The sequence below is a fragment of the Vombatus ursinus genome, unplaced genomic scaffold, assembly GCF_900497805.2.
Source record: "Vombatus ursinus unplaced genomic scaffold, bare-nosed wombat genome assembly UNPS02014816.1, whole genome shotgun sequence".
Lineage (NCBI taxonomy): Eukaryota > Metazoa > Chordata > Mammalia > Diprotodontia > Vombatidae > Vombatus > Vombatus ursinus.
Genome location: NW_020954594.1, coordinates 23,970,135 through 24,094,435, shown reverse-complemented (window position 1 = coordinate 24,094,435; position 124,301 = coordinate 23,970,135). Strand labels below are relative to the sequence as shown.

The following is a 124,301-nucleotide window of genomic DNA, read 5'->3' as shown; positions in this document are numbered from 1 at the left end:
CAGGATCCCAACTCCTGGTGTAGCTCAAATCCTACCTCCTCCCCTGACTACCCCAGAGAGGTGTGGTCTCTGGCCTTTCTACTCCAGCACTTACCACCTATACCATGCCTATAGCACTTTAAATTTATCATGTATTATAGTTAATTATGTTATTGCTACTGTGTTAACTGTGTCATAACTAACATAGATATTGCCCCTACTTGATTATAAACTTCTGGAGGGAACAGACTATATATATATATTTTTTTGGGGGGAAGGGGTTGGGGGGCTAGGTAATAGAATTAAGTGACTTGTCCAAGGTCACACAGTTAGTAATTGTCAGGTGTCTGAGGCCGAATTTGAGCTCAGGTCCTCCTGACTCCAGGGCTGGTGCTCTATCCACTGCACCACTGGGGACTTTATTTTTATATTTCTCCATATCTCCTTTCCCCTCTTCAGCACATAGCACAGAGGAAGCAATCAAATATATGTTGAATGAACAAATGACTCTGCTTTCTATGGATTAAAAATTTTTCATAAAAGCAGTTTTAATTATTTTAGCAAACACCAAACTAGGTTACAAAGTCTCTTTCTCAAAATTTCACCTATTTTGAGATTGAGGGATATCTGTAAAAATGGGTGCCAAATAAGAGAAATTAGATATCTAGAGAGTGAATATAGAGTGGCTAAGTTATACAACCAAGAGAGATTTAAATGAGGGGGTTGGAGACCATGTCTGCTCTTTTCATTTAAATACTATTCCTTCCAAGTAAAACCACATTTCTAGAATGCTTTCTTTTTCATCCTGGCAAACTGTCTCTATGTGAGTAGTTGGCTCACTTACATCAAAGATTTTTTCTAATTTTTGTGTGATGCCCCATAGATTGCTTTGACATTATCAAAGGTGGCAGGGGCAATTCAATTCAGCAAACATATATAGAGCTGCTACTCTATGCAATTCATTCTGTTGTATGCTGGTGACACAAAGATAAAAAATGAATTCTTGGTTTTAGTGAAGGAAAAAAGTCCTTACCTCAAGGTGGTCACAGTTTATTGAGGAGAATGGTACGTGGTCACAGATAAATAAACACAAAAGAAGTTCCAGGGGGAATGAGAATTAACAATTGAGGGGACACACACAGCCGGTGGTAAAGCTCCTGATGACAGTTTGGATGAAGTGAGAGAGTAAGTTTCATCTATATACAGTTGGGCTTCAAATGAAAATGCCCTTCCTTGTGAGGCTCCTGCAGGTGACAACTTGAATCCACCATGTCTATTTAACTTCCTGCCTATTGGTCATTACTGAGCCCTTGAAGACTGAAAGCTAGATCTTATCTCCTGAAATTTGTTGTGGATTTTTGCTCTGTGGATTCATCCCTAGGATCCAGGCTCCTCCTCTGCCACTACTTCACCCTCGGACTCGATGTCCCCACTTACCCACAGCTCAAGACTCACCGAGTGTATTGTTTCCCCCACAGAGTATAAGCTGCTTGGGGGAAGGGACTGTTTCACTTTTTCCCCCTGTATCCCAAGCATGTAACAGCACACATAGTAAGTGCTTTATAAATGTCAGCTCTCAGTGGCTACCTCACATTCCTTTCCTAGTAATCTATTCCCAAGAATAGACTCTGAGGGGCCATAATGACCATCTATTATATTTTATTCACTAATTTTCTACTTCCATTCCACAAGCACTTAATTACTGGTCTGTTTTATCTGGGGCAATACAGTGATAACTCAATACCTAAGAAACAGCTCCCCCACCTTCTGCTAAATGATAATCACCTGGGTGAAGAAAAGGGTGTGGGGTTTTTTTTGGGGGGGATAATGAATGATTGCAGACAGCTGTACACATACTATATAAATTCGTACAACATCTTCACTGCATCAGTACTGCTCTTTCTCCAAAACTTGGAACTCTAGGAAGGGAGACATAATTAGCCAGTCCACAGCCTAGGGTCCCCCAGAAGCATAATTAGAGTACTAGGGAGCACAGTCTTCTCTTAGGCCTTTTTTCATTTAGAAGAAGTACATAGATAAACTTCAGAAGTGGTAGCTACAACGTTTACTCTCTATGGCTAATAACAGCCCTGTTGAAGAAACTAACCATGGCTGTTATTACAACAATGGCTCAAGTCAAGGTGGCTATGATCGGATCCATAAAGTTCTTGCCTAACTAGGGAGTTTAATTAGATACCTAGTGAGGGGAGTAAACAGTTTTCCAAGAAACTCTGCCAGATTAGGAATTTCCCCAAGTTTATCACTTAACTGGAACTTTGGAAGTTCTACTCTGAGCATGTCTCTTAAGATTTTTTGATACCCACTCAGCCACACCCTAGCTGACAGGGAAGAAATTTCTGAGAGTTTCTTGATAGAACTATGGGTGATTTTCAATAGGCACCAACTTCCTCCTGAAACTGCTACTTAATAGCTATACCAGCCCTAAGAGGAGAGGGAGCCGCACTGTGGAATATCGTTTAACAGCACCTTTTGGATGCTGGTCTAGGACATTTGGTGAAACTGACTCGGCTCTAGTGGACCAGTTTGTGGAGGGACTGGAAGATCGGGTTTGGGATGAACTATAGAGTTAGCAGATAGGCCTTATACTGAGGAGTAGTCTTCAAACAAGACCCACCTTAGTGCCAAGCTGGGCTGACAATAGACTCCTCAGAGCCACGATGAATGTCCCCTCCCAACTCCCTCTAATATTTTCCATCCCAAGACCTTGTAACTTGGGAGAAGAATGGCCTAAATAGACACCAATAGAACAGTGCAGATGCATCACAGAAGAAATATTTTTATTCATTTATTTTGTCAGTGTGTCCCCAGCCAAAGACCTAAGAAGGCTACTAGGGGAACCAAATCCTCCAGTTACCTATACCTGAAAGGCTGTTCCTATCCATTCCCTTAGTACTACTAGGAAGATGGCTGGTTTGGCTATCCACTCTAACTGGTTTGGGTTCTTTTCAAATTACAAGCCCTATATCAACCTGAAATAAGAGACTGTCAAAACAGCAAAAACTGGGGTCTTTAAGTCTAGGCAAGGGAATTATGATTCAGGGTGCTGTACAATACTAAATACTGGAGTGCCCAAGAGGGGCAGAGGGGGCAGGGTTTAAATAACAAGAGGAAATGGAGTCTGGGGAAAGTCACAGCCTCAGGAATCTATTACACAAGTTGTTTTGCATTACAAATTATAGAGGAGGCTGGGGATTCGGGGGTGGTGATGCGGGAGGGGTGACATCCTGTCAGAACAGCTGGGTGGGGCTCCAGTACAGCAACAGTGAAACAGACTTGGACCTCCCCCACTCATGGGGTCACTTGGGATCAGTCAGGGAGCCCCTTCTGAGATCTGTATTCAACGCTACTAGGAACCATCCCTAGCTCCTGTATTCAGGAGAGGTAGAATGCTGAGGTTTGGCCATGACTATTGAAACTTCAGTGCCACTATAGTGCAGGATGAATAAGGACCCTTTGCCCTGACCTAGTGGATTAGCTATGTTGTGTCCTATAGATTTAACTAGATCTTTGGGGTAGGCCTATGGATTCATCCAGATTTGGGAAAGGGACAAATGAGATATTCAGGATTCCCTCCCATCCCCCACCAGACCATTCAAGGACAGTTTGAGTATAGGGTCATGCTATTTGTAATGTACAATGCTCATGGAGTTCTCTTTAAAGCATTTTACAAACTTGGTCTCTCTTCTGAGTTGGGGGAAGGAAAGGCTTATAGAGTAAGCCCTGAAATTATTCATGCCTAAGAATCCAATCTGTGCATCATCCCTTTGACGACAGTAACACCACCAGCTTCCCGTAACTGGGTCCTAAAGGCCTAATTGCAAAACTGGAGAATTTTCTCATCTATAAAATAAGGGATTAGACTACATCAGGGCTTCCTAACCCTATGTGGTCTCCATTCCTCTTGACTTTCTGTAAAGCTGTGTATTCCTTTGGACTCTGGATCCCATGGACACCAGGTCTTTCAGTCTTCCACCATCTCTCCATATCTGTCCAAGCTCCTGTTTATTTGTTCCATGACACTATCCATCTCATCCTCTACTGTCCTCTTCTCCTTTTGCCTTCAATCTTTCCCAACATCAGTCTTTCCAAATGAGTCCCTTCTCATTATCTGGCCAAAGTATTTAAGCTTCAACTTCAGTATTTGATCTTCCAGTGAAAGTATATTCCCTATTCAATATGAAAAAAAAATTCTAGAGTTTATTAGGTATGAGAAATAGATTAGAGAATTTGGTACATGTCAGCATGAATTTGTTAAACATTATCAGAATAGTCAAATATTCCCTGTAAACTTCCCCCCCAGTAATATTACACATAGGGAACCCCTAGAGTAGGGTGATCTCTAAAGCCCCAAATCTATATGATCCTTTAATGGGTGAAGAGAAAACTTTAGAACACAGATAGAATAGACTAGCTGAATTGAGTATATGACAGAGAATTTATAGACTGGAATAGCTTCAAAAAAGCTGAAAAATCGAGCAATAGGACTTTCTTCATATAGTTGTGGTCTAGCAACTCTAGCTCCCTTTGAAAAAAAGAAAATTTTTTAAATTAAGGATTTACTCCCCTTCATTTTAATTCATCACTGAAAAGAAGAAAAACAAAACATTTGCAACATGCAGTCAATTAAAACAAAGCTCTTGGTCATGTGCAAAAAATTGTCTTATTTTGCATATTAAGTCAGGGGGTAGGCAGTATTCTTTATCATCGGTCCTCTAGAATAGTATCTAATCGTTGCATTGATCACAGTTCTTAAATCTTTCAAAGTTTGAGCTTTTATAATTGTATAAATTGTTCTCCTCATTCTGCTTATTTCACTCTGCATTAGTTCACACACAAATTTTTCCAGGATTTTTAAAAACTGTTTCCTTTCTTACAGCGTAATAGTATTACACTGCACTCATATGCTATCATTTGTTTACCCATTCCCCAGCTGATGAGTGCCCCCTGAATTTTCAGTTCTTTGCCTCCACAAAAAAAAAAATCTCCTATAAATATTTTTGTACATATGGGATCTTTTCATCTTTCTATAATCGCTTTGGGGTATAGGCCTAATGATAATATTTCTGGGTCTAAGGATGAGCACAGTTTAATAGCTTTTTGGTCATAATTCCACAACAGCCTGGTTTCTGCAGGTACATTACCTCTTTGATATTTGTCATTTTCTTTTATCATTTTTGCCAGTCTGATTAGTGTGAGGTCCGAACCTCAGAATGCTAGCTCAGAAGCTATAGCGTAGGAATGAGGAAGGAGGTCTGGCTCTAGCCTCAAACCAGGAGCAATAGGAGTCGGGTTTTTACATACTTTTATAACCTGACTTCCTCCTACTTTTCGAGTCTTCCCACATCTTACTCCCTTCCATGTAATCTATGATCCAATGACATTGGCCTATTTATTCCCATCAGTTAAAACAATTATTACTTGTAATAAATTACTTGGTCTAGTGTGTGCCAAGCACTGTGCTCATTGCTGGGGATACAAAGAAAGGCAAAAGACAGACCCTGTTCTATGGAAGCTCACAGTCTAATATGGGGAGTGGACATGAAAACTATGTACCAATAAGATCTATACAACACACAGGGGAAATAATTAACAGAGGCAAGACATTAGCATTAAGGGGGATTAGGAAAGCCTTTTTTTTTTTTTTTTTTTTGGTAGAATATAGGAATCTCAGCTAGGACTTGAAGGAAGCCAAGAGGTAGAGATGAGGAAGGAGAAAATGCCATGGATGAAAATGCCGGGAGCTGGGAGACAGTATCTTGTGAGAGCAATAGTAAAGAGGTCAAAGTCACTGGATCTTGACATATAGGGGTGAGGAAGGTGTAGGTGGAAGAGTGCCAGGTTATGAAAGGCTTTGAATTCCTAACAGAGGATTTTATATTTGATCCTAGAGGTGATAGGGAGTCACTGGAGTTTATTGATTAAGCGTATACAGGGTCAGACCTACGTTTTAGGAAGATCAATTTCTCAGCTTATTGGAAGATAGACTGGTATGGGGGAGAGCCTTGAGGCGGAGAGACCAATCAGCAGCCTATTATAACGGCCTACACATGAGATAATGACAACCAGGGTGTGGTGGCAGTGTCAGAGGAAGAAAGGGGCATAACTGAGACGTTCTTCATGAGACACTCTATCTTTACTCTGATCTGTAATCCCCGCCCCTGCATTTCACTGCGTGTCCCCCATGCTGGACTTTGTTCTCATCTTTGCTGCCTCCTGGATTCCTCCAATACTTGATCAAATCCCACCTGCTTCAGGAGGCCTTTCCCAGTCCATCTAGCTGCTATTGCCTTCTCTTCTAAGATTACCTACCATCTAGTCTGTATATATCTTGTATGTACCTAGTTATTGATATGGTTTCTTCCCTATTAGAATGCAAGTTTCTTTCCTGGAAGAAATTATAATTCTGTCCTGTAATTCTGGGGTAAACTCAGAGTTGAGGATGATGAGACACCTTCTTAGTACTTAATGCTATGGAGCTGGGGGAGACCCTAGGACACCCTGAAGTGCTACTGGGGGAGGAAATGGGGCCTGAATAGAAGGGAGTTGGACTACATTGCTGAAAGTCCCTGGGATCCCACCTCAGCAGATATGTGGAGCTGGTTTTCATTTTCATTGAACCCAGGAAGCCAAATTCAGTACTCCCTTATCAGGTAGGGTCTTGCAGGGGTGCAACCATTTCCTCCAGAGAACCTACCAGGGTTGGGAAGCTCGTGGCCTTGAGGCCACAATTCTTAATGAAAGGATTTGTTCTGTGAAGTTTGGATTTGGTCAAAGGGCCAAGGATCTAGAAGGCCACATGTAGCCTTGAGGCTGCAGGTTCCCCACCCCTGAGTCCTAACCTGTGCCCTCAGATCCCTCAACCTTTGGAAGGACAGGATGGTGGTGTGGTAGACAGTGGGCATAACAGTAGGGGAAGGCACTTCATCTATTCTCTCTGTCAACCCAGGATGTAAGAACAAGCTTATGATGTGAAAGGCTGCCTGCCAGGCTCTGGGAAAGGCATAGAGCATTGACATAACTATCTAGGAGTGACTACCGGGGATAGTCTCTGCATCCGCGGTATGATTTTTCAGTACAGTATTAGCAAAAGACCACAAGAGGTGGGGGAGAAAATGCCCACTGTGTCAGGTACCCAGAAACAAGGCACTGATTGCCCTGACCTAGTAATAACTCTGATTAGAATCTACAACACCCTTCCCCACTCCACCCCCTCCTACCCCCATTATTTATTAAAGGTGGATGTACAACATGGATCAAATAAAGCTGAATCTTCCTGAGACAACCATCGTTAAACTAGCATACTTCTTAGACCTACTCAGTAGTCCCTGGCTCCATGTAAATCATTACAATTTTGAAACCTAGTTATTATTCTCCTATACCCTCTAAGCGAAATTTATTTGATTCTAGCCAAATCTCGCCCTATTCATCCTTATAGTCAACTTTGTGTAGCTCTGCTGAGCCCCCAAGTTATGCCAATATATCCTGGAAAACATGATATAAAAGTAAGTTAACTTATTTCTACAGATCGTCCAAAATTTCCACTGAATGAAATACTTCACCTGTTCAGGACCAGCCTGGGACAAAACTGCAAAGTACAGCAAGTTTATCTTTGTTTTCTCTCTCTTTTCAGTGTTGCCCTCCTTTCTTAGCGCCAACCAACTTGCATTCGCAATTCTCCCTCTTCTAAGTAATAATAGCTAACGCTTATGTGGCACTTTAAGGTTTACAGAATGCTTTACATGTATTATCTCTTTTGATTCTCATAATAATCTTGTGTGATAAGGCTATTATCTCAGTTTTAGAGATGAGGAAGCTGAGGCTAAAGGGTAAAGTGACTTATCCAGGGTCAGACAGTAAGTCTCTAAGGCAGGATTGGAACTGGGATCTTTATGACTCCAAGGTTGGGACTCTGTCTACTTTATCGCCTGTGTGCCTTTTTGAATTCTGAAAGGGTCTTTTCTCAATTAGCTATTAGGAATAGACAGTGATTTGATTAACAAAATCATTAAGGTGCTACTTTCTCAGGGAAATTAAAAACTTCTGTTTCTCATTATTTACTTGCTGGAGCCGTCTGCTCCAGCCACAGTGTTCTGACTCTGCCTCCCCACACTGGATAATGACTGGCATTTATATAGCATTTGACATCTTAAGCCTTACAACAATCCCTTGAGGAGGTTTTATGGATATTTTCTCATTTCACAGATTTTAAGAAGCCAAAGTGCAGGGATTTACCTATGGTTACACAACTAAAAAGTGAAGGTCGAGCTTGAACACAAATCTTTCTAAGTCTGGGTCCAGGACTCTAATCGCTGTACAATGCTGCCTCATCAAGCATTTATTAAGTGCCTACTATGGGCCAGCCATGGTACTAGGTGCTGGAGAAAAACAAAATTGAACGTGGGAGAAATAATTATTAAATAACCAATTATTGAAGAGATCAAGGGCTTTTCCATTCCTATCTCCTCATTCTCTACTGGATCAAGTTAGCATCTAAAGGACAGTGCCAGTAATGAGATTGGATTAGCTGTTTTCCTCAATCTTTGTTCAGATCTTACCCGAGTGGGAAAGCCCATTGTGTTCTACTCAGGCTTGGGGTAGTTGGGGGAGGGTGTGTGAGGCACGTGGTGGTGAATTGTAGATACAGTGTCTCTGTTAGGAGTGATCTGAGAGTGACAGTGATTAGTCAGTCCCCCAGGCCCTCATTACAATAGATCTACCTGTCATAATATTCATTCTTCTTGTTAATTGTTAACTAATCAGAGATGATTGTCACCCTCAGGAACACCCACTCTTGCAAGGGTGTATAAGCATTGAGTGGGTTCCATGAGGGCTCTTTGGCATTTGAGAGCGAGTGCTAATGACCCCTTTTATTATCTGCTAGCATAATTAATAACATGATTACCCAGAAATTATGTCTTTCAAACTTTTTATACATCACAAAAACATTTCTTGTTCTCTGGGAGCTTTATAATCTCTTTGGAGATAAACTCATATAGATAGAAGTCTAACACCATGGGTAGCTAGGTACTTGAGGCCACAGGGCTGCTGACCTGCCAATCCCTGCCCTTTACCTGACATTACAGTTTGCCAGGAGTTGGGTCTGGGGGAGCCCAACCTCTAGTCAGAGAAAGTAGTCACCAATTCTCACATTCATTGGTTCATCACCTTGACTTTGGTTTCCTGAACAAAGATGCTAATTACTTTAATTAAGTTTGGGTTTAGTCTTAGGGTTTTCCTAAAGAAGTGGATAAAGTAAAAAGATAATGTGCAAATATGAATCAAGTTTATTTCCCTATGAAAGGTATTGCTGAGCGTAGAAGAATCATAGAACTTAAAAGAATAATTAAATCATCACTCCCAGTACAGTCCATTGGGAGGCTCATTGTGACATAAATAATTTTTTACAAGGTTGCCAATTAGCCAGTTTTCATTTCACTTTCAAGCGGAATCTTCTCTCTGATGTTGGCTTTATCTTTGTGGCCAGTCTACTATCATTGTTGTCATTGCAACTTAATTTATAGCTGCTGTCCTTGGTTCCAGCCCACTCCTATCTCTGCCATTGAGGGAAAAGGAAAGGGAGTGCAAAGAGAGAGAGATGCAGCCAATTCCCTCAACCCTAAATAGCCATGAGCTAGGGACAGAGCGAGGACCCTGCCTCACTCCATCTCTCATTGATGTTACATCTTGTCATCTGGGAAATTGCAGCTAAAGAGGCTTGCCAGCCAGAAACCTCTCAGTTTAGCATAGGAAGTAACCTTCCTACCTTCTGATGACAGGGGGACCTCTCAGGGTCTTTCATATCATTCCTAAGCACCAAAAAGTCCTTTCAGTGCTGGGTCATTATATGGCCAGGAGCAACCAGGAAGTTCATCATCCCCAAAGGCCCAAGGGAATTTCTAGGAGAACTCTGGGCACATACTCCTTGGGTATCCTCTATAGACTTGTGCACCATCAGTATACATGTATGTACAAAATATATACAAGGGGGGGCAGCTAGGTGGCACAGTGGATAGAGCACCAGCCCTGGAATTAGGAAGACCCGAGTTCAAATCCTGCCTCAGACACATAACACTTACTAGCTGTGTGACTCTGGGCAAGTCATTTAGCCCCAGTTGCCTCACCAAAAAAAAAAAAAAAAAACCAAACCAAAAACAAAACACAAACAAAATATATACAAGGTAGACATTAGATGATTTTGGAGGGAAGGCACTTGTAGCTGGGCAGGTCAAGAAAGCCTCCATGAGGAAGGTGGTGCTTGAGCTGAATCCTGCAGAAAGCTAGAGATTCTAATCAATGGAGGTAAAGAGGGCCCAGAAGTAGAAGATGAATGTCATATATGAGGAACAGAAAGAAGACTCTTGAATGGAGAATTAATTGAAATGGAGAGACACTTGAGGCAAGGAGAACAATTAGGAGTCTATTGCAAAAGCTCAAATTAAAGGTGATGAGGGTGTAGAAAATGTGGATGGGAATGTTGCTTCTGTGTATCACTCATCAGGGTGTGGATAAGTTCTCAAAACCCCTGATGAGTAGCTCCTGGGGTATTGACAGCTGTAGACTGTTGACAAAGAAATGTGGGGAGAGTGGGAGATGTAACGAGGGGCAGAGACTCACGTGGGGAAATTAGGCTGGTATAAGCAGCCAATGGGGAAATGGGATTCGGACCTAAGAATGAAAAGCTTTACCCTCTCTTCTGTAAGGTGTGTCCACACAAGGGATACCTGGCCTTGCTAGGCCCTTAATAAAAAGTTTTTCTGGTTTACCAATAGCTTCCTGGAACATTTGTTGCCTACAAGGGCTTAACCAGGATGGTGGCTGTGTGGGGAGAGAGAAAGGGATGGATTCAAGAGTTGGCCAATGATTAAGTATGTGAGGAGGTGAGAATGTGAATCTGAGTGACTGAGTAACCTTGACAGAAATGATCACTTCCAACGAGTAATTTAAGGGTAATGATAATGTGCTCTGTTTTGAGATGCTTTGGGACATCTACTGCCAAGTAGGTACGTGGTGATACGGAATTGGAGTTCATGAGAGAAACTAAGGCTGATTAGATAGATCTGGGAATAGATCTGTATGTGTATAATATATGTATATGATATGTGTGTATATGTATAATATACACATACCCATATATATGCGTATATAGATCTGTATAGAGATAAGTACATCAGTAAATAATAATAATCAGTGGGAGCTGATGAGGTCACTAAGTGAAAGAATGCAAAGAGGAAAGATTTGAGGGCCTGGAATAGAGGCTGGAGGATACCCACAGCTAGGAGGCATGATAAAGGACTCAGGGGTGGGGAACCTGCAGCCTCAAGGCCACATGTGGCAGGTTCCCCACCCTGATACAGGTGATTATCCAGTAAAGAAGATGGAGAAGGAGTGATCAGGTAGGTAGGAGAGGTGAGAGCAGCAGAAGAGACAGTACCCAGGAGAAGATAGTCCAAAGGTATTTGTATCCAGAACGAGGAGTGGGGGGAGCAATAGTGTCATGCTTCAGAAAGGTTAAGAAGGATGGAAAGCGCTGTTTCTAACATCAGGGAAAGTAAATGTATAAATTGGTGAAATCTGCATATTCTTTTCCTTACTCCTTTCCCACCTTTTGTTGGTATTATTCTCAGTTTTTCAGTGTGGAGCCAAAATGAATTTCAGTTTGTAGTTGAATCATTTCAGTTGTATCTGACTCTTTGTGACCCTGTTTGGGGTTTTCTTGTCTAAGATACCAGAGTAGTTTGCCATTTCCTTCTCCAGCTCATTGGGCAGATGATGAAAATGAGACAAACAAGGTTAAGTGTCTTGCCCAAGGTCACACAGCTGGTAAGTGGTCTGAGACCAGATATGAACTTGCAAAGATGAGTCTTTCTGATTCCAAGCCCAGTGCTCTATCCATTGCATCGCCTAGATGCATTTAAGTTCAAAAAAAAGTAAGTGAATTGCAATTTAAAGCATCATGGTCCAACCCTGTCTGAATGCTGCCAGCAGGGGATCATATGGTGCTTTAAACATCTGCAAAGCAGTTCTACAGGAGGTTAGTTTTCTGCGTTGTAAATTTTTTAGTTATGAGAGAAATATTGACAAATGTGTCAGTTAAGTCAGGGGGGAGCATGGTTTGAGTGGCTTCTGTGACATTTTCTTTCTGTCTTAACATTTTCTTTCTTTAAGGGCATTTTCACTTAAGTGCACAAATGCACTTCTGCAGTACATTTTCTTTCTTTAACTTTTAAAAATCATCTTTCTTTGACTCCTTTGCACGCTCTTCTCCCACCTTGTAAATGTGGATGTTCCCCAAACTTCTGTCCTTAGTTCTCTTCTCTTGATTAAAAATTACTGAGGCCTTTTATGTTTAATACCACAATTATATCCCTTTGTACCACCATATTCTCTTCCCTCTTCCCCCTTAACTATGCTCTTACCACTTTTGATTTTGATTTTACCATTTTTTTATTTTGCATTATGGTTGTTTGTATGTAGAAACATGATGGGCTCATTTTCCCAAAGCAAGGTTATCTCATCTTCCCATCAGGGCTCAAGGGGGTACTCCTGAGGAGTCAGAGGCATTTTTTCAGCCCTCTGCTACATCTGGATGTGTCTTACCTGCCTTGCTAGATTGTAAGCACCTTGTTCTTTTCTGAGTCTTGCCCATAGTTGGTATGCAATGCACATTTGTTGACTGGATTTTGAAAAATTGTGCAAGGAGTCCATGAATCTATATGTGCACTAAGCTTTGTTATTATGTTCTTAGCTCGTAAAAAAATGCAGCGTATGACACATTGAAAAAATACAGTGAATGATAAAGAAGAAAATTTACCTTTTATAGGCTGAGTAAATAATTATTGCCTACATATTACTATTTTTCAAATATATGGAATTACTATTGTGGTTAAAAATAGAAGTTATTAGCATTAATGAATTCATTGTAGCATCTAGTCATCACAATTATCTTTTAAAATCATATTTTATAATATAAATTTATCTTCCCCCTCCCAATCGAGAATGAAAGTAAAAAAAAATTCTTCTTATAAACATGTATAGTCAAGCAAAGCAAATTTCTGCATTGACCATGTCCAAAAAAATACATTGCATTCTGTACTCTGAATCCTTTATTTATTTAAGTTTTCCCAGGTTTCTCTGAAATCCTCTTCATCAGAGGTATCAAACTCTCACCACAGGACAGAGTATAGTGCAAACCAGATTAAAATGTAATTTAGAAATGTTTAACAAAAATACAATACCATATAGACAGTATTCATTTATGGTTTTGTAACTATGCATCCTGCAGGGATCCATTTATATTTCCATTTGACACTAAGACTTTTCATTATTTCTTATAGCACAATAGTATTTCATCACATTTATATACCATAGCTTTTTCAGCCATTCCCTAGTTGATAGGAACCCCTTCTGATTCTCTTTTTTTTTTTGCCATTCAGAAAATATTTCTTAACTCTTTTTCTTTTTAATGCTTTTTTTAATGCTATGTTTTTCTTTTAGGCTTTGCTTGTAGAGATTTTGGAGTGATTCTCTTCTTTTGGATTTGTATACTGAGCATCTGTCACATAATAACTTTATATGGTGAGATTCTTCATCTTTGTCTCCCCCCTCCCCCTCCCTCTCCTCCCCTCTTCCCCTTCTCCCCTCTTCCCCTTCTCCCCAATTCCCCTTCTCCCCTCTTCCCCTTCTCCCCTCTTCCCCTTCTCCCTCTCATCTCAGCCTTTTCCCTAACTTCTGACTTAATGTCAGGCTGGGCTTTGTGCACTCCTAGACTGGTCCTGTGCTGCTTTCTTAGTGAGTGTTGTCTTGCTCCAGGATCTCAGCGGGTCAGTTCAAGCTGGGGACTGCTAGCTTTTAGCACTACCCAAATGGTCTGATACAGGGCAAAGTCTGATTGCTGTCTCCCTGAGCTCTGCAAGCTCCTGATTTGGGTTTAGGTCTGAGCAGTGATAGACTGCTGTTGGATTCATCCAATATTAGCCAGCTGGGAAGCTCTGCTGGTTCAGAGGGACAGAACTGTAGCCTCTCTTTTGGCCTGGAAATCCTGCCCAGATAAAACCCTGCCTTAAACCCATACACATCCCTATATATATATATATATATATATATATGGATATATATAGGGATATATGTATATATACACATATGGTATGTGTGTGTACATATATACACATACACATATGTATATATACATATTTACAAATTGTGTGTGTGTGTGTGTATATACATATGTATTTAAAATTTGCAAATTACTTTACCTTATGTTCTTTGAGTTCACAATAACCCTGTTAGGTAGGTAATGAAGGTGTTATCTTTGTTTTACATATGAGGAAACTGAGGTGGAGAGACGAATTGATTTGCTCATGGTCAAACAGATTGTGTCAGAAGCAATTTTTAACCCATGTCTTACTGACTCCAAGTCCAGCATTTTAGACACTATGCCCTTCTGCTGAATTCTAGAATTCTTGCTTTTTGCGGGTGGGGGCTAGACAATGGGGTTAAGTGACTTGCCCAGGGTCATACAGCTAGTAAGTGTTATGTGTCTGATGCCAGATTTTAACTCGGGTCCTCCCGAATCTAGGGCCAGTGCTCTACCCACTGCGCCACCTAGCTGCCCCTGAATTTTTGCTTTTCAGCTAGCATGTAGGGCAGGGTGATTCTGGGCAGTGCAGCTGTCCTTGGGGCCCTTAGTATTGCTGCTAGGTGGGTGGTTTAGCCTAGTGTCCATAGTCTTTTGTGGAGGACACAGGTTTACTGAAGAGTTTTACATAATTCATTACCTTTTAATAGTAAGTATCAGCCAGGTAAATTGTTTCCACTGTAGTTTAGAGTCCAATAATTACCCAATGTTTCACAGAGAGATAAAACCCATCTCCTTGACTTGAGATTGAAAAAGAATATTTCACACTTCATTTTCCAAGACATAAAAGAGATACTTATTCTTCATGTGCAGTCGCATCAGGCTGTGCAGACATCACGGGTTGACCATCGCATCTTTTATCAGTCCCAGGGGACTCATTACAGGCTCAGTAGATTGGCATGTTGACAGTCATCTCAGAAAGAGATGCATTATAAGCAACTCAGGTGGAACCGAGAGATCCCTTTATTTCTGATTTGGATGCAAGACCGCTAAGTTATCCTGAGGCAACTGAAAAAAAAGAGAAAGAGAGAGAAAAAAGAAAGCCTTGCCGTTCTCAGCAGTTATGGAGAGGATCGTCTGGATGGCATCGAGCAGTCTTTAGTAAGCAGTTCATCGTACAATACAACACGGCATAGGAGCCAAGGGTAGTGGGATTCCACCTTTTAGCCTGACACTAGCTCTTTGGCCAAAGGATTTGGAAAAAAAATTAACAGAAATAAGAGACTATAGTGTTCCACTCAGATTTTTGACTCATGACCTAATAATTCTTAGAATATAGATCAATCCAATCAATCAACAACACATTTTTGTTGGTCCTAGGTATAGAGGTCTAGGTATTTTGTGGGTCAGAATCCTCTCCAAACAAAAACTTATGATCCCCCTCTACTGATAAAATTACTAGTTAGTTTCAGGTAAAAGGAAAGGCATTTAATAAAATAGCATAGTAATAAAAATAATATAACCTTTTCCTACAAATTAGGAGCACACTCTCTCTCCAACACCCTCAGTATGGAGTGTACATTTTTAAGGACTATATGATGTATATACATGTGGTCAAGCCATATATTCGTTAAGCACCTCAAAGTTAACCCAGGAGTGCTGGGAATGGTAGCATCCTCCCCTGCTCCCTTGACCACCCATATTGTTTCAAACCTAGCCCTTGAACCTATTATCCAGGAAAGTGATTCCTGTGGAGGAGGGAAGTAGGCAAGTTGTGCTGGGAAGGTGAAATATCATCAGCACCATTTGGACCACCATCTCCCCTAAGCCCTTGATGGAGACAGCCTAGGATCCTGAACCCAAGAGCCTTGGGAAGAGTGCTCCCCAAATTGCCCAACTTGCTTCCAGCTTAGCCCAAACTGCTATTAATGAGGCAAGAAATCATTGTGGAGAAGGAACCTACCTTCAAATAAGATAATATTTGTTAAGGGCTTAGCCTAGTGCCTGGCACATAGAAGGTGGTTAATAAATGCTTATTTCTTCCCTTCCTCATCACTACCAGCAACAACTGCTGACCAACTGAGTGGCAGCATTCCCTAACCATCAGTCCTGAATCTACCATAGATTCCCAAAGTGGGTAATACTACCCCCTGGTGGGCACTGGAATAATTCAGTTGGGCAGTAGTAGCCTCGGGTACAATTATAGGGTAGTGAATAAAAATAAGAGGGTGTGGAAGCGTGAGAAGGGTGTGAAAAGTGAGAAGCGTGTGAAAGACCATTCGCACACATTTCATTTGTTGTGTAACAGGGTTAAAGTCATAGTAATTACATTATTTTCCAAATAAACACACAAAATGCAAGTTATAACCAATCAGTGGTCAAGTCCACTGATGGGTCTTAACAAGCAAGTGTTGGCAGGTGAGCCTGTCACACATCGTCTGAAAGTTCAGCATGCATCGGCAGGAGAATATGTGTGTGTAATGACTTGTTTACGATACGGTTACATGATGTAATACTTCGTCATCAAAATTTCAATGCAGGAAAAAAACCCCACAAATGTACAATAAATTATTAAATTTAAGATGTGTCATATATATACATATATTTAAAATGATGCAAATTTAAAAAAAAGGGTTAAAGGTAGATTTCCAGGGGTGCACTGAGAAATTTTTTTTTTTTGAAAAGGGGGCAGTAGGCCAGATAAGTTTGGGAACCTCTGATGTAGCTCATCCCTCACAGGCATCATTTAGGGAAGCAACTCCAGCCATCCCCACCCACTGCCGTAAGAGACCCTACCATCTGCTTTGCCACTACCTAAAAATCTCTCATATATACCAGGGTATGCATACTCTATTTTTTCTTACATGTTTTGTTTTTTTATTACAAATACTTCCAGATTATTCCTAGGCTATGAGAGCTCTTGTGTAACAAAATAACATAAGCAAAACTAAAAATACAATGACCTCATTTGAAAGTGCATGTAATATTCCTCCTCTGTAGCAACCCCAACCTCTGCATTTTTAAAATGCTTTGGGAAAATTAACAGAAATTTTATTTCCCTCCAATCCCCCATCCCTTAATAAAGAGATTTCTTTTTTTTTTTTTAACAAATATGTATACTCAAGCAAACATTTCCTAATTGGCTATATGCAAAAAATATTTGTCTTATTCTGCATTTTAAATCTCCGATCTTTGTCAGGAGGTAGATGCCAGCTTTCATCACTGGTTCTCTGGGATCATGGATTTGTCATTGTATTGATCATTGTTCTTACAACTTTCAAAATTGTTTGTCTTTACAGTGTTATTGTTTAAATTGTTCTCCTGGTTCTGCTCATTACATCCTTTGAGTCTTCAAAATTGTTTATTTTGATAATATTCATGTTATGATATAAATTAGTTTTTCTGGTTGTTTACTTCACTAAGCAGCATTTCATGTATTTTCCCATATCACTTTGAAATCACCAGTTTTTCATTTCTTACAACACAAAAGTATTTTGTCACAGTTATATACCACAACTTATTCAACTATTCCTCAATTGGTAGCATTTTCTTGAATTTCTAGGTTTTTGCCACCACAAAATAAACATGCACATATATGACCACTCACACACATTCCTTGTTCATTTATGCTCATATATACACATACATATACTATATATATATATATATATATATATATACATACACACATACATTTCTTATTCAGTCATTTCAGTCATGTCCAACTCTTTGTGACCCCATTTGGGGTTTTCTTGGCAAAGATGTTGAAGTGGTTTGCCATTTCCTTCTCCAGCTTATTTGAAAGATGAGGAAACTGAGCTAAACTGAATTAAGCGACTTGCCCAGGGACATGCACACACGCCTGCATGTACCCATGCACAACCATGCACATTCATGCACACACACTCTTCCACAAATCCTATATCACCAGTGGGGGAGGGACCATGAGTAGTCAGGACTCTTGTGTAAAAGTGGGCTCATAGCTAGAGTAAGGAACTATTGCTCCTAGGAATATATCCCAACTAGATTTTTGTAATTCTTTACTGTACTACATGCTGTGGGGTATCCTCTGCTGAGATTATTTTCTCTTCTCTGTTGCCATCTGCTGTTTTTATAGTGAATTGCAGCTTCTATATAGTAGTTCTTTACAGAGGGAGAAGCTCAGCTCTTTATCCTTTATCCTCAATAGCTATTTGAGCTCTTTTGTGAGTCAGACCCATGTTTATAGCCATCCATCCAATGAAAACCCTAGACTTGAGTTTGCTTTTTGAATTTCCTTGCTTCTGCCTCTGAGCTACTCCATGAATGGAATCTGGTATTTGACTTTGAATCTGATTTATTTCCATCACATACAGTACATTTTCCAAACAAAAGAATGTACATTCAATATAGAACATTTCTAGCTACTGTTAAAGCCTTTCTAGTTTTATTTCATAGTATATTTTAGTGCAAAGCACTAGGAAAGCTACATGTTTTTCTACCTACAAAAACATTTTATTCTTATGACCTTGTAATCTTCAACACTTTTGGATTTTATACAAAAAGCAAATGGAAACAGGGTCCCTCCCAATTACAGGTATGAACCTATTATAAAAACATAGGGGCAGCTAGGTGGTACAGTGGATAGAACACCAGCCCTGGAGTCAGGAGGACTTGAGTTCAAATCCAGCCTCAGACACATAACACTAACTGTGTGACTCTGAGCAAGTCACTTAACCCCAATTGCCTCACAAAAACAAAACAAAAAACATAGTATATTTTCTCTTGAACTTTTTGAAATTAGGATAATGTGACACAAATTTCTAAAAAACAAAATGGTTTTTCCTAAAAAGCACAAAATGTTGATACATAAAAACCTACCAAGAAATTTGTAATGATAGGATTGCCATTTCCCCTAAAATCTTGATTTATTAGAAATTGGAAAAGAATTCATTGGAAAAGAATTCATTATTTTGCAAATTCTATAGAAAAATCAAATGTTATCTAAAGTGGTCACTTGAAATTTTCTTGAGAGAAAAAAGTTTCTCTCTTGGTTTCTCTTTTCTTCCTCCCTATGTAGCAATATTTAAAGAAATAAAACTAACATCATAAGAAGTACTTATACATGGATTGTCTGTAAATATAAAATATCAGTAAGATTTAGACTATCTTCACGTTAACATTAGTAAATGTGTTGCCCATTAAAAAAATAGAAACTGAAAAATTAAGTTGCATCTAGCATTAAAATGCTTATGTATAAAATTTAATGAAAAAATAGGGGAATGTTTGATTTTCATAAAAACCTCAGATGTTTACAAATTAAAGGCATTACTATTTACCATGTTTGAAAATGAACTGGAACTTTATACTATTTTTAGTACAATGAAACTTTGATTACACTAGAAAATCAGTTGGAGATGAACTGATGTAAGGACAAGTACTAATATTCAGCAGACTTAAGTTCCTCTACATTTTAATATACTGTTCTTAGCATACATTCATTGGAGAAAATTTTGAAATCATGCACATAACCTGAATGAAAATCTTGCCAAATAAAATGAAACTATGATAGAACTTCTTTGTCAAATAACACCACCAGCTGAGATATTTCCTCAGGTTGCTGACTGCCTAATGCTTCTGGTCTTTAAGAGAAAACAAATTTTGCATTTTTTAAAATTTTATTTAAACTTTTTTCATTTTTCTTTTGTTTTTAAATACAGTAGGATGAGCCCTCCAAGGGTGTGGAACCTGTTACCTCAAGGCCACATATGGCCTTCTAGGTCCTTCGGTGCAGCCTTTTGACAATCCAATTTTACAAAACAAATCGTTTTTTGAAGGGGCTTTATACTGTGAAGTTTGGATTCAGTTAAAGGGCTGCATTTGAGGACCTAGAGGGCCACATGTGGCCTTGAGGAAGCAGGTTCCCCACCCCTGCTGTAGACCAAATACAAAAAGTAAGACAAACAATGATGTAGGTAGAATAAGATTAACTTTACAGCTACTTGAAAGCGTAGCTACTTGGAAGAGGTAATGGCCTTAGAAACATGTAGTCAGATGGTGATTAATTTAGTTAGAAAACATCAGTAACAATTGAATATCTATGAAAATATTTTTCCTTTTTTCCTATATGGTACTATTTGAATATGTTAGTGGTTCTAACACCAATTAAAAGTCTTTCCACACAAATTAACTCCAATCCTTTCCATACATCACTTGAAGTTATCAGACAAGAGCTTGATCTTGTACATTAGCCTTTGATTTTATTTCCTTCAAGTGAATTAGAAGCATTTGTCTTATAAGTTTTCTTATGATGTTCAAGGTAAGTCTTTTTTGCAAATGCCTTTCCATACTTATTGCATCTGTGAAGAGAAAAAATTTTCATGACTTTTACTTCAATGCCCAAATCAGCTACTTCATACTTTTTGTTGGGAGAATTAGAAGTTCTATCATGTTTTGAATTGTTTTGCTTTGCTTCATCCCTTGGAGGGCCTCTTTTTGCCATTTTATTTAGAACAAAATCAGTGGACCTTTTTATAGGTCTGATCTCTAAACTGACTGTGATTTTCCTAAGATAGTGCAGTGATTTTTTGTGAACCACAGTTATGTGCCTTATTACATGTTTCCAATGTGTTTGGTAAGTACAAAGTGGACACATAAAATTTAATAAAATGTTATTTCTGTCTGTGTGCAACTCAATGTGTTTAGTCAAGTTCTGCTTGGAAGTAAATTGGCGTTTACAAAGTTTATAATAAAGCTGCTTGAAAGTCAAAACCAATTGAAAGTTTTGTTTTCCTGTTTTCACTGGCCACCTGCAGCAGAAGGACTCGTTGATTTAGAACTTTCTGAGTCTTGCTTAACTTTATTTTTCTGTGCTGCTGTTATGTTCTTTTTCTCATTTGAATAATTTCTTCCCTTTAATTTATTTTATGGAGAATGGACAATAGAAAGGGGTGAAGATGCTACAGTCTGATGGTTCAACTTTTACTTTTATTTCTGTGCTGTAGACAGTACTATTAGGGCCTTTTTCTCTTTCAGAGTTTGTTCCAGAAAGAGTTACCTTGTGGACAATTTGCATATCTTTTAAGCATTATTTGTGAACTATATTTCCTCTTATAAAGAAGGCATTTGCATGCAGTTAAATTGTATTCAGTCTTTGAATAAGACATTTATTTTCGAGTCTTAAAAAGAATTTTTTAGGAGAAATGGTGTACAGGAACAAAGGTTGCCCAGGCTATATAGCCATATCAGGAGTAATTGAATCCTTCCTCAGTCCTCTATGAACTTTATCAAAATGCCTCCTTATATTCACTTTTGTAGCAAATGATTTATAAGATATGGACAATTCCTATTCAATCTTACTAGACCATTCTTACGGTGCCCTTTAGTAGAGGACTAGTTCGGATTCTTTCGTGTTTCAATATACTCCTTTAGTTTACTTTTTTTTGTGTACTTTTCTAATGTGCCCATGAACACGGCGTCTGGAATTGAATTCTTTTCTACAAAGATAACAAATCAACTGGTGGCCAAAATCAGAATTCTTAGAAGTTTCCAAGTCAGTGTGATTCCTGAGGCTGTTCATCAGATGTTGGTGTTGCTTCACGGGGCCTGTTTCTGCAGGAGAGGGCTCTACAATTTCTGCTTCTGTATCTGGAACTGGAGTTGTTTTGGACTGTTCAGTATTAGGTTCTTGCATCTGAACTTGAGTTTGAGCAGGAAAATTACTTGACTCAGTGACTTCACCTGGTTTATTAGTCCTTGAAATATACCAAAAACACTGCATTCTGATTAGTTTCTATGGGTTCTAGCCTAATATATTCTCACTTGTCCAGGCTTAGATAAATGGCTTCTAGGAGATCATTTATGGCTTGGTTTTATTTATCATGTATATCAGAAAAGCTGTCATCCATCTGGAGACTTGGAGGGCAGTAGAATGTTTCTATGAGTAATTAAATTGGGTAATCTGAAGAGACTGCGACATAATTTACTCAATAATTGTGTCCCATCTCTTAATAAAATGTGTTTAGTTGTTTAGTTCCCTAATAGTAGGTTCTGTTCTTTAAAGTAGTGAAAATCTTTTGAAAGTTGAATCTGCAAACCTAAACTGACTGAAAGCATTCAAAAATTTGTTGAATGCCAGATTTGGAAATTTGCAGTGGTGGTTGTAACAAAGGTTCCAGAATATACACTAGTTCACAACATCCATGATGATGGTGGTCAGTCTGACACCACTTGGGCCTTAGAGGCATTTTCAGGTAGGTATGACCTACTTTCCTTCTACAGTTGGAAGCTCCTCCTGGGGCGGGCAGACAGGCGGGCGGGCTGGCCGGCTGGGCAGCCGCGGGGCCAGCCTAGCGTGGGAGGTGGCGGACCGCACCTGGCATGGAGCCCCGGGAGGCTGGAGGTAGCGGGGGCCCCGCTCCCTCGCCGGCCAGTCAGCTCACTTGGGCCACGCCACAATGTGCTGCTGCGCTTCCGAAGAATCCCAGCGAAGACGCGGAAGCAGGCAGTGCAGCACCCCCCCCGTGTCTCTGCAAGGCAGCGGCAGCCAGAATCTGCTATTTGAAATGGGGTGAGTATAATCCTTTCAATGCCTATCATATCTCCATTCACTTGCGTGGGTTCATGCAAATCCTCATGGGATCTTCATTTAAACCAAAGGTACTGGGTAAAGCAGATGATCTTTGTCTTACCTTCCTGCAGTCACTAAAACCACTGTTCCTGCTCCATTAACAAATTTTCCTTTGACCTAGATCTTTTCCTATCACATTCTTTTGACCTCATTCCCTTGAAGTCTGGATTGACTTCACCACTCGACTAACATTTGATTCTCCGAGACAATAAATGATTTCTCAATTGCTAAATCTAATTTCAGATCTCATCCTCCTTGACCTTTCTGCAGTTTTTGTCGCTGACATATTCCTACTGAATATTCTCTTCCCCCTTGGTTCCCAGTATATTACTGTGTTCTAGTTTTCCACTTATTTTCAGTCCTTTTTTTCTAGGTGATCATTTATTTTCCTCCCTCTAAACATATGTGTTCCTGAAGGCTCTGTCCCGGGTACTCTTTTTTTTTCTTCATAAATTTTCCATTTATGATCTTTTCTGTTCCTGTGGATTCAGTTGTCATCTGTATGTAGATGACTCCCAAATATAGACATCCGGCCTTAATTTCTCTACTGAACTCCAATTACTTATCACCAACTGTCTGAAGGACATTTTCACCTGGATGTGCTCTCAGTATCTAAAACTCAACATGTCCAAAATCAATCCAAGAGTCTTGGGAATAGCAGTGTCCCCCAACCCACCAGACCTGCTTCCAACTCAGCCTGAAGGGACAAATCATTGTGGAGAAGGCACCCATCTTCCTCATCACCACCAGCAACAATTGTAGATCAACTGCCACCAATTGGCAAACAAACACGAAAGACTTGGGAGTGGTGGTATCCCCCAGCCCTACCCCAACCACCAGTCTTACTTCCAACACAGCTCTCACAGCCATCATTTCGGGAAGCAACTACCATGGAGAAGGAGCCAGCTACCCCCAGAAATTGTCAACCAGCTGTCACAGGGTAGGTAAGTCCACCTGGTAGCCTTTAGCAAGACACCCTAAGGAAGAGATAGGAAGCAACATGTGTTAGGCAATAATAATAGATAACATTTATATATTACCTACCATGTGCCAGGCACTGTGCTAAGTGCTTTACAAATATTATTTGATCCTCCCAACAATCCAGGGAGGTAGGTGCTATTATTATCCCTATTTTACAGTTGAGGAAAACAGATTTTTTTAAAAAGTGACTTACCAGGGGCAGCTAGGTGGCACAGTGGATAGAGCACTGGCCCTGAAGTCAGGAGGACCTGAGTTCAAATCCGGCCTCAGACCAAACACTTGACACTTACTAGCTGTGTGACCCTGGGCAAGTCACTTAACCCCAATTGCCTAAAAACAAAACACAAAACAAAACAAAAAAGTGACTTACCCAAGGTCACACAGCTAATGAGTATCTGAAGCTGGGTTTGAACTTAAGTTTTCCTGACTCCAGACCCAATGTTGTATCCACTGTGCCACCTAGCTGCTCCATTCACATCTTGACCACCATATCCCCTCTGACCTGATGGAGACAGACCAGAACCCCTGAATTTAAAAGCCTTTGAAATAGCAATACCTCCAACACAGTCCCCATGGCTTTCAACCCAGGAAGCAACTCCTGTGGAGATGTAGCCTGGCAACTGCTCCTATAGGGGCTATAGCCACATCTATTGAAGACCTAGAATAGAAAGTTCTTGTCACCAAAGTACTTGGAACTATCAAAAGGATTCAACATCGGAAATTGATATAATTTAATCAGTGGAAATGACATTTAAAAATAGTTATTGCCATCTGCTTTGCCAACATCCCCTAAGGACCATGGGACCTTTTCATGTGACTTGTAGCTGAAATCTTCCCTATGGGTTGTCTCCCCCATTAGAATATGAGCTCCTTGAAAATGGGGACTATCTTTTCTATTTATATCCTTTTAACTTGGCATAGTATTTTGTATATAATAAGTGCTTGATAAATATTTTTTTTCATTCATTCATGGAACTAAGCATCTTCCCCTCGAGACTTTTCCATCCTCCAAACTCCAATCTTTTGTCACCCAGTTTTACCACCTTGAATTATTTTTCAATCTTCACTCTCCTTACCCAACCCTCTACCCAACCTCCCAAAAGAAAACCTAAACCAGAAATCAAAGGAAATATTTGAATAAGAAAACCCAACAGGTTGTGAAGTCTTATGAATTATATATATTAAGTAATTATTGTAAGTTGAACTGAGCTGTTGATCTTACCTCTTGGATGTGTATCTTATCTCTCTCCTCCCTTCACATAGCCACTATCACACTTCAAGCCCTCATCAGCTCTCACGTGGACTATATCAATATCTCCTAATTAGTTTTCCTGCTTCTAGTCTCTTCCGTTTCCAATGCCCCTTTGTTCTGAATCCACATTTATAGGTTGGATTTAGTGCTAGGAATTTGTTTTGAGTGTCAGGACCCCATATTTCTTTCTAGGGATCCTTGAATCATATAAGGAATTTAGCTGGAGGTCTGAACCAAGCGTCCAGGTGTCCCTTCTACATGGAACATTTGAACAGATGTCTGCCACTAAAAGGGCAACCTGCCTAGTCTTTAAAGCCCAACTGTAATACTACCTTCTCCCTCAACTGTGCTACCCTTCCCTACTTCCATACTGGACATCCCACAGCCCTTTGTACCTCTCTTATCCATTTATTCATTATTCTGTATGACAATTATTTGTGTTTTTATCTTGTCCACCTAATAGCTCCATGAAGGTAGAAATGACAGATAAGGCACTACCAAAATTGATTAACATCACCAGCCCTTACACAATGATCTTACATATAATAGACATCTAGTAATTCAACTCAACAAGCATCTATTAAGAGTCTCCAAGACACTGCAAGGACTAGTGCTGTAAAGAAAAAAATGAAAACAGTCCCTGCCTCCTTGATGCTTCTATGCTTCTGGGTCATAATAAAACATACACAAGTAAATAAAGTCCAGATAGTTTGAGGAGGAAGATAATACTACCCATCAGGAGAATCAGGAAGGGCTGAGGAGCTAAGCCTCGAAGGAAGATGAGGATTCTGAGTGGGAGCCATGAGGAGGGATTACAGGCCAGGAGGTGGAAAATGTTTCTTATTTGTTCAGATGAATTGAATTATTACCTCAACAGCTGTTAAGGAAAAGGCAAGGAAAATCCACTGAACAGATCTCCTTTTATGATCTCCTAATACTACATGGGCTCTTTGAAATTCTCAAGAAATATTTCAACTTGACACCATATAAATAAGAAATGCGCTCCACAGGGATCAAAGTCCTCAACCCTTTTAATGATGACGTCTCCTTTTCTAACGTCTAAGTCTAGCCCAACCCTGTGTTTGCTTACTTGGTAACATATGCTGGTTACGGTAATGAGACAACCAAAGAACTTGGCATTAGTATTTTCATGCTTCTTACACCTGGAAAATTCAATTAAGTCTGGAGCTAGAAGAAGTAAATGGTTGCAGATGTGGAGGCAATGACAAATATGCCTTCCGAGCACCAGCAGCAGTGTTTTGTGTCAAAGGTTTTCCTGCCAATTGAAATGTTAGCGAGAAGGACTAAAAAGGCAATCAGCGACTGCCTGGGTTAATTAGTGTATACAGGAAGTTCAGCATCATCCTGCTTACTAAGTCAGACCAAACTTTATCTCATTGACTACTAGAAAATCTGTTCTGCTAGGAAACTCTGAACCTGAAATACAGTATAGATCACGACTCTCATTTGTTGAAATAGGTTTCCAAGAGACTCATCCAGAGGCATTATTGGCTAAATGCTGAGGAGAGGGTAGTCACTGAATTTGATTAATTTCATGTCAAATTGAACCGAATTAGGAGAATTAGTGATTATTTTCAAACTTGGATAATCAGCAATGTTTATAATCTATTTGTTCTTAATGGCAGGTGGTGAGGGATCACTTCAAATGGCATGTTATTTAGAGGGAGAGTTCTCTAAAACAATAATCAACCTAAGGATGTGAATAACGCACTTGGCTTTCAGCAATATAGTATAGATACAAACTTCTGGGAAACAGTGGAAGCAAAGAGTTCAACTTTGTGAAAAGCCATTATAGATGAGATAGTTCACTTTATTTTATTTATTTATATGAAGTTTTATTGATACTTTTTATTTTTATATCATGGTCACTTTTGGATGAGCCCTTCTCCTGCCCTCTCTCCCGTGCAATGAGCCTTTCTTTGAAACAAAGGAAAAGCAGTTAAGTAAAATCACCAAAATATTATGCCTGACAGAATATGCTATATTATTCTACATCTGTAATTCCCCTGCCCCACCTTGCCACATACAGACCTTCTTCCCATGAAAGGATAGTGGTAATTTCTTTTTCTTTTTTCTGTGGCTGGCATTGGGTATTGTAACAATAGAGTGGTAAGTTTCATTTTTACTTTTATCATTTACATCGTTGTAGCCATTGTACAGATTATTTTTCTAGTTCTGTTTACTTCATTTTCATTAGTTCATATAAGTTTATCTAGGTTTCTCTGAATTCCTCATTCAGTTTCTTATAATGTAAGAACATTCTATTTTCAGATGCCACAGTTCATTTAGACATTCTCTAATCCAAGGGTTACCATTGTTTCCAGTTCTTTGGTTAGGTGGCTTAGTTTAATTAAGCAAAAGTGTGTATGTAGCACTGGAGAGGAGAGACAGCAACGAATTTGGCTTGGTATGCTTTTGTTTGCCACTTTTAGCCAGAGGATTATTGTCCTATCTTACTTAGAACTGTTCATCGATTCCATAAGAACATGATATTAGGAGAAACAATGTTGAGGGATTATGGAAGAAGCTCAGTTATTTTCATAGGAATAATGTTACAAATGGGTGATTGAATAAATGGTGTGGTGAGATTCTAGGATTCTATGACGTTTGGTTACGAGGCATTAATGCTCATATAGGATCAATGCTCTAGAGCTTCCTTTCCTCAGATGCCATCTACTCCAACCCCCCATAAGGAACAAAGCACAGCACAGTGGAAAGAGAGCTGAATTTGGAGGCACAGCAAGGGAGCTCAGATGTCACCTCCACCCCTGTGGGCAAATCACTTTACCTGTCTGAAATTAATTGTTCTTTGGATGTTTGATAGAATCCACTTGTGCATCCTACCTTCGATCTTTCCTTCACCCACAAACGTACTACTCACATGTTCAAGAGTTCTGAAATCCTCTTATCCGATCATAATCTGTTGGAGTTTTTTCCCCTCTTGCTCTGCCTTTTCTTGTATCACTAACTCTCCTCTTCACCTTCACCAGGAACTCCGTTCCCTTGACCCTTCAGTTCTTTCCCAGGCCATCTCCCCTGCACTGGCCACTCTCTCCTCTTTGCCCATCTTGACCCCTTGGTGAACTCTACATTGTCCTCCTCTCTTGAATCCCTAACCCCCTTATATCACTGATTATGCCCAGCCAAGCTCAGTCTTCCATCACTCCTTTCTTTTTTTTTTTTTTTTGGCCTTTGGTCCTATACTTTTCTGAATGAAGGTGGAAAAAATCATGTAACCATTCTGACAGAATCTACTACAAATTTATTTTACGTAACCTCAAATGAGCTGTCACAGCCACTAGGCAATCCTATTTTACTTCTATTATCAACTTACTATCCCATTCTCCTCACAGTAGCTCTTCCAAACCTTTTCATCCCTCCTCAAGCCTCTCCTGGTTCCCCTGCCCTGCACTCTCTCAGCTGAGAACTTGCCTCATATTTTACAAAAAAAAAATTGAGGCCACTTGTCACGAACACCCTCTTCTCCCTTCTTCCTCTTCTCCTATCATTCTGCCTTCTGCCACTTTCCCCTCCTTCACTCCTGTTTCAAATGATGAAGTGGCCTTCCTCCTTACCAAGGCTAACCCTGTTACTTGTTCAAAGGATTTCATTCCATCTCATCTCCTCTTACAGATTGCCTCCTCTGTCGTTCCCCACTCTCACATATTTTCAATCTTTCCCTCTCTATGCTAGTTTCCTACTGCCTACAAATATGTCTGTGTCTCTCCTATCCTGAAAAAACCCTCACTGGTTCTTTCCATCCCTGCTAACCATCATCTCTTCTGCCTGTTGTAAGTAAACTCCTTTCAATACAGTAGGTGCCTCCACTTTCCCTTCACTCTCTTCTTAACCCCTTACAGTCTGGCTTCCAACCTAATCATTTCAACAAAACTGCTCTCTTTAAAATTATCAGTAGTTTCTTAGTTGTGAAATCCAGAGGGCTTTTCTCCATCCTTGTTCTCCTCTGCAGCCTTTGACACTATTGATCACTCTCTCCTTCATACTCTCTTCTCTCTAGCTTTTCAAGGCAACCCTCTCCCCTGTTTCTCTTCCCACCTCTCTGACCTCTTCTCTACCTCTTTTGCTGGATCTTTTTCCAGATCTCATTCTCAGGATTCTGTCCTACGTTCTCTTAGCTTTGCCCTCTCTACTACTTCACTTGGTGATCTCATCAGCTTCCATGGATTTAATTACCATCTCTATGTAGATGATTTATTTCCTGCCACAACCTCTCTGCTGACTTCCAATCTTGCATCTCCAACTGCCTTTCAATAATCTGGAACTGGATTCAACAGACATCTTAAATTCAATATGTCCAAAACAGAACTCATTGTCTTTCCCCCTAACCCCCCCCCCCCCCCCCCCCAACCTTCTCTAAAACTGTAGCACCATCCTCAGGTTTATAACCAAGGAATCCTTGATTCCTCATTATCTCTTGTCCTGTCCATATCCAAGCTGTTGCCAAGGCCTGTCGATTTCACCTTTGCAATAGTTCTTAAATATGTCCCCTTCTGTCCTCTGACACTGCCACCACTCTGGTGCAGTCCCTCATCACCCCATGCTTGGATAATTCAATAGCCTCCTGGGTGAGTCTTTCTCACCCAAGTCTCTCCCCACTCCAATCCAATCCTCCATTAGCCACTAAAGTGATTTTCCTAAAACGCAAGTCCAATCATGTCACCCCTTCCCCCAACCCCCCTCCACTTAATAAACTCCAGTGGTTTCTTATTACTTCCAGGATCAAATACAAAATGTTTTGTTTGGCATTCAAAGCCCTTCATAACCTAGATCCCTCCTATCTTTCCAGTCTTACTCCTTGACATGTGCTCTTCCATATAGTGACACTGGCCTCCTTGGTTGTCCCACAAACAAGACACTCCACCTCTTAGCTCTGGGCATCTTCTCTGTTGTCTCCCAGGCCTGGAATGCTTTCTGTCCTCAACTGTTGTCTCCTGAGCCTCTCTGGCTTCCTGTAAGTCCCAAATAAAATCCCACATTCTACAAGAACAACCCTTCTTAATTCTAGTGCCTTCCTTCTTTTAATTATTTCTTATTTATCCTGTGTATTGTTCATTTTGTAGATATTTATTTTCATGTTATTTCCCCCATTAGATTGTAAATTCTTGGAGGGCAGGACTATATTTGCCTTTTTTTTGTATTCTCAGCACTTAGCATAGTGCCTGGCACATAGTAGGCATTTAATAAATATTTATTAATTGATTTTTTTCTCTGGAAATTCATATATGGCATGTTCATTTTCTTCCACTGAAATGGAATTAATTCTGATTCTTGCTCTGTTAATTTGATTATTTTATATTTTTGTAAATATTCATTTATTTTATAGGAATTGTTGGTTTTTGTTGGCATATAATTGGGCAAAAAGTTTTTAATCTTCATTCTTTGTGGTGAATTCTCATTTAATTTTTGATACTGGTAACCTGATTTTTCTCCTTTTTTAAAATCAAATTAGCTAATAGTTTATGTTATTAGTTTTTTTCAAAAGACTAGCTCATAATTTTATTTATTAATTTAATGGTTTTATTGTTTTCAACATTGTTTATTTTTTTAATTTTCAAGATTTCTATTTTGGTGTTTAATTGGTATTTTTTCATTTGTTGCATTCCTAATATTTTTAGTTGCATTCCCAATTCATTGATCTTTTCTCTTTTTTTGTTAAGAAGTGTTTAGAGAGATACATTTTCCCCTAATGACTTCTTGGGCTGCATCTAAACATTTGAGAGTGTTGTTTCACTGTTGTAATTACCTTTAATTAAATTACCCATTGTTTCTATTTGTTCTTTGTTATCTATTTTCAGTTGATTTTTAATACATTTTCAGTGGACTTTTATTATAATTTTGTTGCATTGTGATCAGTAAAGGATATATTCAATATTTCTGTATTTATTTGTGAGGTTTTTATGTCCAAAAACATGTTTACATTCTAATGAATAGGGGAGATGGGGGGGATGGCAAAAAGGTTGTTTTAGAACCCCAATGTCACATGGCATTATAGAGGAAGTCAATTGAGATAGAAGATCTATACATAATTTTATGTTTTGAAAATGTAAGAAAAAAAGGGGGGGGGAGAAGAGGATATATTAGGGTAAAATTGGAGAAAAGTTAGGAAAACTTTTTATGACCCACAATCAGGTTGTGTAAGTAGAACCATATCCAAACACAGAAGGATTGGGGAAAGTTAGTGTCACTTGAACTTCATATTCATCTAAACTGGTCAAAAGACCATAGAATACACACATAGAAAGTTTGGCACAGAAATACATTTAAGTCAGTACTATCTAGATAGGAACAGGAAGAGGAAAAGGAGGAACATAAGAGGGAGGGGTAGGTTCAGGGAGGGATTAGTCAACAGCAAAGCAAACCTTAAGCTTGGAGAGAGGATAGGGAAGGGAAGGTTAAAGGGAAATAAAGGAAAGGGTATAAAGAAGAATATAGAAAAGAAAAAGTATGTGAATAGAATGGAAGAGAATAAACAATTAACTATCATAAATTATTGAGAATAGAATGAACTTATCCATAAAATGAAAGAGGTTAGCACAATGGATTAGAAAATAAAATCCAACAATGTTTTTATAAGAAATACATTTGAAATGGAGATTCATATTGGGGCAGCTAGGTGGTGTAGTGGATAGAACACTGGCCCTGGATTCTGGAGGACCTGAGTTCGAATCCAGCCTCAGACACATAATACTTACTAGCTATGTGACTCTGGGCAAGTCACTTAACCCCACTGCCTAGCCAAAAAAAGAAAGAAAGAAAGAAATATAGATCCATAACAAGCTAAAAGGGGTCAGCAAAATCTATTATGCCTCAAATGAACACCAAAAAGGCATAGCAATTATGATTTCAGACAAGGCAACAACAAAAATAGACTTAAAAGAGATATAAGAAGGAAACTATAGTTTGCTGAAAGGTAACAAAGACAATGAATTAACATATGTGCATAAAATAACATAGCTTCTAAATATTTAAAGGATGAATTAATGACAAGGAAAAATAGACCATAAAATTATAATAATAGAGAACCTCAATTTACCCCCATCAGCCCTAGATTAATTTAACAAAAAACAAACAAAACAGAAGTTAAAGACCTGAGTAGAATTTTAGAAAAATTAAATATGATTGATTTCTCTTTGGTGATTATTGACTAGAAATAGAAAGTAGAATACATGTTTCTCAGCTGTGTATGGTACTTCACCAGTATGGGATTGTTTTTTCATCTGTAAAATGAGGACATTAGAAGGGACCTCTAAGCTCTTTTCCAGTTCTAGATTTATGATCCAATGCTATTGCAAAATGTTTGTCAGGGCAATCTTACGTGTAGTATGTTTATAAAAGAAAGGTCATGCAAGGGTCTTTCAGTCAAAACAGGTTGCAAAGGTGAATATTATATACTTATTATGATTTAATATTAAATGGAATATACAAGTATTTTTGTGTTCGTTTTTTAAATTGTGTGTGGGGTTTTTTTGGGGGGGAGGTAGCGGGGTGAAGGGATGGTCTGGACCTGCCTGAGATTTCAATGGTGTGGGCAGTTTCCAGTGTGAAACACCTTCTACCAATGCATTTTGCCAGTTTGTCTAAAACTTAAAAATAAGCTGTTTTGACTTGCCCACAGTCACACAACTAATAGTCCCAGAGTCAGAACTTGGACCTATGTCTTTTTGACTTCAAGGCTGTCTTGCTATCTACTATGAGACACTGTCTTCTGATGGTTAAGTATATGAATGTAAGAAGACAATTTAAATTCTAAATTGTTTTTTCCTGTTTCCTTACCAAAGGCATCCTTGAGCACTTGGAAAACGATACCAATTCATGCAATTTTTCTTGTTTCCCTGACCCCTCGGCAACATGTAAATCTTCCCTCTCAATTAGCCTCTTTGTGAAACCTATGAATGTAGTTTAATCTGTAACCTGACTTAGTTTACCTATAAAGTCTGTTTAACTAGCTTTGTTTATGTATAAGATTATGACTGTTTAGGTTTGTTCAACTTTTATGACATTGATGAAAGCATGGGATTATGGACCTGTCTTTTCTCTAACTTTTATGGCCTAAGAGAAGATTGCAATATGTAAAAATTATTTCTCTATCATTTGGACATAATTTTCCTATTAAGAAGCCTTGTTAGAATCCTAATGATCAGATTTATTGTTTTCTCTGAGGTCTGAATCTATGCTTGCATGTAATAGTTAAACCTGTTTTTACCTATATGATTTCTGCATCATGGTAAATATATTTCAGCTGCAGTTCTCTCTCCATAAACTCAGAGGAGCTATTTCTCCCATAACACTATATTGACATTCCTGTTCTTCAGGGGCAAAGTTTCTGGTTAGGAGAGAGGACATGTGGTGCCAATATCCTTATAAGTGCTCTGTAAACCTTAAATGAATGGCTATCTAAATATTTTCTAGAGCAGTGTCTCTCTCTGAGCTTCTTTCCTCGTCTGTAAAATGAGGAATAATTCTATTTATAGTACCTATATTACAGGGTTATGGTGGAAGCCTTTATACAGTGCCATATTAGTGGTTCTGCTTGACATATAGGATGACACAAACACTTGAGACTGGAAAACTCTTCCACATTCTAGCCGCAATGTACTTTGCCAGCATTATTTCATACTCCTATCATATACATAATGCTTTAGCTATTTGGATTCTGAGCCATTCTTTAGTCTTGCCCTACTCTTCCCACTTCTTTACCTTACCTGTTTTCTCTCATGCCTAGATTTTTCCAGCCCCCCCCCACCCCCATCTGCAACTGCAAAAATCCTTCCTCTAGGCCAGGGGTTCTTAAGGGGTTTTTTTCTTTTTTTAATGTCATAGACCTCTTTCGTAGTCTGATGCATACAGACACCTTCTTGGAAAGTAAAAATTGAAAGAAATGTTAAATTTTAGGGCTTACTGAAAATAAGATGCTTTTTTCCCCATCCACGTTCATGGACCCCTTGAAATCCAACCAAGTCCATGGACTCCAGGTTAAGAATTCCTACTTTATTCACTACTCAACACTGCCTCTGAATAGAATATTAAGGTGATATTGAAATGAAAAAAAAAAAAAAGGAAATATACAAGGACATATGGAAAGACCTATATGAGGTGATGCAATTAAAGGTGCTTTTTAATCGCTAAAACTGTATATACATTATAAAACAACTTAAAAAAAAAAAAGGAAGGAAAATAGGGCCAGGAGTGTCAGAATTTCAAAAAAGCCTGGGACACATGACATATCTATAGCACATAACACATTGCCTGGCACATTTATCAACAAAAGAACAGAACAGTGACATGCAAAATATAACTATAAAAGCAATATTTTCCTGTAACTAAAAAGAAAATCTGAAAACCAAAGAAATATAGTTGAAAACAAAAAAAATGAATTTAAACATAAAACTAGGTGCTGGTTTTTTTTTTCCCATTTTATCTTTCAACTAAGAAATAATTCCTCTTTCATCTCTTTGGGATATAGACCTGGTTGTGGCACTAGGTCAAAGGGTAGGCAGAGTTTAGTGGCTTTCCGCTTTCTAAATTCCTGGATCAATTCACAGCTTCACCAGTGGTGCATTTATGTGCCTCTTTCCCTAAAGTTCTTCCAAAATTTTTCATTTTTCTTTTTTGCCGCCTTCTCCAGTGTGATTGATATAAAGTGGAACTTAAGAGTTATTTTAAATAATTTTTCTAATTATTGGGTGATTTTGAATCATTTTCCCCTTCATATTGTAGCTATTGATAACTTGAATGTCTTCCTATGAGAAATGTCCATATCCATTGACCATTTATCAATTGAGGATACGGTTTTTTCTTTTTAAGGCAAAAACAAGCCTAATAAAAAAAGGTAAACTGTTAGCTAATCTGGTTTTAAGGGAGGAAGCCAAATTACTAAAGTTAAAAATGAAAATAACAGATAAAGATGAAATTTTTGGGAATTATTGCCCAATTATATATAGTTAAATTGATAGATGTGTACTTATCTCCAAAGACCAAATAAAAATAAAAAATAAATTCTACCTGATAGCCAAAAACAACAAAAAAACACTGAACAAGCTATAAATGACCTCCTATAGTGGACCCCAGATCCAAATGGATTTACAATTCTGTAAGTCAAAGAACAATTCTAACATTACAGATTTTTCACAAAAATAAAACTTCTATAACTTATAAAGTTATAACTCCTAAGCTTACCAAACTCCTATAAAACATGATTTTCACACACAAAACAGGAAGTAGAGAAAACTATTGATCAATATCTTTAATAACTCACTACAAAAAGACTGAATAAGATATTGACAGTGTATTGCAACATATTAAAAAGACTATAAATAGGTTGTATTTAATTATACCATGAATGCAGTGTTATTTCAACATTGTCAGCTATAAACATAATAGACATTAATAAAATTCATAATCAGCAGAATCAGGAAAAGCTTTTTAAAAATTTATTTTAAATTCATGTAATAAAACAAGCATTTCCATAATATGGTATAATAAAAAGATGATTGCACACAAAGCTACAAATCTGTTATGTACAATTTGCTATTCCTTTTAAATATATGAAATTATCATGTAAATTTTTTCTTCCCTCTCCCTCCCCTCATCCTAGAGATGACTACCTTTAGAAACAAATAGGTATGGATATATAAAATTATTTTATGCAGACTTCTATTTACCAGTTCTTTCTCTGGATGCTGATAGTGTCTTTCTTCACATATTCTTTATTTTTAATTTGTGTAGTTATTATATTCAAAATGACTTATTTGCTCAGTTGTTCCTAAAACATTGACGTTGCCATATACAATCTTCTTTGTTCTGCTCATTTCACTCTTCATTATTTCGTGCCAAGTCTTGCCATGTTTTTCTAAGATCATTGAGCTAATAATTTCTTATAGCAGAGCAGTATTCCATCACAATCATATACTACAACTTGTTTGGCCATTCCCCAATTGATGGGCACCCTTGCAATTTCCAGTTCTTTGCCACCACATTCACATTCAAAGTTCTATTTGTGAATTTTTCTTATTTTTACTATTTTCCTTCTCAGCCTCTTTTTGCCCTATCCCCGTTACCTTATCTTCCCCCCTTATCCCCTTATTCCTTATTTTACCCACCTCTCTAAGAACTTTGACAAAGTGTAACACCCATTTATGTTAAGAGAAAAATCCCTACTAAAAAGCAAAGGAATAAATGGGCTTTTCCTTAATATGTAGACACTATTCCATCTAAAATCAAGAAATAGCATCTATCTGTAATGGAGAAACGTAAGAAGCTTTTCTGAAAAGATTGTTTGCTTTAAGGGTAAAACAAGGATGTCCAAAGTCACTATTATTTGATACAGTTCTAGATACAGTTGATACAGTTTGATACAGTTCTGGTAGCTATTGTAAAAAGGGTTAAGAACAAGATCATTGCTGTTGAGATGGTTTAGAGAACTCAACAGATTTAATTAAAAATTGACATGACTTTAGTAAGATAGCAAGATGTAAAATACACACAAATCAACCACCTTTCTGAATATTGCCAATAAAACCCAGCAGCAAGATAATAATAATAATAAAAAAATTCCATTCAAAATGGAGCGGACTAAGGAGTCCATTCATTACTACATCACTCTCAGGATTTATAACTCATAGAACACTAGAAATAAAAGACAATTAGAGAAATGAATTGGGCCTTGCTGTTAAAAAATCATGGCCAAACTATAGATTTAATGCCATAACAAACTGAAAAGAGGTTACTTTATTTTTAATTAAATTTTATTTTTCAGTTTACAAAAACCAGCTCTCTTCTCCTCACTGCCCTGACAACTGGACTAAGAAGGAAAAAACCCTAGTTGCAAACATGCAGTCATGCAAAACAAATTCCCATATTGGCTGCATCTAAAAATATCTTATTTTGTACCTCAAGTCCATCACCTTTCTGTCAGGATGTGGGTAGCAGGACTCGACAATGGTCCTCTGGTATCATAGTTGGTCACGGCATTGATCAGTTGGTTTTACAAAAATGTTGTCATATAAATTGTTCTGCTCACTTCACTCTGCATTAGTTCATACAAACCTTCCCAGATCTCAGTGAAACTATCCTTTTCATTGCTTCTTATGGTAACAGTAGTATTCCTTCACGTTCATACACTATACTTGTTCATCCACTCTCTAATGGGTAATCCCCAAGTTTCTAGGTATTATAACTATTTTTGCACTTACGGATCCTTTCTCTCTTTTTCTGAGCTCTTTGTAGGCCTGCCTTGCAGTGGTATTGCTGGTTCAAATACTAAGAACAGTTTAGTGACTTTTAGTCACTATATAGTTTCACATTTCTTTCCAGAATGGCTGGACCAATTCTCAACTCTACCAATGCATTTCTGTGCCTTTTTTCCTCCTAGCTTCTTCAACATATGTGATTTTCCTTTTTTGTTAACTTTTCCAATCTGTTGGGTATAAAATGAAACCTCACAGTGCCATAATTGTATTTGTCAAGTTATTGGTGATTTGGAGCATTTTTCCTAAGTCTACTGATAGCTTGGATTTTTTTTTTCAAACTGCCTGTTATCTTTTGACTATAAATTAATTGGGGAATGGGTCATGAACTTATACATTTGAATCAATACTTCATACTCTTAGAAATGAGACCAAAGGGTTACTTTACAGCACTAGATAAATTAAGAAAATTCATCTGGGTGGGGGGGTGAGAAAGGTTAATAATATTAAGAGAAATAATGGGGGGAATAGTAGGAAATTAAAGTTACCTAGAAGTATTAGATCTCAAACTGTGCCATTAAGTTTAGTAAGCATCAAACTATATGGTAATGGTAAAACAAAACAAAACAAAACAAAAAAACCCAGAAAAGTTGATCAGTGGAACAGATTTGTTGAACATGATCCAGAACCAAGTGAACCTAGTAGCACTGCGTTGAATAAACTCAAGACAGCAACTACTGGGGAGTAAGAACTCTATTTCACAAAAACTGCTGGGAAAACTGGAAAGCTGCTCGGCACTAATTAGGTTTAAACCAACATATTGTGCACCATATTCTACTCTAAGTTCCAAATGGACACGTGATCTAAATAAACAAATGACATAAGCAGCATGAACACATAAGAGGAAATTTTTTCATATCCATGGCTATGGGGAAATATTTAACAAGGGATAAAGATGACAATAGGAGATAAAATGGACAATTTAAAGTACATAAAATTGAAAAGCAGAACCAATATCAATGCATTTAGTATTAGAAAGTTAACTGGGTAAAAATCTTTGTAGCATATTTCCTTGATAAAGTCTGAAATACAAGATGTGTAAGAAATTGATAGAAATCTGTATAAGCAAGAGGTTAAATACGTAAAGGAGATGAACAGGGAAACTGTCAGCAACCATATGAAAAATTCTCTAAATCACCAATAGTAATTAGGTCCTTGAGCGCAGAGATTGTTTCATTCTTTGCCTCTTCAGTGACTATTTCCTGGCACACTGTAGGTTCTTCATAAATGCTTGTTACGGGAAATGCAAATTCAAACAATACTTTAATTCTCCTTCAGATCGATAAAGATGAAAAAAGAGGAAAACGAAATTGTTGAGGAGCTATGGGAGGACAGACACACTAATGTACCACTGGTGGGATTGTGAATTAATCTAACCGTTCTGGAAATAAAAATGGAACTATACTTCAAAAACTCTGATATAAAAGAGGTCAAAGACACAGATAAAGGACTCATTTGTATAAAAAACACTTATAGGGGCAGCTAGGTGGCGCAGTGGATTGAGCACCAGCCTTGGATTCAGGAGGACCTGAGTTCAAATGCGGCCTCAGACACATAACACTTACTAGCTGTGTGATCCTGGGCAAGTCACTTAACCCCATTGCCTAACCAAAAACAAAAACAAACACAAACAAACAAACAAAACAAAAACAAACAAAAAACATTTATAGTAGGTCCTTTCATTATTTTTTTTGGTAGTAAAGAACTGGAAACAAGGGGAATGGCTAAATGAATTATGGGATATGAAAGTAATGGCATTAGTTAACTTTCATAAAGAAGCAATAATGACAGTCTTGGGGAGACCAAGGATGATTTATACAAATTGATGAAGAGAACTACAACAAATGTACACAATGATCATAATTACATAACTTCTAAACACTTTAGAACTCTGATCAATGTAGTGACTAATCAGAACTCTATGAGAAGTAGATACATCTTGGGTATAAAATGAGACACAGATTTTCAGTCATGGTCAATGTTTTGATTGCCTACACTTATTTACCACAAGGAAGGGTGCGGAGGAAGAGTGTGAATTGGTGAGTAGAGACAGTGATGCACCCCAAAAAAAAGCTATCAATGAAACATTTTAATACATGGAAAAGAACAAGTTTACAAGGGAGACAAAAGGCAGTTTTGTTACTATGATGTTAAAATTTAATATAAATTAAGAAACCAGCTGAAGCTGTCTCATTTATGATCCTTTTTTGTTCTTTCTATATTGAAATGTTCACGCTTATTAACGTGTAAGCTCACAAATCTTACTTTTGCCACATCGCACGTCAATCTCCTCTCCTGACAAGGCCACCACTCTGGTGCAGGCCCTCATAACTTCACACCTCGATTTCGTAATAGCAGGATCAAGTCCGAAATACTTGCGAAGTCTTCATAGCCTACTTCCCCAACACCAACTCTTCAATCTAGTGACACTGGCCTCCTGTTTGGTACTAGTTGCTCCCAACATTTTCTCCAGTTGTCCCCCATGCCTAGAATGCTCTTCACCTCTGCCTACTTCTGAATAATTCCCTGGCATCCTTTTTTTTTCCCTAATGGGGGAGACAACATGCAAACAAATATATACAAAGCGAGCTATGCACAAGAAAAACAGGAAATAATTAAAAGGAGGCACTGGAATTAAGAGAGGGAGGGAAAGCTTCCTACAGAAGGTGGGATTTAGTTAAGACTTAAAGGAAGTCCTGGTTTCCTTTAAGTTCAAAGTAAAATCCCATCTTATACAGAAAGCTTTTCCCCATCCTCTTAATTCTAGTATCCTCCCTTTGTAAATAACTTGCCTTGTCTAGTTGTCTGCATGTTGTCTCTATCAGGGGTTGTGAACATACCGACAGGGACTATTTTGGCTTTTTTGTATCCCTGGTGTTTAGCATAGTACTTGTCACAAGTGTAGGTGCTTAATAAATGTTTGATTGAAAATTAAAAAGTAACTTTTTTTGGGGGGGGTTAGGCAATGGGGTTGACTCACCCAGGGTCACACAGATAGTAAGTGTTATGTGTCTGAGGCCAAATTTGAACTCAGGTCCTCCTGAATCCAGGGCCGGAACTCTATCCACTGCGCCACCTAGCTGCCCCTAAGAAACCTTACTCTTTTTTTTTTTTTTTTTAAAGGCAATTGGGGTTAAGTGACTTGCCCAGGGTCACACAGCTAGTAAGTAAGTGTCAAGTATTTGGTCTGAGGCCAGATTTGAACTCAGGTCCTCCTGACTTCAGGACCAGTGTTCTATCCACTGCGCCACCTAGCTACCCCAAGAACTGGATATCTAATAAAGAGATCTGGAATCCAAATCTAAGCCATGCAACACCTGTGTGACCTTAATCAAAGTACCAATACTTTTGGGCCCTGAGTTTAAAAATGAATGGGCTGGACAACATGATCCCTAGAACCCTTCAGCTCTACCAGTCTATTAATTATTGAGCATTGTGACAAAACCAAACAGAAGGCTCCTTAACTTCCTGCTGCCAAATACACAGTATACTTTTTACAAATGAAAAATAAGTATTTAAGTTTGTTTCTATTTTTAAAAACTAGAAAAAAGATGATCTTCATCGCATAAAATCAGTTATATTAGAATATATCCTTCCTGTGAAAACATAAATTGACATTAGAGCTATTAAATTCAAATTCCCACAAAATCCCCTCGCCAATAAAAAAAAAAAACAAGACCACTTTTAGAATTTTATTGAAACTGTTTTGGAATTTTGACAACTCAGTATAATACATTAAAATTTTGCTTTTCTACCAGTATTTCCACCTGCTTTACATAATATCTAAGCATAATTTTTAAAAAGTTAAAATGTTACTATTTCCTACTTTTTCCCATGATATTTCAGTTAGAAAGATGCTAATGTTCTACATTATTTTTCCAGGCTGTCTTTGAACATTGTCACAATTGTTAAAAATTGGCTGAAATACTGAATTTTAATATACAATTTTATGGCCCTTGTCCCTTGTAAGATAGAAAAAAAGTTTTTTATTGCACAACTGCAAAGTTTTAAAATATTAACTGGCTAGAAATTTGTTAAAATTTGAGATAACGGAATATGAATGAACATAAATATGAAATCTTCATATAAAATATTTAAGCACTTCCTATCAGAGAATGTCCAAGACAGTTAAAATCATCTCTAAACTGCAGTTAATGAGTCAAAAAAAATTGTGGCACTTTAGAAGATAAGATATTTATTCTATTGCATATTCTGAGTACTCAAACAGCCTGATCAAAGCAGGTTACTGGACAGAATAAAAAGCAATTTTCCCTAAGGTGTTAATCTTTTGGGATCACGGGGAAACATGGATGTTTGACGAACATTGTGTAATCCCAGGTACAACATTGTAACTCGCTCCAACCCTGTAAAAATAAGATATTTCATCAATCTTTTTGTTTTCCAAAATCTTTTCAGGATCTGACTCACTTAAAATGATCAATACTAATGTATTTATTCAACTGAAATAGATATCACAGTTGCTTTTCACTAAGAATAACAAAACAATTATTTTGAGCTATTGGAACATGCTAGTTGACAATTCAGAAATGTAGATTATGCTAAGGAGCTGGATCAGATGATTTAAAAAATCTTCTCCAGTAGGTATTCTGTAATAAGCTTACCACTACTGCCCAAAGATAAATTACCTCAACCAATGTGACCATTAAAAAAAATAATGCCAGGGATACATGAATTAATTTTATTTTGGTGTATAGAATTTTGTGAAATTTCAAGTTATACTTGAAACCAATTTGTTAGAGTACAGAGTTCAATAAAAATTGTGTCACTAACACCTTATAAAGTTCTTTTTATAATATTCAATTGCAAGATGGTCTCTTATTAGAAGAATACTTTTTCAAAGTAAGATCTGTCTTTTTCCCATATGGCCAAATCAAATATCGTACCCTTCACAAAACATTCTTCAATCTCTTGCCTCTTCTTCCCAATGATGTTCTCTTTCTTGGGTCTCAAATGCACAATACTCCCTTTATGAATTTATTTCATTTTATAATACATAGTTATTGTGCATGTCACATTCTTCTAACTACATTATAAGATCCACGGATTGAATTCAACATTTATTTAACATTTATTCAACATCTAAATTTTGTATTTCCTCTAGAAACTAGCAGTGATGTACGTATTAAAGATGCTTAATAAATACTTAATGAAATGAATTTACGAAGTATGACTACAAAATAACATTTATTTTTCTGTGCAACTTAGGAAAGTAGTTTCATTTCTTCCTATCTACTGGGAATATCTGTTAGGATTAATGACCAAATAGCAAAGCTGGCTGAAAAAATTAGCAAAAGGCTTAATTATTCCTTTTTTTATGACAATCTAACTAAAAGACTATTGATTATATGTCATAAGTGAACCTTATAATAAAATGAGCTTACATGTAAAAAGTATGCTTCAATTTTTCTCATCTTACATTTTACAGAAGAGTAGCAAAGGGACCTCAGTTCTCATTCCAATCCATACCTGAACAATATCCCTGACATTTCCTTATATACACATGGTTATCTGCCCTCACCTTGAAAATTTCCACTAAGGTTTTCAACCTACCATTATACCCCAAGGAGCTCAGTCTATTGTTGGATAGCTCTCATGTTTTTTTAATTCCCTGGATCTAGCCCCAAATCTGTTCTTGTAATCTCCAACCAACGCTCCCATGTTTAAGTTTAAAGCCTTCCAACTAGTAAAAGACAGTTTTCATATCTCTTCTGAATCTTTTCTTTCAATCCCCAATTCTTTCAGTTGATTACTAACTATGTGCCCTATCTGTTCCATGGCACTTCTCTATCTTGGTTGTTTGACCCTGGAGATGTTCTAGGCTTGCTGATGTCCTCACTAAAAGCCCACAACTGAGCAAAAGAAGGGCTTTCATTTTAGAAGACTTGTACTTTCTTAACAGAGAGGTTTCTCTTTTTTTTGGTGGCCACACCACAGTTGATTCATTCGAAGCCTGTAGTTGACCAAAATTGTCAGATCATGTACATACAAACATGTCTGTTTCATACAAACATTTCTTCAGTTGATTTTTTGCATCGACGATGTAGAACTTTGTATTTATTTTTATTAAATTTCATCTTATTAGATAAAGGTCTCTTCCAGCTCTAAATCTATGATATTATGATATTTAAAATTAGTTTATCCTTTCCTACACAACATAGACAAGATACAGACAACTATGAACAAGTGATCAGCATGGGGATAAACTGCTGACTCAAAAAGCACTTTCTCCAACTTTCTTCCAAATGTTAATGGGGGGAAAAAAGCAAATCTTACTTTAAACAATTATTAGCTAAAACAAAGTCAGAAAACCCAATTATAGCTACAGCCTAATAAATTACATTAAAGACTTTAAATCCTGTGAGGATAGTAAAGCAAAAAAGTTTTTTCTTCCATATTCTGAAAACTGTCATTTATTTCAATGAAATTCTAAATTTCAACTAAACCCTACTTATCAATATCATAGAGTTCACTTTTTTTTGAGGGGAAAAAAAGGCAAAAGGAGGGTTGAATTAGGAATCTTCAAGGACTGGGAAAGAAAACTAGGTATTTAATTTATTAAATACATCCAGTATTTTGAACTTCATTATGAATAAAATAAAGTCACTGCCTGCCACTCCTCATTTTAGAGCATTGAAAACGTAAGAATTTCAGAACACAGTCCAAAAAATTACGGTGCATGAATTCTGTCTTGTCAATCTTTTGTTTAGTTCTACTCTCTTTAAAGAGATCTTCCAATTAAATTTGGGGGATTTATAAATATTTAAAATTGAGCATTATCTGATATTTCTTATGTAAGCCTTACTAAAACATGTTGGAATCCAGTTAAAATGAAATTTAGTTAGGATCGATCATTTCCTCAAATAAAATTCCAATTGTAACCAGATATGACACAGTAATAATAAGAAAATATTACCAATGCCACCACCCGCATGAGGAGGGGCTCCAAATCGGAAGGAATCGATGTAAGCCTTTATTTTCTCCAGGTCTACAAAAGGGGGGAAAAAAAAAGCATAACTTTGAACTTATTCCAATGAAAGATGATTTCATATATAATTATTAACTATCTATTACAGAAATGTGTAAATCTGTTTATTTAAAAACAATTCTGCCTTCCTTCTTCCCCAGACACATTTAAAAGAGTTACCAATTCCATGATGTAAAGCCCTCTCTGTTAGCAGCTGAGGATCATGAATTCTCTGTGCTCCAGATAGGATCTCTTCCCCTCTCATGAACATGTCATAGGAGTTTGATTGTTTCTAGAAAAAGCAAAAGTGGCTGTTACTCCATTGTGAATTATTTATCTATTATATTATTATAATACCTATTATATGGATTTTTTTTTAGTATTTATAGCTGTAGAGAAGGTGCCAGTCTGCACTGGTTGACTGAGTCTCCTCACCTGGGAGTCCCCTACACCAATCACATTCTAGATGCAATCCCTGTTCCTATTCACAACCATGTGACCTATTAACACAAACACAGTCTGGACCTGTGCTTTTAATGGTGAAAGTAGCTCCTGACAAGGAAACTTTGTCAGCACAGAATGGGAATGTTCTGTAACCTATGATCTTGAAGAGTTGTCTGAGGCACTGAGAATTAAATGATTTGCCCGTCATCACAAAACCCGAGTGCCAGAGATGGAATGTCAATTCAGGTCTTATTTGTGCCAAGGAAGGATGTCTATCCACCATACTGTGCTTAAATCTTAAAAATTAAATAAATAAAAAAGAAGTTCTACATCTTTACTTAAATACAGGGATAAAAAAATTGTGATTGGTGAACACTACAGTTCCAAAGTAAGGAACATCTCTATTTCTATAACAATACATATACATATAAACATATATGTAAACATGATACAAACGGTTCCAAACAATACACTTTTTCAAAAATTAGATTACATTGCTGAAGTGAATGAACCTTAATCACATTACTGTCAACACTGCTCCCCATCCCCTCAACCATTCACTAAGCATGACACTATAGTAGATTCCAGACAGTAGTTAAATATGTGATACTTACCTTAATTATTTTATCATTAGGCATTTTCGTCCTTGTTTGATTATGCTACCCTGATCTCAATAGAATAATTTTAGGCTATTACACTTGGGCAAATTATCAATCGGATTCAAATACAGTTTTTTTAAAACAAATTATCAAATATAAGCAAAATAATTTTGGATTTTGATATGTCAATTTATTCATTATCAGATTAGTTGACAGTAATGGAATTACTTGCAGACTTCTAAAATGATAATTTATATAATAAATTCTACAACATAGTAATAGTTATTTTATATTTATATGATCACTTTCCCCCAAAAGATTATAAATAAAACATAGCCTATCAGGTTAATGATATCAGTATCAGGTTGCATGAGAGGAAACTGAAGGAATGAAATCCAGATTTCAAGCATTATTAGACCTGCTATTACAGGCAGACATAATAGCAACAATATATATGACTGCTGCCATTCAAATGAAATAAAGTAATGAAACTAATTTTCCCAAAATGAACACAAACTCTACCAACCACCCCAACACTAATTAAAACTAAAGTACTTACAGAATTTCTTGGGTCAGGCATAGTATAGAAAGGTCGTACAGCCAAAGGATATTTGTCAAGAATATAAAAATCAGTATCATACTTTAAAGAGAAGAAATATTTTTGACAGTGTTAATAAGAAATGTTTAATGCCAATAAAATGAATTGAGACCACAATTTTCCTTTTACAATAAAAGAAAATTCAATAAAATATAGTTTGTTTACCGTAGCACTTTCATTTAAATGGAGTGAAACAATTTTATATTTTTTACTTAAACTGAAAATGCAATAAAAGTTTGCATTTCTGATTATTTCTCTGTCAAACTGCATTATAAAATATATTTTTTTAAATGTAGCAGCAAAAAAATTACTCAACTTTGTTTACTTTTTTATTTCTAGACATGTCTTGCTTCTAAGTCTGTTTTATACTTGCTAACAGCCAGCAGGAGGAGCTCATAGACTGCTTTTAATTTTCTTAGACTCTCCCAAGTTTGATTTTACATTAGGACAAAATTAAAACTATAACTTACAGCTTTAAATTTCCTTTCTCAAAACATCAAAGAATTAGGTAGAAGACTATAAATGAATTGTTATTTCAAAGAGTGCTTCCTCTCAAAGACACACAAAAGAAGTCTCAAGGTTGCTAAAGAAGAAACACTATTTCAAAAGAATCCCAAGGAATTTTAAGATCCTTTTTATATGCCTAAAGTTCTTTAGCTCCTTAATTATTTAAAGTAATATTAAAGGAGCTAATATTTGGCAGAGGTCTCATCTTTGGAAAATCATTTAGTACACCTTTGAATACACTAGTCAACGGCTTAACTCTAAAGGCTAATATTACCAGATTCTGCTAAACAACATAAGTTTTCTTAGAAACTTATTCTATTATTCTTATCGTGCTATTAGATATATCTGGAGGAATGCTGTACTAATGATTTGTTTACCCTGGACTATCTTCTTAGCACTGGAATACAGAAACATATCAGTCTTTTGGAAATTCCAAGAAGGAAATAATAATAAACAATACCTTTTCTTTTACCAAACGACCCAAGAGTTTCTCATTTGGAGTACTGTAATAGAAATTTGAAATGGGTTATTCAAGGTTGGAACATTCACTGAGTAATTTAAAAAATTACTATGTTGGAACTTCTATATCTAGCTTCAAGTCTAGAGCAGGAAGGAACCTCAGACATTATCTAGTCCAACTCCCTCATTTTATAGTCTACAAGCATTTTCTGTTTTTATTTTTAAAATGTGAATTCCAAATTCTCTCTCTCCCTCCAAGTCCTCCCTCTCCCATCCACTGAGAAGGTAAGCAATAATACCCATTTTAAGTGTGAAACTATGCAAAATGTATTTCCCTATTAGCCATATTGGGAAAGAAAAGTCAAGAAAAGTGAGAAAGTTATACTTCAATTTGTCCTTAGAGTTCATTAGTTCTCCGGAGGTAGACAGCGATTTTCATCATTAGTCCCTCTGAACTGTCTTGGATCACTGTATTGCTCACAGCAGTCTTTTCACAATTGATCATCATTACAATATTGCTGTTATTGTGTACAATGACCTGGTTCTGCCCAGTTCATCTTGTATCAGTTCATTCAAGTCTTCCCAGAATTTACCAAACCCCCTCGTCATTTCACAATAGTCTTCCATCACAATCATAGACTACAACTTGTTCAGTCACTCTCTAATTGATGAACATTCCTTCAATTCTTTGCCACCACAAAAAGCTGCTATAAATATTTCCGTACATATAGGTCTTTTTCTCTTTTCTTTGATCTCTTTGGGATATAGATCTAGTAGTGGTATTGCTGAGTGAAAAGGTATGCACAGTTTTATAGCCCTTCAGGCATAGTTCCAAGTTGTTCTTCAGAATAGTTGGGACCAATTTACAACTCCACCAAAAACGTATACGTGCACCTACTTTTCCACATCCCTTCCAGCATTTGTCGATTGATATGACTGTGAGGTGGTTCCTGAGAGTTGTTTTAATTTGTATTTCAATAGTAATTTACGGCATTTTTTCATATGACTATAACTAGGTTGGACTTCTGAAAACTGCCTGTTCACATCCCTTGACCATTTATCAATTGGGGAATGACTCTTATTTTTCTAAATTTGACTTAGTGATCTACATATTTGAGAATGACCTCTTTATCAGAAATTCTGAAGATGTCAAGAGAAATAATTCCAGTGCTGGAGGGGAGGAGGTGCTAGAAACAGATGTAGATACACACAGAATGCACTGATTAACACAGTTTTAAAATATACTTATAGAAGATGAAAGCAAAGGCAGTTAAGGAGGATTTGAAAAAAAGGGTGGCATAGTTCTATAAGAATAATGTGAGCAAGACTAACATTCAAAATTAACCAATATTAGCAATGAATGCTAAGGACAACAAAAAAGAGTTTTACAGGATCAAAGAAAGATGAACATAACACTGCTCAAGGTGGTTAGGATGATGATAATGAATGATGAAGGAGAGGTATCAACTCTGGTTTTTCTTTTTCTTTTTCTTTTTTTTGCTGCTAAGAATGACCCTTAGATTGGAAAATTCAGAATAAAAATGTAGTCAATAGGTAGCTGATACTCCAGTGATGAGAGAGCAAAGGAACATTAAGAAGAGTCAGAAGACTGACTTTGTTTTGAGTGTTGTTTCTGACATTACTGGCTGTGAGAGCTGCCATTTGTGAAACTGGGATAATAAGACTGTATTATCTACCTTACAGGGCTGTTAAGAGGTAAGTGCTATGCAAACTCCAATTTTTTCATATACAACAAAGCATACAGACCTCAGTTTAAAAGCTGCTGATTTAGGACAAAAGTAACATATTAGTTGACAAATTCATACTACAGGAAGTTTTCACAAAGTCCTTGCAAACTTTTAAACTTTAATAACTTGGTATATAGGTAAGATAAAATGTTTACTGTAAACTGTGTTCTATGGCTAGTCAAAGAAAACTCATGAGAAAGAATTTTGTCAAAATCAGCTGTTAAAAGTTTATAGTTTTTAAAACTTGCGAAGTATTAATGAAGATCCTTCTCAGTTTCCAAAGCACAAACCTCAAATCTTCTTCATCTCCCATGTCCACTCCAGCTTCCCTGAGCAGAGCCAAAGCCTCACGATATTCTAGTCTCAAGGTTGGTTCCAAAAATTTGAAAGGCTCACATGGGAACTGTCTGTTTACCATCTGAATTTCAGTTTGAAACCTATGAAGAGAAAATATTTTGAGGCTTCTTTAAAAAAAAAAAAAAAAAGGCTTATATGACATTAATTTTCGCCCCACAAGATGTCACTGCTGCAATACACAAAATCACATTCTGAATCAGAGTACAGACCAAAGAATGTTATGGGCAAAAAGTTATCTAAGTTAATATAAAACTTAATATAATACTTTATGTTAAATATTTAATGGAATTTCTCACACTTAATCATTTGTTGTCACCAGAGCAACAACTTTACAATTAAGATTTCTTTACAACTAACGCTGGTTCTTTTTAGAGGAAAAGTGTGGAGGCTTCCAGCCGTCACCAAACTTGATCAGGAAGCATCCTACCTAGTTAAAATTGCTGTATCAATGTTAAGACAACCATTTCAAAAATTTGGAAGTTCTACTCTGTCAATACATATTACCAGCTGGAAAAAACCCCCCAACAAATTTAAGAACATGAATTTTTCTAATACATCTATGAAGAAGCATAATTTTTTCTTGAAAAGTATAAAACCTCATTTTTCATTTTAAGCATCTATAAAAGGTATATAATTTGACAAACATTATATCATCTCTTAATAGACCATTGGAACTTTCACAGAAACATAGATGCTGAGCCAAATAATTAGTCTCAATAATTAAATACTTCATACTCAAATCAAGGTATGAATGTTATATCAAAAGTCTGTATATCAGCTACTGTCCATCAAAAATAAGTCAGTCAATTGACTAATCTAGGTTACCTGATTTTCTAATTTATAATGCTGATACAGAAATTTAAAATTATTGTATGGCTTATCTAAATCACGCTTTTATTTTAAATGTCTATTACGGGTCAACGAATGGTAAGTGTAACTAACGAAGGTAAGTCAAATATTACAAATTTATTATAAGATGAATATGTATCCTTTTTTGGGGGGTAAACTGAAGGAAGGCAATGATAATAGTAGCTACTTATTTTCTATTTGTAAATGGTTGTTTAATTGCTGACTGACTCAAGCCTGGTTTATTAAAAAAAATGATGGGTTTGGAAGATACCAAAGCAAATAGCCCCCATACAAAAAAAAATTACAACAGCTTAAATGGTTGAGGTACCAAATTCTACAATTTTAGAATACAAATATTTGACTTGCAAAAGAAAATTAAATTTTAAAAAAGGCTGTTCAATAAAAGTAGATCTCTTAATTATAGCTGGAAAAGGGGACATTATGAGTTGTACTGAATTCCAAAACAAAGACTTAAAACAGAAAACGCAAGTATTTGGCAGTGTGGAGGTAGGGAGAAAGGTAGGATATGAGATCATTCTACAATAAGGCAATGCAGAAGATTGCTGGGAAAATATCTGTGCCTATGCTAAGGAAATAGCTATCCTAGATCAATAATTCATTTCTGAGCCCTTGAAATTACTTGCTTGGGTTCTCCTGAGAATAGCCATAGAAATCATTAACACTTCTGCTGCCCTCTCCCTTTCTTACAAGTTCCCTATGCTAAGATATGAGGGAAAAGAAGGGGAAAGAATTAATTCAGAGATAAGGACTTTGCAGTGAGATCCCTATCCAGAATCCATATTGGATGCAGATAGCCCCTCAGTGTGTGTAAATGAGTTGGGATGTACCTTCTTTCTCTTGGAACACCAGCACCAGAGTTAGCTGGCATAGCCTTCTCTACAACGTGAGCTAAGGGGAAAGCCACTGCTAATATTTACACCGGGGAGACCAGCTATATGAGGAGAAAGCTATGTCATAGCTTTGTCTATGTATGAGAATGTGATTGTAAGAGTCATTCAGAGTTTTATACAAGAAAGATTTGGGGGCAAAAGTGGGACCTATATTCTGATTAATATGGTATTTAGTATGGCCCTCTTCACTGATTAAATCTAACTACTTAACTACCAAATCTTCATTTACACTGTTTAATAGTGATAGCTTAAATATCTCTTATGCAAGAGCCCTTCCTTTTCTGAGACACTTATAAAGAGTAATTAAGGAGATACAGACAAATATAAAATACTTCTTACCTTTCCTGAAGTCCTTTAAATATTTGTACCAATGTGTCAGCAATTTCATCTACTACTTCATGGTAATGGTAATTAAAAGCCATTTCAATGTCCAAACCAACAAATTCTGTCAGATGCCTATGTGTATTAGAGTCTTCGGCTCTGAATACTGTAACATTAAGTATTATACTATAAATGGTGCTCCAAAATTTAAGGAAATTATCATACTTTAAAAAATCTATTTTGTCCCACTTGTGTCACTCAAATGAGGCTGTTTTCACAAAACTATAGAGTTGAAAGAGCTTATGACATGGTATCTGCTTTGACTTCCCTTTGGATTATAAGGTTATTACAAACTTCTATAAGAAAACTAATCAAATAAAAGTTGGTTTACCTAGCCTTCCATAAGCTAGAAATCTGACTATGATCAATGAGCATTAGTACAAAGATAAATGATGTTCATGATAACTCAAAGACAAAGCAAGACCTTGAAGTGTCTTCTAAAGTGTGAAAAATATATTAAAGTTTGTTTGGTATGGTTTTAAATATATTCAACCCATTTTAATTTTGTGCAAATTAATTAATTCAAACACAGACCATAATACATGATAAACTATAACCATGATGACTAACAGTAAATATATTCTATCTGTGAAGTGGTCTAATTGCTTCCACCAAAGCTTTTTTACCTGTCCAGGGGCTTAGCCTTGAAGGATTTTACCTAATAGCAAAAGTAGGACTTCTAGAGGAACATCTGACCATATCTACTCAGAGAGGGTGAGGCAACTGGAGACCTGGTCGTTCTACCTTCCCAACACCTAAATAGAAAACCCTGTTGCATCAACTAGATTGGTATCTTTTCTTTCTACACCTGGATTCCAAGCTTAATTTTGTCTCCTTGCCTTTTCTCATGTTATTTGCTTGAATGCTCTTCTTATCGTTCTCCATATCCTACCCAATCTTCAAACCTACCCCTCTACTTCCCAAATGACTCTTGCCTATATTTTCTAACTCTCTTAACTTAAACACTTCCCTGTACTTTACCACTTAGAACTACTATTTAGGGAAGCAGTTCTTAAAGTGTAGTCTGTGGAACCTTTCAGGGAATCTTTGAGGCCAAAAGCATTTATATAAGAATACTAAGATGTTTTATTTTCTAATATGGTAAATATCAATATACATAACCCACATAAAGAAAAGTCCTTTGAGAGTCTCAATAATTTTTAAGGATAGGAGTCCTGTGATCAAAATAATCTAAGAACTGCTGACTTAAGGTTACTGATGGCATTATACTCTGTCTCATTAACTAGAATTTAAGTTCCTTAGTGATCATGGATCAATATCTTAATTCTTTTATATTTTACTGTAATTAGCAAAATGTAGGTATGTATAGCCTATGCATTTAAAATTTACTGACTGATTCATTTAGAATATAAATTTAAATAATCTCTAATAGTTCTGTAATTTATATGTTACCCAAATAACTTTTTTTGGGGGAATCATGGGAAACTTTAACTAATACACAACTCCGTGCCCCCCCCCAATAATTAGGTAGATTTTTAGGAAAGTAAGTATTTTTAAGCAATTAAAATTATATCAGTCTTTAATAATTTCCCAGCTGGGACCTGAAGGACAATGTAGTCCAACCTATACCTACGACGTCTCTGACAAATAGCCATCTGGTCTTTGCCTTAAGACATTGAGTGAGGGGGAATCTTACACTTGCTAAGGCATCCACTTATAGATTAGCTCTAATTATTAGTAAGCTATCTCTTATAATAAGCCTAAATCTATCCCTTTGCAATTACCACCTATTATTTGCAGTTTTGCTTTCTAAGGCCAAAGCACTACAAATTTTATCCTTTCATGTGAGAACCCTCTAAATACTTAGAAGATAGCAATTATGTTCCCCTCCTGTTATCTCCTCTTTAGCTTAATCCCTGACGTTTTCAACTGATCCATCAGGCACAATCTTGAGGCCTTGGACAGTCTAGTTCTTTTTCCAGATACTCTCAAGTTTATTAACACTGTTCCTAGAGTGTAGTGCTTAATAGTCACATTTCCTCGGTGGATTGTAAGCTTGAGGGTGAGGAAATCTATATTAGCTGCACAAAACAGGCACTTAATACCTACTGAACTGTATTAGAACCTGGTAAACTGAATTGGGGTAGCTTCCTATGATGATATGTATTTCATCATAGTCCAGGTTACCATTTGTAATGCAGTATGAGAATTTACAGACAGTATTTGTGATTTGAAGAGAGGTTGGACTAGATTTCCTGCCTGTCTGTCCTTTAGCCCATAAGGCTTTTTGTTTAATATATAGTCCTAATCAATGAAAAGATTCTTCCAATACCCAAAGCATACTATTACTTTCGTTAAACACATTTCTAAATTATAAATTTGGTTTTTTGTTCAGTCATTTCAATTTTGTCCAGTTCTTCCTAATCCCATTTGAGGTTTTCTTGGCAAAGATACTAAGACTGGTTTTGACATTTCCTTCTCCAGGTCATTTTAAAGATCAGGAACTGAGGCAAAGAGAGTTAAGGGACTTGTCCAGGGTCACAGAGCTCATGTCTGAGGCCAGATTTGAACTCTGGAAGATGAGTGTTCCTGATTTTATGCCCAGCACTCTATCCACCGTGCCACCTAGCTGTTCCCAAACTATAAACATACATACAGTACTAACCAAATAAAATCAAGTTGGTCAAACTCTTACCTGGTCCAATACAGAAAACCTTTTCAAAATCAGCACAAATACACATCTGTTTATATAGCTGTGGGGACTGAGCCAGGTATGCATTGCTTTTAAAATATGATACAGTAAATACATTGGCTCCTCCTTCACTGGCAGCTGAAAAGAACAATATTCACATTGTAAGAATAAATTCAGTATAACCAAACTAAAGAATAGCACACAAGTAGCCTCACAGGAAAAACAATTTAAACTTAAATTTTAAACTTCTTTAAGCAACCGTCTAAAAAGCATGATTAAAGTATGAGAATTTTATGAGATTTCCCGGTTTGCTACTTTCAGTAATTTTATGAAATAGTATCTACTCAAACAAATAGGATGGCTACAACACCAGTTTTGAAAGAAACTCAAGTAATGAAAATAGCTGTTGATGCAATTTACTTGCTGCTTTGTGGAACATGCAGTATTGCTTCACTTCAAAACTACTTTATATCATATAAAGCTTCTTAAAATAAGGGCAATGAGTTAAATATTATAGAGAATAGTCTTCTCAAAAACATAAAATAAGAAAATTAAATAATAATGCTAATAATAAGTATGCACTTATATAGCCAACCTCACAAATATCACCTCATTTTTATCCTCACAACTGAACTCTGTGAGGCAGGTGTTATTATTACCCTCATTTTACAGATGAGGAAATAGAGGCAGATAGATGTTAAATGACTTGCCAACAGTCCCATAGCTTACATGCCTTAAGGTTAGATTTGAATTTAAGTATTCCTGACTCGAGGCCCAGCACTCAATCCACTGTACAACCTTAACTTTGCGTCCTGCAATTTCAATTTTGCAATTTAGAGAAATACCTGAAATGATTTTGGGGGTTTGGATTTCTACAAACCCTTTCTGAATTAGAGTTTCACGGAAGAGGTGGCAGATACCGGACTGGAGACAGAAGATTGCCTGACTAGTTGAAGTCTGTAAGAGAAGTAAGTAATGAATTTTAAAACAATTTAATAGTTAAAGTATATTTTGTCTGTTAAATCAATAAAATAATATTAAAGCTCAAAGAAATCATTACTGGGCAAATCAAATTACAAGAAGTTTCAGGAAAGTAATACAATTTTCAGCAATTAATAAAACACCCATTCCATGTTAGATAGTATCTTGAATTTAGAAGCATACAACTGCTTTTATTTTAAGGAAAAGGAGAAAATGCTAATTCAATAAACAGGATTATTACTGACCTATGCATTACCTGGTAAAAAGCTAGCTCAGGAAAAGTGGATTTTTAGAATTTTTTTCTTTTAGAAATAAAAACTTATACTTTAGAAAAATTGCATATTCTTCCTTTATTTAAAAATTTTCATATATTCAACTTAAAACAAAACCACCAGTATACTATCATTCCATTTATTACCAACATAGCTATTCATACTTTTGCAGTCCAGGCCAAAAGGAAATTGTTTTGCTTCCAAGTAGTTTTGTATAGTTAAAATAAAAAAGTGAAGATGGCCTCATCTAAAAAGGTTAAATGACTTCCGATAGAGCTGTGAATGGCACTTGTGGTAACTGTTAGTGGCACTCTATCATACTTAAAAACAAACAAAAAAACCCACAACAAGCCCAACATTTAATCCCCCCTTTTTGTTATCCTTTACTTTCTTATGTCTCTACCCTAAAATGGACATTAGTACATTAATTAGCCCAGCTGATATACTCAGGGCTAAAGAGGTCAATGCCTTCTGGATTAGAATTTCTCTATGTTTCTGGTTTACAAGTAGTACAGTTGTATGACTCGGAATTTCACAGCAAAAAACATGACAGGGCTAATGGGAGTGAATTTTCTTGGTCTATACCTTGGGGCATTAGATATGACCATCAATCCAACTGGATCAGTCATGTGAATGCGATGTAGCAGCAAACCTGGAGAGACTTGACTTTAACTCTCTGTGATCTCACTGGAAGGAACTCAAGCACTGGATCATTTACAACATTCTAATCTTATATCCCCAAATGCTTTTCAAACACTGTTAATGAAGAAGGGCTATATTGCCATTGTCCCATCTTCAAACTGAAATAGCCTTACTAATGCTACAATTTTTTATAACCATTTAATATCTGACTGAATGTACATATGTATTACTTATTCACATTCTAAAGATATGCTTAAAATGCACTTACTAATAATTTTTCACACAAATGAGAAACAGTTTAAAGAGATTTGCGTCATTCAGTGTTTACTTGTTCATTTTCAAGATATATGAATTTTCAGTTAGAGAGAGAGACTTGTGGTTTTTACTTTATATGTGGTTTTGTGACATTCTTTTTATCCAATCAAAACAAATTGCATAACCTTATATTCAGAAAGCTCAGTAACCCATTTAAAACAAAATGTTGGTTTCACCTTCACTGAAAAAGAAACATCTTTACCAAAATTTAATTAGATATAAACCATGTAAAATATTGCCACACTTTCTTTTATTTAGTTAACCTAACTAAATTCATTTTGGCCTCTTGCCAAATATAAGATGAACTAAGGAGAAACAGCATGGTTTATGAAAATAGCTTTGTATTTGGAGTCAGAAGACTTGGGTTGGGGAGTCCTCATCCTGCCAGCTGTATAATCTTGGACAAGTAATTTTACTTTTGTGGGATTAAGTTTCCTCATCTGTAAAGTAAACTCTAAGGTCCTTTTTACCTATTCTGTGATTCTGTTAAGTTAGTTGTGACTCCTCTTAGGACTGGGATTTCACTAATTGTGTTTCCACAAAATCAACAGTCTACATTCTTCTACTCTCTGTCACATATTTAAAAGATGAAGAAAATTCTGTGACAGATTTTGGGAATTTTCATTGCTTTCCTAGCTGCCGTGGGCCAAAGTAGTAACCACTTTTACCCTCTACGACTTGGATCCCATTGCCATTTAGAAATCACTATTTGCTTTGGACTACCCTAACTCTACAGCCCCTTCATGACCAAGAGTCCAGGAAGGTAGCAGCTACCACTGAGGAGAAAAGAGCAGGTACTGCAACTATTGTCACCTACACTATTTCCCTGGCTTGGGCCACAGTCATTCACTGGAATCATGAGATAGAATAACCAAATCAAGTGGCCAAACACTGCCTGGAATTTGAGATTTCTTCATCATACAGTACACCCAGCTGCCACTACTGTTAATTGTCCCATGCCTGATAACAGTCCTTTCCAAACACCGTAATGGAGATGTATGGAAGAGTGAGATGGTAGTCCCAGATGCATACTATAGATTAGTGGACCTTCCCAAATGTCATCTCCATTGATTGACCTGGCTCCCTGTTCTAATCAAGTGACTACCTTATATAACTGATCCTAAGGCTATCAAATCCCCCCACCCTCCCCTATTTCCCAATCCTTGTAATTCAAAGTTATTGCTTGCTGAAGCAAACACCTTTCCCAATACTTTCTTTTCCAGCTCACCCTAACCCAACCCCTAATCTCTATTCTTTACCCTCCCTGTCTCATGGTTAACAAGATTCTTTTCTTCTTAAATATTTTTGTATCACATGCTTTCTATCTTCAGAAAAACTTGGCTTTTCCCCAGAAGATATATTATCCCTTGCCAGCCTCTCTTGTGTCTATGAAGAGGAGTTAGCATACTCTTTATTGCCACTTCCAAATCTTCCCCCTCTGCCACCATCAATCAGCAACTTCTTCTTTCAAAGGGTACCCTCTCTGTATAAAACACTGTCAGGATCTGTGTTAGTTGTCTACTGGCCTCCAAGTCATTATTTCTCCCCTTTCTCAAGGAGTTCAGTACTTGGATTACAGTTTTCCTCGTTACCTCACCTTTGCTTTCATACTCATGAAACTTAGTATTTCAAACACTGAACTTCTGAACACTCCAGGCTCCCAGTTCATCAGCCTATTCAACTTATGTAGCCCAAAGCTTTGCTCTACCTCAAACACTAACAGTGACATAGCAGATATCACTATTACCTACAAGTCTTCTACTTCTATGCTTCTGAATGCTGAAATATTCTCACCTTATCATACTCTCCTGTATTCCATATTTCTACTGATCTCAGTCCTATTTTAAAAAAAAATATCCTTTAGTCTCCTTCTCCAGGTTAATTATCCCTGTCTTGGGCTTGCTTTTCTCTCTACAGTTCTGGCTCTGTAAGTTAAGCAGTTTAACAATCTGCTGCCCTTCACCCTTGAATAACCCTGCCTGTTTGTTCTTTCCCATTGTTCATGCTCATCAATTCCCAACAGAGTCATACCCACCCAATACTTTCTACGATCTTACTCCTGAGCTGAATGATGGAGGAAGTAATAATAGAATGCCACAGTTTCACTGCAAATTCATTATCTGATACTACATGGCAATTTTCTTATTCCTTCTTGATTTGATTCTCTATCATGTGTCCCAAAATAACTTCTTTAAACCTTATTAATCTTCACCATTTGTTAAGAGTTCCTTCTTCTTCAAATTACCTTGTATATTATTGTGCATGTTATATCCTCCTAGCATAATGTAAGCTACTGGCTGGCAGTAGCGCTTCAGTTTTTAACAATCACTTTAATTGGGGACTGGCATGTATTCTTATAAATTTGACTTAGTTCTCTATATATTTTATAAATGAGGCCCTTATCAGAGACACTGGTTGTAAAAATTATTTCCCAGTTTTCTGCTTTCCTCCTAAATCTTGGTTGCATTGGCTTTGTTTGTGCAAAAACTTTTCAATTTAATGTAATTAAAATTATCTATTTTGCATTTCATAATGTTCTCTATCTCTTGTTTTGTCATAAATTCTTCCTTTCTCCATAGATCTAAAAGATAAACGATTTCGTGCTCTTCTAGTTTGCTTATAGTATCAGATTTTATATTTAAATCGTGCACTCATTTTGACTTTATTTTGGTATATGGTGTAAGATTTTGGTCTATGCCTAATTTCTGCCATACTCTTTTCTAGTTTTCCCAGAAGTTTTTGTCAAATACTGAGTTCTTATCCCAGTAGGTGCAGTCTTTGGGTTTATCTAATACTAGATTACTAGTCATTGATTACTATGTCTTATGTACCTAACTTATTCCACTGATCCACCACTCTATTTCTTAGCCAGTACTAAGTAATTTTGATGATTGCTGCTTTATAACACAATTTAAGATCTGGAACAGCTAGGCCACCTTTCTAAGTACTTCTTTTCATTAGTTCCCTTGATAAGCTGGACCTTTCATTCTTCCAAATAAATCTTATTATTATTTTTTCTAGCTCTATAAAATAATTTTTTGGTAGTTTGATTGGTATGGCACTGAATAAATAAATTAACTTAGGTAAAATTGTCACGTGTATTATATTAGCTCGACTTACCTATGAGTAACTGATGTTTTTCCAATTATTTAGATCTGACTTTATTTGTATGAAAAGTGTTTTGTAATTGTGTTCCTAAAATTCCTGGTCGAGACTCCTAAATACTTTATAATGTTTACAGTAACTTTAAATTGAATTTATCTTTCTATCTCTTGCTGTTGGGCTTTGTTGGTAATATACAGAGATGTCAATGATTTATGTGGATTTTACATCCTGCAACTTTGCTAAACTTCATTTTTGCCACCCAATTGTATAGTATCTACATGTAAACATTTGTTAAATATATGCTGAATTGAATTTTTCTTGAAATTAACCTGGATATTCATAATCTTATGGACAGTAAAAGAGAAATGTTACCCAAAAAAAGTTCAAAGGAGGAATGATGAAAGGTCTAGTTGAAGGGAATGAAAGTGGGACCCAGGAATATAAAAAAAGAAAAAAAATATTCTACTAATCTAGAACTATAGATACTACTGCTAAAAGAACCACATTCACTAATTAAGTTTGGGCTGTCCATCCCAGTTGCTTACAGAAAAGTGTCAAGGAAGTTTGATTCTGTGTTCTTCATTCCTGTATGAGGCAATTAACATTATAAAGAAAAATTTGCCTTTATGGTCACGGATACATTTCACTAAAGCAAAGTCATGCTGTTGGTTATAAAAAGGATCGATGATAAAGATCAGAGAGTTCAAGGTACATGCTTTACAAAAGTGGGCCAGTGGCATTATCTCTGCTTAAAAAAAATCTTGAAAGTAAGGATTTTTTAGTTTTACATAAAAAATACCAAATTCAAGAGAACATAAATATGATTCTTTTCATAGAAGTATTTTTCCCATTATGAGTGACTGATTTTTTTTTTCCCATTACAGCTGGAGAATGTGACAGTTAAAATATCAAAATGATGCAATTTCGTACTATAGTATAAAGTGAATTTGTAAAAGAAAGTGCTTTTAAGCAATGCAACTGTATATGTAAGCCTGGTTTTTAAAAGATGCTTTAAAAAAGTTTGTCATTTTATGATGGTGCAAAGAAGTTAGAATCTGATCTTTGTTTTTAGATGGTAAGCTGAAGCATAATTACTTTAGATACCTAATTTTACATCCCTATATAGGTTTCAACTTTACAATAAATAGAAAGGCAAAAACATAATTGCATAAATGTGATTATATATTAGCTTTAGAGACTTAATTTCACATATCTATATTTTTTCCTACTTTCTAACTAAACATAAAAGCATAGGCCACCTACTCATTACAGGGAAAGTGTCATGTTTTACAAAAAGGGACACAGCCTTTGGGAAGTGACATTTTCAGTTATTCTGTTTCATCACAAATAGAAAATAAGTTTGGGATCTTGATAAGATTTAAAAGCTTAAAATGTCACAAGGTAAAAAGCATGCACTTACTTGACTAAATTAGAAATAAACTCCTTAAAGCTTAATAGTACGAGTTCCAGGACTAAGCACTGGGTATGTTTCAGAAGGTAAAGAAGACAACTGAAAGCAGGGAACTGCTTTTCTTTACTTTTTAAAGAGTTAGGTAGGTAGATTTCTACTTTAAATACCCCCTTTCTCTGAACTTGGGCTTGTAAAATGCCTGCCATTCCTTATAGAGAGGAGACCATTTTTCTATTTTACAGCAAATTTTCCTAAAATACGGGCCTTTTTCCTCCACTAGCAGTTTATTAAAATAACATTATTAAAATGATATTGGCATTCTGAATCAATCACAGACAAATCTGAAGAATAGGGAGGGAAAGTATTTGATATTCAGTACAGTGCATTTCCCTGAGGACCTCTGAAAGTACTTGAAGATGTAAAAAAGGGTAAAATCTTCTGATTTTTCAAGAGCTCTAAAAGGAGACAGGAAAATGAAAACAATTTCAATCTTTATTACCCAGGCTTTAATTTTACTAAAATCACTGTATTTCCCACAACCAATTCCTTTTATGTTGAGTGGAGCTTGTTGCTCTAAAAAACATTTATAGTTTGCCATCTTAACCACACCCACCATAGCTTTTGCTTGGTACCGTCACATAAGACTTCCTGTCAGCTTAGGGCTAAATGCTGCATTAGATGTTGTATATTTTTAAATTATAAGGCATAAAGAAAATGGAAAAGGGGCAAAAAAGATAGTTTTGAATTAGTATCTGAAATGCATTTCAAGAAGCTACTGATGATCAAAGTGATACTGAAATTCTTGTTGCTGGGCATCAAGGTACCAAGAACCTGAGATACTATAAGCTAAGGCAGTCTTAGCAGGAAAGTGTTTCAATTGCTTTTTGTTTTGAAAATATTTTTTCCCAGGTTAATTTAATGTCAGTCCACTGAAGATGAGAGCCAAAGAGGAAGAAAAGATAAGGACAGAAGACACAAATGATATCAAAAATTTTCAACCGAGGAAGGCCCCAAATCAGAATCTGTAGTATTCTTCCTAGATTTTCCAGGATTTCATGATTCCAGGAAAATAGTGGTACTTAACTGTAACTGTAAAGAGAAGTCCTATAACACTCCAGGAACGTATGTGCCACAACATTCCAACATATGCCTAATTCTAACGGATGAAAAGGAAACAGTAGATTACAGAAAAACATATATGACCATTATATACATGCATGCGGATACATATTAGAAATTGTTTCATGATGCCAGAAAAAAATTATTGGTTGGGTTGGTTTCTATGAACAAGTCTCACCTGCTTCATCAAGTTTCCACTACTCTAGTCCATAACTGTCTCTGCCCCTTCTGATAACTTTTATTGTATGGAGAAATGTTACAGATGTTATCATTTGATTATATGCTCCCTTACATTATTCTCAATTGTTGTATGAATTTACATTTTTGGTCTACCACAAAGCCACAAGTTTTTTGAAAGCAGGGACATTATCTTTTGTATCTTCTTCTACAGCGTTTAGAATATTATGAAGCATATATATCAACCATTTAATACAAACACCTGTTGACTAAATAAGACTGCTCCCAGAACATGAAAACCTATTCTCCAGATGGCTCCCATGGTCCTATGGCATTCTGAGAAGGCCCCAGTTCTGAGGTTAAGAAGGTATATTCAATTACTTGCCTTGGTTTCATGCTCCCTTCTCTCCCCCATTTCTACATACTCAGAGGGGGAAAAGCAGACCAAACTGGAGCCTTCTAGGCAGAAACATCCCATGGTGGCTTTGGACACATGAACTAGACGCATCCTCTGAGATTTTGCTGAGTGCAAAATAAACAGTGTAGCAATTTTTATTCAGATTTTCTCAGCAGTATAAAATCTGCCTTAATATTTTTTGCCAGGTTAATTTTATATCAGTTCTCTGAAGATGAGAGCCAAAGAGGAAGAAGAGACAAATGATATCAAAAATTTTCAACCGAGGAAGGCCCCAAATCAGAATCTGTAGTATTCTTCCTAGACTTCCCAGGATTACATGATTCCAGGAATATAGTGGTATTTAAGTGAGAAATAAACTTACTAGTTATTTTCAAATTTTCATCTTTCCAAGTCAATGCTTACAAATACTAGTTGGATCTGATTTTTAACTTATCAGTGGTTTAGTGATATGCACTGGAATGATACTATCACATGATAATAATGCTTACCTAAAAGTAGCAAATTACATAATATATAGAGTTTTGAAGCATTAAAAAAAAAGAATGAACAAACAGAGCACAATATATGGCTACAAAAGCAAAAATACATGACAGCTGGACATCGGGTTTTTTGAAAGAGGAAAATTGGTCACATGATTACTACTAAGACTCTTAACAAATGTAAAAAATGACACAAAAAAGGGAAGGGGACAAAAGACAAGAGTCAAATAGGAGCAGAATCTGAGTATAAGGGCAGACATGAATGAAAGGAAAACAGTATTTTTAAAGGGAAAAAAACAGGTAGAATAAATGATGAAACACGTTAACAAATTCAAAAAGGAGGAAGACGTGGTTAAGATATTAAGAAAGAAAGATGACATTGGTTTTACTACAATGATGAAACCACCGTACTTTTCACTTGCAAACCAAACCAGAATCTGAAGGGAAAAAGAACACTAATGAGACTACTGCAAAAAACCACTAGTACCAACTACTTTTCCCATGTTAAATTACTATGTCCAGTATTTTATGGCTTAATCAATATCAAAAGAACTTTTAACATCAATTTAGTACGTCCATTTAAAAACTGGGACACTATTTCCTTTAGAAATATTAATTTATTAATAAATAAAAATAAAAATGAATTAATTACAAATTCTTAACATTTATTATACTTACTATGTGGAAGGCACTATTGACATAAAATAAACTCTGACCTCAAGGAAATTTACAATCTGCTAAGAAATAGGAAATAGGTACACAAACTTTAAGGTAAGTCAGAACATAATGAAAAGAGGCATTCCAAGTAAAATGCTAGATTTGGTGAGGGAAGAAGAAAGATTTCATGGAGAGGGCACCTTAGCAAAGTCATTATAAAAAGAAGGATGCCAATAAAGAGATGATAGGGTTTGTTGAACTGAATTTAACTGAGATGGGAGGAGAATCCATCCTAGGCATGGATGACAGTGTGAACTTAGGCAACAGAATATATGAAGATATTAAGAATGAGTAAACTAATTTGGTGGAAATGTAGAGCATGACAAATCACAAAGATAAAGCTGCAAATGTAGATTAGCATTAAATTACAGAAAAACTTGAATGCTAAGCCACAAGAGTTTCCACTTTATTTTGCAGAGAACAGGAAAATAAAAGGTTTTCAAGTAGGGAAGTAAGGTAATCATTGCAATGCATTAGGAAGATTATTCTGGAAGTAGAAAAAATTGGAAGGGAGACATCATGGGGAAGAAAGACCAGTTAGGAATATATAAAAATAGTCTAGCTAAGAGGTACATAATTAAGGGGACGGAGCCAAGATGGCAGAGTAAAAGCAGTGACTTGCGTGAGCTCTCCCCCAAACCTCTCCAAATACCTGTAAAAAATGTCTCTAAACAAATTCTAAAGCAGTAGAACCCACAAAAAGACAGAGTGAAACAAATTTCCAGCCAAAGACAGCCTGGATGGTTAACTGAAAAAGTATATCGTGCCTGGTGGGGAGAGGGGTGTAGTTATGCCTGGGCGCGGAGGCAAAACAGGCCTCAGAGGACTGAATCATGGGCAGCTGTGACGGTTTCCAGACTTCTCAACCCAAGAACGCCAAAGACAACTTAGAAGGTCAGTGGGAAAAGTCGGTGACTGTTGTGAGAGAAAGAAGCTCCATCCCAGCCTCTGAGCATGGCCCTGAGGCAGCAGCTGCTTCCTGAGCTTCTGGCTCACAGACTGAGGGGGAACTGGTTGGCTGATCAGAGGGAGATTGCAGGGATCTCTTTGCTGGTGCTGAGGCAGGAATCTCAAGCAGCTCATGCTTGGATCTGGGTCACAGTTCTGGGTGATGGTCCTGGGGCGAGGTGGAGTGCTGGCATGGTGGAGCTTGTAGTGGCTGTAGAAAGGGAATTCTCTTCACAGTTCCAAGGCAGAAAAGAGTGTAGGAGGTCCCTCACAGACCAGAGCACAGGCCAGGAAAGGAGTAAACACCTCGCCCCTTATCATAATGCCACATTGGAAGAACTGAAAATTTACAGGTCCCTAGAAGTAGCTCTGAAAACAGCTGCACAAAACCCCTGAAGGTTGGGACAGTACATTCTCAACACTAGAAGCAGACCTCTACTTTAACGAAGAGTTTAAAACTCAAGTAACTGTATGAGATCATGAGCAAACAAAGGTGCAAAAAAAGTCAGACCACAGTATCTTTCTTGGGTAACAAAGAAGATCAAAACACACAACCAGAAGACAATAAAGTCAAAGCTCCTATATCCAAAGCCTCCAAGAAAAATATCAATCAGCCCCAGGCCAAGGAAGAGCTCTAAAAGGATTCTGAGAAACAAGTAAGAGAAGTAGAGGAAAAACTGGGAAGAGAAATGAGAGTGATGCATGAAAATCATGAAAAACAAGTCAACAGCTTGCTAAAGACGACTCAAAAAAAGAATGAAGAAAATAACACCTTAAAAAATAGCCTATGGGGCAGCTAGGTGGCGCAGTGGATAGAGCATCAGCCCTGAAGTCAGGAGGACCTGAGTTCAAATCTGGCCTCAGACCAAACACTTGACACTTACTAGTTGTGTGACCCTGGGCAAGTCACTTAACCCCAATTGCCTAAAACAAAACAAAACGGAAAAAAAATATAGCCTAACCCAAATGGCAAAAGAGGTCCAAAAAGCCAACGAGGAGAAGAATGCCTTAAAAAGCAAAACTGGCCAAATGGAAAAAGAAGTCCAAAGCTTATTGAAGAAAATACTTCCTTAAAAATTAGAATAGAGCAATTGGAAGCTAGTGACTTTAAGAGAAATCAAGACACTGTAAAACAAATCCAAAAGAATGAAAAAATAGAAAACAATGTGAAATATCTCACTGGAAAAACAACTGACCTGGAAAATAGATCCAGGAGAGAGAATTTAAAAATTACTGGACTATCTGAAAACCATGATTAAAAAAAAAGCCTAGACATCATCTTTCAAGAAATGATCAAGGAAAACTGCCCTGATATTCTAGAACCAGAAGGTAAAATAGAAACTGAAAGAATCCACCAATCTACCTCCTGAAAGAGATCCCTAAAGGAAAACTCCTAGGAATATTGTAGCCAAATTCCAGAGTTCCCAGGTCAAGGAGAAAATATTGCAAGGAGCCAGAAAGAAACAATCCAAGTATTGTGGAAATACAATTACGACAGTACAAGATTTAGCTGCTTCTACATTAAGAGACCACAGGGCATGGAATATAATACTCTAGAGGTCAAAGGAGATAGGACTACAACCAAGAATAATCTACCCAGCAAAACTGAGTATAATCCTTCAGGGGGAAAAGATGGACATTCAGTAAAATAGAGGACTTTCAACAAGCATTCTTGATGAAACACCAGAGCTGAATAGAAAATTTGATTTTCAAATACAAGACTCAAGTGAAACATGAAGAGGTAAACAGGAAAGAGAAATCACAAGAGACTTATTAAGGATACATTCCTGCAGGGAAAGATAATATTTGTAACTCATGAGTCCTTTGTCAGTATTAGGAGGGAAAAAATTATAAATATGTATATAGATAGATAGATGGCACAGGGTGAGTTGAAGATGAAGGGGTAATATCTGGAGAATAAAATTAAGGGGTGAGAGAGGATTATACTGAGAGAAGGAGAAAGGGAAAGGTAGAACAAGGTAAATTATCTCACATAAAACAGACAAGCAAAGGCTTTTACAGTGGAGAGGAAGTGGGGGAAGGTGAGAAGGAATGAGTGAATATTATTCTCATAGGATTTGGCTTAAGGAGGGAATAACATACACACTCAATTAGGTATGGTAATCTATCTTACCCTACAGGAAAATAGAGGGGGAAGGGGACGAGAGTAGGGAAATGATAGAGGGGAGGACACATTGGGGGAGGGGGTAATCAGAAGCAAATACTTCTGAGGAGGGACAGGGTTAAAAGAGAGAACAGAATAAATGGTGGGCGGGATAGGATGAAGGGAAATATAGTTAGTTTTTCATATAACATGACTACTATGGAAGTGCTTTGCATAACTACACATGTAAAACCTGTACTGAGTTGTTTACCTTTTCAATGAGGGTGAGCAGGAAGGGAAGAAGGGAGAAAATTTATAACCCAAAGTTTTAAAAACACATGTTAAAAAAAACTGTTTTCACATGCATCTGGGAAATAAAAAATACAGGAAATGGGGTACAGAAATCTATCATGCCCTACAGGAAAATAGAAGGGGAAAGGGGATAAGAGAAATGGGGGAGAGAGAGAAGAGAAGGCAGATTAGGGGAAGGAGTATTCAGAATGCATGCCATCTTGGGATAGGGAAAAAATCTGGAACTCAAAATCTTGTGGAAGTGAATGTTGGGGGAAAAAAAAGAAAATAAGAAAGAAAGAAAAAATTAAAAAAAATAAGAAAGGAAAAAAAAAAAAAAGACGTACATAATCAAAGCCTCAACCAGGATGGAGGCAGCCAGAACGAAGGATACAGACTTAAGAGACATAAAAGGTAGAATTGAGAAGACATGATAATTGACTGGATGTGAAGGTGAAGGACAGGGAAAAGTCAGATGACTTAAATTTCCAGTCCGAGTGACTGGAAAAACAACAGTGCCTCCAAAAGCCAAAGGAGGAGAAAAAGACAGGGAGGGAGTTTAGATATAAGTTGGACTAGATGACCCCCCAATTCTAAGATGTCATGACTGGGGTTGCAAGATTGGTTTGATTTTGAATATCTGACATTAAAGTGTTGAGAATATACATTTGGGACTGGGAGTCAACTACATAAAAATGATCCCTAAAATCACAGGAACAGCTAGTGTTGCAAAGGAAAGAATGTGTGTGTGTGTGTATGTGCGCGCACACACCCATACACACACACGTACGTATATGTATAAAAAAACGAAGGCCAAGAACAGGACTATCATATTTATAAGTTACGAAAAGGAATATGTGAAAGAGACAATTGAGTAGAGTCAAGGAAGCTAAAGGAAGAGAAATGAAGGAGGAGGGTAAAGACCAAAGAAAAAAAGCCACTGAATTTGGAAACTATTTCAATCGTGGTAGAGGGGAAGCCACACTGCAAGGTTCTGAGGAATGACTGAGTAAATGCCGAAGAATTAAGTTTAGACCAATCTTCCTTAAAGTCTGGCAGTGAAAAAAGAAAAGTGGATAAAGAGTTTGCAGATGGTTGAGAGAAAGTCCTTTTAAGCACTGGGGACTCATTCCTTATCAGTTATGTTCATGAGAAAATATCTGATGGTTGCTTGATTTTCCTGGAGCAGGTGTCAACAAGAAGTGTGTACCTTGCATAGTTCTGTCTAGCTTCATGTCCCTTGGGGGTGGGGATAGGAGAATCTCTATTTCCTCACTCTCTGATGCTACCAGATATATTTGGGTAAAGAGTCAGCAAAAGAGTAAGCTTGCTACGTTTCCTTATCTATCTATAAGTAACTGTCTAACCAGCTATTAACCCAAAATACTTGTTCCTTATGCCTTTATCTAGCTTTTATATACTTACCAGTACGTGGGGTCACCAATCTTGACTCTCACATGGCCTTGCCCAGTTAATAAAAATTCAACAACATGGAAGAAAAACAATGAATCTTACCCTAAGATCGATGACTCTGTTATCTAGTCTTGTATCCTGATTAACAGTAGCTCTTCCTTCCTAAAAACAGATCAATAAAAATTTCCTTAAATTAAAACAAAAAAAAATTTAAGTAGATTAGAATATTTTATACTTTATTAACTTTCCCCAACAGTTTACAGACTATAGTTTAAAAAAAGGAAAAAAAAGAGAAGTTTAGAAGTATAAAATCAGAGGCACAGAATAGTAAACAATTGTTTTAACATAAGCCATTGGAACACAACAACAACGATGATGATGATTTGCTAAGATGATTGAGAGCATGTCATATCAACTGCCAAATGGAATGATACTCAATTTCTTTGGGAGGTACTTAATGGCAATAGAAGCTCCTTCATCAGTACAGAGCTGGAGTTAGAAAAAGTTGAGTATGATGACGTTGTTATTTCCAGACCCCTAATTCATAATTACTTCCATTTTTATTCAACGTACTGGACTTTGTGACCCAAAAGAATGGCAATTCCTGGGAAGGAGTACCAGAGAAAGACTAGTGATGAAAAGGAATAAGACTGGAAGAGAAACGAGAAAGAAAAAACTTCAAGACAAGTTAGAAAGGAGAAATGACACTGAACATTGATTGGTTATTGATTCTTTCTTAAAGGCCCTTCTAGTTATCTGCCACTCACAATGAATTTCTCTTTTTTAGATGTAGTGACTACATGTTTTTCTGGTAAGACCTGGGTTCCAAAGACTACGCTAACCTCAACAGTCTGGATAGAACCAGGAGATTTAACTAAAAATACAGGGTAAGGTCAGTTATTTCAAAGACAAAATTTTTTACCTCTTCTCCCTCCACTTCAGGTCGAACTGCATCATCCAGCTGTAAGGGCAGGCGGGGTTCAGCCAAACTAATCACATAAATCTGAAATTGAGACAATACCACAAATATAATGAAGGACATAGAAACACAGCATATTATGTAGATAACAGTCTTCTGTTTCTTCTTCAAGAAATCAGGCTCCAAAGTCAAATCCCTCAAACCTCCAAGTCTTCCCTTCTCCAGTTCTTTCAACTGATATTCACCATCCTTATAGCCCTATTCTAGATGTTCTCCAGCTTGTCAATGTCTTTCCTAAAAAATGAATCCCAGAACTGAACATAACAGTCCAGATGTGATATAAGCAGAGCGGAGTACAGTGAGACTATCATTTCTTAAGTTCTGACAATAATGCCTCTTATAATACAACTTAAAATGCATTTGCTTTTTCGGTTGCTAAGTCATGCTAAGACTGTACTACACAAAGCTTCACACTTTTTTTTTTCTTTTTCTTTTTTTTTTTGGCTAGGCAATGGCGTTAAGTGACTTGCCCAGGGTCACATAGCTTGTAAGTGTTATATGTCTGAGGGTGGATTGGAACTCAGGTCCTCCTGAATCCAGGGCCGGTGCTCTATTCACTGTGAGCTTCATACTTCTTTCAGGGGAAATGCTGTATTAGCCAAACCACCCTTAATTTAGACTTGCGAGGCTGATGTTTTAAATCCAAGAATGAGATTTTACATCTATTAAGTTTCATTGGATTAGTTTTGGCCCAACATGCTACTCTGTCAATATCTTGGATCTTAACTGCAATCCAATATGTTAATTCTCTCTTTTACCTTTGTGTCACTTATAAATTTGATAAGCATGCAAATTATACATTTATCTAAATAAACTGACCAACATGTTAAATAGCATAGGGTGAAGCACAAGTCCTTGGGACACTTTACAGAAAGCCTTTGACATTATTACTGCTCTTTGAGTCTGGCCATTGAAACAGTTCTGTCAATCTACCTAGCTATCAAACTGTTTGGTACACAATGACTCATCTTTTCCAAAACAGGAAGAGACTGTGTCATTTGATTTTTATCTAGTAACATGTCAAGAAAAAAAGGAAATAAGGTTCATATGGCATGATTCATTCTTGCTCTTGGTGATCCTTTCCTTTTCCCCAATCATCCTTTTAATAATGCTCTAGGATTTTTACCAGGAATGAAAGTCAATCTCAGTGACTTACAGTCTGTGAATTCTACTCTCTTCTCTCTCTTCTTTTTTTTTGGGGGGTGGGGGGGATCAGGACAAGAGCTACCCTTCTCCAATAGCATAGCAACTCGCCCATACTGCAGTTTTTCAAATATCACTGACTGGTTAAGCATCAAATCTGTCTCTTATTTCAATACCCCTAAACATAGCTCACCTGAGTCAGGTGCTGTTTTACTGCTTTTCCCTACAGATCTTGTTTCAACTCCTCATTAGCCACATATTTTTCTGTCCTTTACTGATCAAAGATCATTCTCTTTGGCAGAATAAATGAAAGAAAAGTAAGAATTCAGCAGTCCTATCTTCCTTTTGTTATCACTGTACTTTCTACCCTAACAATCATCCTAATATACCTTAAAAAATACCTCATTGCAGTCCTTAGCTTTTCTGGCAATGTTTAGTTTTAGTACTCAATAATACTGTTAAAAAGCCATGCCACAATTTTATATTCGGCCTCTACCTGTCATTCCATCCCCAGTGACTCTCTTTTAAAATCTAAGCTGATAGATTAATTTTCTGATGTTTGCATCCACATCAGTCTTTTAGACAATTTTTCTTTTTTCCTCCTCTTTGGAATAGTTTGTGTCTTCACAACTGTTCCTTGAGTTTCCAAACATCCTAAACTGACTTATTCCTGATGAATTTTAAGCTCTGAGATCCTACCCATTCTCATTTCCTGACCACTTTCAAAGCTGTTTTTCCAAAGACTAATGCCTAACTTTTCTCTAGCACAACTTCTAAGAGGGAAGGGTCACTTTTCCCCAAGGTTACCATCACTTCCTCCTTGTTGGTAAGGACTTAATCCACATTAGAATTTCCCTTTGTTGGTTTCTCTACCCTTTAAAGGATGAAATTATCATTAAAGTTAAGAAATAATTAACACCTGTACTTTTGGTAGAGGGTTCCAGCAGACATCTAGATAACTGAAGTCTTCCATCACTACTCTTATCATTCCTCTGAACCAGGTTTCGATCCATTTCCCAAACACCTTATCAATTTCCTTTCTGTAGTATGCTCTGATAACAATATTGTTTTTGTTTCTATTTTTTTAAAAAATTCAAATACCCGTTTCTCCTCAGTGCCTGAATTTCCACAAGCATGCATTATTATACAGTGCTACTCTCCATTCTTTTTACCTATCTTGTTCTTTCTGAAAAGATATTTCAAACACAGATCCTATCCCACAATATCTCAATGATACCAACGGTGTCAAATTTCCTTCTATAGTTTACCTTACTGATACCTATACTTCACTCATTTGTGTATAGACTTCTTATGCCAGAGGTTTTATTACTGGATCCTTTTTAGATTTTTATTTTCTATGAATTTTTGGGCATGCCTACAGTTAGTCGTCTTTTAATTTAGGTTTTGGGTTTTCTTGTATCTTGGTGGATGGAAATATTTTCACTGCATTTCCAATAATACAAGTAATTTATTTAAATGTCTAATATATATGAATTCATGCTTTACAAGGTGCTTTGCAATAACCTCACAAGGTATACTTTTATCATTTTCTGATGTCCTATTCTGGTGCATCACTGTGGCACTAAAGTGACCTGGTTTTCTTGAAGATCATATCAACTGAGAAGAAGCCCTGATAGATCAGTCCCTAGAGTGCTAAGATCTAAGTACATAGCTGATGATATTCTGGATATCTGTATAAGGATTAAGCCTAACTAGGTTCAGAAAGGCTCATTATCAGGTGGGTCACCAGAATCTGAATAATTCTGGTCATAGAAACTAACTGAATCATCTCTTATGTAATAGTGTTCTGTATCAGTAGAGAGAGTATCACATGAATGAAATTTCATATCCACGCAATTCTGTAATTTAGGTAATTGTGCATTTGTTATAGAGCATATAAATATTATAACATGCAAATGTTATATTATTTTGCAATTGTTGTATGAAAGTTACTATAGAAAATATAAAGAGCATGTTTCCCAAAAGTTTACACTTTAAAAACATTAAATATGACAAATATAATATTGTTTTGGGAAGGTGAGATATCTTGAACTGGATAAGTAGACCTATGCACTAGATCTCTTTTTTTTTTCCCAATGGTTAATTTAAAGTTTACTCAGTTATAAATTTCTTTTAGAAAAAGAAATGAGATTTAAACAAAGAGAGATAATCGATGAACCAGATTCTTATAACTATAGCTCTTATATGAGATATAAATTCTTATTAGAATTTCTTATTAGAATATAAGAATTCTCATAAGAATTTATAACAACAATGCAGTAGAATTGATTCCCGTCATACAACCTATTCCACTGTCAAATCAATGTCATAAAGAAATGACATTCTGTTTTTGGGATCATTAAGAGGTGGGGGGGAGGATTAATTAATAACAAGTATTTTATTTCTAAAATGATCTTCATTTGAAAGACTCCCTAGTTTAGTTCTGCAGTCTTGCTCTACACTGAATATCTACGTGGAGTCCATTTATAGAAATCAATAACTATAACCCTTTGAATTTTTATGATCCAAAAAAAATTGTTGTTGTTCTTGTTCAGTCATTTGTCAGATGTGTCTAACTCTTCGTGATCCCATTTGAGGTTTTCTTGGCAAAGATACTGGAGTGGCTTGTCAGTCCCTTCTCCAGACCATTTTACAGATGAGGAAACTGAGGCAAACTTGAGGCTATATGATTTATTTAGGGTCACATAGTTAGTAAGTGTCTGAGGCCTGATTTGAATCCAGTAAGATGAGCTTTCTGGACTCCAGGTCCAGCATTCTATCTGCTGAGCCACCTAACTGCCCTCAAAATAAGAGGACAATTCAATTAAATCTAATAACGAATCTTGAAATATAATAAGATAAACTAAACTTTACTTAATTTTTCTATGGTTAGAACTAGTTATAAATAACAAGGCCTTGGTACAAAGCACTGATCCACAAAAGTGTATCACTGCTTGGGAAAGCAAAAATAAAAAATGTTTTGTTCATATTAATAATAAAAAAATTCGAATTTTACTTTTTTCCTCTGATGAAAAAAATGTATTAAAATATATGAAAAACTATTAATAAAAATTACTTAAATTTATTTCAGTGTACAACCTTAATTAAAAAATTACCCTTTGAACATGAAGCTCAACATCTTGCTGTGTACAGCTTCCAATTTTCTGATTCACTTTTCTCACAACACCTTCTACATCCACGATGCTCTCTTTGTTGATGCTGTCAATAAAATAGTAAACTTTAAATTTTCATCAAGTGTCTCCCCAATTGGATTCCCACAACCAGAAAAAAGTAGTCAAAAGGAAGTTGAATGCTACATTAGAGTACTTTTTAACAGAGTACTCTATTTCAGACAGTCTATTAACCTACTTACAATAGGTCATCACATAGTTCTTTGGACAAAGAATTTCAGAGATGTCATAATTTAGACTGTGAGATAGCTTGAGCCTAAGAAAACTAAAAAATATGGAATTCTGAGAATGGGAAAAGCTTTTCTGTCAATATTCTGTTCTTAGATGGTTGACTTAATACTAAGATCAGAATCATTTGCAAAAATACAGTTTTAAAATAGTAAAAGACCACTTGATATATGGGAAATTAATTTTATGATTGTGAAACATGTGTGTATGTGTGTGTGTGTGTGTATATATATATATATATTACAGAGAGAGAGAGAGAGAGAGAGAGAGAGAGAGAGAGAGAGAGAGTGTGTGTGAGTCTGTTTGTTTCCTGAAGCGTATTTTGTCATTTGGTTAAGAGAGATACTTAGTGGAGATTATATAAATGCCATACCAAAGACAGATGACTTTAACCTACCCTAAAAACATTTAATAAACACCAAAAATTCAACAGGGCATTTATGTTACATAAAACATAACAGGAAATTGACTATGAAGACGCTAACAATCTAGCAGAGGAGCAGGGAGTCACGTACACAAGTAAATATAATACAAATCAGAATATGATAAATTCAAAGAAATAATTCAAACAAAACATAATGAGATTTAAGAAGGTAAAGAATATTTTCAACCTGAGGATACTCTTGTTCAAGTTTCTTGAAATATAGTAACCCATATTTTAAGGTGGCCGTATTCCCACTGGCTTTTTTTCCCTCACCCCCAAACCTTCCCTCTTAATTTTTACCCCTTTCTCTTTGGGGTTTTGCTCACTGGTTCCTTTTTCTTTCTTGCTTTTTATCTGGTTATATAATTCTTCCCCCACTTTTTCCCTCTCAGTTAAGTAGGTGTTTCCTTTCCTCTTATCCACTTCAACAAGTCCTATTCATTATCTACAATTTCATTTTTTCACACCCCTTCCCAGAGAGGATTTCTTTATTACTTTTCTCTTCATTAACCATTCTCTCTGTCTACTCAAGACCCTCATCCTCTGGTTCATGACCTCTATAATTATCTAGTCTCTCTCCATTCTCTGTATTTCTCATGTAATTAAAACTTCCAAGGTACCCATTCTGCAATCTTCTCCCTAGGGAGCTTCTGAGACTGCTTTTCCTCCACTGTGCCTCACCAGAATGTCAATTCTTTTTTTTAAAATTTATTTAGTATTTTATTTTTCCCAAGTTACATGTAAAAACAATTTTTAACATTTGTTTTTAAAACTTTGAGTTCCAAATTCTCTCCCTTCTTCCCTCACCCCTCACTCACTTCCCTCCCACTGAGAAGGCAAGCAATTTGATATGTTATACACGTATGTAGTCATGCAAAACATTTCCATATCAATCATGTTATAAAAAAAACATAGCCCCTTCCTCAAAAAACCTCAAGAAAAATGAAAGTAAAAACAAGATGCTAGACGACCCCCCCCCAAAAAACCAAAACCTCAAGAAAAATAAAGAAAGTTAAAAAAGTATGCTTCAGTCTGTATTCAGACACCATCAGTTCTTTCTTTGAGGATGGATAGCATTTTTCATCATAAGTCCTTCAGAGCTGTCTTGGATCACTGTATTGCTGAGAACAGCTAAGCCATTCACAGCTTATCATCTCACAATATTGCACAGTACACTTAACTTTGCATCAGCTCATGTAAGTCTTTCCGGGTTTTTCTGATTGCATCACGCTCATCATTTCTTACAGCACAATGGTATTCCATCACAATCACATACAATTTGTTTAGCCATTCCCTCAATTTCCAATTCTTTGCCACCAGAAATGAGCTGCTATAAATATTTTTGTACATATAGGTACTTTTCCTTTTTGTTTTTTCTTTTGGGATATAGATCTAGTAGTGGTATTGCTAGATCAAAGAATATGCATGGTTTTACAGCCCTTTGGACATAACTCCAAATTGCATGGTTGAATCAGTTCACAACTCCACCAACAATGCATTAATATCTCATTTTTCTCACATCCCCTCCAACATTTGTCATTTTCCTTTTTTGTCTTACTAGTTAATCTAATAGGTATAAGCCAAAATTATTTAAATGTGCATTTCTCCAATCAACAGTGAGCTGGAGCATTTTTTTCATATGGCTAGAGATAGCTTTGATTACTTCATCTGAAAACTGTTCATATCTTTTGATCGTTTATCAACTAGGGAATGGCTCTTATTTTTATAAATTTGACTCTGTTCTTCATATATTTGAGAAATGAGGCCTTTATCAGAGAAATCTGCCTTAAAAATTTTTCAGTTACTATTGCTAACTGTATTTCCCTCTATTCTATTCCCACGGCCCCACTCCATTTTCTCTCAACCTGTCCCTTCTCAAAAGTGTTTTGCTTCTGACTACCCTCTCCCACAATTTACCCTCCTTCTATCACCCCCCCCATCCTCTTTCCCCTCCTATTTTCCTGCAGGGTAAGATAGATTTCTATACCCAATTGCATGTGTGTAAGTCATTCCCTCTTTGGGCCAGTTCTGATGCCTCAAAAACTCCTCTCTGGTACCACACCCTTCCATGCCCCTAGGTATTACAACTCCTTCCCTTCCCAAGGTAGAATGAATGGTCTTTTCAAGAACCAAATACCTGAGACAACACCCAGGGCAAGGTCCCTATCTCCATTCATTCACAGAACATCTCTCTTCATTTGTAGGAGCTCCCACCACCAAAGCAAAGCCTCCTTCCTCCACTTCTGCCTTCAATCTTTCTTTTTTTCTTTTTTTTTTTTTGGCTAGGCAATGGGGCTAAGTGACTTGCCCAGGGTCACACAGCTAGTAAGTGTTATGTGTCTGAGGCTGGATTTGAACTCACGTCCTCCTGACTCTAAGGTCAGAGCTCTATCCACTACATCACCTAGCTGCCCCTGCCTTCAATCTTTCTCATTCCTTCTCATCTACTCCCCCTGCAAGCTCCTTTCTTCCTGAAACCACAAGGGTCATTTTCCCCTTGTTGCTCACCCTTTATTTGAGGGAGGCACCTCACACTTCCTTTTATCCCCTATTCCTCTCCCTCCCTTTCATGTGTGCTCTCCCACTTTGTTGTAGTCCCACCAAAACAAAAAAAAACCCAATTCACCTACAGACAGGGTGCTGTGAAATTCTGTCCATAATGCTCCATGTCAGCACCTTCAGAGTTACCTCCAGCTGACTTCTGCCTTCACCCATGTCTTCTTGCGTACGCTGTCATTCTGTTGTGGTTATTGTCCTTGGGGGCTTCATTTATTCATCCATCCCTTCTGCATCTGTTGTCCAGGGTGTTCAAGAAGCAAATAATCTCTTCAGGTCTGATTTTCTTTCTAAGAATGCTTCAAACACCTCTTTTTTATTGAACAGTCATCTTTTCTCATTTATAATTAAGCTCAAATTTGCAAAGTAGGTTAGGTCATCCTGGACTCTATCCTGAGCTTCATTGCCTTTCAGAACATAACATGATATTCACACCTACATTTTCAGGTAGGTGCAGTGTTTGAATGTCATTTCTTTTGTACTTGAAAGACTTTCTCCTGATTGCTAGCAAAACTTGATATTTTTGAATTTAATTGTTAAATATAACCATTATGTATCTTGGAGTCTGCAATCATGTTTTTTTTTTCTTCTAGAGGCAATCTATGAATTCTTTCAACTGGTTATTTCATTTTCTGTGTTCAAAAGTTCTGGGGAATTCTCTTGTATTATTTCTTGCATTTTCCTGTTAAGTTTTTAACTTGTGTTCTTCTGGGAGACCTATGATCCTTAGGTAGTCTCTATGTATCCTATCTCTAAGAGTAGCATGTTTTGCTTGTATAGTGAGAGTGTTCTATTTTAGTGTTGCTGTTTTTTGCTTCTTTTCTTCTAAATTGGTTTTCACTTCTGTGTATATGCATTTCTAATCCAATGCTCCCTTTTTTTTCTTTGGTGAGACTTGCCACTGCTGACCCCAGTTTTCCTATTCTGCTCATTATTTTTTCCCGTGCAAGCCATAAATTTTGCTCTCAGGATTATCATTTCTCTCTTGAACCACTGAGGAACATTATGTTGTGATTCCATATTGTCCTCTTTTCCCTTTGTTTTGCAGCATTTATTCACAGATGCCCAAACACATTTGTTAAATCTGGATGCCACATTTCTGTCTGCTGTTAATATTTATCTGCTTATGCTCAAGGTCTTTTGGGTTTTCTTCTTCCTGAGATCTCTGGAAATTTTAGTCTCCCCCAAAGCCCCATAATTTCCCCCCATTGTTCACTTTCTGACTCCCTTCCCTATAATGGTAGTTTCCTTGAGGGCTGGATTTCAAAGTGGCTCACCTTCCTCTCATTGGGCAATTCAAGGTTCATCAGCCTAAGTCTCTATTCCAAATGACATCTGAAAGAACAGAACTGGCCCCAAATGAATGCTGAGCTCTCTCCCTATGGAATGCCATATTCCTCTTTCTCCCATCCCCCAGAGTCCTATCCCAGTCTTCTGTCCTGCTTCCTCTGTTCCTCAGTTTTCTGGCCTGGCACTCCCAGTTTAGAGAGCTGATGCGCTCGTGCTACAAGGTTGATTCCTATGGTTTGGCTTGCTGAGGCTCTAGGAGGAGGGGGAAGTAGAGTTTGGGGTGGAGCTCTATTTCAAGTCCAGACCAGAGTCCTGTCCTTTTCTCTCTGATTCTCTGTTCTTCTGCAGAAATCTCCTGCAGCACTGGCTTTCTGACACAGCTCCCACAGTGCTACTGTGTCCTGATGCTGAGATCTCCATAGCACTGGGGGTGGTGGTGGTAAAGAATTGATGTGTGGGGTTGAGTTTTGTTGCAAGTCCATGTGCTGAGTCCTTGGTCAGATTGAGTCCAGCCTCTTAGCCACAGTTGTTCTTTCTACCCTAACTCCTATATCCATTTTGAGTCCTGAACATACATGATGAAGTTCCCTCGAATATATTTTCTCTTCCTCAATCCACTCAGTTCCCATGACATACTCCTGTACTGCAGCTATATGCTACACAAAGGGAGGGTCATACCCTTGATCTTGACACCACCCATGAGTATTCTACTTTCTACTTTTTGTCCTGATTGTAACCTCCAATCCTTCAGTACCTTTCTAGGTCACCATCCCTTCTATCCTTCCTTCAAAGTCTCAATCCCTTGGTGAATCAGGTCAACTCCACATACTATCTTTTACTCTTGAATTCTTTGCTCCCTTGTCATGTTATCATGTCTTGTCAAATTCCAGCCCTAGATTTCTCCTGCTATCTGCCTCCTTTCAAGCCCAATCACATGCTGCTGAATGGAATGGGAGGAAATCCTGAAATCATGTCAAATGGTTACACCGCAAATTTGTGCTATCAAACAGCAAATGGGCCCTTACCAGGGTAAAGTGATCTTACTCCATCTGAGCTGATTCCCTACTCTACTTGCCACACTATCTGTTCTAAACCTTCTCTCCCCTCTTCAAACCTCCCACTTTACTCCCTTCCCCCTCTCAGCTGACAACCTTGTTTCACCCTTCACCTCAAAAATAGGGTAATTCACCACGACCTCCAAGTGAGAGTGCCACTAACTCTTTCACCCCAGTCTCTGATGATGAGGTGGCTTTCTGCTTTCCCTAACCAAGGGGATCAGTGTTCCCTTCACCCACCCTCTCTACTCTTCTCCATCTGACTGCCCCCACTATCATCACCTTTTCTCTCTTATGTTCTACCTTGTCCTGATACAGGTTTCTTTTCTGCTACCAACTAACCTACTCAACTATTCACTGTCCTTAAAAAAATCCTCATTAGATCTTGTTAATGCCCACAGAATTTCATAATACATGCAAATGAAATAAAAGAAAAAGGCAAAGCTGCCTTAGCTTTGTGCAGTTTCTCTCTCTCTCTCTCTCTCACACACACCCCAAGCTACAAAGAAGAGAATTTTTACAGTGACATAAGTGGAGCATCTTTTAGATGTATGGATTGAAGATTACAATTTTAAAAAATTCCTCTTAGTAAAGTAGTTATTCAGACAAAAGCTTCTAGTTTACTTAAGAAAGTGAAAGAAAAAAGAAAGTGAAAGAAAATGGAAACCAAGTAGATGGTAAAGAAACTCTTACTGTGCATTGGTTTGTTCAATAGTTTTAAAAATCAAGCCCAATTGCATAATGTTAAAGATGTGGACAAGGTGGCTAAATATTCTGAAGTTTTAAAGAAAATAATCTAAAATGGTGGAAAAGGAAGCATAGAAATTTACTGAGGTGTGATGATGATGATGATGATGATGATGATGATAATGATGATAATAATAATAATAGTTTGGAACGCTGAAAATTGTTAGGCAGAGATGAGATAGCACGTCTGGAGAAAAAAGCAGCCGTTGTCTCTATATCTTTATGGTTACATTGAATAGAAAAGCCTACTGGCCACAAATGTGTCTTTTCAGTAACATTTATACATATGAACACACAGTTTTATCCCAGATTGTGAAGGATTTAATTAAACAGATCTTTACTAAAGATCAGCTATGTGCAAGGCACCTACTTAATATAAAAAATGAAAAAGTATTTGCCCTGTAAAAGTTTACTATCTAGTGAGAGAAGAGAAGCTTATACCATAAAATGTGATAAAACAGAAATAATTGACCCTTATTTATGCTTTGGATGTTTTGCATACATCATCTTACTAATGCAGAGTACCTGCTATTATTATTCCCATTTTATAGTTGAGGGAACAAACAGATAGGAGTTAAGCAGTGACTGATCACATGTTGTTGAAACATGTGACCCACTTCCTGAGACAGAAGTAGTAGCTTCATGGTGCAGGATGAGGCAAACATTTTTGGACACAGTCAATGAGGCAGCAAGGTAGTACAGTGAATAGAGTGCTGGGCCTGGAGTCTGGAAGACCTGAGTTCAAATGTAGCCTCAGATACTTCCTAGCTGTGTGACCTCAAGTCACTAAACCTCTATGTACTTTAGTTTCCTCTACTATAAAATGGGGATAACAATAGTACCTATATTCCAGGATAGTTGTGAAGATCAAATGAGATAATATCTGCAAAATGTTTAGCACAGTTCCTGGCACATAGTAAGTGCTATAAATAGTTATTTTAGTCTTACTTTACCTCACAGGATTGTTGTTACTGAGAAGACATTTGCAGCCAGTAGGCTTTTCTATTTAATACAACCATAAGGATATAGAGAAAGTTGTTGCTTTTTCTCTACTAAATGCTTTTTTTTTCTCCAAACATGTTATATCATCTCTGGTCTAACAATTTTCAGCATTCTAAACCATAGCAATCTAAGGATCCCATTGATATTTATTTATTAATCTCAATTTAGTTAGGCTTTTAGTTAATTGCCCTATTCCACATCACCATTCCTGAAATATCTTGTTGTATTATGTTAAATGTGTTTTCTAGAGAATGTTAAATAAAAGTATATAGTTTACTCAAGGAAGACAACAGTTAATCCCAGCATTTTGAACTTAGCCCTTATAATAGCAAGGGATATTCCTTCCTTATTTGCAGAGGTGGTGGGGGGATTTTCTCAGTGTGGAATACTACATATATTGAAAGATGGTTATTGTGCTGTTCTATACCACCCTTCCTGATGTCTCTTGCTCCTGGTTTTTTTTTTTTTTTTTTAAAACTCTTTACTTTAAGGAACGGATTATATCATGGAGAAAGAGAGAGACAGAATGTGTATGGAAAGAGGGAGAAAAATAAAGGTAATGTAAAAACAAAAGTTATCAATAAAAACTAACTATTCCATTAAGATAAAATCAGTATTCTAAGAGATTCCCTATTTAAAAGCCAATGTAAGAATCTGAAATGAATAATCAACTTTAAGAATACCACAAAAGGACCAAGCTGCCTCAAATGACCCAGGGATTTTTTTTTCTCTTTACAAGGCAAAGAAAATAAAAATAGGATGGAAATTTTTATTTCAAGGTAAAATTATAATGTCAATTTCCCTGGTTTTTCTAGTATTAAGATGACTCACTAATAAAACTTTAATTTAAAAGGGCAGATTTACAGACAAAGGAAAACAAAACAAAAAAAATATAACCAATTATTATATAATGAGAAACACGTGTGACTCTTCAGCTTTTAAAACTAACACAATCTTAATCACTGACTACCGTAATTAATACAATAAAGAAAAAGAAATCTAAACTAAGGGAAAAAATACCTAATAAGCCCTGATTGTCAGAGCCAAAAACATCTCTGGAGAACTATTCTGGAAAAAAAAAACCAAAGTAAAGATTTCTGAAACTTTAAAAAAATCAATAGTTACACACATAATAAAGATAGAAAGGTTCAAAAGACTGTCTTTTAAAACTTGATACTTGAATAATTTTGCCACATATTGCTTTGTTGTTAATTTTAAAGATAAAACTCAAAACATAGCCTGATAAAGGAAAATAAGGTAGAATTCTAATACATCAACAAGGACTGTCAAATAATATCAACGTAAGGCAGAATAACAAATACAAGTTTGGAAAGAAAACTACACAACCTTCATCTAAGGACCTTAACCTTTTAGATATCTAGATAAGTAAGGTAAAAGTAAAGAGACTGTTTAGTTATGTGGATAAACATTCTATTATTTAAAATCCCAAGTGAATCACATTATTTCTCCTTAGTAATGTACTTAGTTGCTTCATATTTATATGCTTACTCGATTATGTAAAAATAGACCTTTCATACTTACATGAACTGATACAAAGTGAAATGAGAACTAGAAGAACATTGTACACAGCAACAGCAATAATGTATGATAATCTACTATGAATAACTTAGCTATTCTCAGCAATATAATGATCCAAGACAATTCTGTAGGACTTACGATGAAAGGTGCTGTCCATTTCCAGAGAAAGAACTGGTATAGCCCGAATGCAGATCAAATATACTTTTTCTTTACTTTATTTTTCTTAGGTTTTTTCTGGGCAGGGCGAGAGGGTGTTGTGTTTTCTTTCACAGAATGACTTATATGGAAATGTGTTTTGCATGACTACACATGTATGACCTATGTCAAATTGCTTCCCTTCACAATGAAGGGGAGGGAGAGAGAGAACCTGGAACTCAAAATTTGGAATAAGAAAAAAAGAGAATGCTAAACTCTTTTTACATGTAGTTGGGAAAAAATATTAAACAAAAATTTAAAAAATGTACCTTTCAAAAAAATATTTGATCAAGAAAAGGTGGAAATGGGAGTACTGTTGAAGGTACATTTAAACCTAGTTAGTAAAGTATATTTTTTTCATTTGTGTATTGTTCAACTGGATTAAAAATCATTTGGAAAAAACAGTTAAAGCTAACTTCATATTGAGATTTAATGTGGCTTTATGGAAAAATTCTCAAATATTGAAAAATTTAACATGATATTCTTTCTATCCGAGGTCAATCTTGTCAACAAGGTATGTTGTCCACAAATAAAAGGTAAAGGTGCACTTAGATCAGTTGTAACCTACTTAGGATATTAAAAAATAATTTTACTTTTTAGATGATTTAGAAACTCTAGTTGGAAATATACACCTTAATAGTCTCAATAATGGTTAGTCAATGAGTACAGATAGGGCCTGATAGCTTAACATATAAATGTTTTTCCCTGTATTTTGATGTAAACCTGTCTTGAATATGAAATTTAAATTAGCAATAGTATTCATAACAAAAGCTCCTTAAAGGTAGAAATGTTGCATGTATATAAAATTATCTAGCACTGCACATTATAGGTACTTAAAATGTTTATAACCGTAACAGACCTAAGATAGAATGAAAATTTAATAGGGGGCACCTAGGTGGTGCAGTGGATAGAGCACTGGCCCTGAGTCAGGAGGACCTGAGTTCAAATCTGGCCTCAGACCAAACACTTGACACTAGCTGTGTGACCCTTGGCAAGTCACGTAACCCCAATTACCTTAAAAAAAAAATTTAATAGGGACTAGAAATGGAAGACCTTCTGTGTCTATTAGACCTTTCATATGAACATATTTCTAGGCCTACTATTTTCTGAACCGCAAGCTCTAATGGACTGATTAGCTGGGCCACTAACTGTTGTTTCTCAAAAGGTATGCTGTTAAATATTCAACTAAAAAGGTTTATCTTGGCTTAATGATATTTGAATCACTAAAATATTAAAGTCAAGATATGAGTTTCACATTGGTAGCAGACACCACAGTTATCCCTTCTACATCTTTCCACACTGGGGGGGACAGGGGTGCAGCACCTCAACAATCTGGAAAATCTGTGTAAAATTTTTTGGCCTTTCCTTCATACTGGAGAAGACGTCTGAATTTTTTCTTTTTCTTTTGTGGGGTGTTTTTAATACCTTATTGTAAAATTTGGGTTAAGTATTTGGTCATAGGCTCTGTGCTGTCTGCAGGCCTTCCTGTGTCATCTGTGGCTTCCATAAAACTCCCCCAAAATCAGCATTTAATTTCTTATACTGACCTACAATATATCGAAACCAAGATGGGTAAGCTACAATATGGAATTGTACCATCTTCTGGAAATACCCCACCTCCCATCCCTAGCAAGGACTTAATGGCTGACCATGTGGAGATAGAGAAAGTATTGGGGAGAACAGAATTTAATATATGTGAATGCTACTTTCACAGTGTGATACTTGTTATTCTTATCATTTATATTTGGATTAAAACCTATATTTATTTGTCTTACCATAAAGTAAGATTATCAGTATTTAAAATTTTACCAGGTTATTTTGTGTCTTATTACTTTTACTGAACATTTTTTAAGGTTGTATTTGATCTTTGCGTATATGTATACATATAAATCACAACCATTACAAAGGGCTTAATTTGATTACTCAGAGATAGAAAAACTTATTTTATTCTCCAAATTTTTAACCTTTCTTATACAGAAACTGGATGGTTGGATCACTTTTGTTTGCATAGCAAGCTAGATGCTTTGGGCTGACCTTTTCTGGGTTTATACTCTAGAAAGCAGACTCCAAGAATGTTCAACTTTAAATCCCCAATCCCAATGTCTACTTTCAAGTAATCCTCAAATGAAGTCTCTAATAATTACTATTATCTATTTCAACTTTGCTCTATATACCTGGGACTTTGAGACCTCTTATTTTCCTTCTCTTCATAATTGTTATAAATTCCCATGAATTCAACTATCATCTCTATGCAGATGACTTCCAAACAGACATATCAGTCAGTCAATATGCATGCATGTATGCAGGCTTACTGCATGCATGCCAGGTACTATGCTAACTGCTGAGAATACAAAGGAAAGCAAAAGTAGTTTCTGCTCTCAAGATGCTCACATTCCAATGGGTGGAAACGGTGCCTACACGATTTACATATAAAGTAGATGGGAGGCAATCTAAGTGGAAAAGGCAACAATATATAGGGAATAAGAGTTGAGGATGACAACACAGTTTTGAAGTTATCGTTTAATATCTTCCTAATTGGTACTAGAAGGTTAAAAATATGAACACTGGCAGGGGCAATACTAAAGTTAGCTGTGAACTTATTTGTGTGGGTAAAGGATTTGAGAAGTTGGTTCAAAGAGAGAAAAGAGAAGAAAGATAAAGCCTGAGGGAGGAGTTACGTTGTTGTTCCCATTTGGGATTTTCTTGGCAAAGACAATGGAGTAGTAGTTTGCCTTCTCCAGCTCATTTTACAGATGAGGAAACTGAGGCAAACAGAGTTAAGTTATTTGCCCAGGACACAGCTATTAAATGTCTGAGGCTGGACTGGAACTCAGGTCTTCCTGATTCCTGGCTCTGAGCTCAATCCTCTGTACCACACAGCTGCCCCTGAGGGAGGAGAGGGAAAAGGTAAAAGAGAGATGGCTTCTGAGGAAAGTAAGGGTAGGAAATGGGGAAACTGGGGCACAGATGTCAGATTTTTCCCTACTTTATAAATATCACAGAGGGCCACCACTGTCAATAAGGAAATTCATTACAAATGAAAGCTTCTAAATAAAACAGCTTTTTAAAGTCCTGGTGAAGGGTACTTTGTCACTCAGGTGACAAAGCAAATCCTCTATGAAAAATACTGTACAAAAAATTAAGATAATATATTTAAAGCTATTAGAGATCTCAGAGTTCCCAATCCCTTTACTTTGCATACATCAGGGTGTGGAGAAAAAGGGGTGAAAAAGGTAGATAATTTGCCCAAGGTTACGCAGGTAATTATATTTCCACTTTCTGTCCATTATCTTTCATTTTTCTAGACTTATCTCCCTAAAATATATCAACTATCTAAATTAATAGGAGCTTAAGTGCTTCAATGATATATATATATATATATATATATATAAAAACACTGGCTATTTTCTTCTACTGGCTTTGCCAACAGTGTAGTCCACTGGCAAGCAAAATTAAAACACCAGAGTTTCTAGTTTTGATTGTTACTTCCTAACCACTGTGACCATGACTTCTCCTAATCTCATTTTACTCATCTGTAAAATGAAAGTTGGATTAAATAATTTTCAAGGAACATCCAGGGCTAATATTCTATGATTCTACATCTTTTTTTCATTTACAAGGCCACTAGAGAGGATGGATATAAGATTTTTCTTCTGCTCACTGGGAATGCAAATACTAAAATGGTTATTTATAACAAAATTTATCACAATAAAATAATTTGGATGTTGAAGGGGATTTGTTTTACAAGTAAAATTTCTTTAATGTAAAATTTTAAAAATCACATTCCCAGCATTCAGAATAACAAGATGAATAAGATCTGTACTCAGTCTGGTAAAAGGGAGCAAACATATTTACTGGGTTGTGTTTTGGCTTTCCAAGCACAGGAACCAGTAAGATCAAACAAGTATCTGTGTAGGGGATAATGGAGAATATTGTTTACCTAAAGCACTGGTGGAGGGAAAAAGTATGATATAAAGTTTGATAGATAAGGTATCAGACTTTGCAGGACCTTCAAAGCCTGGCTAGAGTTTGAATGTTATTCATTAGGCAATAGGAAGCCACTTAAGGGTTTTGAGCATGTGCTCCAAGAACAAATCTGGACATAAGGAAGAATATGTCTAAAGTATTTAGGATTGGTTAGGATGAGGGTGGAGGTGAAAGGGGAAAAGCCCAATTAGGAGGCTTCTTTAAATAATTTAGACAGGTGGTAACAGTGGGATGAAAAGAAAGGTAACAAATTAAGAGGACATGACAACTGATGGATATAGACCATAAGGAAAGAACCCACTCTCATCAGACTTCATCTAAGATAATGGTTGCAGACTGCACAATGACTTAGAAAACTGTAAATTAATACTATTTATGTTTGTATTATATTTTTAGTAATTTTGTTAAATATTTCCCAGGAGTAACGCAGCTACATGACCCTAACCCTAATTTGCTCAGGCCTCAAGTTGAACACCTATGATCCTTGGACATTAGGTTCATTCAGAAGATCACAGTTTAAGAAGGACATTGATAAGCTGGAGAGTGTCCAGAGGAGGGCAACCAGGATGAGAAAAAAAAAAAAACCGTTAGTCCCTCTGTCATGAGACCAGTTGAAGGAACTATGCATATTCAGCCTACAAAAGAGAAGACTCAGAATTGTCTCCAAATATCTAAAGGGCTATCTTATGTGGAGAAGATAATCAGACCTGTTCTGTTTAGCCCTACAGAAAACAACCAAGAATAATGGATGGAAGTTGCAAAGAAGCCAATTTTGGCTTGATGTCAGGAAAATTTCCTAATAATTATGTGCCAGGTTCAAAAATGGAATGGGCTGCCTTAAGAGGTGGCGAAAATAATGTAGGAACATATTCTTGTCACAGGGAGACAGACAAGTGCTTAGATATCACCATCTGACTCCTCTACTCAATCAACTCCAGTGAATCCCTACTGACTCTAGTATAAAGTATCAATTTTCTTTGATTAGCTATTAAAGCTCTTCACAATCTGACTCTGACCTATCTTTCCAGCCTCATTGAACAATACTCCCACTCATACACAAAGTAGATTCTTAATAACTGCTTGGTGGGCTAGATATATAAAAAGTAAACTGTTAATAGCACCACCAATCAAGTACTTTTATTATAATAGAAAATTCAGCAAGGAGAAGCAAGGCCAAAGATCACACTAAAATTGCTAAGTTCTGCATTATTATTTAATTTAAAACAAAGCTTTAAAAACAAATTTATCTTACATATGAGATGTATCACCGGTATATGACACCTGAATAATACACGAAGATCTGGTTACTAAGCCTTGGAAAGTAAGTTTATAAAAACACAGTAACTATTTCTAGAATAAAAAATATTAAAAACATGGTGGGGGCTTACAAAAACATTCAGACTATAAGTGTAAGTGACAGTGGCAATGCATACATTCCTTAAAACAATCCTTTAGGGATTTTCAGATTAATAGAAGCTAGTAACTTATTAACCTTCTATTTACAGCATACTTTGTACGGAGTTTGGGGTATGTGGGGGAGATCCATGAAGATGTGCTAGACACGGTCCCATCTTCCAGGAACTCAATCAAATAGGAAGAGAGAGAGAACTGAGAGTAGTATGCAGGACAATATTTATTGTTGTTGATTTTATGTGGATCAATTAATTGTCATGTAGAGGAAAAAAAAATCTGATTCACTTTACCTATAAATTTGACCAGTCACCTTACAAAATATGTTACTAAATATATACTAGAGAACAATGGGTGGAGAATCACCAATGTTGGGAGGAAAAATGCCAGCCCAAGGTGAGTATGAGTATTATGATGACATTAATCTCTTAAGGACAATGTTGTTTTTTTAAAATTTATACGCATTACGGTATATATATATGGACTTAAGTACGTCACTTTATATTGTATAATAACCTTATATTTCATATTGTATGTAGACTTAAATACTTTAATTTTTTTAAATAAAATTTTAAATCCACAGACAGTATTATTACTCTTTTACTGACGGTATACCACCAAATAATGTTTGTCATTAGTGATGGTAAAGGGGTAGGAGCCTGAAACTAAATATTTTTTGATTCCATTCAAAATTTCATTTTCATAATTACTTCTTTATCCAGTTATTGCAGAAGACAGAATCATAGTAGTTTTTTCTGTCATACATATAGCTACATTTAGTACAACAAAAATGGATATGGAAATTATTGCTTAACATTAACAAAATGGACAGCAAATTAAACAGAATTTCAAAAGTGTGGCAGTGGACTTTTAAATAATAACTCTTTAGATGTATCTGTAATAAGCCACATCCAAATTAAAAAATTCTAATTCTTAAAGAAATGACAAAGCTGTAGGGTTAGAAATGAGTTTGGTTCATTAAAGTACTGTAAGTTACTTATTTGCAAAATGCATCAATAAAGCTGCTTCAGTAAACAGAGATTATATGAACAATTCAGTAAATCAAAAGCTCAGTGGTTTGGACCATAAACCCTAAGTATCAGATTCCTTGTCCTCTTTCTCATTATAAGCTAAGGTACTTCCAGTATAGTGGAAAAAAACTATATGCTAATACATTTAGACCACAACAGGTTATGAACACGGATAATAGCTTCCACCTTCTTGGGTGGTTGTGAGGATAAAATGAGGTAACATTTGTAAAGTGCTTTACAAACCTTAAATACTATATAAATGCAACAAAGGCCATCCCAAAAGTCTTACTGAAACTTTTAAACTTTTATAGTGTAAAACTGTAATAAATATTTTAGAAAACCCTTACGTATGAATAAAAATTATTAATTACTAACTATTTGGAAAGCACTGTGCCAGGCACAGGAACACAAAGAGAAAAATAAGACAGTCCCTGCTGTCAAGGAGTTCATATTCTAACACAGGAAGAGGTTTCAGATATTCATCACACTGGAAAGGTCCCATGGTCCCTACAGTCTAGTAGCAAAGCAGATGGTAATGCATCTTTGTTAATGTTATTTACATTGAAAAGATTATATCCATTTTTGATGCTAAATCATTTGACAGTGCCAAGGACTTCAATGGAAAGACCTTTCTTTTCTGGGTCTTCAGCAGCTGTTTCTGGTGAAAAGGTAGGGGCTCCAACACCCACAGAAGCAGTTAGCAGATCACGTCTCTACAAGGGTTGATTCCTCAGATGTTGGCTATAAGGGCTAGGCTGAAAGGCTGGCTGGTGGTTAGTGGGGTGTTTTAAGTTCAAGTTAGGGTTCAGGTCTGTGCAGGTAATCCTTACAAACAAGATTTTTATAGAATTTCGCAACTTTAAAGCTAGAGTGATTTTAGAGATGAGCAAGTCCAACGTCTGATTTTACAAAAGACAACAAAGCCCAAGGAGGTTAAATGATTGTTTTAGGTCACAGAGCAAAGAAATGACAAACTTGGGAATAGAACCCAATTGTGAACCAGTCCAGTGATTTCTCTGCATTTTTTGCATATTGTTCTCCCTGCATGAGTTACTCCAACATCTGTGTAAAAGCAGAGCTCCTCAGAGAACACTACTACTTCACTAACACCAGTAAAGGAGCCAGGGGACAAATCTGGCCCTACTTGCCCCTGTGAACAATGTTCTGTTTTGCTCGAAATCAATGTCACGAAGCTATGGGCCTTGAGCTATTTTTCCAAGAGGCCTAAGAATTTGTAGTGTTCCACCTGCCTGTGCCTCTTTTGACCAATGACAAACATTTATTAACTGTCTGGTCTGGGACTGAGCTACAACTTGAAATCACATAAAAAAGTCAATTTAACTGGTCCAGATAAAGATTTCTCACTGTTAACTTATCATAAATCTCTAAACTTACAGATAGCATGTATCAGGTGAACTTCCCTTTAAGGTATCAAAAAAATTAACATGCTTAATAGTTAATAACTGGGCCTGATTACAGCCACAGAGAATAATCAATGAGCACTTACCAAGTGCCTACTATGGGAGGGGCATTGTGCTGGGCAGTGATGATAAAAATATAAAAATGAACCTGTCTCTTCCCCAAGGAGCTCAAGAACTAAACCACTAGCTCAAATACCACATTAAACCTATCACACAAAATGACTCCACAGAGCTCTGTGTAACCAGTTCAAGTCCTTGTTAATTTGCCACAGTTCTGCTAGGAAGCCCCCCCTTTCTCTCACCTACTCAAACGGCTCTGTGATCTCACACCAAAAGTTCTATCCTTTGACACAGGTCACAGCCCACCCACCTGTGCCCATTCTCATCCTTGTCCTTCCAAAAGGTCAATGCAGGGGGTCCATTTAACATGCTAGAAGGTTTTTGTTTGTTTGTTTTTACTTATGGTGAGAGTACTAGTAGAATGGGCAGGTAGATAGGGCAGTGGAAAGACTTAACAGTTCAATTCTGGTCTCAGACATTAGCTGTGTGACCCTGGGCAAGTCACTTAGCCCTGTTTGCCTTAGTTTCCTCATATGTAAAATGAACTGGAAAAGGATATGGAAAACCAGGCCACTATCTCTGCCAAGAAAACCCCTAATAGGGTCATGAAAAGTTGGACATGACTGAAACAACTGAACAACTGGTAGAGCACTCTGACTTTCCACTTGTCATTCCTTGTTCTTGTCAAGTGACCATCTTCTCTTTCTTTGATATAATTTCTTCACGACATTCTTTACTTCACAGTCACTATGTGGCGTTTCCACTGTCCTCTGTGATATTCACCTTTAGTTCTTCAGAAAAGTGGTGCTTCAGGGCTTGCTGCTATACATCAACACAAGTATTGAAAAGCTGGGCCTTCATTGCTATGGGATGCTCAGGTTTAGTAAAGTATGGCTCAGTATTTTTGCAGTTTCCAAAAGCAACCCTTTTTAAAAAATCCGAGGCCAGTTCACTATCTACCTGTATTGCCTGTCCTAAATATATTTTGTTGGACAAGTGTTATCTTGGGTGTCCATGTAGATAGATGAATGTTGAAATCTGGACAACAGTCTTCATTTTTTTCTTTCCTGTGTGGCCAGACAGACCCAACTCCTTTGAGTAATTACAGAACCTGGAGGTTCTATAATATCACGAGGACAATGCAATTAACACTATGTTATCTGCAAACAGCAGCATTTAAAGCACTATTCACAGGGATTCTCTCTTTAACCTGGATTCTGCACTGGATCTCCTCTACCACAGTGGCAAATGCTTTCAAAAAGCATACATCTGTTTCAAGTTTTGCTCAATGTTTACTATCAGAGGGTTAGTAAACAGGGTTATTTCTGTTGTTACAAATTCTAAGGAATCATAAATGCTTGATGGAGCCATGTAAGACCCCTTGTTGCACAAGAGCCCATAAAAGGGAATGTTGTTCTACCGAGCTAAATGTTTTTTCAAAATTGATCAATAAGCACAATGATGTTTCATATTTTCTACACATTTCAGCCAATTGTGAGATGGTAAAGACACAATACATTGTTGAATACCATTTGCAAAAGCCTACTTGTTCTTCATTGAGGATGTCCTTAATTCATGGATAAGATAACCTCAAAAATTTTTGCCATAGATGGAAGAGTAGGCATATAAACAAATAGTTATTGATGTTCTCTTGGTCACCTTTTTTTTTTGGTACTGATAAAGTATGAGACTATTTTCCCCTAAGCCACTGGTACCTTATAGCTTATAAATTGGTCCGTCAATGCCTTCATAACTGTATCACTTCTAACAGATCTCCTTTCTCTATTTAAAGCCATTTGGCTGCTTTCCCCATCTTTGCTTTTTTTTTAGTGTCATCCCTAGTTCTCTTTTAAGCACCTCAGAGATTGGCGGTAGGGTTCCAGTGTGGCATATACTGGGGTCACTATCCTTGCTGGAGAAAAAAGTTTGTTTTAACAGTTTTTGCAAATACTTTCCATTTTCCTTTTGTTAGCAGTTGTCCTTTCATTTTTATCCTTGAATTGAATGCCCTTGAGATGTCTGCTCAGTATGGCCTCACCCCCCAATTACCTTTAACGACTTTGTATTTATCTTCTTTAGACTTATTCTCTATACATTTATATACATGCTTGTTGTCTTCCATTAGAATGTTAAGCTCCTTGTGAACAGCCATTATCTCACCACTCCTATCTGTATAACTAGTGCCTAAATGCTTGTTCACATAAGGGGCTTAATAAATGCTTGATGATTGACCGGCATCTTGCAAAGCTTTTTTTTCTTTCCCTTTTAAAAAAAAATTATTTATTTTTAGTTTTTAACATTCACTTCTATAAACTTCTGGGTTTTAAATTTTCTCCCTCTCCCTCCCCAAGACAGCATACAATCTGATATAGGCTCTACATATACATTTCTATTAAATATATTTTCACAGTAAAGAAGAATCAGAACCAATAGGAAGAACCACAAGAAAGAAGAAACAAAACAAAACAGAAGAAAAAAAAGAGCCAATGGTATGCTTAAATTTGCATTCAATCTCCAAAGCTCTTTCTCTGGATGTGGACAGCATTTTCCATCATGAGACCTGGAGTTACAATGTTCAGATTCTTAAATGAATTTCCTTACCGCATCTTCGAACCAAAATATTTTCTGTGGGAATGTACTACTAAAACTGTAATAATCTGCATGATCTCACATATATAATTGACATCATACTGTTTACCTTCTCAATGGGTGGGAGGACTGGAGGGAAGGAGAGAATTTGGAATTCAAATTTATAATACATTTTTAAAATACTTTTTAAAAAATGAACACTACACATAAATTTAAAGTGTTTTTTTTGGTGGGGGGAATAAAAATCAAGGGAACACAGCTTGTTTTTTCAAAAACGTTTTTGGAGGCGTTAGTTTCATACCACTTTTGCATTGGACAAGAGGGGCAAGATAAGTCCTGTTCTATTTTAAGTATAGGTAAATTAATTCATTGGTTACCTTCCCCAGCATTTTACTGAATGCAAGTTAAACAAATACATACATATACACACAATAAAATATATATATATACATATAAATATGTATGTGGTTTTTTTGCTTTGTTTCTGTCTGTGGACCTGTGATTTTCTGAGTATAAAGAGTTACTGATGAGGAACTTTGTTCAAAGTAGATCAGCACCTTTGCAACTCTGGCCTGGATTTACTACCTCACCAAGAGATTTTGCCCAGGGTTACACATCCAGTATATGTCAGAGACCAGACTTGAATACAGGTTCCTCCTGACTTCTTGACTCCTGACCAGCTTTAATCTACTACTCCATAATGCCTCTTGTATTTGTATGCGCGCGCGCGCGTGTGTGTGTGTGTGTGTGTGTGTGTATCTTTGTGTAAAAATGTTTATATGCATGTATATGTAAGATGTTGCTTTTACAGTCACTTTTCTTTTTTAGGTGTACTACAAATGTACAAACAACTCTCAAGGATTCAAAGTATACCTATATCACATCAAGGCTAATGGTCCACTAGTCTGTAAGAGTCCAAATCTTTTTTGAGGAGGTGGAATGGAGTATCCAATCTAATTAAAAGATCTTTGAGGTTAGAACTTTGCTCTGGGATGCAACAACAAAAACAAACCAAAAAAATGCTTCCTTACACAGAAGGTGCTTAATAAAATGTTTGCTGTATTGAGCCTATCCTCATAAGCACAAACTGGCTACAGTTTAAAAAGCATGCTTTCACATGAAAAGAAAAGTATGCTGCCTGGGAGAGGGAAAAATTAAGAAAGGCCCACCCATCCACCACTATACACAAATTCTCCAGCTTACCACGAACATATGCATATATAAAACAATATATCTATGGTTCATAATCACAAAAGAAATCTCTTTTCTTACTTGTAGTCACAACTAAACAAGGCTATCAAATATGCTTCTAAATGAACTGTAGGTTAGATGTTCTAAGTTTAACATATATGTGCGTGCATAAAAACAAAGGAAACTATTTCTCCATTAAAAATAAAATGTATGTGTACACCTCCACTTCCACCACTTAGTTTTCTTCCTTTTAAAAATCTTTAGTCTTCCATGAGCTAGCAAAAGAAAATACAAACTATGATGGCAAAGTTAAAATTAATGTGATTTGTAGTACTATTTTTACTTTCTTCTAACTCAGGAACCTGCCTACAATACTCCTTCCTTTCAAAGTAATATTGTTTTTGTTGTTAATTTAGTTTGAAAAACCTGTTGCTCAACTATAAAGCTCATGCTTTAAAAAAAAAAAAAAGACATCCAAATGTAAGAGAATGAAGTTGTCCTGTGATGCTGGAGCTGCCAGGCTTTTTGTTACTCAGTCTGAAAGTCAGTGTGGGCTGTCTCTGGAAAGACTGCTACTTCAGCACTTCCAAATGAATTTCAAGTCTATGCACTATTTTATCTTTTGTAAGTTTAATGTATTCAGCAATAGTGAGCTGACAATTTAAATAACTACATTTAAAAACAAACGATGCATTGATGTTAATGTGCGAAAACGGTCCCAACCCCTGGGAGTCTTGGTTCCCACCATTGTATACTCTGACAACAGGATATAATTGCTTACTTACTTGGCAGCAAATTTTACCATCTGCTTGCTTGCATGGTCTCCCACAGCCACAAGAGCCTGGACATTAAACTGCTGCTGACGTAGTACTAAGAAACATTGCTTCCCTGAATAAAGAAATAGAAACAATGCAGGTATATTAGGATCAAACTACTTCATTTTTTTTTTTGTTACAAAGAGGGAAAATGTTTCTTCACTTTAAAATAAGGCTAAAATTCCAAAACCAAATGATCATATGCATATGGAAACCTCTTTACCTTATTTAAAAAAAAAAAAAGGCTCAGATTCTTAAAATCTGGCCTGCTTGCATTAGTGATACAAATACTTAGATTCTGCCCAATATGACAGATGTTCTAATAAACCTTGTCTTTGGCTGGAAAAAAAAAAAAAAGCCTCTCACCCTGTTATTTGCCATTAATAAGTAATTTAAAACATTTATGCAAGTTATAGAACTCAAATCAGAACAACATAACAAAAACACAACCTTTAACAAAATACACACAATCTTTTAGGAAAAATGCTTTTTTCTTGCATTATGAATTTAGTATTACTGCAACTTCTATTAACTTCAAGTCACTTCTATAAAAAGCAATATAGTAAATAGAGAAGCTCATGTTCTCAGTTTCCTTTACTTCTCCATTGATAATTACCCAATCATTTCCCGTTTATAGTAGTACTATTATTTTCTATCACAAATGTTCTAGGTACCCATTTAAAGTTTTTTCCTTAAAAGATTTTTCTCAAGTCTTGCTTCTTTCCTATTCATCAATTCAAAATCATACAATTTTAGAGACAGAAGGGACCTCCACACTCATAGGACCATAGGACCACAGATCTGGAGCCGGAAGGCCCTCAGAGATCATTTAGTTCCATCTACTCATTTCCCAGATGAAAAAACAGGCATGGGGCAGTTAAGGTTACACAGTAGTGTGCTTCAGAGGTAGAATTTGAATCCAGGTCCTCTGACTCCAACACCTCTTTCCACCACGCCACACTGCATCCCATCACTAACTAATCCACTCCTCTCACTTCACAGGTAAGAAAACAGACTGAAAAGTTTAATGACTCATTCACAAATTTAAGAGCAGCAACTAGGATCCAGGTCTCCTACATTATAATTTATTGTTTTTGCCTATACTCCTCTTTCCCTTTTATATAAAAATGTCATCCTCTTGAGGAACAATGGAATTGGAATTAGAAATCATGGGATCATAGATCTAGAGCTGGGAGATATTTAAAAAATGTCATCTAGTCAACCCCTTATGTTTTGTGTGTGTGTGTGTGTGTGTGTGTGTGTATGTATGTGTGTGTGTGTGTGTGTGTGTGTGTGTGTGTGTGTATGAGGAAACTAAGGCCAGGGAGGTAGACTTGCCCAAGGTCACACAGGTACAGGTACTCTTAGGTTTGACTCCAGGCTCTGTCATTTACCAAGTATATGATCTCTAGAATGTAATTTAACCTCTCTCAACCTATTTCCTCATCTGTGAAATGAGGAAGATACCACCCCTTATTCTTCCAAGGCAGACTCTGGAGGAGCGTCCAATCGAACTTTGGGAATCAGTTTCCTCCATAGCATTTAAATCTAATTTAAAATTTATAATTGCTATTCTCATTATCACACACTTAGAGCTTTAAAAAAGAAAAGAAAATCTAAGAATATTCCTTGATTAAAAAAAGAGAGATGTTCTATGTGATGTCTCTCCTGATTCTCTCCAGCTGTCAATGCTCTCTCTCCCAAAACTATCTTGTATTTATTTTGAATGTTTTATATAAGCTTAAATATATACATGTTTTCTCTCCCAATAGAATGTACGCTCGGGGCATGGATTATATAATTTTTTATCTCTGTATCCCTATTACCTGGCACATAGTACGGTCTAAATAAATGCTTAGTTGATTATAGTTAGCAAATCAAAATGTTATTTGTTGAGTCTTCCAAAAGGATGTCAAGTTCCAGTTAAATATAAAAGAATAAAAACACAGTCTCAATTATAGACATAATCTACTTAAATTGTTGACCATACCTGGTTAACTGGAGTATTTGTATCATTTCTTTATCCCAAAGCCACAATTCTATGTTTTCCAATCCATCTGCTAAAATAATTTTAAAAATCATACAATGGGAAAACACTTTGTGGCATGGCCTCAAGATGGTAGTTTATTATCATGGGAGAAATTCTAGATACCTAAAAACAACAATGTCCATCTTTAAGAGTTGCCTTGAACTAACTCCAGATTGTTTAAAAAGAAAAAAGAAAGAAAGAAAAGAGTGAGACACTGAAGAAGGTACATTTACCATCACCTTATTCTAATGACGTGCTGGATCTGGAGACCAGTCTTCTAGAATTCTCAACTGTCAGTAAATTCAGAAATGCAACCCCAAACCCAAGGCTCTAGCAACAAAATAAGACTGAGCAACAAAGTTATAATGAAAACTTCTAAGAAGAGCTGAGGATTATCCCCATTGTGTAGTTTCTTGTCATGTTGTTGACCAGAGGGACAGGACCATCTGGACTGGCTGGCAATGTCTATAAAAGGCCAGAAGTTACTCTAGAAAGCTGAGATGCATGGGAGAAGTAACATGAGACAGAAGAGATAAAAAAGAAAAGCAGCGAGAATAGAATGACAGAGATTAGAAGTAGGAGCAGCTGGAGTAGAGTACTGGGAATAACAGACACTGATATTAACATGGAAGCAAAAAAAAAAACCAAAGTCAGAGAAGACAGAACAGTGCTATCATCTGGGGTGGGGAGGTACAACATCCATCTTCAAATTTTTAAAAAATCATTATTGATATCTTCTTTTCATATGAACTTCATTTCTGAAAACATCCCTCTCACCTCCTCTATTCAGCAAGCCATCTCTTATAACAAAGATTTAAAAAGAGAAAAATAACTATTCAGCAAAACATACCTAGTTTGACAATATTTTGCACCCAAAATTCCCTGGCCCCAGCCCTCCTCTCAAAGGATCCTCTTCTCTGGGCCAAGCTTTGTCATTATAATCATACACAGTTCAGTTTTGCAACATTCAACTCAGTAGCCTTTGAAGACACAGCTCTAACCTGCTTTGAGAGAGGCAAGGATGGAGGAAGGGAGAGACAGAGAGACAGACAGCAACACACAGAGACTTGGAGTCAGAAGACCTGCTCTGTCACTCACTGGCTTTGGGGAAGCCACTTGACTTCTCCAATTCTTAATCTTTTCACTTGTAAAGTGAAAATGTGGACTACTTGATCCTTAAGGTTTCTTTTAACTCCTTGAATATGATTCCATGGCAATAAATACAATTCTGCAGTTCAGGAGGTATTAATAAGTGTACAAAGGAGTGGCAAGATAAGCTATTAATAAACTTACTGTTTTCCTCAATACAACCAACAGAACAAACCTATATATTATTATCTGGATTATAAATTTCCTCTAGTGAAAAGCACAAAGCAAAATTTTAAGAAAAATTTCCTAGTATCAAAAGAGAAAACAATAATCTATACATGATTTGAAAAGCAATAGCAGAAACACTGCTATCTATATCAATGGAGCAGAAGGGCAGCCTGATTGTTCCCCAGTACCTGCTAGGGCTTTACTACCAGATAAAAAAACATTAGCACTGTCACTGATCAGTAAGTGCAATATTGCTTCGGAAGTCCATCAAAGTATCTACCATGTGCGAGGCACTGCAGAGGACCCTAATATAAAGGAAAGAGTGCCGGATATGGAGTCATCTGTGTGTCCTTAGGCAACTCTCTCAGCCTCTGTGGGCACCTCAGGTGAAAAAAAAAAAAAAAGGAGGTGTGAGTTCACAGAAGCTCAAGCCTCTGTAGCTCTAAAATCTATGATCCCATGATATATGATCCTTTCATACAAAGACACAAATGAAACACTCTTTGCCCTTAAGATATTTACATACTATAGAGGGAAATGCATGTCCACATCAGATATGTAAAACAGGAATACAAAACAAAACAGGGTAAAAATTTTTTAAGGAGCGGAAAGAGGTACTTGCAACTATTGGCATCCTCCAGGTAGGAGGAAGCATTTGGGTTGAATTTTGAAAGGAACTGGGTATTGTAAAAGGCAGAAACAAGGTGGGGTGGTGGCATGCCAGCAGTGTGTATGGAGATCATGGCTAATTGATTGTGACTGTCTTCCTAAGGCTGAACCCTTCTTACATCTCTGGTCTAACTTAACTGGGTCATGATTAATACTTCTTGGATAAACTGCTTTGTTTGATAGGATTTTGGTCTACAGACCAATATAATTTCTGAATATGAATTCAAAATTTTAAAATAAAATCCTATCAAACAGATGTTCATAGTATACCCTCATACTACAGGACTTCAACATATATACTGATTTCCCCCCAAACATCCTAAGCACTCAGTTCAACCTGTTCACTTCCCATGACTCCTCCACCCTACCGTAACTACACAACAATGATGATCAGACCCATGATCTTGCATTCACACACAAATATACCTCTTTCATGTTCCAGAATTCCCAAATCCTCTTATCTAACCATAATCTACCGGATTTTCACCTCTCCTTCTGCCTCCTCTTACCAAACCCTTTGCCTGCATCATGACCTCCAATACCTCAACCAATTCTCTCTCATCTCCCTTGCACTAACCACTCTCTTCTCTTTTCCCCATCTTGACCCCTTGGTAAACTAATTCAACTCTACACTGTCCTCTTCTCTTGAATCCTAACCCCTCCTTATCATATTTCCAATTATGCCCAGTCAAGCCTCAGTGGATCACTTCCACCATTTGCAACCTTTCTCCTGTATAGGAGCTGCTGAATAAAGATGAAGAAAACCACATAACTAATTCTCCTGGTTCCACTACAAATTTATATTATACAACCTCAACAGGGCCCTTCCCCGTGCTAGGTAATCCTATTATGCCTCCCTTATCAACTTACTATTCTACTCTTCACAGTGGTTCCAAACCTTTTCATTCCGCCTCAAACCAACCATGGTGTACCCTCCTCACCCCCAGGGCCACTTTTTCATCGGAAAACTTTGCCTATTTTACTGAAAATATTGAGGCTATTTGCTGAGAGCTCCCTTTTCTCTCTCATTCTCATCTCAGGTCACTTTAGGTATCTTCTGCCACTATGTCCTTCATCTCTGTCATACATGGTAAGGTAGCCTTACTCCTTATCAAAGAGTATCCTTGTCTTCTCCACTTGCTCAACCCATTCCAATCCATCCTGTCTCCTTCAACAAATTGCTTCATCTGTCATCCCCCTTCCATCACTTTTTATTTGCAATTTCTCCCTCTCTACTGGGTCATTCCCTATTGCTTACAAACATACTCATGTCTCCTTAACCCTCAAAAAATCCTTCCTTCATCTTTCTCTCCCTGCTAACTCTCTTCCTATATTTATTCTGCCTTTTGTAGCTAAACTCCATGAGGCCTTCTACAGTTGACACCTCTATTTCCTCTCACTCTTTTTAACCTTTTACAATCCAGCTTGACCTTATCATTCCACCCAAAATGCTCTCTCCAAAGCTACCAGTGGTCTCCTAGTTGCCAAATCCAACAGACTTTTCTAATCCTCATTCTCCTCTTCCCTCTCTGCAGCCTGATATTATCTTCTCTCTAGATTTTTGTACATTACTCCCCCTCTAACTACTCAATCGCCTTTGCTGTATCCTCATCCAGATCATGTCTTCTAACCATAGGTGTCCCATAAGGTTCTGTACTAGGTCCTCTTCTCTTTCTCCCCTATGTCATTTGACGATCTTATCAGTTCTATGGATTTATTTACCATCTCTGGGCTGACAATTTTAAAAATTAACCTATACTGCTCCAATCTCTCTGTTGACCTCCGAATTCAAATGTCCATCAGTCTTCAGACACCTTGAATTGGATGTCCATTAGGTATCTTTAATTAGACACATCCAAAATGGAATTTCTTTTCCCCTAAATCCTCTCCACCTCTAACTTTCCCTCCCTCTTACTGCAAAGGACGTCACTATCTTCTTGATTATCCAGGTCTGCAACCTGGGCGTCATCTTCAACTCCTCACCATTTCTCTCACCCCTTTCTCCCTCAATCTTTTTTTTTTTTTAAACTATTGCAACATCTCATGAATCAATCTCCTTCTCCCTTGACACTACCACCACTCTGGTATATGCCCTCTTCTCATGCCTGGACTGTTGCAAAAGCTTGCTAATGGGTCTGCCTGCCTCAAGTCTCTCCCCACTCCAATTCATCCTTCATCCAGCAGCCAAAGTGATTTTCCTAAAGCACAGGTCTGACCATGCCACTTCCCATTCAATGAATTCCAATGGCTCCCTATTACCTTCAGGATCAAATTAAAAAACAAAATAAAACAAAACAAACAAACAAACCAAAAAAACAAACCCAAACACCAAAACAAAAACCTTTTGGCATTTAAAGTCCTTCACCACCTAGCCTCCTTCTTCTACCTTTCTGGTCTTCTTACATCTTATTCCCTGTCATATACTCTTTCATCCAGTGACACTGACTTCCTGGCTGTTCCATGAACAAGACAACCCATCTTTCAACTCCAAGCATTTTCTCTGGCTGTCTCTCATGCCTAGAATGCTTTCCTTCCTCATCTCTGCCTAATGGCTTCCATTTTCTACAAGAAGCCTTTCCCAATCCCTTTTTAATTTTACTGCTTTCCCTCTCTTAATTATTTCCTATTTATTCTTTATTAGGAATACCCAAGTTCAAATCCTGCTTCAGATACTTACTTTCTACATAATCTGGACAAGTCACAGCCTCTTGGTCTCATTTTCTTCAACTGTAAAATGGGCATAATAATAAAACCCGTCCACAATGGTAGTTGTGAGGCTCAAATGAGATAAGGTATGTAGAGTACTTTGAAAATGCTACCTATCATCAGTTATTCTAATGATACTATTTGGCTGCAAATCATGAAATGTCACTATCTCTGAAAAATCAAGATTGTGTATGACTGGGGCAACAGAGAAACATATGGTGGGTGTAATTATACTGAAACTTATTATCAATGACAATTACTCTCAAGAATATATTACCCAGGAGGTGTATGATCAGAAAATTAGGTAGACTGGTAATGCAGGGAGAATGAAAGATAACAGATGGACAGCTTGTATGTTGCACTAGTACATATGTAATATTAAAAAAAAAAATCTAGGGAAAGGACCTCCCTCCCCTTTAGTATGTTAGGTGGATTTCTATTCAAAATTTTTTCAAGGACACAGATAAAAAGTGCACGTGATGAAAACATGTAGATGGATTGACATCAATAACTTTGTAAGGAGGTCCTAACACTGATAGCACAAGTTCAGTAAAAATACTAAATAACAAAATAATAATAATAGTTTTTTTTAAAAGGGTAAAGGGGCTGCTGGGTGGCACAGTGTATAGAGCTCTGGCCTTGGAGTCAGGAGGACCTGAGTTCAAATCCAGCCTTAGACACTTGACACTTACTAGCCGTGTAACCCTGGGCAAGTCACTTGACCCCGAATGCCTCGCCAAAAAGCAAACAAAGAAACAAACAAACAAATCTAAATAAAAGCAGCTTAGAAAAGTATCACAATGTACAAGACAGAGAACTGGCTTTATAGTCAGAAGTCCTACTTCTGACACATAATTGTTTTACCTCTGTGACCCTGGGCAAGTCACTTAACTGCCCAGTACCCAAGCCACTCATTAAGACTACAAGGTTGATCTGTTTTTGTACAGGGAGTTCCCTACACTGGTGAGGTTTAATCCAAGGGAAAAAAGCTAGCGGCTTAAATAAATAATAAAGCACTTCATGATTACAAGGTTCTTTCACATATATTACCTGATTTGATCTTTACAACAACCTATTATCTAACAATAACTTTAGCCTGAAAAATGTTTTAGTTAGCAAGTTACATTTGCTACTTTATTTGATTCTTACAACAGCCCTTTTAAAGTAATGAGAGCATCTGTTACTCTTTATTTTTCACACCTGAAGCTCCAAGAAGTCACAGAGCTTTTAAGAGCCAGGGTTGGATTTATTTTGATCACATGAAATTGCTGAATACTGAAATCCTATGGCTTTCTCTCTTATTCCCTGACTGTCAATATAGGTGACCACTGAGCAACAACTTCTCTGCACGGTACTTATCTGAGATTTGGAAAACTGAGCAAGCAATCATGTCTGAATGAATAACTGAGAAATGTCAATAAACCTTGTCCGAGCTTTAGGATGGGAGAGCCAGGAACACGAAGATACCTCTTGGTGAATGTAAGTGATCCTGTTTATACTTTTTTGATTCCTAAGCAACTTCCTGAAAAAAATTCACCTTATATAATGTCTATTTCGCTCTCCAACTTTAGTAAAGTATTCTCATTCCTCTGTCTTTAAGTTAACATTCAGATCTTAGAAGAGATTTCTCTGTTCTGTGTACAAAAGAGGACTAGAAAAATATACTTATAAAAGGCCAAATCTAATAGCTGAGATACGCCAATCTGTGGAAAAATATCAAAGCACTCAGTACTTTGCAGGCACATATATCAAAAGAACTCACAGAACTACAAGTTTAGCATAACTGAGCAAATTCAGAAGATATTACTCATTTCAGAAACATAGGCAGGAAGAGCTACCAATATAATTTTAAAGTAACACATTTCTATTTGTCATTTTCCCCGAAATGGCCTTCTTTATTTGAATGATGTAGACTTTAGCTGTACTCTAACTTTCAGTATAAGAGTACTAAATTATTTGACTATGTATATAAAGAAAAGTTACCTTGGGGGGGAGCGAGATGGGAAGAGAAGATAAGAAAAAAAAGATAAGAAAAAAAAAACAAACAACAATCTGAAGGGTAAATTGTTGTACCACCTTGAATAGAAGATGAGAAGTTTATACTTTAACCTTGGGCAGGGATAAACCACTGGAGATTTTTGAGCAGATGACAAAAGCAGTGTTTAATAAGAATAATCTGGTATTATTGCATAGGAAATTTCTGCAGCATGAAAAACTATTAGGAGACTGGATATAGTCTAGGAAGGAATTGGTCTAGGAACTGGATTTATGATTTCACTGGTACAAGGAACTCCCTGATGAGGAAATTCCTGACACTAACACAGGTTTGCACCTTTCATGTAACTTAGAATTTGAGAGAAATAATAATAATAATAATAATATTAATAATGATAACAGATAACATTTACATAGTGCTAATTATGTGTCAGGCACCATGCTAAGTGCTGTACAATTATCTCCTCCACAATGCTGAGAAGTAGGGTCTTTTGTTATCCCTGTTTAGCAGATGAGTAAACTAACACAAACAGAGGTTAAGTAACTTGCCCGGGGTCACACAGCTAGTAAGTGCCTGAGGCTGGATTTGAACTTAGGTCCTCCTGACTCCAGGTACAGGATTTCATCCAATGAGCCACCAGTTATCTCTAACAAATGCCTGCAACAGTGAGAGGTTAATTAATTTGCTCAAGATTATGCCATCAGTACACGGCAGAAGTGGGACTTGAACCCAAGTCTTTCTAACTCCAATTGCAGGTCTCTATCCACTACCTTCTACCTCTTAGGAAAGAGGAAAAGGATCTAAACTGGAGTGAGGAGAGAAGTAGACAAAGAAAAGCAGTTAAAGATTTGAAGCTATATGAAAGAAAAATCACTTATATTCAGTGACTAGGAGAACAATGGCTACATGAAAAGAAACAAAAGATCAAAAGAAAGAATTTGTTCTAGGAAATAGATACATTCAGTTCTAGACAATTTGCTATCTAATAACTGTTAAATTGCTTACTTTATATTAGAGCAGAGGTTCTTAACCGGTTTTATCTCATGGACTCCCTCTGGCAATTTGGTAAAGACTTTTCAATAGACGACCCCTCATCCATGGAACCCTTCTCAAAATGTTTGTTGCCTGTATTGCCTAATTGCAGATTAGTTAAAATAAAGATTTTTTTTCCTATTCAAGTTCATGTGCCCTGAAATCTTCTCATGAACTCCAAGTTAAGATCCTCTGCTTTAGAGGGATTAGAAAGGTGGTAATCAAATTTAATAAAAGTTCTGAAGCAGCAGTGGAATCATTTAAGTAATAATTTTTTATTTACCACTTTCTACCTCAGAAATGTTTGGCATTCATGCTGTCAATGACTGAATCTACGATTAGGTAGTGAGCTTTGCAAATAGATAATATAAGTCATTCCTACAAGACAGTTTCGTGTACATGTACAATACAGAGTAAAGGACGCTCAATTATTAATTCAATTCGAGTACAGTTTCAATAGCAGAAAAATATAGGATATGCTGCATCACCCCAAATAAATGAAAGTCATAAAGTGTAATAGAAAATTTTTGTGATTTTCATTAGGTTCCAGAAAAAGGAAACTGCAAATTAATAGAAAAGCGTTGCAATTTTAATAAATCTCAAGAATCTCTAGAAGTTTTAAAACATCCTCCACCTCTAAAACACTGATGTCCATTGAGAGACATGTCATTCAACAGAATTTGTATCATTACTTTTAAAGTAATTACTTATTTTGAAGACAGTTTATAAGCAGTACATTAAGAATATCTCTGTCTAGAAACTTTCTATCACTGATGTTTCAAATCCTCCTACAACTTTTTTGGGCCCATTCTGGGGTGGGAGGAAGAAGGGGAAACATGCTACTATTATTTAACTTCAAGGGAACTGTGGCAGTTCAGAAAAACCTCTGGTTTCCTAGGCCTAAACCTTCTGACCCTGCTCTGCCTCTTCTGGAATCTACTGCGAACAAACTTCCAAACTCATATATAATTGGCATCAACTTGTCAGCTGCACCAAAGGTAGGAAACTGATCTGACATAATTGAATGAGGCTCTGCCTGTATAAAGACTCTTGGACAATCTTCTGCATTGAAGAACAACTCTGTCCGGTGGGACAGCCTAAGTGTCCTATCAAAGAAATGATATAACCTCAGAGGCAAGGGTAGAATGGCACCTCTCCTAGAACTTTGACCTCCTGCTCCTCCTCCTCCTCCTGCTGGGTCTAAAGATCAATATATCCAAGGTGAGGATATTATGTGTCATGTCCCTTCTAGAGATCCTAATATATCCCCCTCCTCCTCTCTTCCCTTGTCTCTCTCTCATCCTCTCCCCTCCAGGCATCTTAAGTTAAATAACTTCTTTCCTTTCTGTGAAAATAAACTTGGACGTAATAAAGGGCTTATTGCTTTTTGTAGCACTGATTTTGTTTCTTCTTTGGAAATCTATTAATGTACCCAGGTATATCTGTGCATGCTTCATGAGAATGGGGATTGTTTTATTCTTTTATTTGTATTCCCAGCACTTGGCACACAGTAGGTATGTAAGAAAGGCTTACTGATTGTGATTTATTCCAGTAATGCAAATCATGATCCATCTTGGGCAACTCTTTTCTACCTAACATCATCTCGATTTTTCTTCACACCTTGAAGATATCAGTGGAGTCCTTGGACTATCTACCTATCATCCCAGGCCACCTTTTCCTATTATACATTTCCCATAAATCTGCCCTTGATTTTCTTCAAAATTCCTCACTGGTCATATGATGCAACCTGCTCATTCTCATCATATGCCTTTCCATTTGCCCTCTGTGTAATAATTATTTTCAATTCTTAGAAACTGTTGTGGTACACACTGGATAGCTATACATCAACACCAGTATAGTATTACAAAGGAGAAACTTGAGGTCATTAGAGAACTTTGCAATTTCCTATAATTAATCCAGTCTCCTCTCCTCCTGTTAAAATATTGCTCCTATAGAATACCACTTTTGGAAAAAAATCTGCCTTACTTTTTGTGCTGGCAAAGAATTGGAAATTGAAGGGATGCTCTTCAATTGGGGAACAGCTGAACAAGTTGTGGTATATGATTGTGATGGAATACTATTGTGCTATAATGATGAGCAGGATGCTCTCAGAAAAACCTAAGACTTACATGAACGGATGCAAAGTGAAGTAAACAGAACCAGGAAATCACTGTACATAGTAACAGCAATTCATATAACGATCAGCTGGGAATGACTTGGCTATTCTTAACAATACAATGATTTAAGATAATTCCAAAGGATTCATGCTGTTATTCACCTCCAGAGAAAGAACTGAGTCTGGCCTCAGACATTTATTAGCTGTGTGACTCCTGGCACTTAACTCTGTTTGCCTCATTTCCTTATCTGTAAAATGAGCTGGAACAGTAAACACTAAACCACTCCAGTATCTTTGCCAAGAAAACCCCAAACGGGGTCAAGAAGAGTAAGATGTGACTGAACAACATCAAAAATCAATTTGTTGTTTTGTTAATTGTCTAGATTTAAGAAAATGGTGGAGAAAATGTTTATAATGCAGATTTAGGGGCAGCTAGGTGGCACAGTAAATAGAGTGCTAGGCCTGGTGTCAGGATCAGTTACTAAAGGAAGATATGGAAGAATTAATCACAACTTAGATTTTAAATTACTAAGAGGATGGTGGTGGCATTTTAAAAAAATATACAAAATAGGCGAAAATCTGATTTTGTGAAGAAAAAAATGACCGTAAATTATCAATGTTATCTGAAAGAAAGAATACATCAATTAGGAAATAAAAGAGTAAAACAGAACTTCTTAAAAATAGCATCAAAAACAAAATTCCCTATGTATATATCGCTGTACTAGATTTCAAAAGTATTTTGTAGACTATAAAAGGTCAAAGAGTGGCATTAAACAGTTAACTGACTTTTCAAAGCTTTCACAATCTTACAAACTAGCAAGAAAAGATGTTGTTATCATTGCGCTATGAAGAGTAGATTTTCTGCCACCACTCAGCAATCCCTACTCTGAAGTTCACTTGATTATACTTTTTGACCTATTTCAGATCATGGCAGCTGTTGTATACCATCCCTCACAGGCCATCCTCCCCACCCTTCTCAAAACAGATCAGCACTGAGCTCACCATCTTCCTTTCCTTGACCCCATCCCTTCCCTTCCCATCTCTTCTATTATACTGCCCACCTTAACCACTTCCTTATAACTTTAACCTCTCCTTATCTACTGGTTTTTTCCTTAGTCTCTTCAAAAATGCCCAAGTCTCCCATATCATTAAAAAGCCTTCACTAGACACTAGAGACTCTTTCTCTCACTCCTCAACCCTTTGCAATGATTCTTTCAGTCTCATCACAATATGAAATTGCTCTCTAAAGTTATCGAAATTCTCTTAACAGCCAAATGACACGGTCCTTTCTTAGCCCTCATTCTTCTCAATCTGTCTGCTATGTTTGGCAATGTTGACCACTCTCCTTTTGGATGTTCTCTTCTCTTTGGGTTTTCATGACTAATCTTTATTTTACTTTTACCTACTTCTCTAATGGCTCCTTTTCTTCTAAGGGCTATGTCTTTGGCCCTCTTTTCTCCCCACACCAAGGGTTCTTAGCCTTTTGTGCATCATGGACTCCTTTGGAAGCCTATGAACCCCTTCTCAGAATAATGTTTTTAAATTAATAAAATACACAGTATTAGAATAGAAATCAATTATATTGAAATAAAATTATCAAAGTTTTTTTCAAAGTGGACCCCAGGTTAAGAAGCCCTGCTCTACAAAGACATTCTCTGGTTGACATCATTAGTCCCCCGTAATTCATTATCAGTAAGATTCCCCCTCCCACCAAATTGATATGGTTTTCTCAGTGGAAATGGCATTAAAGAAGTTTTACCACCTGTTTTGTAACTACCCTCTAAAGACCATAGGACCTTTCCATTTGACTTGTAGTTGAAATCTTCCATTTATATTGGCTTTCCCATTAAAATTGAGGGCAAGGTCTGTCTTCCTTTTCTTTTCTTTTTATAATTAATTAATTAATTTTTAGTTTTCAACATTTACTTCCATAAGATTTTGAGTTCAAATTTTCTCCTAGTCTCTCCTTCCCCCCTCCAAGACAGCATGCAATCTGATACAGCATCTACATATACATTCATATTAAACATATTTTCACATCGGTCATGTTATCAGTAAGATTCTTGAGCATACGAATTGTATCATTTGTTTTTGTATCCTCAATGTCTAGGAAAGAGCCTGGCACATAGCATGCACTTAACAAATTCCTGACTGACTGATGTCTATGTAGATGATGAATATATCTATATATTCAGCCCCAGTCTCTCCCTTGAGCTTCAGTCTAACATCACTAACAGACATTGCAAATCAGATATCCCAAGGAATATTGCAAACTCAACATATCCAAACAGAACTCAATTATCTTTTTCCCTCATACCCTGTTCCAAACTTACTGATTTCTGTTGAAGGCATTACTATTTTTCCAGTCTCCCAGATTGGTAACTACGGTGTTATCCTTGACTCTGCCCTCTGTCTCACACTACATATCTAATTTACTATCAAATTATTCCATTTCTACCTCTGTAACATCTCCTGCATTTGACCCCTTCTTTCTACACACATAGCAGCCACCTTAGTTCAAGACCTCATCACTTCTCCCCTAGATTATTCTAACAGTTTCCTAATTGGTCTCGCTACCTCAAGTCTCTTATCACTCCAATGTATCCTATATTGCGACCAAGGTGATTTTCCTCAAATGTAAATTTGACCACAACATCCCCCTACTTAATTAACTCCAGTGGCTCCCTATTGCCCTTAGGACAAAATATAGGCTCCTATGTTTAGCTTTTAAATTTCTTCACAATGTGGCAGCAACCTATTTTTCCAATCTCAATACACAATACTCTTCCCTCCTGCATTTTGCAATATAGACAACTAAACTTCTCTCTATTCCTTTCATATGACACCACATATCTCCAGCCTTTGCACTGGTTGTCCCTGCTGACCAGAACGTGCTCAACTCACCTCACTTCTGCCTCAGGGAATTCTTTTCTTCTTTCAAGATGCAGCCCAAACACCACCTTGTAGATGAAACATTTCCTGATTCTCCAACAATAGTGCCCTATCTCTCTAACCACCTTGTAAAAAAGTACATTATCCCTCCCAAGAGAATGTAGTTCCTCTAAGGAGGATTGTTTCATTATTGTATTAATATCCCCAGTACCTGGCATATTTATTGCTATCATCATTATTATTATAGGGACCAATAAATATACACAAATAACTTTCTCATAAACTCAAATTTTTAAAAACACATAAAAGATGGTAGCAAGCATAAACACAAAAGAGTAAAACAATCTTGTAAGAATAGCATCTGGAACTCTCAGAGTGAGGTGTATAAGGAGAACAAAATGCTTTTTAGCTAATTTAGGGCCAAAGGGAAGATCAAATTAAGGATCAGACTGACACTTGGGCTTGATGGACAAGACAGCAGACCAAAGAGAGAAGGTCAAACTAACCATCCCTTATTTTGCTTGTTTTTCTTGCAAAGGAGAATGATCACTCAATTAGGAAGGCAAAAAAAGAGAGTGGAAATCTAAATAGTAAAGGAGATAGAGAGAGCACCTAGCTACCCTCATGGAGTACAGTCACAGGCCTGGACAAAAAAATCCTCGAGGGCACTGGAAAAACTGGCTATGACTATGGATCTCTGTCAATGATACTGGAGACACACTGAAATAACTTGACCAGTATTTATTAATAGACTCACTCTCGTTCAAGATGCAGCTCAACACTCACCTTTTACATGTAGCCTTTGCTGACCCCCAATGGCTAGTGCACTTCCTCCCTAACTCTAATTGCCTTATATCTATTCCACATATATTTCTATACGTAGCTGTTATCTCCCTCTTTAGACCATAAGCAACTTGGGGCTATTTCATTCTCTGTATTTCTATATCCAGCACCTAGCACAGTGCCTGACATACTGTAGGCATTTAATAAACAAGTGATTGGTTAAGTGCTTACTATGTGCTAGTCACTGTATATATTTAAGTACATACCAATATATAAAATGAATAAAAGTAGTTTTGGCAGGAGGTGGAACTAGCAGCTGGGTGACTAGGAAAGACTTCATGTAGAAGGTGAAGTCCTGTGAAGTCAGCTTCATGTGAAGCTGAGTCTTAAAGGAAATTCCTTTAGAAGGAATTCCAAAAGGCAGGGATGAGGAGGGAATGCCTGGGAACACACAGCATAAATGCAGAGATGGAAGATGGAGTATTTTGTGTGTTAAACAATAGGTAGAGGACAGTATAGCTGGATTATAGAGAATGTGGGGAGTAAAGTAGGAAGGGGCCAGGTTGTGAAAAAGATTTCAATGCCAAAAAGGATTTTATAGAGCAAGAAGGGTGCGTGCGCATGCCGTGCGTGCGTGTGTGTGTGTCTGTGTGATCAGGTCTGCATTTTTAGGAAAATCAAACTTAGCTGCTGTATGGAGAATGGATTAGAATGTGAAGAAGCTTGAGGCAGGGAGATCAAATAGCAGGATTATTGTAGCAGTCCAGGCAAAAAGCAATGACACTCCTGAATTACACAGTGATGACTGTGTAAACGAAGAGGAGAAAAATGACAGTGCAGATTTAATTAAAAAAAAAAAAAAAAGGAAGAAGGCAAAGGTTCTAACTACAGGCTAGTGAGCATGGCTTTAGTTTGACAAAATTCAAGAAAACATTACTATTAAAAGATTAGGTAATGTGGCATTTATGTAGAGAAATAGTTAATGAGCACTAGCATAACTTCATTAAGACTAATGATCCTGTGACATCATGGGGAGTGCATTCCAGGCTTGGGGAATGGTCAATGCAGATGTACAGAGAGAGGAAGTGGTGGAATATCTATGTGAGATAAAGAGAAAAGACTAGATTGGCTGGATCACAGCCTGTGGAAGGGAGAGTAATACCCAAAGAGCTCGATATATTGGGGGTTGTGAAGGGCTTTAAAAGCAAACAAGAGTTTATATTTACTTCAGACTGTTTTTCTGTTGTGTCTGACTCTTCATGACCCCATTTCGGTTTCTCTTGTCAAAGATACTGGAGGGGTTTGCCATTTTCTTCTCTATTTCATTTTACAGATAAGGAAACTGAGGCAAATAGGGTTACAAGACTTGACCAAGGTCATACAGCTAACGTCTGAAGCCAGATGTGAACTCAGGAAGAGAAATGTTCCCGAATCTTGGTCCAGCACTTGGTCCACTGCACCACTAAGCTGCCTTTATATTTTATTCTAGAGGCAAAAAGAAGCTACTAAATTTAGTTAGCTTGATGTAACATGGTCAGATCTGTGTTTAAGGAAAATTACTTTGGCAGCAGTATATCAAAGGCAACTTAACAGACTTCAGGTAGGGAGAAAAATTAGGGTTCTGTTGCAGTAATCTAGCAAAGAAGTAATGAGGGTCTGAACTGGGATGGTAACTGTGTAAGTGACCAGAATGAGTTAGATGGGAGAAATGCAAAGTAGAAACAGCAAGATTTGTCAACTGGTTGGAGTTAAATTTGTGGATTGAGTGAAATTGAGAGTTAAAGGTAACGAATCAGATAACTGGCCAGGATACTAAAAGATGTCAACAAGTTTGAATGATGGGTCAAATAGGGTAAAATTTCAATTCTACACTTAGTTTCCTGCCCCTCCTGACTCCTCCTTCTTCCCCCCTTAACTTTATAAGCTACAGAAAGACTAGCCAAATAATAATTTGGTGGAAAGAGAACTAGTAGATTTAGTGGACTGAAGTTTCAAAAAAGTATGACATGTAGCCAAAAAACCATCATTGCTATCCTCTACTGCAAAGTCAGTGTCCACAGAAAGAAGAGTGCTGATAATTCTGTTATACTCTGACATACACCATACCATTAGAGGACTGGCTAAAAGAATCAGGAAATGTCTAATTTGAAGAAAAGATGATCTGAAGAGGACATTATAGCTTCAAGTATCTTAAAAGAAGTCTTTCTTGGCCTCACATGGCAGAACTAGGAGCAATGAGTAGAAATTTCAGAGAAGCAGATTTAGGTTTAATGTAGGGAAAAGCTTTTCTAATAACTAGAGCTACTCAAAAATGGAAGGACTGTTTTGAAACATAGTAGACGAGAAAATGTAAAAATTTAAGGCATTAATTGATAACAAGAAGTCTGAATAACCAAGATAGGCCAAATTAGGCTTCATGATTTAACTTCTAAGGGATGCTAGTAAAGCACTGAATATTGAATACTAGGTTCTCAGTAGTGTCTTAAAAGCAGACTGCAAGCTCCTTGAGAGTAGGGATTGTTTTATTCCTTGTATCTGTAGCCTCACGCCCTTGAACAGTGCTTGGCACACAGAAGGCCATTAATAAATGTCTGACTGATTAAAGTCTAGTCCTTACGTTATTGTGGTCCTTTAGATTAGAATAAGGCAAAAATGTCTTCTGGATTTAGTCATGGGCAAATATTTTAAATTAAATACCACAAATAAAATGTTCATAAATTTTTACATGGGAAACTAGAGTAATACATTCAAATAAGGTATTAACAAATAATTAAAAACACACCAATAATCTTACCTTTAGCTCTGCTTGTATGAATTCTGGCACGAACCCAAACTACTTCATCAGCTTTTTGTACTGTCAGGTCTTTAACTCGAACCAAAATTCGATCTGCACAAAACAAGTTAAACAAGTTAACAAGTTTGAACAAGTAAATCTGAAGTCTAAATCAAGTCAATCTAACCCCTCCTCCCCCCAATCCTATTTCAGTGTAACTATTAACTTCAGTAATTGACATACAACTAGTTTTATCCTATCACCTCTTGATAGCTCCTAGGGTTTTCTATTTCTTATATCATTACTCTACCGAAAACCAAGTATAACAAGATTTCAATGACAGCAACAAGGGGAAAATGATTGTCTTTCTGTCTCCCTACTGAAAAATGTTAAAGTCTACAGCTGAAATTAGGAGAGGATTACAGGGAAATATACAAAGTAATAATTAAGGGTGAGGCTGGGTATGATAAGGAGCAAAAATGGTTACTAATAGACTGGTTTTTATTTTATATGTTAAAAAATAAAAAGGTTTGGCTAGTTACCTGCATTTAAAATAATGAGTAAAAGTAGGAGTTCTTAACCTGGATCTGTGAACTTGTTTTATAAAATATTTTGATAACTGTATTTAAACACAATTTCCCCCCCTTGTAATCCTATGTATTTTATTTTAATAAACTTAAAAATCTGAAGTGATCCAGTCTTCACAAGGCTGTCAGAGGATTCTATGACACAAAAAAAACATAACTCCTGGCAGATAAAACTGTCCTGGCAAAAACGATGGTGGTAACTGAATCAGTGCACTTAGTAAGATGCACTAAAGGGTTAAGTAGGATTAATATAAAATAATAAGTTTTATCTGTTGAATTTGCAAGCATATAGATACGACTGCAGTACAGTATGGATACACAATTGTATGTGATCTAATCTCTACCAGACCGTCTAAGAGATTCATGACATAACAAAGGTCAAGAACCCCTATACTAGACAGTGATAGCTGGTACAATCTCAGTTTTGGATGATCTTGGATGAAGAACCATCTTTGATTTACTCTACATTAATACAGTCCGTACACTGACCAGCCTGAGCACTATGAAAAAATGGGTTAAGTTATTATGCCACCTATTAGACATACTAGGAAACCCAATCTAGATCAGAAAATCCATCTGGTCTGAGCTAGAGGACTCTTACTATTAGTGCAGACGAACTGCACTACATACATATACACATGTACATATAAATTCATACATACATATACATCAATTCATATAAATGAACAAATGATCAGACATCTCAAGCCTATGTTAGTTTTTTGGTGTAGATCTGTTACTTCATCACTATAGGGAGCTCCTTCTAGCAATGCAAATCTTTAACTTGTCGAGCTCTTTTAGTACGTTATGCTAAAAAATATGGATGCTTCTTTAACCTCTTAAATTTCAAATAAATTATTTCAATTTACATACGAGGCATTCCTGATTTAAAAGAAAAAAAATTCTAAATGCACTAAGGGAACTGAGTTAATGGGAATTTGTGAATCTCTTGTGAACTTTGCTTATCATTTTTTGAAATCAGGGCCCAATTTCACACCCACCAACCCCACTTCATTTTCAGTTTTTATATAGCTTCTTTTTCCAACCGTTTGCAGAGAAAACCACTCACATTAATCTAGAAAGAGAAAACAAAAGCAGGAAGACAGGGAAAATATCCTCTGACTCAATCAAATCATACTCATAATCGTGAAGAGGCTCCTTATTCCCAAAGGTTTATTATACTGCCTAAGAGAAGCAAAGCAATCAATGTCGTGTGCAACGCTGAAACTGTAATTACAGGACTACACTCTAACTCAGAGTACATAAGAACAAATCTCAAATTTTAGTCTAAATGTGCTTCATTACAATTTTTTTTCTCTTCTGAAGATTATAAAGAGCCCTGGATTTGGCATGGGTGGAATGTATTATATCTTAGAAGTACAAAATTCTTGGGTAGTTCTCTTATTTGAAGGGTTCAGCTGTCTAAAGATTTAGTAGCAGTTTTAGTTTCATAAAAATATTCAAAGATATAAATCCATGTTAACAGGCAAAAGGATTAATAAAAATTCAAGTTATTAATAAAGAGGAATGAACAAAAGAATTTTTTAAAATCAAGCTTTTTATTGGGTGAAAAAATCATAGAAAAAGCATAATTCAAATAAGAAAATCAGATTTCAAAGGAAATAATCATGAATTAGGGTCAATTTGTAATAGCAACCTAAGACTAAAATAATGAAAAAAAGAGAACAATTTCACAAAGGTTACCATGGTATACATTTAAACTATAATTATCATTCCCAAATATTTTGAATTAAACAAAATGAGAGTATGGGAAAGAATTAGTAAATTCAAAGCAGGTAGAAATATTCATAATTATATCTAAAGAGATATGTGCCTAGAAGGCACATCTGAGGAAGTTAACATTAAAATATCATGCAAAACAAATATCTAATTCCATTTAGTAATGCTAAGTCCTCATTTGAAATACCAACTGTTTCTGCAAGTGGGGCCTTATTTTACTGTCATTTTAAATCAAAGATGAGATTATGAATATATTTAAATAGGATATAACACAGTATGATTCACATTTTCCAATTAGGCCTTTTATTGCTCTTAGGATGATAGGCTTGTATACCAACCACCAGAAGGAACCTTATGAAAGATCACCTATTCTATAGGTGTCAGACCTACTACACTTCTGAGTGCTGCCCAAACCAGATTAAAATGTAACAGGGAAATATTTAACAACATAAAGAAAAATACAATAAGACTTATACGGTTTTCTAAGTCAACATGTGCCTGCAGGAATCCTTATATATGGTTTAGTAACCAGGTTTCTATTTGAGTTTAATACCACTGTCATAGTCCAACTTCCTTTTTTTCTCCTTAAAAAAAAAAATGAGGAAATTGAGGCCCAGAGAAGGAAAATGACTTTCCCAAGTCACATAACTAATGACAGAGCAAGGATTAGAACTTAGGTTTTGTGACTGTAAATTCAGCATTCTTTTCATTGTATCACAAAATTTAAAATACATTTTCTTGGCATGTGGTAGAAAAATATCTTTACAAAATCCTTCCAAAAAACAGCAACTAACCTGGTTTCTCTTGTGATTGTATCATTGAAGATATTCCGTATCTTTCTTTGGCATAATCCTAAATTAAAAAAAGGTTTTGCATATTATGTCTTTATAATCAAAACACCAGGTAAAAGTCAATATATTAAAAAATGAATATAAAAATAGATTTAACACTTAATACTACTTTGATTTAGATATTCAGAATCCTAAGGGAACTGAGATGTACAATAAAAGAAAAGGTTAAGCTATACATGTCGTTTAGAAAGGGACATGGCATGTCTCTTTACCAAAAGAACCTATCATCTAATATCATAAACATATTTGTTAATAATAGCTAGCATTTGCATATGTTTTAATGTTTGCAAATCACTTTATATGACAACAATCCTGTGTGGTAGATGTTACTTCTTATCCTCATTTTACAGATGAGAAAATCAAGGTTAAGGGATTAAATGCCTTGCCCAGAGCCACACAGCTATTGTTTGAGGCAGGATTTGAAATCAAGTCTTCTTGACTCCAAATCCAATTCTTGATCCACTGTGCCAAGTATAAACTTAGGTAATTTAACATTTTCTCCAAAATGTGTCAGACTGTTTCAAAGTAGTGAAATAAATTCCTATAAGCTAAGAGGAAGACCAATAGCACAGATTAGTCTGGCTAGATTACCTTCTTCTTATTCTAGGAGTATTTAAAGACTTAGAACCAATTTTGGAGGAAATTCTTTTGAGTTCCAGATTTCTATATAGGCTTGGGATCTGACATATTTAACATATACTTATACTTTTCCCTTTAAACACCAAAAAATGTCTTCCCTCCTAATTTTTATGTAAAATGGCCCTTTCACAGAAAACAAGTTATTGCACAATATAAGTGCAATATAAGATTCATAGTTTTTGTGTTACTGGATTTCATGACCTCAACCTTATACCTAGACTTGTTGTATTTGTAAAGCTGTATCATTAACTCAAATGTTCATCGTTATCTCAAAAATCAAAAGGAAATTTTCCTTAGTTTTCTGACAGTGTAAATAGTAGGTATAACTAATGTAATTTGTCAATTTCTGTCTAGTCACTCTATTGCTGTTAGATAAAACATGGTATATTATAAGAAAAGGGAATTCCCCCTCTCTCCTTGTATCTACACAGAACCTTGAATTTTAAGTCAAGAAATTAATCTGGACCATATGTATATATGCAACCACAATGCTTACAAGGATAATTCAAACCTTTCATTTTCACAAGCATCAAAACCATATCCATGTTGCAGTTGAATTTGCATTAAGTAGCCACAAATCCCTCTATGTAATGGTAGGCCTCTGGGAATATGTGCGAGCTAAATTAATATTCGATCAACAAATTATTACAGATAATAGCAAGTCCCATTTATATAGCACTTGTAAACTTTAAAGCTCTCTTCTCACAATTATGTGAGGTAGGTTGTGCAAATACTCATTTTATAGCTGAGGAAAAGTGCAAAGAGATTAAGTAACTTGGCTAGGGTTACCAAGCATGTTAGCCAAAGAACTGAAGTCCAGCTTTTTTCATGGGGTCCTCCTATGCCTGTAATACCTTCACATTTTAAGAACTCTATTCCATACACAGGTCAAGTCAGCTAGCATTTATTAAATACCTACTATATACCAGGCACTGTGCAAATGTTACACACATGGAACAATTATGGATTAAAGAGATTTAATAGTTAGTGCCACTTTGATTCAAAGTTCAGAATCCTAAGGGAACTGAGATGAGCAGTAAAGGAAAAGGCTAACTCTACACAATGTCCTGTTTACCATCAGAACATAAATATCATCTAATATTATAAACACACATTTATTAGTAATAGATAGCATTTACACATGGTTTGCCAGTCTCCTTTAAATTTTTTCAGTTTTGCAAAAGTGGGGGGATGGTGGTGTGTTCCTGACACAGACACCAACTTTAGGAAAAACATTTAATCTCAGTTTCTAATGCTCGAAAAATGAAATTAACACCTCCGATAAATCTTAGAGAAATTGCAATTATGGGTGTGAAAGTTAAATAATCTAAATAGAGCTTGAAGGGCCAGCTTTCAAGTGCATTTGGAGGTACAGAAGTTGTTACCTCCTCCACAGAGAACACACTTTTGCGGGTCGGGGGTGTGGGCAAAGGTCAGAAGTACTGAACCAACCCACAGAGGGATCAGGGGAGCCTACTTTTTTTTTTAATGAGAATATGGGTGTGTGGGTTGGCGAGGAGGGCCCGTATGTGTTTGGGGCGGGGTTAAAGGCTCCCGTTGTGTATTGGTGGGACGTAAGGACCCCGGTATGTGTGTTTAAGGGGATAGATAAGGATTCCAATATGTGTGTTTGGGGGGGTATTAAGGACCCCCGTATGTGTTTTGGGGAGTAGGTAAAAACCCCGATATGCGTGTTTAAGGGGGTAGTAAGGACCCCAATACATGTGTTTAAGGTGGTATTAAGTACACCCGTATGTGTTTCGGGGAGTAGGTAAAGACCCCCCTATGTATTGGGGGGGTCAAGGACCCCCATGGACGGGGGTCATTCTGTAAGGAGCACACGCAGGCACACGGGAGCACACACACAGACACACAAGTTAAGGCGGGTTCCTCCTGGTCCCGGACGCGGAAGGCCTCGTCGAGACAAGGGGTCACTCAGACCAGACAGCGAGCAGGCCCCAAGTCTGCCCTGGCCTGGGCTTCCTGGTGACCCTCTAGGGCAGGGCCCGAGTCACCCTTCTCCCCCACCCCTCAGAGCAGGTCAGCCTAGACGACCTATTCCTCCCGGCCCCAGGGAAGAAGGAAACCCACTTCCGCCGCTTCCATGATCTCCCGCGGCTTCTCTTGACTCTGGCGGCTGGCGCTGGGCATCGGGAACGACTGGACTGTGGCGAAGGGGCAACGATTCCCCGCCGGCTTCCGTAACTCGTGGACTAAGGGCTTCTCCCCCACCCCTACCTGATCCTGCTCCCGCCCACACGGCTCTTCAGACACGCAGCGCACGCACTCACGTCGTCGCTGCCGCTTCTGCGCGTGTCCGTCTGGAAAGCTCGCCAGACTCATCACTCTCTCGAGATCTCGGAGGGGCCAAGAAGGGGAGGGAGGCGGGGCCCAGACCTCTCGCTATTCCGCGACCCTAGCGTCCGCTGCTGGGGGCAAAGCGTGCGTGATCTGAGGGTTTTCTCGCGGGATTTCCTTGAAAGGGAGATTGGGGGAACGGAAGTTGTGATTGTGCTGTATGTGGCGTGGCCCAGTGTTTTGGGTGCCTGGGTCTAAGAACCTGAAATAGTTTTCACCACATTGATCTCCCCATTGATTCCTTACCAGCTAAATCCAGTGGTTTTCTTAGTTCTCTTCCTTCTTCATCTGCGGTTTTTGACACTGTAGACAGATCCTTTGTAGGGATATTATGGGGAGGGGGGTGGGGGTGGAAACACTTATGTTCTCCCTCTCCCCCCAGCTTTGTCCTTGCTGGTTCCTAGCTCTCCTCCGACCTTCTAACCCTGGATGTCTCTGAATGTTCTGTCCAGGGACTGTTCCTTCGTCCTCTTCTGTGTCCAAGGCTTTAATCATTATGTAAATGTGCCCTTCCAAGTCTATATATTCAACCCTTACCTCTCTTCTGAGCCCCACTCCTTTGTCATTCACCCAACAAATATTACAGGAGACCCCGGCTCTCAATCACAGTGACATCCTCCCCTCTTTTCTCAATTCCTCATTTGCCAAGTCTTGTGAATTTTACCTCCACCACACAATCAGTCAATAAATAATATTAAGCCCCTTCTATGTGCCAGGCACCGTGCTTAGTGATAGGGCTCTAAAAGAAACCAAAGAGTCACTTCAGTCCCTTTCCACTGATAAAGCCACCACTACTTTAGCCTCTCATCAGATTTTACTTGGACTATTTCAATGGTTTTCTAATTGGTTGCATTGCCTCAAGTCTTCTTCTAATTCATTTCCCAAAGGGCTACCAAAATGCTATTCCACAGGTATGACCATGTCACTCTCCTTAAATTCCAGAGGCTGGCTGTTGGCTCCACAATCAAATTTAGACTTCTTCACAACCTGGTTACAAACTACCTTTCCAGAGTTATTCTACAGTACTCCAATCCAATTAAAAAAAATCTATTAGTATCTGCTGTGTGCTGGACACCATGCTAAGCTCTGGGGATACAATTTATAATAGAGACAACACAAAAGAAGGCCGGAAAGTGGGAAGGGAAAGGGGGACTTCAGGTAGTACCAGGTTGAGGAAGGGAGCTTGTTTCATGGACTGGAAGCAGTACTCTCTTCCACATACTTTGCTCCAGGCAGACTGGCATTGTTGTTTCTCAACCAACTATTTGATCTGTTTCCATGCCTTTGCAGGGGAAGGCTATCTCCCCTGTCAGATATGCACTTTCTCTTCAGCTTTGCTTTTTAGTATTTTTTGTTGTTTAGTCCTGTCTTACTCTTCATGATTCCATTTGGCGTTTTCTTGGCAAAGATACTGGAATGGTTTGCCATTTCTTTCTCCAGCTCATTTAACAGATGAAGAAACTGAGGCAAAAAGAGTTAAGTCACTTGCCCAGGGTCACACTGCTACTAAGCATCTCAAAGCCAGATTTGAACTCAGAAAGATGAGTCTTCCTGACTCCCGCCCCAGGACTCTGTTCATTGGGTCACTGAGCTGCCCATTCTTAGAAATCCTAGTTTCCTTCCAAGTTAAGCTCAAATACTACCAACTACTTGAGGCCTTTTCTGATGCTCTAGCTACTATGCCTTCTCTCTAAATTGCTTTGCATTTATTCTGCTTATACTTACTTATACATGTGAACAACATCTCTTCCACAGAATGGAAGTTGATTGCAGAGATTGTTTCATTTTTGTCTTTGCATCTCCATTTTATTGAGTTTTTGTTTTTTCTTTTTCTTCCTTTATTCTTAGTTATCACTTTTCATGTGGTATAAGTTCCTCTCTATAGTAGCTTTTCTCCTTCTAATTTGTTGCTTCTTATCTGACTAGTGCTTGGAAATCAAATAACCAAGTTTGTTAGCATCATGTGCAAGATAAAAATAAATGACCTTTGATAAAGGGGCCTAAGAAACTTCTGTAAGTGAAATTCATGAACTTTGTGGCATCTGTTTGGTGGCCTCACAGACCTTTTTAGTGTGTCCTTACTTCTTGGTCCTCAACTGTTTTCAATAGGTGAGATTGCTAATTAGCTTAATTGAACTAAATTACTCCTCAAACCTCTCAAATAAAAAACTTTACTAAAATGGAAAGTATGTTCTCTGCAGTTTTTGCAAATAATATGCATCACAGTATTTGTCGTGGTTAGCCTTCAAAGTGACTTTTACCTCATTCTCTCTTAAGCTCTTGAATTATTTAGGACACAATATTTTCATTATGATGTATCTTTCTCTAGTATTTTAGGGTTCCAAAAGTGCTTTCTTCCTAAATCTCCCTGAGATAACTAATGCAAGTATGATTATTCTTTTTTTATAGATGAGGAAGCTTAAGTAACTTGCCTTAGACAATTTGGGTAGAAAGTAGTGGAGAGAAGTCTTAAAACAGACTTCCTGGCTGAAGGCTAGGGTTTTTTCCAATACACCATTATTGCCTCTTGGTATGGAAGGTTCTTCTGATGTTTGACTGTGGACAAGTCACTTAATCTCTCTGGACCTTAGTTTCCTTATTTGTAAAATGAAATGATTAGATTAGATGTTCTCTACAGTCTTTTCCAGCTTTAATATTCTATAGCTTTAAAAAATACATTTTGTTTTAATCATTCAAGTTCTACCTTCTCATCCTCTCACCCCAAACCCTACCACCAACTGAGACACAAGAAAAACAAGTATAGTCATTCAAAGTTGATTTCCACATTGTCTATATCCAAAAAAAGTTTGTCCCATTCTGTAGTGAGCCTTTTACCTCTCTATGAGGAGGTGGGTAGCATGTTTTATCATTAGTTCTCTGGGATTCTGGTTGCTCATTATGCTGGTAAGAGTCAGCACAGTAGTATTATATCACATTTATATACCATAACTTGTTCATCCACTCCCTAGTTTATGGGTATCCCCTCAGATTCCTACTCTTTGCCACCTCAAGCAGAACTATAAATATTTCTATACATCCTTAGAGTTTGTTGTGCTTAGGACGAATCCCTCTCTTAGTCTAGTCTCCCTCCAGTGCCCCCTCTTCTCCCTTTTCCTTCCTATTTCTCTGTTAAGTAAAATGGATTTCTGTATCCAACTCTGTGCATTCTTTCTTTTGACCAATTCAGATACTAATGAACTTGAAATGGCCACTCCTCTTCAGTTTCTCTTTGCTTGTATAGAGTTGTACTTGTGAATTCTGATTATGTGCATGTGAGATGATTTCCCCTAACATTTCTCCCCACCTCCACTGTTTATTCTTTTTTGTTTTATTTATTTTCAAGTTCCAAATTTTCTCCCTCCCTCTGCCCCTTTCCCACCCACTGAGAAGGCAAGCTGTATGATATCAATTATACATGTGAAATCATGCGAAACATATTTCCATGTTAACTATGTTGCAAAAAAAGCAAGCTTCAATTTGCTCTCAGAATTCATCACATCAGTGCTCCCTCTGGTTTCATCATGTCTTTGGAATTGTCTTGGATCACTGTATTAATCAGAGTAGCTAGGTCTTTCACAATTGATTATCATTACATTATCATTACAGTATTACTGTTACTGTGTACAATTATCTGGTTCTACTCACTACACTCTACATCAGTTCATTCCCAAGTTTTTCTGAAAGTATCCTGCTTGTCATTTCTTATAACATGAAAGTGTTTCACCACAATCATATACCTCACTTGTTCAGCCATTCCCCAAGTGATGGGCATCATCTCAATTTCCAATTCTCTGCTGCCACAAAAAGAGTTGCTATAAATATTTTTGTACAAATAGGTCCTTATGGTTTTTCTTTTGATCTCTTTGGGATACAAACCTACTAGTAATATTGCCTGGTCAAAGGGTATATACTGTTTTATATAGCCCTTTGGACATAGTTCCAAATTGTTTTCCATAATAGTTGGACCAGTTCACAACTTCACCAATAGTGCAATAGTGTCCCTATATTTCCACATCTCCAACATGTCATTTTCCTTTTCTGTCATGTTAGCCAATCTGAGGTAGGAGGTGGTGCCTCAGAGTTGTCTTAATATGCATTTCTCTAATCAATAGTGATTTAAAGCATTTATAGATAGCTGTAGTTTTGATTTTTTCTTCTGAAAACTGCCTGTTTATATCCTTTGACCATTTGTCAATTAGAAAATGGCTCTGATTTTTATAAATTTGACTCAATTCCCTATATATTTGAGAAATGAGGCATTTATCAGAGAAACTTGGTGCAAATTTTACCCACAGTTGTTTGCTTCCTTTCTCATTTTGGTCACATTGGTTTTGTTTGTGTAAAACTTTTAAAATTTCATTTGATCAAAATTATCCTTTATACTTCCTGTGATGCTTTATATCTTGTTTGGCCATAAACTCAGCCTTTATTCATAGATCTGACAGGCAAATTTTTTCATGTTCCCCTAATTTGCTTATGATATCATCCTTATGTCTAAATCATGTACCCATTTTGACCTCATCTTGGTATACTGTGTGAGATGTTGATTTATGCCAAACTGCTTTCCAATTTTCCCAGCAATGTTTAGCAAGTAGTGAGTTCTTGCCTCAAAAGTTTAGATTTTGGGGTTTGTCAAACATTAGATTGCTATAATCATTTATAGTCATGTATTGTATACCTAATCTATTCCACTGATCTATCACTCTATTTCTTAGCTAGTTGCTTTGATGATTAGCCCTTTGTAGTATAGTTTGAAATCTGGTACTGGTAGGCCACTTTCCTTCACTTTTTTTCCCATTGATTCCCTTAATATTCTTGATTTTTTGTTCTCCCAGTGTGTGTCTGGTGGAGCCTCAGTGTGGTCCAGGACCTCTT

General features: G+C 36.9%; 1 protein-coding gene and 1 pseudogene across 1 annotated transcript; both read right to left on the bottom strand.

Moving 5' to 3' along the window:
• Nucleotides 1-3,147: 3,147 nt before the first annotated feature.
• On the bottom strand, nucleotides 3,148-22,299 carry LOC114023061 (annotated as a pseudogene).
• A 19,081-nt stretch (nucleotides 22,300-41,380) lies between these two features.
• Nucleotides 41,381-119,426, bottom strand: DARS (aspartyl-tRNA synthetase). The gene is made up of 16 exons (XM_027835666.1): nucleotides 119,160-119,426; nucleotides 116,373-116,430; nucleotides 113,273-113,365; nucleotides 94,909-95,011; nucleotides 73,324-73,426; nucleotides 69,008-69,088; nucleotides 68,188-68,247; nucleotides 54,539-54,650; nucleotides 53,697-53,831; nucleotides 50,999-51,146; nucleotides 48,833-48,979; nucleotides 46,796-46,838; nucleotides 45,790-45,870; nucleotides 44,368-44,479; nucleotides 44,137-44,208; nucleotides 41,381-41,566 (listed from the first exon to the last, which is right to left on the bottom strand). Exons 1-16 carry the CDS (start codon nucleotides 119,409-119,411, stop codon nucleotides 41,475-41,477), a joined length of 1,692 nt encoding a protein of 563 aa, XP_027691467.1. The 5' UTR covers nucleotides 119,412-119,426; the 3' UTR covers nucleotides 41,381-41,474.
• Nucleotides 119,427-124,301: the final 4,875 nt, after the last annotated feature.

Bases quoted from the DNA above. Each gene is read 5' to 3' on its own strand.
- DARS (XM_027835666.1), bottom strand. From the start codon at position 119,411: ATGAGTCTGGCGAGCTTTCCAGACGGACACGCGCAGAAGCGGCAGCGA. The intron at 113,366-116,372 runs GTTAGTTGCTGT...TGTTTTGTGCAG, and splicing joins ACAATCACAAGAGAAACCAG to ATCGAATTTTGGTTCGAGTT. The intron at 48,980-50,998 runs GTAAGAAGTATT...TTCTCTTCATAG, and splicing joins TTTAAAGGACTTCAGGAAAG to GTTTCAAACTGAAATTCAGA.